Source organism: Macaca thibetana, chromosome 8, assembly GCF_024542745.1.
Source record: "Macaca thibetana thibetana isolate TM-01 chromosome 8, ASM2454274v1, whole genome shotgun sequence".
NCBI lineage: Eukaryota > Metazoa > Chordata > Mammalia > Primates > Cercopithecidae > Macaca > Macaca thibetana.
Genome location: NC_065585.1, coordinates 131,500,719 through 131,637,439, shown reverse-complemented (window position 1 = coordinate 131,637,439; position 136,721 = coordinate 131,500,719). Strand labels below are relative to the sequence as shown.

Genomic DNA, 136,721 nt, shown 5'->3' with positions numbered 1-136,721 from the left:
AACTTCATCTGCTTCAGTGTTTTTTTTTTTTTTTTTCAGCTAGAAGTGAGAGTTCTGGAAATGTTTTGTACTGAAATACTAAGCAACCAGATTCCTGACATTGTTGAAATGTATTTAAAAATCCCCAATTTTATGAGTCTCATGCAATTAACTTGGAGAAACTGCACATGGTGGATAAGGATTGTGTTATGGCCAAGAAGGAAGCACAGAGTGATATTCCAGGAAAGAGGGGGATTTCCTTGTGAACATGCTTGCTCTCAATCATAAATTGAGATATAGAAATATAACGTTAACTATTACAATACGTATATTTTTGCATGAATTTCTTTGGATATATAAGTTATTCTGATAAAGATCATATGTATTATAGGAAATTTGAAAAATAAAAAAGAAAGAAAAGAAAATTGCTGTAATTTCAGTAAGCAGAAGTAACAACTACTCATAATCTAAAGCATACATTTTCAGGCTTTTTCCTATGAATACATATTTACACACATATATATAATTACATATAGATCTATTTTATTTATCAAAGTGCAGTCATGTTTATATGAAGTACTGTAGTTTGATCTTTTCCACAAATATTACAGCATAAGTATTTTTAAAAGTTATTAAATTTTCTTGGAAAACAGTTTTTAATAGCTACATGAATTCCATCATATATCCATGCCAACAGTTATTTAATCATTTGGAAATCCAGAGTGTTTTCGGTTTCCCCCCATATATCCTTGTGTGTAGAACTTTGGGTGCATTTCTATTTCTTTAGAATTAAAAAAAACTTTTTTCATGATTTTTAATTTAGTAGAGATGGGGTTTCACTATGTTGGCCAGGCTGGTCTTGAACCCCTGGCGTCAAGTAATCGACCCACTTCAGCCTCCCAAAGTGCTGGGATCACAGGTGTGAGCCACCATGCCTGGCCTTTTTAGAAAACTTTTTAATTTATCTCAGCTTTTTGGCTAGCAGAAATTTCTAAAAGCAAAATAATTCCCAAGAGTAGAACATCTTCTTAGGTTTTTGCTGTGTATTATTAAATGTTCTCTATACCGTTCTACCAATTTGCACCTCTAGCTGCAGTATTTGATAGTGTTCCTTTTGCCTACTCTCTGATTAATATTGGATGTTTAACAATTGATTCCAACCTGACAGACTAAATATGGTATCCTATTTTAATTTGCATTAGTTTGATTACTCTGGAAAGTTAAACTCCTAAAGATACGTTTACTAGCTATTTGCATTTCTCCTAATGCAAATTGTTTTGCCTATTTTTGTTTTATGGTACTCATCTTTTGCAAATTGATTGGTAGGAACTCCTTATATATTTTTACCATAAACCCTATGTCGTATGTACTGAAAATATTTTCTCTATCATTTTCTTTAACTTATGATGGCACTTTTTTTTCCCTAATAAATCATGAAATGTCACCTGTGCCCCCAAGTTGCAAAGCTGTTGTAAAGCCGATTTGCTTTACAAGGGGGCAGGTCTCAGCGTGTTTATCTGATGGGATGAATGGAATGAAACAGACATGTGCAGGGTTTTGGGAATCAAAGCAGAAGTTTTGAAGCTGAAGTCCTTAGGTCCTCTGGTTTCTATCAGATATTCTCATTCTAATTATAAATGTTATACATTTTCCCAATAAACACCCCAATTTTAGTTTCAAAAGTGGTTCCAATAAAGGATCTGGTTGCTGCTAAGCATGATACATAATTAGCATGGTTAGTGTCCTTATAGATGTATTTCTTTTGAGACAGAGTGTCTCGCTCTGTCGCCCAGGCTGGAGTGTAGTGGCACAATCTCGGTTCACTACAACCTCTGCCTCCCAGGCTTAAGCAATTCTCATGTCTCAGCCTCCCGAGTAGCTGGGGCTACAGGTGCCTGTCACCACACCCAGCTAACTTTTGTATTTTTTGTACAGATGGGATTTCGCTATGTTGCCCAGTCTGGGCTTGAACTCTTGAACTCAGGAGATCTACACACCTTGGCCTCTCAAAGTGCTGGGATTACAGGCATGGGCCACCATGACTGGCCCTTATAGATGCTCTTTAGATTAACTTTGAGCAAGATTAGATGGCTGGCTGTTATCAGAAAGGCTTCTGGTACATAACTGTATTCTTTTTTTTTTTTTTTGAGATGGAGTCTCGCTCTGTTGCCCAGGCTGGAGTGCAGTGGCGCGATCTCAGCTTACTACAAACTCCGCCTCTCGGGTTCACACCATTCTCCTGCCTCAGCCTCCCAAGTAGCTGGGACTACAGGCGCCCGCCACCATGCCCAGCTAATTTTTTGTATTTTAGTAGAGACGGGATTTCACCGTGTTAGCCAGGATGGTCTCGATCTCCTGACCTTGTGATCTGCCCACCTCGGCCTCCCAGAGTGCTGGAATTACAGGCATGAGCCACTGCGCCCGGCCCATAACCGTATTCTTACTCTATTTTCCTTCGTCTTCTTTCAGCGAGGCAAGCTTGGCCTGAAGTCTCTTTCTTGCTCTTACAGTACTTCCTTGAAAGTCTGCAAGAACTACACACATGAAAACATACTGTTTCTTGGTTAGAGGACTAGCCACTTCTCACCCCATCTGCTTTGATATAACAATTTTCTTTAATGGACTGTAACTTGTAAACTCACTTCCAGATAAAAATTTCTATGTTAAGATTCTTTGGGTTTTAAAGAAGAGAAACCAATTCAAAGGCACTCTAGCAAAAGTGGGAGATTTATTGTAAGTCTTGAAGGCAGGGAGAAGAGGTAGGATTCAAGAATACCAGTCAAGAAAGCAAAATGTTACTGGAAACCCAAGAAACGTGGCCTCTCGTATTTGCCATCTTCTTTCTTGGTGGACAGGCTTTTCTCTGTTCCTAAGTCCCCTTAATAGTCGGGAGTTGGCTGCTCATGCTTCCAAATTTACCATCTAGGCCCAGAGGAAGACTGGCTTTCCTTCTCTCATCCCCAAGTCCAAATTTCTTGCTTTTTTTTTTTGAGATGGAGTCTCGCTTGGTTGTCCAGGCTGGAGTGCGGTGGCGCAATCTCGACTTACTGCAACCTCCACCTCCTGAGTTCAAGTGATTCTCCTGTCTCAACCTCCCGAGTAGCTGGGATTACTACAGGCGCCAGCTACCATGCACAGCTAATTTTTTTTGCATTTTAGTAGAGACGGGGTTTCACCGTGTTGCCCAGGCTGGTCTCGAACTCCTGAACTCAGGCAATCCACCCGCCTTGGCTTCCCAAAGTGCTAGGATTACAGGCGTGACCAAGTCCAAATTCCTAAGAAAGAGACTTTGGCCCCGTTTCAATTAAGCACCTACCTTAGGTCTAATTATTCAAAGGCAAGGTGTGGGGTCACATGCACAAATGGCTCCTGACAGCCCACTCCTCGGGGAGACAGGGAGCAGTTCAAGAACCACTGTGAATTTACACAGATACAAAAAAGCTGTACATGGCACCAACTGTATTTTTAAAATCATGTCCTAGAATCTTTTGTCAGGTTTAATGTTACGCATGAGGGTATTTAAAAATAAACTATCCATTTTAAGAACATCATCTGAAAGAAAGTGAACACTAAAATTTAAGAGGAAACCTGAGTTTGATTCCAGTTAAATCCAGTTGCTCTGTAGAGACCCAGCCTGTGACACAGTCACGATAAGCAGCAGGGACATATGATTATGTCCTAAGCTGCTAGGATAAGGCTTCTCTAATTTTTTCCAAATAATTTTGGAGGATATTTTCATTTAATTGGCACAACATGTTGAACTTGCTAATAAGAACTTATTAAAATAAGCCCAACTGAGAAAAATAATAGTGAATTCAGTGTTCCAGACTAGAACAAAACCAAACCTCTAGTACATAAACTTAATATTCCAAGTATTGTTTTGAAAATATAAATTAAATGTTAACATCATTGTATTCAAGATCCACCAAGGCAATGGAACAATGGAACAATATTATCTTACAGAGAAAGGGAAGGGCTTCCTCAAATTGTTCTTTAATACCAGAGCAGCCACTGTAGTTAGGGGACAAAGAAACCAGACAGAGGGGTCTGTTAGCTACTTCCATCAAATCAGAGAATTTTGAAATAGACTGTATCTTGTGAACTTATCAGAGGACCACAGCTTTGGAAGAGCACCTTAATCAATAGTGGATAAATGCTTTATGGTACGCTTTGAGGGAGAGAACAAAGATAGATGTCTTCTTAAGTTGTCTCAAGTCCAGGCAGCTTAGCCAGAGCCTTACATAAATATTTGTGGGGTTAGTAATGAACTTATGACCAACGGTGATGCTTACATTATTATACACCATAGTCCCTTATGGCATTATTTCAAGGACCCTCACTATTTCATAGGATGACATTGAGAGTAGATAGAGAATTAGGTTTTCTTGTTTTGTTTTGCAGAAAAGTTTTTGCTATAAGAGTCATTGGTATCAGAAATAAATGAGAACTTTGGTTTTCCTGGCTTTTAGTAAATACATGGCCTCATAATGTTGATGAAAAAAGTCAAATTCTAAAATATTTGAAGAAATATTGTAATTGGATCCCGATATGAGTGACCATAGTCGGTGACACAGCCCTCAGGAGGTCCTGAGAACATGTGCCCTAGGTGTGGGGCACAGCTTGGTTTATACATTTTTGGGAGACATAAGACATCAAGACATCGATCAAATTCTTTTTTGTTTGTTTTTTTGAGACAGAGTCTCACTCTGTTGCCCATACTGGAGTGCAGTGGCACGATCTCGGCTCACTGCAACCTCTGCCTCCTGGATTCAAGCGATTCTCCTGCCTCAGCCTCCAGAGTAACTGGGACTACAGGCACGTGCCACCAGGCCTGGCTAATTTTTGTAGTTTTAATAGAGATGAGATTTCATCATGTTGGCCAGGCTGGTCTCAAACTCCTAACCTCAAGTGATCAGCCCACCTCAGCCTCCCAAAGTGCTGGGATTACAGGCATAAGCCACCTCACCCAGCCAATCAAATACATTTAAGATGTACGCTGGTTTGAGTCAGAAAGGCAGGACAACTCAAAGCGGGGCTGGGGCTTCCAGGCTATAGGTAGATTTTAAATTTTTCTGGTTGACAGTTTGTTGCATATATCTAAAGACCTGGGATCAATAGAAAGGAAATGTCTGGATTAAGATAAAGGATTATGGTGACCAAAGTTTACCCTGTGCAGAGGAAGGCTTCAGGTAGCAGGCTTCACAGGGAATAGACTGTAAATGTTTCTTACCGGACTTTAAAGGGTGCTAGACTCTTTCTTAGTTTATTCACTCCTGGATCCAGAAAGAAGTCTGGAAAAATGGAAAAGGGATTCTCTATAGAATGCAGATTTTTCCCCACAAGAGACGACTGTGCAGGACAATTTCAAGGTATGGCAAGGAAATATATTTGGGGTTAAAATATTTTGATTTACTTCCTTGTTATGTGATGTTACGCCAGATTCAGGTTGGAAGGCAGGCCACATTATACAGGGTTAAATATAACCTCTCTGATGAGACTTGATGGTTTGTAGGCCATGACTCCCCAGGCTTAGGGTAGGAATTTGGGCAAGAAAAGAAAAAAAGTCAAAGTTTAGTCTGTCTTCAATAATAATAATATATTATTAATAATAATTATACTCATTTGGTAGGACTTTTACATTTTCTTTTTTTTCCCCCCCCTTAGTTTTTTTTTTGAGACGGAGTCTCTCTGCGTTTCTTAGGCTGGAGTGCAGTGGCATGATCTTGGCTGACTGCAACCTCCACCTCCTGGTTTCAAGCAATTCTTATGCCTCAACCTCCTGAGTAGCTGGGATTACAGGCTCTTGCCATCACGCCCAGCTAATTTTTGTATTTTTCGTAGAGACAAGATTTCGCCATGTTGGCCAGGCTGGTCTCGAACTCCTGACCTGAAGTGACTTACCCACCTTGGCCTCCCAAAGTGCTTAGATTACAGGCATGAGCCACCATGCTAGGCCAGATTTTATGTTTTCAATGCTATGCTTTATAATATGTGTTACGTCATTGTTGACTTTTCTGAAATTTTGGAACTATGATGTTCAAAAAGGAGGGCCCAATATCCCTGGGTCATTTTATTTAAAAAGTAGGTACTAGTACATTTATTTTTAAACATGGAAAATATTTCAAAACCTTGTGGGTGGAAGCAAAGTCTTAAACCATTTGTCTCACTGTGACTGCATCTCATTATAGTTCAGACTGGTAACTGAAACTCCACTCCCAGGGCTACACAGCTTATGTTCTGCACACACACAGTTGGAAGGTGGCATGGAAGATGAAAGCACCTGAGCTTCACTCACCATGCCTAGGAGCATGGTTGGGTCTGTGGAGCGTGATGCCTTGCTCTCCCTTTCACTGAGGCACCATACAGGTCCTGATATGGTTTGACTGTGTCCCCACCCAAATCTCATCTTGAATTCCCACATGCTATGGGAGGGACCTGGTAGGAGGTAATTGAATCATGGGGGCAGGTCTTTCCCATACTGTTCTTGTGACAGTGAATAAGTCTCATGGTATCTGATGGTTTTATAAAGGGGAGTTCCCCTGCACAAGCTCTCTATTTTTGCCTGCTGCTATCCACATAAGATGTGACTTGCTCCTCCTTGCCTTCTGCCATGACAGTGAAGGCCTCCCCAGTCACGTGGAACTGTGAGTTCATTAAACCTCTTCTTCTTCCCAGTCTCAGGTACGTCTTTACCAGCAGCATGAAAACAGACTAATGCAGGCCCCTTTTGAAAAGCCCCACAATAGAGTGGCTCCCTGTCCAATGCTTGCCTTTAGCAAGAGACACGAAGCAGGGGATGATAAGGGCATCCTCTCTGCAACCCATTCTCCTTCTTCCCTCCTCCTGGACATGCTTCATTTCAAAATGCCAAGTATGCTACAGTTAGCCTCATGTGTCATGACTATTTCACAGATGTTTTCCATTTATCTTTCACTGGACTAATTTTCCTTGTTTTTCTCAGAAAGAGGATGTTTGCTCCAGAGTTGGGTGGGCAGTTGGGGGTTGGGAGGGGACACTGCTGCTTCAGGACCCCCAGGAGAAGTTCTGGAATTCTAGGTGATGTCGAGGCAAATCCTTTGGCTTGTAGTGAAATGGCCTGGGTCCTGTGGAATATCTTCAGCTGAAAGTGCTTTCAACGGATGCTAAAAATACATTGCAGTTTATTTTCCCCAGTAGGGAGCATATGTGTTCCCACTTGACCTGGAAACACAAAGAGATCCAATGTTAAATGTAATGTTGCTCATTCCAAGATAAATGAGTTTTCTGGAGAGCAAGGGAAAGAAAAAACAACAGTCGTCTGGGTATAGTTTTGCCTCTGCTCTCTGGAGGAGTCAGTGTCTTGAACACATACTTTATGCTCCATGCTTGTAGTTAAGTGGCAAGTCTCAGGCTTCTTAGCCATTGCTGATCGGAACTGGCTTGCTTTCAAATCAGGTGGTGAGTCCAAGGCAGATTTATTAAATTTGGGAAAGAGGGGTGAGGTATGTCTTAAATATTTTTTAAATAAAATTTTTAAAAATCCAAACAAAAGAGGTCAGATTATTTGTACCTAATCTGAGCTTAATAAATTCATCTTCCATCTTTTTTCAAAAAATGAAGTCAATATATGAAGTCTGAAACATCCTCTAACTGGAGTGTAGATTTACGACATTGGTATTAAACCGTTTCTGTGTAAAACTAGCAAATTGAACAAACACAGCTGATCTACAACTAGCATAGACATTCTGTGGGTTTCCTGCGGTGACATTTAAGAATAGTTGTTAAGCCCAGTTTTTGTAGTTGGGGACACTTTGTTTAGAGCTTTGGATTGCCCAATATAATACTCTTCAATTTTGTAAGAGCTTAGTTCAATTTCTACTGAAGACTGGGTGGCAGCCCTGTCTCCAGCTGGTGCCTCTTTCCCTCTTCTCTACAGCTTAAAATACACAGTCTGCTTCCAGTCAGTTAAGAACCGATCTCCTCCACCCTCCCGACCCCCCAAGAATTAGCACAGTGATTAAATACATGAATTTTACAGTCTGCCTTGTTTTGAGTGAATTTTGCCACTCAATAGCTCTGCTTTCATTTTTCTCCATCTGTAAATGAGACTAATGGAACCTACTATTCAGGGCTGTTGTGAAGATTAAGTGAAATATTGCATGAAAAGCACACAGCGCAGTGCCTGGGTGCATAGAAAACTTTTAAGAGATGTTAGCTGTTATGACTGGTGATTATTCTGAGATTTCTCAGTGAACGATGCCCAGTGGCAGGAGAGAATGCCATGATCACCAAGATCTCCTTTGGCAAAAGTGTTTGATGTCAATTTTTAAGACTTTATTTCTAATTCCCTGCTTTGGACTAAGCCTAACACCTTCCGAAGGGATATCTCTTTCTGGTCAGGTGCAGTGGTTCACATCTGTAATCCCCAGCACGTTGGGAGGCTGAGGCGGATGGATCACTTGAGGTCAGGAGTTCGAGACCAGCTTGGCCAACATGGTGAAATCCCGTCTCTACTAAAAATACCAAAATTAGCCGGGCTTGATGGTGTGTGCTTGTAGTCCCAGCTAGTAGGTAGGCTGAGGCAGGAGAATCGCTTGAACCAGGGAGGCAGATACTGCAATGAACCTAGATCACGGCACTGCACTCCAGCCTGGCCAACAGAGCGAGACTCTGTCTCAAATAAATAAATACATAAATAAATAAATATCTCTTCCTTTTCCTCTTTCTGTTTTTCCCTTGACTTTTTCCACTTCTATCTCCTCCAAAGACAAGCCAAGAAGGGTGTGGCCTAATTAAAATCACACAGGTGAGATTTTTCTTAGTTACCTTTAGCCACATAGGAGGAAGCATTGTTGTTGCTGTCATTTATTTAAAGCAAAATATGATCTAAAATTACAAGAAAGGAGAAATGTGGGAAGGCCTTTACCCCTTTTCATGACACAGGCAGCATATCCTCAGCTTCTCCAGACTTTAAGGAGAAAACTCAGTTCATTTTCAAAAACTCAGATCATTTTCTCATGAGATGTTGTAACCCAGCCCTGGGTCTCATTTGCGTGGAAGGGTTAAGCAATTGCTGACTTTTCTTTCAAGACTAGACAGGTAATTTTCATACTCCAAAGTCCGTTGGAACCTCCAGCCCATGAATATCCTGTCTTCTAAGGTAGTGAACAGCTAGGTAAATGAAATCAGAACTAAAGTCTACATCAGAACTAAAGCAGCTGAAAAAGTGTTACATTTCCTGGAAGCTGTGCTTTCTGAACTCCTGAAGGGTAAAGGGAGAGCAAGTTAAAGGGTTTGTTTTAAAGACCAAGTCAGTTAGCAAATTGTACTAGCTTCCTAGGATTACCCCGATTTTAAGAACAGAACGTCTCCTATCCTGAGAAACCCCTCAGTCTTGTGCATATTAGAACATTTTGTCACCTTAAAATCAAGACTTGATTAAATTGTGATAGATAAAATTCAGTGCAAAAGAGCACTCATATGATTTTCAAAATGCATCTTTAATAGAAATAGAATAATATAAATATAAGTGGAAAAAGCACTGACTAAATGTCCTCCGAAGAAGCCATCGTTATCTAGGCAAATCCTGGCCACTCTGCCCATGTGGTTACAGTGCTTCATTTGGTAGCACTTATTCTAATTGCAAACTTGATCCCTAGAATGAAATAATTAGCCTTTACAGGGACTCTTTTTGAAAACTCAAACCTTAAAGTGACACCAAATATCCTATAGACCAAGAAAGGAGAAAGTTTCCAAAGGAAGTTGTTTAACATTTTCAGTGATGGGAGGTCAAGGAAGGAGAAAGGGGGAATTGACATTTTAGAGGGAAAGGCTGATGGCATGGTGGGGATGGAAACCAGTTTCCTGGACTGGTCCAAGGAGGGAGCCAGGGGAGAGGAGTCAGACTAGCATAGACCAATTATGGAAGATATTTGACAGAGAAAGGAAGTAAAGTCAGACAGTAGCTAGGGCATTAGCAAGGTCAAGAGAAATCAGTCAAGATGGAAGAAGGTCGATTGAATATGCTGAAGACAGAGCAAAAGAAACCAGGATGAACGTTTACTTGGGGGCTTGTTGACAGAGCAAAGGACAGGAACAAAGTACTCTTGCCCACCTCTGTTCAGACTTTTTTTTTTTTTGAGACACAGTCTCACTCTTTTGCCCAGGCTGGAGTGCAGTGGCATGATCTTGGCTCACTGCGACCTCTGCCTCCTGGGTTCAAGCAATCCTCCTGCCTCAGCCTCCTGAGTAGCTGGTATTACAGGAGAGTACCACCATGTCTGGCTAGTTTATTTATTTATTTATTTATTTTTGTATTTTTAGTAGAGACGGGGTGTCACCATGTTGGCCAGGCTGGTCTTGAACTCCTGACCTCAAGTGATCCGCCCACCTCTACCTCCCAAAGTGTTGGGATTATAGGCGTGAGCCAGCACACATGGCCAATCCAGGCTGTTCTTGATAAAAAGACACTTGTCCGGAGCATCTAGGATTCTCCCCTCTAAACAGCCATGTTTTAAGGCCTCACTCAAGACACAACCTCTTTCCATGTAATCTCCACTCTCCTAAATGACTCTGCCCTTGCAGAGAGGGTCTAGATTCTGGGAGAAAGTCAATGTTCATGGAATGTTCTTGCTATCATAAGGCAGCAACGAAACAGAAAACAATCTAAGAGTCAGAAAACAGGATACATTAAAAGGCTTCACCTGAAAAGGTTTTGGAAAGTTTACAGATCAGATCCATGACACTGGATAGACCTCTAAGGCAAGAAAACTTATAATAGAGTTCCACTTCTCCAAACAATGTTGTTGTTGTTTTTGCTTTTAGAAAAACCCTACCATTCGCAGGGCCACGCTTATCCTTTGCAGGGCCTGGGGAAAGGGTGCACGTGAAGGCCCACGTGCCACATGCCTAAATATCTAAATGTGTCACATCACTCTGACAGATGTGGCACACTCACAGTACTCGCCCTAGCCTGGGTTTCATCCAGCACAGAGAAGAAATTTCGTGGGCACACAGCTGAGGTCAAGCTGCTGCACAACCCCCAGGCCTAGGAATGCCCACCTCAACAACTTCTTTTGAATGACTATGGGAGACTGCCCCATGCTCCCCATTCAGGCTTGATGCTATTTGCATTGGGAATTCAGGGTCCTCCATACCACGCGTGTTCTAGAAGGTGGAGGGGATATACCCCCTTGGCCCATCAGAAACTTAAGCACAAGGGCTACAGCATGGTGAGAGGAGGTCCAGGTTAGGTGCTCACGGCAGGAGTCCTTGCCTGGGTTGATACTTGGGAGGATCACTTGAGCATAGGAGTTCGAGACCAGCCTAGACAACATAATCAGACCCTGCCTCAGTGAAAAAACAAAAAAGATGATACTTTCATGAATCATTTCTTTTTTTTTTTTTCTTTCCGAGATGGAGTCTTGCTCTGTTGCCCAGGCTGGAGTACAGTGGCATGATCATGGCTCACTGCAACCTTCGCCTCCCAAGTCCAAGTGATTCTCCTGCCTCAGCCTCCTGCGTAGCTGGGACTACAGACACCTGCCACCAGGCCCAGCTAATTTTGTATTTTTAGAGACAAGGTTTCACCATGTTGGCCAGGCTGGTCTCGAACTCCCGACCTCATGATCCACCCACCTCGGCCTCCCAAACTGCTGGGATTACAGGTGTGAGCCACTGCACCCAGCCCATGAATCATTTCTATAGTTCTTTACGAAGCAGTTTCTTTGAAAGTGGAAAGCACAAAGAAAAAAATTTTTAAAGCTATATGGAACACGATAACTTTTCATAGAGTTTTCTTTTATCATTGAGTTATCTTTTATCATTTGACTTTCTAGTTTTTAGCAGACTGACTTTCTTGTGTTGTGTTGTGTTGTGTTGTATTTTGAGACAGAGTCTCACTCTGTTTCCCAGGCTGGAGTGCAGTGGTACAGTCTTGGCTCACTGCAGCCTCCACTTCCCAGGCTCAAGTGACCTTCCCACCTCAGCCTCCTGAGTAGACTACAGGTGTGAGCCACCATGCCCTACTCATTTTTGTAATTTTTGTAGAGATGACGTCTTGCCTTGTTGCACAGGCTGGTCTCGAACTCCTGAACTCAAATGATCTGCTCGCTTCAGCCTCTGAAGTGCTGGGATTACAGGCATATGCCCCTGTGCCTGTCCACATGCTGACTTTCAAATAATTCATAGACAAGAATTCTTACAAGGGTTCCTACCATATTGACTGCAGCAGCTGACGGGCTCACAAAGAATTGCCCCCCTCAGCAGACTTATTCACACCTGGCTTTGGGGTTTCAGTGTGGGCTGAGGCCCTAGCGCAGGGTCCTATCCAGTTCTTTTTATCACATAAAGCAAATTTTAGATGATCTCCTGACAAAGGAAGAGTACAGTTTTCCAAGGACATTTAAAATGGAAGTATAAGCTGGTCAGGGTGGCTCATGCCTATAATCCCAGCTACTCAGGAGGCAGAAGCAAGAGGACTGCTTGAGCCCAGGAGTTTGAGACCAGTCTGGGCAACAAAGCAAGACCGCATCTCCGAAAAAAGAAAAAAAAAAAAAAAAGAAAGAAAGGAAAGTATAATTTTCTTTAGAGACAAAGTTTCACTCTGTCACCCAGGCTGAAGTGCAGTGGTGTGATCTTGGCTCACTGCAACCTCTGCCTTCTGGTTTCAAGCAACTCTCGTGCCTCAGCCTCCTGAGTAGCTGGGGGAGCTACAGGTGCACACCACCATGCCTGGTTAATTTTTGTATTTTTAGTAGAGACAGGGTTTTGACATGTTGGCCAGGCTGGTCTCGAGCTCCCAACCTCAAGTGATCCACCACAATCAGCCTCCCAAAGTGCTGAGATTACAGGCATGAGCCACCATGTCCGGCCATTTTTTTTTTAAATAGTTTTTTAAATAAAAATATTATTTAAAAAATGAACACCATGAATTGCATGTCATCTTTGCACAGGGGCCATGCTTAATCCTCTCTGTATTATTCCAATTTTAGTATATGTGCGGCTGAAGCAAGGATTTTCATTTTTTCAATTGATTCCAGCTTCTGCAGAAGGAAGTATAATTTTCTGATGGCTTCTAAAGAGGAACAGTTAGCAGTTATTGAGATATAATCATGTAACGTGGTGTAGGATGGTGATGTGATGCCTACTCGTCTCCTTACCCAGGCTGAGTTCAAATTTGTGTTAGAAGGAGCTGCAGGATGGAGAATTTGGGGTCTGGCTCAAGAACAGTGTGAGTACAGGTGATAATCACAGGGGAATACATTGCACATGGGGAGTTAGCAGTCCTGCCTCTACCTTGCTGGCTGATTGAGAAGTCACTTTGAGCCCATTTCCTCCTCTGTGGGGGGAAAAAAAGGTCAGCCTAGATAAAACAGAATATTTCTTGTAAATTTCTGACTGTCTATGGGAGGGAGTGTGGGTAGGGCTACCCTGAGCCATTTGAACTCTTGAGAAGTCCTTCAGAGTGAACACAGATCAGCTCTCACTGTTCACTTACTCACATTTCACCTGTGGTGTCAGAGCCTCGGGACCCAGCAGAACTGGGGAACATCTTCCAGTTACAGCATGTAGTCCCTGCAGCCTGATAACCATCACTGGGGTGGATTTCCAGCCTCAGATGTTCAGGTGCTCTCTTTGGAAACACAAACTTCTCACGTTACTGCACCAAATATGGGTACCCAAATGACAGCCATAGCGCATGTCGGGTAGAGCTGCATTGGGTCAAGTGGTGCCTTTAATCAATTAAATGCAGTTTTCGGTCCCTGAAAACTATTTGCTTCCTTATCAGCCAACCTGAAGGGAATGATGGGGGTGACACTGGGAGTCTTGGTGGGTTTCCAGGCTTTCATAAGTTCGGGAGAAATTATTGACTTAGCATAGATGTGAGCTCAAAAAAACATTTCCTAACAGCAAGAAAAGTAAGCATTACAGCTGAAAAATGTACTGTGAGTGTTTCCTGAAATAGCTGTTTTCTTGAATCCACAGAGCAACATGTACTGTATTACTGGGGATATAGTATTTGTTTCACAGGGTTGTTGTGAAGATAAATGGGATACCCCAGATAAAACACCTTGTGTCCCCGCCATCTTAACAACCCTCCTTTAGGCTGGCGGGTCACCTGCTCAAACCCTTCCCCAGGGGGGTTAAAACCTGTGTTTTAGTAGGTTTGATACCGGTGGGCTGAGGGAGATCCTCTAACGCCAGTGCGACCTTGACCCCAGCCAATGTCCAGGCTCTTGACACTATCCAGAGAATGAGTTCAAAGACAACTCAGAAAATAGTGACAATATGGAGATTTATTGCAAAGAGAAAAGTACACACTCAGGAAAAAGGATTGTGGGGGGACTCAAGAGAGGGTCACGCAAACGGGGCTTGGGGCTGCTACCTCTATGGGTTTCTTTAACCAAGGGGTGAAATACTCATGAAAATTCCTGGAAAAGTGTGGCGATTTTTCGGGACTGTGGTGCCACCCATTTTTACTTCAAATATGGGTGTCCCCGGAACTGTCATGGCACTGGTGTGATTTAAGATGTTAAAGAGCATATAATGAAGTCTTAGGAGAAACCTAAGTCAAATCCAGGACCACGTTGCGTCCAGCCAGTCTTAGCCTGCCTGGTACACACCCTGGTTTTCAGGGTCGTATCAGCCCATAGACTCTAGTCAAGTGAAACTGCTGTCTGGAATTTTTTTTCTCCTGTGACCACCCTGCATTACTCCTGTCTCATGCTCAACACAAAATAGGGCCTCAGGAAATAGTTACCAAATGAATGAATGGTTCTGCTTTTGTTTAACCACACTCTTGTCTTAAGCTCCTATGACGATACCCAGGGCCCCCGAGTTCTGCCAGTTCCACTACGGCATGGATGCAGGGCGAGTGGCAGGTGAGCAGGTAAAGGATGAGTAAGGGAAGCCGGCAAATCCGACCCATTAGAGAACAAGAAAAAGAAATCCTTAAGAGACTGGGGGCCAACAAAGAGCCAGGCGCGGGCGAACCCACAACGAGAACCCCGAAGCCCCACATCCGCTGCGGGGACGACCACCCCCCTCAGCGCGGTCCCGGGCGCGGTCCCGCCCCCCGCCCGCCGCCCCCGACCCCGCACCCGGCGCCCTCCGCAGCTCCCGCCCCCGGGGCGGTGCCGGGAAAACGCGGCGCCTCCGCCGGTCACGTGGGGGCCGCTCCGGCGGGCGGCGCTGCCGCTTCCCAATCGCGCCCTCCCAGCGCCGGGGACGCGGCGCCCGCGCTCCCGCCCGAGCCCGGGGAAACCGAGACAAGGAGGCGCCGCCGCCCCCTCCCCGCGGCTGCGCCCCGGCCCTGCGCCCGCAGCATGCCCGCCGCCGGGCCGAGCGCCGCCCTCCCCCAGGAGCTCGAGGAGGCGACGCTGCCGCCGGCCGCGGGGCCGCGGCTGCGAGGGTAGCGGGGCCGGAGCCGGGCACCCCGAGGCGCCGCGCGGCAGGCGGAGAGGGAGGAGGCGCAGGCATCCTCCGCGGCGCGCGGGCGGCGGCCCTGCTGTCCGGCGCGCCCATGGCCCGGTCGCAGGGAGAATGCGAGCTGCCCTGCACGCGCTCGGCGCCCCCCAGAGCAGCTCGCGTAGCCGTCGCCGCCGCCGCCCCCCAGCCGCGGGCGCTCGGCCACTGGCTGCGCTAGGACCCGCGGCCGCTGGCCGCCAAGAGCGGGAGGGCCCGGGGCGCGGCGCGGCATGTAGCTGCGGGCTCCCGCGACCGCGTGAGGCTGTTGGCCCGGGGCCCCGCCATGGCTGGGATGGACAGTGGCAACCTGAAGACGGCGAGGCTGTGGCGGGACGCCGCCCTGCGTGCCAGGAAGCTGCGGAGCAACCTGCGCCAGCTCACGCTCAGCGCCGCCGGGGCCTGCCCCGGGGCCGGGGCCGACGCGCTCGAGTCCCCCGCCTCCCCCCAGCTCGTGCTGCCGGCCAACCTCGGAGACATTGAGGCGCTGAACCTGGGGAACAACGGCCTGGAGGAGGTACCCGAGGGGCTGGGGTCGGCGCTGGGCAGCCTGCGCGTCCTGGTCCTGCGCAGGAACCGCTTCGCCCGGCTGCCCCCGGCGGTGGCCGAGCTCGGCCACCACCTCACCGAGCTGGACGTGAGCCACAACCGGCTGACCGCCCTGGGCGCGGAGGTGGTGAGTGCTCTGAGGGAGCTGCGGAAGCTCAACCTCAGCCACAACCAGCTGCCCGCTCTGCCCGCCCAGCTGGGCGCTCTCGCCCACCTGGAGGAGCTGGATGTCAGCTTTAACCGGCTGACGCACCTGCCCGACTCCCTCTCCTGCCTCTCCCGCCTGCGCACCCTGGACGTGGATCACAACCAGCTCACTGCCTTCCCCCGACAGCTGCTGCAGCTGGTGGCCCTGGAGGAGCTGGACGTGTCCAGCAACCGACTGCGAGGCCTGCCTGAGGATATCAGTGCCCTGTGTGCCCTCAAGATTCTTTGGCTGAGTGGAGCTGAGCTTGGCACGCTGCCTGCCGGCTTCTGCGAGCTGGCCAGTTTGGAGAGCCTCATGCTAGACAACAACGGACTGCAGGCTCTGCCCGCCCAGTTCAGCCGCCTGCAGCGGCTCAAAATGCTCAACCTCTCTTCCAACCTCTTGGAGGAGTTCCCTGCCGCGCTGCTGCCCCTGGCTGGTCTGGAGGAGCTCTATCTTAGTCGCAACCAGCTCACCTCGGTGCCATCCCTTATCTCGGGCCTGGGCCGGCTTCTTACCCTGTGGCTGGATAATAACCGCATCCGCTACCTGCCGGACTCCATCGTGGAGCTGACGGGACTGGAGGAGCTCGTGCTGCAGGGGAACCAGATCGCGGTGCTGCCCGACAACTTTGGCCAGCTCTCCCGGGTGGGCTTGTGGAAGATCAAGGACAACCCACTGATCCAGCCACCCTACGAGGTCTGCATGAAGGGGATCCCCTACATCGCAGCCTACCAGAAGGAACTGGCTCATTCCCAGCCGGCAGTGCAGCCCCGGCTCAAGCTGCTCCTGATGGGGCATAAGGCTGCAGGAAAGACTCTGCTGCGCCACTGCCTCACTGAGGAGAGAGTGGAGGGATGTCCAGGAGGAGGGGACAAGGAGAAGTGCTACCCACCATCACCTCCCCCTGTGAGCAAGGGCATCGAGGTGACCAGCTGGACGGCCGATGCCTCCCGGGGACTGCGGTTCATCGTGTATGACTTAGCTGGGGATGAAAGTTACGAGGTGATCCAGCCCTTCTTCCTGTCCCCAGGCGCCCTATACGTGCTGGTGGTCAACTTGGCCACCTATGAGCCTCGCCGCTTTTCCACCACCGTGGGCTCCTTCTTGCATCGGGTCGGGGCGAGAGTGCCCCACGCGGTAGTGTGCATCGTGGGCACCCACGCGGACCTGTGCGGAGAGCGTGAGCTGGAGGAGAAGTGTCTGGACATTCACCGCCAGATCGCCCTGCAGGAGAAGCACGACGCGGAGGGGCTGAGCCGCTTGGCCCAGGTGGTGGATGAGGCACTGGCCCGGGACTTCGAGCTACGCTCTGCCAGCCCCCACGCAGCCTACTACGGCGTTTCGGACAAGAACCTTCGACGGCGCAAGGCCCATTTCCAATACCTGCTCAACCACCGGCTGCAGATCCTCTCCCCCGTGTTGCCTGTTAGCTGCAGGGACCCGCGCCACTTACAACGCCTTCGGGACAAGTTGCTGTCAGTTGCTGAGCACCGAGAAATCTTCCCCAACTTACACAGAGTACTGCCTCGATCCTGGCAGGTGCTGGAGGAACTGCATTTCCAGCCACCTCAGGCCCAGAGACTGTGGCTAAGCTGGTGGGACTCGGCGCGCCTGGGCCTGCAGGCGGGTCTGACCGAGGACCGACTGCAGAGTGCCCTCTCTTACCTGCATGAGAGCGGCAAGCTACTTTACTTTGAGGACAGTCTGGCCCTCAAGGAGCACGTCTTCCACAACCTCACCCGCCTCATCGACATCCTCAATGTCTTCTTCCAGAGGGATCCCTCCTTGCTGCTGCATAAGCTGCTCCTAGGGACCAGTGGAGAGGGCAAGGCGGAGGGGGAAAGCTCCCCGCCCCTGGCGCTGCCCACCCCGAGCCAGGAACTGCTCCGGGCCACCCAGCTCCATCAATATGTGGAGGGCTTTCTGTTGCACGGGCTCTTGCCAGCTCATGTCATTCGGTTGCTGCTTAAGCCTCATGTCCAGGCCCAGCAGGACTTGCAGCTGTTGCTGGAGCTGCTGGAGAAGATGGGACTCTGTTACTGCCTCAATAAACCCAAGGGCAAGCCTTTGAATGGGTCCACAGCTTGGTACAAGTTCCCATGCTATGTGCAGAACGAGGTGCCCCATGCAGAAGCCTGGATTAATGGGACCAACCTAGCTGGGCAGTCTTTTGTGGCTGAGCAGTTGCAGATTGAATATAGCTTTCCTTTTACCTTTCCACCTGGGTTGTTTGCACGGTACAGTGTCCAGATCAACAGCCACGTGGTGCACAGGTCGGATGGTAAATTTCAGATCTTTGCCTATAGAGGGAAAGTTCCTGTGGTGGTGAGTTACAGACCTGCCAAGGGAGTCCTGCAGCCAGACACCCTGTCCATTGCTAGCCATGCATCACTACCAAATATATGGACCGCATGGCAAGCCATAACCCCCTTGGTAGAGGAACTGAATGTCCTACTTCAGGAATGGCCTGGACTGCACTACACCGTGCACATTCTCTGTTCTAAGTGCCTTAAGAGAGGATCGCCCAACCCACATGCTTTTCCAGGTAAGCGGAGAGAGGGAAGGGGTTCTTGAAGATACTTGGTTCTCATTTGGCTTATGTTTATTTAACTTCATGGGTTCTCCAGGAAAGCTGCGTAAGGAAAACAGGGAGATTTGGAGACGAGTAAAAGACAGTAAGTACCTGAGCATTATGAAATGCAGGCACAAGTGTCATCCTCTCCTAATAGACTCGGACTTCCCAAACGGGTTTCGGTCACAACATTTGCCATCTCCTTTCCCCTCTTGTCGATGTAGCCCACATTTGGTGGAAGGAAATTTCAGGTGGTTGAACAGATGCTGGGCAGTGTCTGATGTTAGCTTCTTACTGAGCCTCGGCTAAAGTGTTTATTAGACACATCTCGAAGGGGTAGATGAGTTTGAGTTTCAAGTGTCCAGTGTCACAATTTTTTAAAAAATTTAAATGTGGGTACCTAGGTGTGTGTATTTATGGGGTCTGTGAGATGTTTGATACAGGCTTGCAATGCATAGAAATCACATCATGGAAAATGGGGTATCCATTGCCTCAAGCATTTAAGCACTCTGCTTACATTCAGAGTGTGTAATTAGAAAGTAAAAATTACCGCTCACTTTTCTTAAGAAATTCCAGAGGAGATCTTTTGTAATTGGAGTGAACGATGGATGACTAAAGACAAAAATTTCAGACTGTAATGCATGACTAAATCCTGGGGCTGCTGCTCGCCTCCGCCCACTGGGGCATGGAAGATAGATGACTGAAATCTTTGAGGGGCGTTTCCTCGGGAATTTCCTGGCAATTTCGAGTTTTATAGACGTCTTAAGGTTTGTTTTTTGGTAAGTGTTAAGCAAATGAAGCTTTCTGGGTGCTTAATAATTGAGATGGAAGGGACAAAAGGCTAAGAGTTTTCTGGGGAGTGTTTTCCAGTAGGCTTTTTTTTTGTTTTCTTTTTTAAGCCATCATAAGCAAGTGGAAGAATTCCAGGACTAGTTGTCTGGTATTTTTTTTGAAGTTCTTTTTTTTTTTTTTTTTTTTTTTCCTTAGAGCAGTTTTAAGTTTATAGCAAAACTGAGCAGAAGGTACAGAGATTTCCTATATATCCCCTTCCCCACATGTGTAGCTTCACCAACATCAGTATCTCCCGCCAGAGCGATACATTTGTTTCAGTTGATAAACCTGCAGTGACACATCAGTATCAGCCAAAGTTCATAGTTTACACAGGGTTTACTCTTTGTGTTGGGCATTCTGTGGGTTTGGACAAACGTCCAATGACCTGTATCCCCCATTATAGTATCATACAGAGTAGTTTCACTGCCTTAAAAATCCTCTGTGCTCTGCCAATTCATTCCCCTCGACCCTGGCAACCACAGATCTTTTTACTGTCTCCATAAATTTTGCCTTTTACTTGTATGGGATTTTTTTTTTTTTTTTTTTTTTTTTTTTTGAGCCTGGTTAATTGGTATCAAACTAGTTTTCAGTTGGGAGCATGTCCATTTCCTCATCCTTTGTAGTTCTTTAAACAACTGTTTTTGTTGTTGTTGTTGTTGTGTGTTTTTTTTTGTGGAGCAGGCTTGGTTAACAACATTCCAAGTGTCCTAAGCACAAACCAGACAGAACAATAGCATCCTTGCACGTTTCTCACCTGGGTCCTCACCTCCAGGGGACACAGAGGGGTGACGAAATGGAAGACTGTGTCCCACTCTGATCTTTGTCCTGGTCAGAGGGGGACAACAAGAATGCAGCTGGTAATAGTATCAGGAAGGAATTGAATACCAATATTTCCGAAGGTGACATCTTTCCGTTGCCCTAGATCTAGGTTGAATTTAATTCTTCAGCATGAAAAAAGCCACTGTATTCAGTTACCAGTCAACTGAGCCGTCCATTCTGTATGTTTATCTGGAATCTTGTCACACTCCATGACTTGGTGGACTCTTCAGTTTGTTTTATATTTGTCAATGTGTGTTATTCATGGAAGCAAGATACTTCTTTATTGTGATACCAAATTGAATAAAGTGACTGGGAGTTACACATTCACAGGGTAGTTTACTGAAGGAGCTACCTGAAGCCATTCTTAAACCAAAGTAATTAAAACAAATGTTATTAACAACAAAAGGAGAGACATAGGTTATTGAGCAAGTAAAGATCTTCTAAGAACTTGGAGGAGTAAGGAATGAGCCTGGAGGTTTTTGTTTTTTGTTTTCTAACCTCAGCTCTTTATGTTTGATTTTTACCAGTCATAAATTCCACAGACAAGCTGGTACTGAGATGCAGAAACAAACCCCTTGTCTTGTTGTTTTGTCTATTTGCCTTTCAAATGAGGCACACCTGGTTTGGCAATCCAGGCTATAAGGAAGAGATTTTTTTTCAACGTGGAAAACATGATTGAAAAAGTGTAAAATTATATATTGAATAGGAATAAATCATCAGTTGTTTTTAGAACACAATTATAAAATATATACATATAAGTATTGGTAAATATTTTTATCTTATTTATAGTCTTTGTTTTTTTTTGAATTGTGTTGTTTTTCAAAAGTAGCAAAGGGCATAGAATAGTAGAACAGATGATTATAGTACATTTTTCATTACATTAAGAAGATGCAAAAAACATTTTCCTCTTCTGTATTTTTCTGTGATTGCCATCATTTGTTAGTAATAGTTACAGTTGCAAAAGACTTGGTAAGAGTTAAAATAATGAGTTAGAAATAAAAGCTAGATGTAGGAACAGAATTATGTTGAGTGTTTAAGTAGAGCATACATTAAAAATAGATTCATTGAATACCTAGATTATTAAAATATATATTAATTCAGCAGAAACCCTTTGAATCTATTGGTAGCCTTTGTCTTTTCGTGTTTTTTTGTTTGTTTGTTTTTTGAGATGGAGTCTTGCTCTCTTGCCCAGGCTGGAGTGCAGTGGCGTGATCTTGGCTGACTGCAACCTCCACCTCTTGGATTCAAGCGATTCTCCTGCCTCAGCCTCCCAGGTAGCTGGGATTAGAGGCATGTGCCACCACACCCAGCTAATTTTTGTATTTTTAGTAGAGACGGGGGTTTTGCCAGGTTGCCCAGCTGGTCTTGAACTCCTGACCTCAGGTGATCTACCCACCTCAGTCTCCCAAAGTGCTTGGATTATAGGCGTGAGCCACTACGCTTGGCCACCTTTGTCTTTTTAAGAAGTCATTTTGCTTTTGGGGACATTAAAAGTTGGTTACTTTTATGTTTTAAAGAAGTGTCAAGTTGTCCTATAAACTATAACAATTTTATATGCAATGCTGAAAAAGGACTTTGAATTTTCTTGGGATGTTAAAGTAAGAGTAAATAGTAAATTACTGTCTCCCTTGATTTTATACAGAAAAAAGTAAATTTGCACTAATATCTTTTAAAATATTTTTATGTGAAAAGTCTATTTTGGCCTTGTCCTATTGGATTTTCTGGTCTGAGCTGCCCTACGGTAGTTGACCATAGGAAGTATAATGATAAATTTCTCTTTTCTTATTTTGGTTTATACAAGAAAAGTAATGGGCAGTGTGCAGTGACTTACGGCTGTAATCCCTTTGCTTTGGGAGGCTGAGGCAGGAGGATCACTTGAGTCCAGGGGTTCGAGACCAGCCTGGGCAATGTAGCCAGACTCCGTCTCTACAAAAAAAAAAAAAAAAAAAAAAAAAATCAGCTGAGCATGCACACTTGTGGTCCCAGCTAGTCCGAGGGCTGAGGTGGGACAATCACTTGAGCATGGGAGTTTGAGGCTGCGGTGAGCTTTGCACTCTGATCCTGTCTCTTTAAAAAAAAAAAAAAGAAATTATTGGAAAACGCACAGCCAGCAATCACTAGTTTCAGAGTTTTTTATAAAAATAAATCACATTTTCAGAGAGATGACCTGTTTGTCTTATTTTAAATAGGTAGTGTGACAACGTGATTATCTTTTTAAGACACCTTATTTAAGACAAATGGGTTGAGTGACAGGAGATTCTTTTGGAAACTCAGAGATGGCCTGTGATGAAGCCTAAATGTCACTGTGAAAGCCTTGACCTACTTTCTCCATCCTGGCCACCATCCCAGCCTGATCAACCTGGTGAAACCCCATCTCTACAAAAAATACAAAAAAATTAGCTGGGCATGGTGGCTACTGGGAAGAATGAGGCATGAGAATCCTTTGAACTTGGGAGGCAGAGGTTGCAGTGAGCTGAGACTGTGCCACTGCGCCCCAGCCTGGGTGACAGAGCAAGACCCTGTCTCCAAAAAGAGTCTTTACCTGCTTCCTGCAGGTACCCTTTCGTTTTTGCAGACTTGCTGCCCGTAGCAGATAGCCAGGATTCCCTTCCTTTTGCTGTTTTCCTTCTCATTACTTGGTCCTGTGTACTTGTCTTAGAGCAAGTTTCTTCTTGTGGGGTATTTGCTTATGCTTTTATTCTGTTCTACCGATATGACCTCTAAACTCGAAAAGTTGACACTGTTGAAGTTGAGCGATGATATATTAGGATGTGGTGGTTAGAACATAGGCCTGCAGCAAGATTCGAGTGCTTTGATATTCCTTTTAAGCAGATGAGTGAATACTGTGTGTTGTTGAATTGGAAGAGTGTGTCTTAGTGAGTCAAACTTGCATTGACTGCAGGTTTTCACTAAATATCCTACTCTCCAAATTATTTAAGGTCATTTTAAAAAATAATGAGAAAGCAATCCAAATCAGTAGATAGAATTAGTTTTGTGGCTTTCTTTAGCTTTACTGTCTTTCATGTACTCAGTAACTTGATGCCTTTCTATATCTCCTGCCAAATGTGTTCTGTCCTTCAGTTTCTTGCAGACGGAGTGTACCTCTCCGACAACACTCAGCATATTTGACTTGTTTTGTTGGTGTTTGGGTGTGTCATGATATCGCTTTGATTAGGTTGTTCACTTGCTTCTTCTGAGCCAGAGACACACCCCAGACTTTGTAGCCTCTTCAGAACCTCTCAGATGTTTGCTGAATGATAGTTTGGTCTTTTGTGAGAAATATCTTTTTTTTTTTTTGAGACAGGGTCTCACTCTGTCACCGAGGTTGGAGTGCACTAGGGCAATAATGGCTTACTGCAGCCTCGATCTCTTGGGCTCAGGTGATGATCCTCCTACCTTAGTCTCCTGAGTAGCTGGGACTCCAGAAATACCCTACAATGCCTGGCTAATTTTTATGGGTTTTTTTTGTTTTTGTTTTTTTTGTTTGTTTGTTTGTTTTTTGTAGAGACGGGGTTTCACTGTGTTGCTCAGGCTGGTCTCAAAGTCTACCTGCCTCAGCCTCCCAAAATGCTGGGATTATAGGCATGAGCCACCATGCCCATCTTAAGAACTGTCTCTTTTTCTTTGTTATTCACACACTCAGTGAAAATCCCAGGTAGTACTGTAATGATTATCTGGCTTTGTTTCGCTTCCCAACTCCCTCCCCCTCACAGTGTTCCTCCAGCATTCCCATTGTGCCTCTATGGCTGGTCTTACCCTTGAATGGGTCCTTCATTTTGACCACTGAAGCAAAGCAAAATTCTTGCCTTATTATATCTAAGTTTTAGAATTACTGGAATTTGAGCATGACCTAGTTGTTTGGATTGAATTAGTCATTGTTTTTAATTTCACAAAGGTTATTCAATATCTCTTTCATTAAACTTTATTAATATTGATGCTTCTTGGCTTTTCTTTTTATGAACAGACCTCTGAACTCCCTGGGACTTTGTTTTATGTAAAAATCAAAACCTTAATCAGATACTAGGATAAACAAATACCGTGCAGAATAGAATTCTAGAAGGCTAGAAAGGCCTTTGGAGTATTTGAATTATTTTAAGTGTTGGGTGCCTTTTCTTTAAACCCTGGAATAGGTTCTCAAGTCCGTCCCGCACAAGTGGTTTAGAATTTTCTAAAGTACTTTTTCTTTAAAATTTTTTTTTTTTTTTTTTTTTTTTTTTTTTGTGAAATAGGGATAGGGCCTTGCTATGTTGCCCAAGCTGCTCTTGATCTCCTGGGCTCAAGTGGTCCTCCCCTCTCAGCCTCCCAAAGTGTTGGGATTAGAGATGTGAGCCACCATACCCAACCAGCATTTTTTATTTAATAGATATTTTATGTCATACTCTGAAGTTATTCCCCTTTGTCTGTGAAGAGGTGAGGGGCTTTAGCTCCATAATATAGGATTGGAATGAGTGGGGAAAGCTGGAATTGGATATTTCTGGTTGTCTTCTCATCTACCCATTAACTTGCTTCTATCCATGGGAGCTCCCCCTCCTTTTTTTTTGGTTTGAGACTGAGTCTCGCTCTGTTGCTCAGGCTGGAGTATAGTGGTGCTGTCTAGGCTCACTGTGACCTCCATCTCCTGGGTTCAAGTGATTCTCCTGCCTCAGCCTCCCAAGTAGCTGGGATTACAGGCATGCACCACCACACCCAGCTAATTTTTGTATTTTTAGTAGAAATGGGGTTCCACTATGTTGACCGGGCTAGTGTTGAACTCCTGACCTCATGTGATCCACCCGCCTTGGCCTCCCAGAGTGCTGGGATTGCAGGGGTGAGCGACCACCCCTGGCCCGTGGGAACTCTTTTTGATTAAGGACACCTGACCATCCATCCATTAGGGCATCAGAATGCCTTTTGATTTTGTTTTGCTTTGTTTTGTTGTGCTTTTGTTTTGGGCAGGTGCAGGCCCAGTACTGCCCTGCCTTGTCTCTGACAGCCTTGGCGTCCCAGTTCCCTGGGGATGGAGGTCTGCTTTGTGTTTCCAGTCCCTGTGGAAAGCACATCAGGTAGGGTCAGCTTGGGGCAGACCCAGTCAGGTCTCAGGCCTGTCTGGTTCAGCTTTTCTTTTCCTTTTGTTTTTGTTTTGAGATGGAGTCTTGCTCTGTCACCCAGGCTGGAGTGCAGTGGCACAGTCATGGCTCACTGCAACCTCCACCTCCTGGGTTCAAGTGATCCTCCTGCCCCAGCCTCCTGAGTAGCTGGGACTACAGGTGTGCACCACCATGCCTGGCTAACTTTTGTATTTTTAGTAGACACAGGGTTTCACCATGTTGGCCAGGTCTCAAACTCCTTACCTCAGATGATCCTCCCTCCTCAGCCTCCCAAAGTGCTGGGATTACGGGCGTGAGCCACTGCACCCAGCCTGGTTCAGCTTTTCTGATTGCAACATTAGTTGCTGGGGAATGGTTGTCAGGTTTACCTTGTTCTCGGGGCTGGCAGCCGTCTCTTCAGCAGGGAGGGATTAGGAACCCCTGTTTGGCCTGCCTTCTCCAAGGCTGCTCTAGCGTGAACGAAGCTGGTCCCTCCCCCGGCTTGGCTTTTGAAGTCTGTGCAGTGTGTAGAACCCAGAGTGACTGACGGGCATCTCAGACAACCACAGAACACCTGTGATGATGTGTCATTGTTGAACTCTAAAGACCCTCTCATATGTTAGGAGTGGCAGCATCACTGCACAGGTACATACTGTCCTGTCTGCGTTCTCACACTTCACGTGATGATCCAGGACTCTGTGCAGTGCCTGGTGCAGGGCTGAGCAGGTAGAAGGGGCTCAGAGCAGGTTGGTTATTTTGAAAGAACTCAAGAAACTCTCGTGTTTATTTTATTTTATTTATTTTTTTGAGACAGAGTCTCACTCTGTCTCCCAGGCTGGGGTGCGATGGCGCGATCTCAGCTCTCTGCAGCCGCCACCTCCCAGGTTCAAGCCATTCTCCTGCCTCAGTCTCGTGAGTAGCTGGGATTATAGGCGCGCGCCATCATGCATGGCTAATTCTTAATTGATGCCTGGCAAGTGCTTTTTTGGTTGTTTATGGTTTTGTTTGTTTTTGTTTGTTTTGAGACTGAGTCTTGCTCTGTTGCCCAGGCTGGAGTGCAGTGCCACTATCTGAGCTCACTGTAATCTCCACCTCCCAGGTTCAGGTGATTCTCCTGCCCCAGCCTCCTGAGTAGCTGGGATTACAGGCACGCATCACTATCCCCAGGTAATTTTTATATGTTTTTTAAGTAGAGACGGGGGTTTCTCTATGTTAGCAAGGCTGGTCTCAAACTCCTGACTTTAGGTGGCCTGCCCGCGTTGGCTTCCCAAAGTGCTGAAATTATAGGTGTGAGCCACCATGCCTGGCCTGTGATGTTCTTTATCTTAAAGTATGCATTTTAAAGGAAACCAGTGTCATTTTCCCATATGGTTTTTCTGGTGTACACATTCCTGTCCTCCATATCTATCCCCTAATTCTTACAGAAATGGGGGAAGAGTGGGCAAGGGGTGCTTAGCAGCAGGATGCAATTGTGCATTTAATGTAGGAGCTGGCCACGGAACGCCTTCTACCACCTGACCTTGAGGCAGTGAACACTCCAACCTTCCAAAGCTGATGGTTCCCTGGCTGCTTCTTTCTTTCTTTTATTTTGAGACGGAACCTCACTCTGTCACCAGGTTGGAGTGCAGTGGCTCAATTATCCTGCCTAGGTTCAATTGATTCTCCTATCTCAGCCTCTCGAGTAGCTGGAATTACAGGCAACTGTCACCATGCCTGACTAATTTTTGTATTTTTAGTTGAGACAGGGTTTCACCATGCTGACCAGGCTGGTCTCAAAGTCCTGACCGCAGGTGATCCGTCCGCCTCAGCCTCCCAAAGTGCTGGGGTTACAGGTGTGAGCCACTGCGCCTGGCCCCAACTACTTCTAACCGAGCCCCGACCCTCCCTTGACTTTAGCCTCTATAGGGGGTGCATATAGATGGTGAGGAGCATGAGGTCTGATGGTGGAGGTGGAATAGGTGCAGGAAGGAAGATGTTTTCAGTGGTTCCCAGAAAGTGTGGACAGGTTACACCTGCTGGTGTGAGTTCCTGGAAGGCCATGGAAGAGTGACTGGCGTAATGCAGAGATGATCGCATGTGTACTCTATATGATGGTGGCAGCATGGATAACAATTCCCAGATTCCACTGCCAGCAGGGCTGACTTATTCGTGGAGAGCAAGAAGGAAACATTCTGAGTTATTTTTATTTTTGGCACTAAATGTTTCAAAACATTTTTCCTTCCTCAATCCCTTAGCTGAAAATACTGGGGCTTTGTTTATTAAAAGAGTAAATTTAATGAAAAGCTATCACCAGCAAGTTTTTTTCTTTTTCTGTACATTTGTAGAAGCAAAGAGTCTAAAAGTTCACGTTGGAGCAGGGGAAGGCTGTGGGCAGACGAAGGCAGAGGCACTGGGTTACTGGTGGTGGGCTTGCAGGGACATTGTGAGTTTGGAGCCTGTTTCACCCACTTTAGGAAGGGATGGGTCGGGCGTGGTGACTCACACCTGTAATCCTAGCACTTTGGGAGGCCAAGGCAGGTGGATCACTTGAGGTCAGGAGTTCAAGAACAGCCTGGCCAATGTGGCGAACCCTCATCTCTACTAAAAATACAAAAATTAGCCAGGTGTGGTGGCGTGTGCCCGTAATCCCAGCTACTCGGGAGGCTGAGGCAAGAGAATCACTTGAACACAGGAAGCGGAGGTTTCAGTGAGCGGAGATCGTGCCACTATACTCCAACCTGGGCGACAAAGCAAGACTCCATCTTGGGGGGGAAAAAAAAGGAAGGGATGTCCTGCCCTAGACCGGCAGCCCCCAGCACCCAGCCTATTGCAGTGGTTTCCTTCACTTTTGCAAATCTGAACAAGCACACTTGGGAGAAGGGTGAGGAGGCGGGGAAACTGGAGTCATATTAAGACTGCTGTCTGGAGGTTTCTGTTTTGCGTGTGCCATTCTGCTTTTTGGGTGATGTGGTTTAATGAGTCAAGCCCTGATGACTGATGCTGCTCTTCTTCCTCATCTTCCTCCTCCTCCTCCTATTGAGTGAAAGTCACATAATACGAAAACGTCATTTTAAAGTGAATTATTCCATGTCATTTAGTACATTCCCAGTGTTGTGCACCTGCCACATCTCAGCCAAGCATCTTTGGAGGGGTGGGGCAGATACATTGGTGGCATTCTTCTGGGGCCTGGGAATTCTTTTGCCAGGCTTTGTAGCAACTTTCTTTCCAAGGTATGACTTAAGAAGAGTAGGGGTTTTGGGGCTAGGCCTGAAGATGCAGTGTTGATTGGAGATCTTTGACTTGGTTGTGGGGATTCTTAGTGTGCATGAGAGGACAGAAAGGAGGGCATCCAGGCCTCCTGGTCTGTTCTGGGGTTTATGTGATTTAATGAGGGGCTGATACACACAGGCTCTGTAAAAAAACACATAGAAGAGAAGTACAAATGAACGTTGTGTAATTCCTGTCTTCTGCATAGAGCTTTTTTTTAAACATAAATTTTAAGTTTAGCTCTGGAATGACTGGCAAGACTCAATTGAAGGTAGGGTGGCAGCCGGTGGTGATGGTGGCAGTGATACACATTTAGATGATTACCAAATTAGACAGATAACTTTCATCAGTCACTGTTGAATACCTGTTCTATACAGAAGTTTGTACTGAACTAGGAGTTCTAGGAAAATAAAATACATGATCTAGGGCATGGGGAACTGTGTTGGGATTTTGGTTAATGTCGTTGATTCTTGTAAATATGGAATCTGACCTCATATGGAGAAAATCATTTGCGTATTTGAAAATTACTTTGGGGGGAACCGTGGCTTTTGATTTTTCCAGAAAAAAAATGTGATCCTCCTGAGCAAAGCAGGCTGCAGCTTTGAATTTCCTTCATATGTATGAGTAGGTGGAAAGTAATGCTCAAGTCATTCTTTTGAGTTGACTTTCAGTTTGGATTATTTGTTTGCGAGAAATCTCAGGCAGAATTTGTAAGGATGCTGGAAAAAGAAAATTCAGTGTACATCAGGCTTTCTAAAAACTTTCCAAACGGATCAGCCTTTCCGAGGAAAAGAAATGCCTCTTCTTCAGAAGTCCTTACCTTTTTTTTTTTTGAGATGGGAGTCTTGCTCTGTTGCCCAGGCTGGAGTGCAGTGGTACGATCTTGGCTCACTGCAACCTCTGCCTCCTTGGTTCAAGTGATTCTTCTGCCTCAGCCTCCCAAATAGCTGGGACTATAAGCGCGTGCCACCATTCCCGGCTAACTTTTTTTGTATTTTTAATAGAGACGGGGTTTCACCATGTTGGCCAGGCTGGTCTCAAACTCCTGACCTTAAGTGATCCTCCTGCCTTGGCCTCCCAAAGTGCTGGGATTACAGGCACGAGTCACCTTGCCTGGCAGTAGTCCTTACCTTTCTTGTCATTTATAGACTTGCTCACATTTGGGGAAGGATTCAAATAATTAGTCATTTCCAGACACCAGAGATTACATGAACACTGACTCTAAAGACAGCATCCGTTAAAATGCATACCATCATAATAAAAATATATGACTGCTGGATTTCTTTGCTGAGAGATGCTTTGATGAAGCACTTTTCTACTATTAGCATATTAAATGTTGAGGAAATTAAAGAGTTTAATTTTCTTAGATCCTCCTTATTCCTAAAATGAAGTCTATGCTATTAACATTGTATTAGTACTAGGTTATAGTAGTAGTGAATTTTAGGCCTATAGAATAAGCCTTCCTCTCTTACTCCTCACTCTTTCTGTCCTTCCTTCCCTCCTGTTTTCCTTTCTTTTTAAAGAAGGAATTTTTAAAAAGGTAATGGAAAGGGAAAATATAAAATCAGAAAAATATTTCCCCTGGGTGCCGTTGTTTGACTTACCAACTTTATTATTGTTTTCATATGATTCTTGTTTTTCATGTCATAAAGGTTATTGTTTTAATCATCATATCAGTCTCCCTATTTTTGAAGAATAATAGAAGAGGTGACAATGTTGACATTTTCTTATGTCGCAGAGACGGTGCTAAGTGCCTCCTAGGGGTGATCTCATTTAATCCCCACAGCAACCCTAGGAAGTAGGTATTATTACTGTCTTTGTTTTCAGAAGGAGAAGTTGACGTTGAAACCCCGTCTCTACTAAAAAAAAATACAAAAGACTAGCCGGGCGACGTGGCGGGCGCCTGTAGTCCCAGCTACTCGGGAGGCTGAGGCAGGAGAATGGCGTAAACCCAGGAGGTGGAGCTTGCAGTGAGCTGAGATCCGGCCACTGCACTCCAGCCTGGGCGTAAGTGAATTCCCCCAGAGTTAGAGAACTCTGGGGTATCAGCCCCGAACCTCTGCTCTGACCCACCATCGTGTGGGTCTCAGATTGCCATTGATTTCCAGAATACACCAACTCACCTCCTCTCCCTTCATATTCTAAATTCTGGGCAGACAGGGTCTGGTACTGCATGGGAGCTGCCCGTGCATAGCTCAGCGGAGGTCATGGTCAGGTAGAGGTAAGGTGGGGAGAGCGCCATCAGGGGTCTCAGAAAAAGGTTCCTGGAAAGGCCACACTGCAGTTGAGTGTCAGAGGCTGATTTCCAGTTAACCACCTGAAGAAGGGAGGTGGAGCATTTCAAGTTAGAATGCCATTTAAAAGGCAGGGAGCAGACAATACTTCAGCGGGCCTAGGGGTGGGCATGTGTGCACAGATGTGTTTTGCATTTAGAAATTATAATGAGGGAGAGGCTTCTTTGTTTAAATGACATTCATGGACCGGTAGACACTTGCCAGTGACCCACTGGCCCATCAACTAGAGTTTTGGAAGCATTGTTCTGGCCTGTCCCTTTGGCATTGGGCTGGGCTCTCTTGAGACCTTGGAAGAGATTTATGGCTGGGAAAACGGAAGGGTAGTTTTACATGATTTGCTCAGACTCATAATCAAGTTATTGTTAAGCTGAGAGAACACCTGCTCTGCCGAGCCATGTCTAAGCGTGCTCCTGGTCACTTTCACCGTGTCAGAGTAGAGGGAGAGGAGGAGCGTTGGTTATTCATTCTAACGTTAGCCAGAGAGCTGCATGCCTCTGTAATCCCTAGGAATGTATCCCAGAACATCGATTTTCCTTGCTCTAAATCTTACCCTAATAGACCCTGCAATGAAGGCAAATTCGGATCTGACACAATTACCATTTTATTGTGGGCTGTTTAAGTTTCACTATATGTATTTTACGCTTTTTTGTGTGCGGCACTACTCACTGACTGAAAATGCCATTTTTATTAAATTTGTATTAATGGAACACCATAGTTTTTTTGTTTTTGTTTTTGTTTATTTTTTTGAGCCTGGGTCTTACCTTGTCACCCAGGCTGGAGTGTGCAGTGGCACAATCACAGCTCACTGTAGCCTTGACTTTCTGGGTTCCGGTGATCCTCCCACCTCAGCCTCCCCAGTAGTTGGGACTACAGGCACATCCCACCATGCCCAGTTAGTTTTTGTATTTTTTGTAGAGACAGGATTTTGCCACGTTGCCTGGGCTGGTCTCGAACTGCTGGGCTCCAGCAATCCACTCACCTTGGCCTCTCAAAGTGCAGGGATTACAGGTGTGTGCCGCTGTGCCCAGCCCTGGACCACCATGTCTTATGCACTTCATTTGTTGGACACTACTTACCATGCTATGACAGTGGTATCTTTTTTTTCCTTTTTCTTTTTTTTTTTGACTAAATCTCACTCTGTCATGCAGGCTGGAGTGCAGTGTCTGGATCTTGGCTCGCTGCAACCTCCACCTCCCCGGTTCAAGCAATTCTCCTACCTCAGTCTCCCACGTAGCTGGGACTACAGGCATGCACCACTATGCCCGGCTAATTTTTGTATTTTTAATAGAGATGGGGTTTCACCATGTTGGCCACGCTGGTCTCGAACTCCTAACCTCAGGCAATCCACCTGCCTCAGCCTCCCAAAGTGCTGGGATTACAGGCATGCGCCACCACACCCGGCCGACAGTGGTTTCTTGCATCTTACCGTCATTTGAGTTTGTCTTCCCTTGCCTGCCAACTTACCAAGTTTCCTCAATTACATTTAACCAAATCCTAGGAAGGACAAGATATTTTTAAGTGTTAGTTTATATTTTGTTTCTATTTGCTTTATAATTTGACTTGAAACAGTTGGGATTTGGTGGTGTTTTCTAATTGAAGCATTATAATATGGTGGTTAGTTGCAAGAGCTCTTGCGGTAGACTGCTGGGCTCTACCCTGTGCCACTGCTTCTTAGCTGTGTGACTTTAGGCATCATAATAGTTTGTGTTGGTCCTGAGGATTGAGTTATATGTGTTAAATGCTTAGAACAATGCTTGAACCTGGCAAGAGCTCAATAGGAGTTTGCTGCTGTTTCCACCATTCCAGAAGGTACAAGAGTCTAAACATACATTTAGAAGAGTGATAAGTTTGTGGATAAAAACTATTTTCTTCATAGAAGAGGTGGAATACAGTATGATCTCTGTTCATATGAACACCTTATGCTCTTTTAAAAATACTTTTTCCTCTTTATAAAAACTTACAGGCCGGGCACGGTGGCTCACACCTGTAATCCCAGCACTTTGGGAGGCCGAGGTGGGTGGATCACGAGGTCAGGAGTTCGACACCAGCCTCACATGGTGAAATCCCGTCTCTACTAAAAAAATGCAAAAATTAGCTGAGTGTGTTGGCGTGCACCTGGAATCCCAACTACTCAGTAGGCTGAGGCAGGAGAATCGCTTGAACCCAGAAGGCAGAGGTTGCAGTGAGCTGAGATCGTGCCACTGTACTCCAGCCTGGGTGACAGAGCGAGAGTGACTCAAAAAAACATAAAAAATTTGGAGGGTAGAAGAAAAAAAAAGTTTCCCATGGTGGGTGTCTAAAGTAATCACTACACATTTTGCTTTGTGTCTTTTAGCTTTGTTTCCTCCTTAAGCTTAGTATTTAAAAATATGTAGTTATAATTGTGTAAATAATTCCAATATCAATTTTTAAACAGGCTAACATGAATATAATTTCCTGTGATTAATATTTATACAGTAATTAAAAATGTTTGCATAATAGTACATCAAGGTGATTTTTCACCTTTGTTTTTTTAACTTTGTGTTCTTTTTGTTTATCCAACCATTTGTGCTCTTGTTCCCAGTATTTTTTGTGAGTGATTCTCTGATGACTGTATTCCTTTATAAAAACTCTTTTTTATTTGGGCAGTAATCCCCAAAGCAGAGTCATCGAGTCAAAGGTAAAGAATGTCATTAAATCTCAATACACGTTTACGATGCTTCCCATGAGGGTGGGCACGTCAGATGCAAGATCTTTGTCACTGTACCTCCTCAACATTGGGTATCATCTATAAAATGCACTAACATTTAATGGAAAACAATATGTCACTGGTGACTAAAGATTTTCACTAGTGGATGTGAACATTTTCTTGTATAAATGTGGCCTAATTGTGTTGCTTCTTTTCTGAATCCTCTGATAACATCTTTTGGCATCATCTGGGTGGTTTTTCTTTTTTTTTTTCCAATCACAGTGTTTTATCTGTTTATATTAACTCTTCATATATGAAAGATAATAACCTTTTGTCTATCATACTTAAAGGCATTTTTTTTTCTAGCTTGTTTCCCTTTTTGCGTTAAAAACCTTTGATGTTTTGAAGTTTTAAATTCCATTCGGTATAGTAATAGCTTCCACTGTGCTTTCTTCTAGAGCTTAAAAAAAAAAAAACCTTATAACAGTTTTCTAAATACAAAGGTGACAGCAGGAGTCACATAGTGATTCTTCACCCTTATGACTTTAACTAAATAAAGAATAAAGAAATAAAGAAAATAAAGAAAGTACTATCCATATGTGGATGGTAGATTCATTAGCAAAGGCCCCTTTTTGATAACCCCTCCCCAAACCGTCTCCTCTGTAAAATGTTTCTTGCTGATTTCTTCCAGGGAAAATAAAGCATGTATTTGCATATATTTTAACAGGAATGAGATCATGCTGTACTCATTGTTCTGCACCTCACATTCGATCACTTCAGAATATATTTTTGAGATACCTCCATATGAACAGCTATAACCCTGTTATAGAAGATTGTATGTGTGTGTGTGTGTGTGTGTGTGTAGAATGTTATAGTATATTTTACAAATATAGCCCAGTATTCTCCCAGTGGATGTACTGTTTAGTCACGCCTATACTGACAGACCTTTGACCCTTTCCAGATTCTTAAGCTAAGTATGTTCTCTACCTTCCAGAGGTTTAAGAAATACTCAGTTTTATTTCCTTCAGGGTTAATAATCCCTCTCTATGCTCGGAACACTCTTGAGATGCAATTAGAAAAAGACAAATCTCTAAATCAAAGTGGTGGGACCTAAAAAAAGCCTCGAGGGTTATGAAGGCTTCACTTTGTGATTTGAAACAAGGTACTTTTTTTAAATTGGCTTTGGTGATGCATATTGGAACACCATTGTTTTCAGCATAATTTATGTGTTTCACAGCTTAATTCAGCCATTACACGTGATGCAGTGTTTAGACATAGCAATAATTACAAATTGTACATGTTTACAGATAAACATACCTCTGATCAAAATAAAACAGTGGCAGCAAGAATGATGTTCTGTCCATGTAAGAAATCGATGAAGAATAATTAAGAATGAACTGTATCTCATTGACTCAAAACATTGCATCTGCCTTTCTGTCCCATCTGTTTTCTGAACAAAAATCTGCCTGTGCCACGTGGTTGTTTTTATTTGTATCCTATAACCAGCCTCTTGAGTTCCACACCATTGTATTTTCTACACTTAAGCTTAGTGTGTTTTGCACAGGAAATGTTTCTTGGATGTTTTATCCTCATACCAAGTGAGAATTTAAAATTTAAGAGATTACCCACACTCTTTGCTTTTCTGTACATGTGATGAAGAAAGAGTGGGTCTAACCCAGCACACTAAAATGTGTTTGACCTGTAAAAAAAAAAAAAAAACCAGTAAGCAATTAAATCCTGTTATAGTTGCTTCTGTGTTTAAAACGTACTTAATGGCATATATATTTACTTGAAGCTAACAAAGTCCCCAGTCAGGTTCTTGGGAGTTTTTTTTACAGGGCTCATTGAAGTGTTTGGTCTTTAAAATCCTTCATCTCATGCTAACTGCCAAGTCAATGCAGACAGTATGGCCGAACAGAGCTGGTCACATTTTCCCTGAACATGCTATTAAAAATATATTCGCTGGGATTCTTTTGACTCGTGGCATAGCTGAGGTGCCTTTGATTCAGGAGGGCTGTTGCTTATGAATTGCATGTGGAAGAACTAAAAATAGAAATGTGAATTTTCCAAAAGAACGCTATGATACCAAAAATGGCTCATTGGCTTGCCTAGAGCTGGGCTGTTTTGTGCCCAAGGTACAGTAATAAGAACTGGGATGCAAAGCCCTGTAGGGTGCATCTGTCCCCTTCCCTGACACCACTCACCCCCAGATGGCTCGTGAGTGGCACTGTGTGGTTGTCTCCGTCTCACTCTTGCGCAATGTTCTGCTGCCTGTCTGGGATGGAGCAGGTGTTCTTTTGAATGTATTTGTTAAGCCTCTGAAATGTATGCATTTCCCCCTCCCCAAGCAAAACACACGTGTGCATGCTCTGTGCTTTTCCCTGGTTACTGTATTGTTCCCATCGCTTTTTTATTTTTATTTTTTCCCTTGGGTTAGGGAAAATCCACTCATTTTCTATTTGGTCCCTTCAGGAATTTGCCTTAGGGGCTGTTGGGCCAGGCTTCACTGCAGCCAGACAGAGCTTATCAGCTGTGTGTTAACCTCTCCCAGACACTTCTTGAACACTGTTCTTGCAAGAGAGCCCATGCATCTGAACCTCCTCTGTGTAATGTGGTGCGGCATTAAAAGCTTACCCAAATAGCAGGGATGATTGCATCTTGTTGATTTCCAGGGCTGATAACATTTTCTTGCTTAGCTAAAAAGAAAAGCCAGATGACTGTTTCCAGGAACTGATAAACTGCCGTGCATCGGGCCCCAGGTGGTCCGCATGAAGGAAGCTACAAGGTTGGAGTCCTCCTGCTGTCCCCTTTTACAGTTCATAAATCTTCTGATTTATGGGGCCATTTGTGATTGCAGACACGTTTATTCATGGGGGATTTCCATCAAGATCATAACCCACTGTAAAGCAGGAGGAAGAATCAGGAATTAGAATGGTGTACATTGTTCTTTGTTAGAAAAGAATCCTGATTCTTTGGTCATAGACAAATATTTGCTTTTGAAGAATCTGGTGGTGTGTCGGTGGCTTTGTTCACATCAGTGCACAATCACATGCTCTCTTGCCGCCCAAGGACGCAGAAGCTTATGTTACACGGATCATTTTATAATGTTTGCCATCCAGGCATGTGTTATTCAAAGTGTGAGTAACTTTTTGCCTTATCTCCTCTTCCTTCCCTCCCTCTCCCTCCTCTGATTTAGCTCATTTCTGGAATGGGGCAGATTTTCATCTCAGGGAGTTGATAATGGTTTCCTAGGGAGGGTGACAGAACAAGTGTCACCTTAGCTATAGCTGGAGATGAATATTGCCATGCAGCTTACTTGCTTTATGTTAAACCAGCATTAGGGAAAGAGGCCTTGCATCTTTGATCAGCAGGATGTTACCTCTCCCAGGCACTTCTTGAATGCCATTCATCCATCTGAGCCCATGCATCTGAGCCTTGGATGAAATTAAAGGCAGTGGATTAGGAAGTCGGGGGCCTGGACCTCTGGGAAGCCCCTTGACCTCCCTGGGCCTCAATTTCTTCTATAAATAGGAAGAAATAATTCTAACAATTCCTAAGCATTTGCTGCTGCTGTCAGTGTCTCCTTAGATGTTGTGAGGGGGAAAGGAATGAATGGAGGTCAAGTCCCCAAGTAGTTTTGTGTTTGTCTGTTTGTGATCACTGTGTCGCCAGGCTGGAGTGCAGTGGAGTAATCTTGGCTCACTACGGCCTCCACCTCCCGGGTTCAAGTGATTCTTGTGCCTCAGCATCATGAGTAGCTGGGATTACAGGCTTGTGCCACCACGCCCAGCTAATTTTTGTAGTTTTAGTAGAAACGGAGTTTCACCACGTTGATGAGGGTGGTCTCAAACTCCTAACCTCAAGTGATCCATCCACCTTGGCCTCCCAAAGTGCTGGGATTACAGGTGTGAGCCACCATGCCCAGCTGCAAGTAGTTTTTGCCATATAATAAGGGCTCAGTAAACATTAGCTCTGATTACCATCATCCTGGTTTACAGATGAGGAGCGGAGACACAGAGGAGGGCAAAGTCACGTGGCCAGGGTAACATAGCACGTAGCAGAGTCGAGGCTGTCCTCAGGAACCTGTGGTCTTTGCTGTCACCCTGTGCTGCTTCTCAGGAAGATAGTAGCTTGTCACCCATTAAAAATGGGTAGTTATTTGAATGAAAAACAGAATAACCCCAGGAGGCAGAGGTTGCAGTGATGAGCTGAGATTGCGCCATTGCACTCCAGCCTGGGCAACAGAGCGACACTCCTGCAGTGAGCTGAGATCCGGCCACTGCACTCCAGCCTGGGTGACAGAGCAAGACTCCGTCTCAAAAAAAAAAAAAAAAAAAGTAAGGACTCCTTGTGTGAAATGCACATGCTTGCTTTTAACATTGCAGTACTGGACTATAAACATTTGCCGGGGACTGGCAGTGACCAGCCATGGGGCAGAGCATGGGAGGGGAGCAAGGCCCTGATCCTGGGAAGCTGCAGTCCAAGGAAGCAGTGTAGACAGTAAGCAGAGACTTGCAGGGCTGTGTAATAAATTCCAGGAGAAAAAGAAAAAGATTTCCAGGGGCTAGGAGGGGCCTGTGGGATGGAATCCGTCTTGATCCAGGTGTGTGTGTATGGGGTGGTTAGATGGATGGCAGGTCTCCAGGGGAGGTGATGCTTAGGGACTTTCTGTAAAACCAGGGCCCCTGACGTGCGATGGGCTGTACAAGTGACTGGGAGCCTAACTAGTCATTTATCAATGCACGTCTGTAAATATTTTTGTTTTCTTTTTAAACCTGTTTTTTTTTTTTTTTTTTTTTTACTAGGAGACAGAGTCTTGCTCTGTCATTCAGGCTGGGGTGAGGTGGCGTGATTTCAGCGTACCACAGCCTCAAGTTCCTAGGCTCAAGCTATCCTCCCACCCCAGCCTCCCAAGTTAGCTGGGACTGTAGGCGTGTGCCACCATGCCTGGCTAATTTTTTTGTTTTTGTTTTTTTTGTAGAGACAGGGTCTCACTATGTTGCCTAGGCTGGTCTTGAACTCCTGTGCTTAAGTGATCTGCCCCAACTTGTCCTCCCAGAGTGCTGGGATTACAGGTTGAGCCACTGTACATATCCTGTGTAAGTACTTTTTAGCCTACGTATTCACTAGCTAACACTTTTTCACCAGAAGGAACTTTTGGCAGCTCGATGTTAAGCTAAATTAAAGCCTGTTGGTTTTTTTCAGAGGGTGAGAGGGAAATATTGAAGGGTCAGATGGGGAAATGTCAAATTTCCATTTTGTCAGCATGCTCAGGGCAGCAGTGTGGAAGATGGATTTCAGTGGAGTAAGAATGGAGTCAGAGGGACCACTTAGAGGCGATTCAGACAATAATAAACAATAGAGGCCTCCAGGTAGGTCCTTGGGGATGAAGGCAATTGAGTCCCGGATATTAGTAAGGCAGAGTCCTGGGCCTCCTCCTAGCTCTGAGATCTTGAACCTTCCCAGGCTTCAGTTTTCTCATCCATCAGACAGAAAGCATGACTGATTTGAGTGTATGTTTCAGGCAAAATTTTAACCACAGTGGGAAGAAGACTGCGGCATGTTTTAGGAAACAGGAAGCAGAAGTGATTTGGTAAGATTAATTTCAGCAGGACTGATGTGGGTTGGCTGCTAGCTTAATTGGTTTATTAGGGTCTTGTAGGCACCCTCTTACGATAGATACCAAGTGAATTCCAGGAGATTTATAGTCTTAGGTTTGTCAGTAATGCCATTTGCAGAGGAATAAGGTTCTTTATTTCTTAAATTTGGAAGGGTCTCGTAGAAATAAGATACTTCATAAATATCTAGTAACCTGTCACTGCTTTAAAATACCGCAAAGATAAACGATGCTGATTGCCGCGTGCTTGGCTTGATGAATTATGTATGTAGCCTGCCCTGGAGTTCTTTATGGCCGCGCATAACGAATCAGCTTTTGTTCTAGGTATTTTCAGTGGTAGTGCATGTAAAAGAAGAGGTCAGAGCAAATGCATTAAAGAGATGTGGTTGGTGCAGGATGATCGGGTTTTGCTGTCCTGTTCTGTGCATTGCTTCTGTTTGTGCTTTGATTTTTCATTATCAACTTTGGGGAGGGTGGGAGGAGCAGCCTTGTGGCATTAACAGCTGCGTGATAGTACAGAGCAGGCAGCGACTCTTCTTGGTTCATGCACCTCGAAAGCGGCTCTCTTTTTGCCTTCCTTCTCCTCTCTGCACCTGCTTTGCATAGCTCTTAACTACTTTTCCACCTAGTAATAAAAAAAAAATTGAAATAAATGGTTAGGAACATGCCCATGATCTTTTTTCTTACTGACTTTCTCTAGACTCTAGATGAAACTAGAGAGGATTAAGAAATATGAAACACAGCAGAGAATGTCTTGTTTTTCCTCTCCCTTTTTCTCCTCCCCTGGCAAAGATTTCTTTAGAATCTGAGCGAGATATCAGAGGTACTGTTTACATGTGAAGTAGTGATGACCATGGGTGGAAGCCAGTTGTAACATTGCGTTGTCATTTATAACTTCTTTCGATGTGAAGGTTACTACCGACTTTATGAGGAGTCTCCCAGACACAGGTGTCATGACTGACTCATGAGTAATTCATTAGTAAGGGCCAACCTGTGTATTTCATTGTGGGTTTGTGAGCGGCCTCATCTTCCATAAGATGATCATTTGTTGGGCTGATCCAAGGCAAAGATCCGAGTAGTTGGGAGTAGCTACAAATTGAGATGAGCCCAGGCCTACTGTTTGGAAGGGCACATCTGTCTACCAAGGGCTGGTTTCAGTATATTAGCAGAGTGACACTAGGCAATCAGTTTATAGTCAGTTTAAAAATGTTGAGGCTGTCCTCAGTGATTAATTATGGCTTTTAGCTCATACTGGATTAAAAAAAAATCTTCACATCTTTGCAAGAATAATCATTAACTTAGTTTGTCTATAATATAGCTGAAAGATGCAACAAAATGCTCATGCAATGTAGAGAAATGAGATAACATCTAGAGTTTATGTGTAAGTAGCTGCTTGTCAGGATACTTATTCATTGATTCTAGATTCATTCGGTAGGAATTTCCAAAGGCCTTGCCGCAAGGGATAAGCACCTGGGAGATGCAGCTGAATCACCCTTAGAGTCTGTGCGTGGGGAACTTGGTCTAGAAAATGGATCAGGCTTGTGCACTATACCACTTACTATAATAAATGGTAAAAAGTAAATCTGGACAGAGTGCCACGGGAGTTCAGACGAGAAAGAGGATCCTTCCAACTGCGCGGGGCCATGAAGAAACTCGAGTTCCATTTATCAGTGGTAGGAAAGGCATGTTGAGAATAAAGGATGGAGTTAAACAAATGATCTTTCCCTCAAATCCCAGGGTTTTTAACCTGTTACTGGAAAAGTATAGCAATTTATAATGTTTGAATTATTAGCCTATTGACATGTAATAATACTTTGCATACTTTTAAAATCCTGGGGTTGGATTAATAATAAGAGTGGAAACATTGTTTTTATAAAAAAAAATTTCTGTGTAACACACTATAGGGAAGTAGCTATGGGCCTCCTTTTAATTTTAGGCTATTTTAGGCATGTTTTATTTTATTTTTGGTGTCTTAGGAACTGTCAGAAGCATACTTTGAAGAACATGAGGGTATATTTTTAACTTTTGTTGTAAAAATGTAGCAAAACATTTATATGGTGAAGAATTTAGTGGATTTGCATATGCTAATGACCATTGTGATTTTAATAAAACCACAGCCTGTGTTTAATTGCATTTCCTACTAGCACAGACTTGAAGAGTTCAATCCATCTGCTTTATTATCTTGTTTCCTTTAATCTGTATTAATGCACCTTAGCAGTATCAGAAATTTTGTTAATATGTTATGTGTAGCTGAACTGTAAGCTAAAAATAGATCATACCAACCCATCTCTCTTTCTCTTTCTTTTTTTCCCCACTGTGACCTTCAAATTTATTGTTAGTGACTTGCAAATGATGGGATTATACCTTAAAAATTGTCTTGTATCAGATATATATTTCCCCCTTCTCTAAAGAAAGCTAATTATGCAAGTACACTGTTCTTTCTTGATTCATGAATTCATATGATTTTATTTTCAGATTCCTCGAGGTAATTGCTTATTAGAGTGGTTCACAAGATGAGAGATATCCAAGTAGTCACATGAACAGTTTCCATCCCATTCATGCTGTTCTTTCTTCTGCAGAAAATAAGTGAGTCAATCACTGTTTATGAGAATGTGTAAGAGACTGGGGAGAGAGAAGGGACTCAGTGGCCATTTTGTATCATGGATCCTTTTTACTAAGGATAAGAGTGATCCTTACTGGCTGGCTGCAGTGGCTCATGCCTGTAATCCCAAAACTTTGGGAGGTTGAGGTGGGAGGATTGCTTGAGCCCAGGAATTCAAGACCAGCCTGGGCAACATGGCAAAACCCCATTTCTACAAAAAATAAAAAAAATAGCTGGGCGTGGTGGTGGATGCCTGTAGTTCCAGCCGCTGGGGAGGCTGAGGTGGAAGGATGGTTTGAGCCTGGGAGGCAGAGGCCTCAGTGAACTGAGATTACTCCACCGTACTCCAGCCTGGAGGACAGTGAGACCCTGTCTCAAAAAAAAAAAAAAAAAAAAAAGTCATCCTTGCTAAGTCACCATAGATCCCTGTTCTAGGTTCCCATTCAGTGTCAGAGTTTTATCATCTGATAAAACAGGGATCAGTTAGAGAGCTTTCAGCAGGCAGAATGACACTGAGTTTACTGGACCAATGGTAAAAAGAAGTGCTCCTAGGTTCCCAGGCCCTCTTCTTCTATATTCTTCCTGCTTAGAGAAAGAGAATAATAAAACCACTTCAGCTAGGAGTAAAGCTTTCCAAAAACTGCGCAGCCAAGTCCCCAGGGAAAGCAGGATTTCAGCTTCTCTGTCATCACCTCTGTTTGAGCTTGGCATATGCTTTGGCACTTTTTCCGTGGCTCTCACTGTCAGGAGAACCAAGCCGCCTGAATAAGGAGGGGTGCGGAGGACAGTCATTCTGTAGCTGGAATAATCCCTGCCCTAGTTTTTCTGCCTTCCTGAGAAAAATACTAGATACCACTTGTTTTACATAAACCAGGCTTCTGGCCTTTTTGGACTATGAAAATTAAATTCTTCTAAGACACTAAATGTCAAATTTGGGAACCAAAAATAGTTGGACTAAGTGGCTGCCTGATTTAGTAGTGGCAACTCAATTCAGATCATAATTACTAGAAATTTCAAAGAAGTTATAGGAGCCTCACCTTGAGTAGACTAGGATATGACAGCTGAGTGATATAAAATTGTACTTCACAGCCACTTTCTAAAATGAAGTTTTCTGGAGAGTAATGCATGTCACGTGTCATCTGTTGCTTTTCTATGTGATTCCACTTCACCAGGGCTGTCCTGGGAGGAGTCCCTGGTTGTGTTTAGCTTTCATCGAATTAGAGTAGTAACTCCTAGTCTCCTTCCTCTCCGTCCTCTGTACCTTGTGTCTCTCTTCCCATTTTTGATTATTGTAAACAGGAGTGTCTAAATTTTGCCTTTTGAGTTTTGTTTCTTAAACTAAGTAGAGCTACGTTTTTATGGGGAAATAATTTCTCAGCCTGTCATCTTGAGAGTGAAACATGTTTTTTTGTTTTTGTTTTGAGACAGAGTCTCACTCTGTCATCCAGGGTTGAGTACAGTGGCACAATCTTGGCTCACTGCAACCTCCAGCTCCTGGGTTCAAGTGATTCTCCTGCCTCAGCCTCCTGAGTAACTGGGATTACAGGTGCATGCCACCATGTCCGGCTAACTTTTTGTATTTTTAGTAGAGATGAGATTTCACCATGTTGGCCAGGCTGGTCTTGAAATCCTGACCTCAAGTGATCCACCCACCTTGCCCTCCCAAAGTGCTGGGATTACAGGTGTGAGCCACCACACCTGGCCTGAAACATGATTTTGATTTGTTTTTTAATCTAGATGGATTCCTAATTGATTTGTTGGAAACTAGATATCCTTTCTAGTAACTAATATGTGGTTCATACCTAAAGCCAAAAGAAATCTCAAGTAATTTTTTGGATGAGACAATTTCAGCACCATGTTATGTAACTTTATGATATCATCTTATCTGAGTCCTCTCTCCCTCCCTCTGCCCCTTCCCTTTCCTTTTTTCCCTAGTGCCTATAGGTGTGAGTTTAAAGATAAAATGACTGCCAAGTGACCCAAAGTTCAAGGACTTTTGTCCTGGCATGCAACTGGAAAATTCAGTTTACATGATAAATTTCAAAACTGTCTGGTAGATAACTGGTACAAATAATAGGAAGAGAGTAATTTTATGCTCATTGTGGTTCTATAAGATGATATAAATATATGAGGTTTTTAGGAGAAATAAATTAAAAAGTGATCTCACTGAAACAGTTATTTGTAGATTGCATTTTGACTTGTCTGAAACACGTCAAGGTTAACACAAGAATATTTAGGATATGAATTTGCTCCAAGGAACATTAAAAATATTTTTACTTGGTGATTCTGATAGGAAGATACTGTGTCTACTAATGTGGGAGGATGGACAAAGAGGAGGAGGAGCGGGGCAGGGCCATTTTGTTGCTTGGTGTGAATGGCACCTTTGAGTTGTGCAGTGGACAGCCCTCATGGCCAGTAGCAGCAGATTTGGTTGAGCATAGGTGTAGAAAATGGCTTTATTTTTTAATTTACTCTTCTGTGTGTATGTTACTAAAACACCAGAGATTTGGTTTAGGTCCTGCTGCTTGCCTCACAGAAAGCCAATCACTGAGATGAGTGTTGCCGGGGAAGAAGGCTTTAATCAGGTACTGCAGCCATGGAGATGGGAACTCAGTCTCAAATCCATCTCCCTAACCGACTAAAATTGGGGGCTTATATAGTGGGAAGGCAATGTAACTACGTGCCGGTAAACAGGAATTAGGGAGGTATAAGGAAGAGGAGTTGGTCAACAGGAAGCTGGTGGTCACTGAGGCAGCCATAATGGGTGAAGGGTCTGGCGTCTCCTTATCCAAATGCAATGATGTGGTGAGTTTCAGCTCCTTGATATCTGGGAGACCTGATGGTTGGTTTTCTGAGAAAGGAATTCAGATAAAACAAATGTAACTTTCTTAAGTTTTAAGACAGGGAGGGTCAATTTCTAAGCTCATTATTAATATGTTAGTAATTTATAGTATTAATATATTATATTAATTAATATATTAGTTCTGTGAGTTGATAGGGTGGGTTTCAGTTAGAGGTAAGGGCCAGACTCTGAGTGAAACAGGCCATGGTCTGGGTTAAGGACCAGTATGTTAGGGAAATGATTCTCTGAGGCAGTCCAAGTAGGTAGAAAGCAGATGATCAAAATAGAGGTTAGAAACCTTTTAATGACATGGTCTGGAAAAATCTAAAGACTAGAGACCACGGGTACAAGGGGTCGTGGCTAGCGGAACAAGAGAAGAACATACGTGGTAGTAATATAGGTAAGAGTCCATTCTGGATGAGGTCAACTGGGCAGGAATTCTTTATGTTCTATCTAAGCAGGAAATAGATGGAGGCCTTTGAAGTCCCACTGGCATGTGTGCAAGGAGCCACTGTTAATTTACAGAGAAAAAAGGAATGGAGGGAGTAACAGCATTAGTTTGAGGTCCTGTGATATATCCATTGGGGATGAATTGTCTCACAGTTACTAAATTATTTAAAAATCAGTACTGTATTCTAAGGTACACTGCCTGATTTTAGTGCTTGCTTTCAGGCTATAGTAATCAAGACAGTGTAGTATTGGTGTAAGTATAGACAGACAGATTGATGGAACAGAATAGACCCACACATACATGGCCAATTGATTATGGACAAAGGTATAAATATAATTAAATGAGGAAAAGAATATTTTCAAGTGGTGCCAAAACAATCAGATAATTGTATTAATAAAAATGAACCTTGAGTCATTCCTTGTACCAGATACACAAATTAACTTGAAATGGGTAATAGATCTAAATGTAAGTGCTAAAACTACACAGTCTTACCAAGGAAGCATCGGAGAAACTCTTAGTGACCTTCAGAGGGGCACAGATTTTTATTGTTAAATAGACTTTATGTTTTAGAGGAGTTTTAGGTTCGCAGCAAAATTGCACGGAAGGCATGAGATTGCCCATCTGTTCTCTGCCTCCACACATGCGCAGCCTCCCCCGTTAGTAGCCTCCCCAGCCCGAGTGAGACTGATTATAATCAATGAACCTGCATTGACACAATGTTGTCACCCGAAGTCCAGTAGTTCACACTAGGTAGGGTTCCCGCTTGGTGTTCCAAGAGTTTGGACAAATGTGTAATTAGATGTATCCACCATTATAGTATCATACAGAAAAGTTTCACTGCCCTAAAAATCCTCTGCACTCTGCTTGTTCATCACCTCCACCCCTTAACAGCAGATATTTTTTCTTTTTAGCATAGAAACTGTGTAAGATTTTTTTTTTTACTTAATTTAAATTAAAAACTTTAGGTCTTCAAAAGATCTGTTAAGAAAATGAAGAGGCAATCTATAGTCTAGAAGAAAATATTTGAAAAATATATATCTGAGTTAAAAAAAAAAACTCTTATAGTTGAGACAACTCGGTTACACATGAGTAAAATATTTGAATAGAGATTTTCCAAAATATGATGTATGAATGGCAGGTAAGTATAAGATGTCAACATCATTAGTCATTACAGAAATGTAAATTAAACCACTAGGAGATACTACTGCATGTTCTCTAGAATGGCTAAGATGAAAAAGACTTACCATACCAAGTGTTGGTGAGGAGCTGTGACAACTGGAGCTTTCCTACACTGTTCTTGGGTGTGGAAAATGATACAGCATTTGGGAAAACAGTTTGCTAGTTTCATATAAAGTTAAACATATGTTTACTAGCTAACTCAGCAATTTCATTCCCAGTTAATTCACCCAAGGGAAATGAAAATAAGTTTTAAAAAGACACACAAATGTTCATAACAGCTTTTTCCACAATTGCCACATACTGGAAACAACGTGTCTGGTGCATGGATAAACACATTGTGGTATGCAGTGTAGCAAGGAAAAGAGATGAACTACTGATAAAGCGACATGGATGACTCTCAAAAGCATTATGCTGAGTGAAAGAAGCCAGGCATGAGTACATATTGTGTGAGTCCATTTATGTGAAATTCTAGAAAAGGCAAAACTGATACAGTGTCAGAAAGTGGATCCGTTGCTGGTGGTATGGGGAAGGGATTTACTGCAAAGGGGTACAAGAGAACCTTTTTGTGGTGTGGGAATATTCTATCTCATGATTGTAGTGGAGGTTACAAGACTACATATATCTGTCAAAATGCATCAAGTTCTACATTTAAAATTGGTGAATTTTATTACATGTAAAATGTCTTTATTACATCTTATTAATTTAAAAAATAAGTTTTGATTAAACGATTTCCTTAGATGTCCTGAAACGTGTCCTTTTCACACTAATTTGGTATATGCCTTGTGATTATATCCTTTGTATATGAATACTTTGGTAAGTGGAATATTGTTGTTGGAGATATATCCAGATTTTCTACCTTAGTTTGTATGATTGACTATATTCTCTTAGACTGAACCGCATGAAATTGTTGATATCCAATCATTCTTTACCTACAAAAGCAACAATTTCACATGGCATAAGTATAGTAGAAATTTTGTTTGCTTTTTAATTCATTGGAAAGACTTGGCAGTGGTCACATCTCGATTGTTAAGTTTCAAGGATTTTGTAAGACAAAAGACCTCAGTGTTCTGTTTTAAATTACATGTTTTGTTTTGCTTTTATTCAGTTTGGTAGATGTTTTATATTTATCTCTACCACTTTTCAGGTATTCTACTTGAAACTACAGTGGGTGAATGTAAAGATGAGTTTCATATTACCTCAGCCCAAGAAACGTTAAGAGATGAAATTAAAAGGCGTGTGTAGACTTTCTGTCATAATCGCTAATAGGGACTGTGAAATAGAACTCCCAGTTCTTGTCATGTCCATTGCAGTGATTATAATAAGGTATTTGGGCTTTTATAGTGATGAAATAAGTGGTTGTAGGTTTGTATATGTATGTATGCATATGAGCCCAGAAGAAATGGAAACGAGACCAGTGATTTAATTTGCATGAAAATTAGAACAGTCTGCCAAGAGCAAACGTCTCTCTCAGCCCTTTTTCAAGAGAAGAAAAGGTCTTGTAGTTCGACATTACTCAGTGGATGACCTCACACTGACTCTCCTTTAGTTATTGGTTGAATGCATGGAGCCCTCAGTCCTAAGTGAGATGATCTGGATGATGTTACGGTGTTTCATTTGGGAAAGCGGCTGTCACTTCATCCTTATGCCTCCTGTTTGCTGTGACGTTGGCAGAGCCACACTCAGCATCACAGGAAGAGCCCCGGGGAATTCCTGAAGACACATTCTAGAGAATCTGGTGCAAGTGTATGTAGGTTGGTCACCTTGATGCCATATTTTCTCAGGCTTCTAGTAGAGATGCATCCCAGCAAAATGGAAAGGAACAGAGGGCGTTCTTGAAGTTTCCTAACTGGCATATTTTCTCCTCCTCTTTTTCTGATAATTAAGTACAGGGGACTGAGAAGGCAGGGGATGTTGTTATTTTTACGTGGAATGGACCTACCCTAGCAATCATATGAGACTGTTGACACGTAGCACAGTCTGTTGTCTTTGGGCGTCTGCCACCAAAGAGGGTATACCCAAGAAGGACTGTTGTGTGAGTGGGAGGGATTTCCATGTTTTGTTCTGTGCTCTTTCTGTGGAGTCTCAGGCCTACGTGTGCTCCCTCTGACCATACCTTTGCTCTTGATGAAGGATTTGCAGCCCTGAGAGGGAGCAGGCAGACCCAAATTAATTATTTCCATTTTTTGTGGCACTGTGGGACAGTGGGAGAGAATACAGGCTTTGGAACCAGCCAAATGTGGTTTCAGATTTTTAATCCTCTACCTAAGGTATGCAGTCCTGGTGGGCAAGTTATTTTAATTTGTTGGAACTGCCACTTACCTGAAAATGGGGTTAATACCAGATGTCACTCAAAATTAGTAAAAAATACAGTTGACCCTTGAACAATGCAGGCATTGGGGCCACCGACCCCCCATGCAGTTGAACATCTGAGTATAACTTTTGACTTTGCAAAACTTAACTACTAATAGCCTACTGTTGACTAGAAGCCTTACTGATAGCATTAACAGTCAATAACATGTTTTGTATATTATATATATATATATTATATGCTGTATTCTTACAATATAGTAAACTAGAGCGAAGAGAATGTTATTAAGAAAACCATAAGGAAGAGGAAATATATTTACTATTCCTTAAGTGGAAGTAAATCATCAGTAAAGGTCTTCATCCTTGTCGTGTTAAAATTGAGTTGACTGAGGAGGAGGAAGAAGAGGAGGGGCTGGTCTTGCTGTCTCAGGCATGGCAGAGGTGGAAGAAAACGGTTATGTAAACAGACCTGCACAGTTCACACCGTGTTGTTAAAGGATCAACTGTATTCTATTAAGCTGTCTTTGAACAGCACCAAGTATCTTAGTGCATGAGAAGGCCTCTGAGAAGTTCCACAGTTAGGAAGCATGTTGAGCTTTTTTGTGTGTGTGTGAGGGGCACAGAGTCTTGCTCTGTCATCCAGGCTGGAGTGCAGTGGTGTGATCTTGGCTGACTACTTGCAGTGATTCTCCTGCCTCAGCCTCCCGAGTTGCTGGGACTACAGGCATGTGCCACTACGCCCATGTAATTTTTGTAGAGACGGGGTTTCACCATGCTGGCCAGGCTGGTCTCGAACTCCTGACCTCAAGTGATCCTTCCATCTCAGCCTCCCAAAGTGCTGGGATTACAGGCGTGAGCCACCACACCCAGCCATGGTGAGCTTTGTTTAACCAAGCATTTTTCAAACGTATTGACTGAAGAATCTGTGTGTGTGTGTGTGTGCGCGCATGTGTAAAACGTAACATCCCCTGGAGCTGGTGTTGTGCAGGAAATATGCTGAGAAATACAAAACAGAGATATCTAGCTTATGTTCATCTATATAGTCTTTTTTTGACTGAGAATGCTTTATCCTTGTTGTTATGGATAGTTTCACTTTCTTTATTTCTATTTTGGTCTGAATCATGAGTGTCGTTGATCCTTGAACGACATAGATTTGAACTGCATGGGTCCACCTGTACGCCGCCTGTGCATACGGAGGGCTGACTCATCTCGTATGCAGCTTCCGAGGGCCAGCTTCAGGACTTTAAGCATAGATTTGAACTGCATGGGTCCACCTGTACGCCGCCTGTGCATACGGAGGGCTGACTCATCTCGTATGCAGGTTTCGAGGGCCAGCTTCAGGACTTTACGCATAGATTTTGGTATGCTGGGCGTGGGGGCCCTAGAACCAAACCCCCCATATATACTGAAGGAGTACTGTCTATTTTTGTTTTTTACACAGCTGTATTGAGGTGCATTTGTCATACAGTGAACTGCACACGTTTCAAGTATACAGTTTGGTCAGTTTTGACGTGTATATACCAGTGAGGCCATCACCACAATCAAGAGAGTATCACCTAAAAGGCATATTTTTAATATAGTTGTAATCGTAGCATTGCATAATGGTTTTTAGTAACATAGGTCTCATCTGTTGCTCCAGGTCTTAGTAAAATAAATCATTCTTATTGAACCTTCCTAGCCTCTAAAACTGGATGGGCCATTTAATAGAATTTTTTATATTTAATAGAATTTTAAATACTAAATTTAAATTTTCTTTCATTTATTAAAATTTTCAAAGGGTAATAATGTTATATATTTAGATTTTGATGACATGGAGACATCTGGGACTTGTTTAGTTTTAAAAAAGCAAAATTTATGTCATAGAGCTATTGTAAGGACTGAATAAAATAATGCATATAAAAGTGCCTAAGACAATGCTTGGCATGTAGTGGGTACTTACTAAACAATTTCCTTCCTTCCCTTCCTGGCTCCTTAACTACTCCCTGCCTTGCATACCCCCAGTGCTCTGCCCCAGTTTGTGTTCAGATACTAGACAGATGGCTGTTGCTTTGGGATAGGTCAAAGGCTGTCAGGCATGGAGGCAGGCAGATGACCCAGATCAGTGAACACTAGTCATTGTCTTAGAGCATTTTGTTTTGTTCAGCTCACCTATTTGAATCATCTGGGATTTTCTCATTTGTTTAGAAAAAGGTTTCCCCAAAATTGGTGGTGTTGGGTTCCTGATAGCAAAATGTGTCAACAAGTGGGCAGTCAGCAGATGGAATTTGCCCACCTCTACAGGGAAACTTGCTTTAGGTATTTTAAAAGTTAACTTGTCAATGTCACTGTAGGACAGTTATATATCTATTGAGTTTACAAACAAAAGTTTTTTTTTTTTTTTTTTGAGACGGAGTCTCGCTCTGTCGCCCAGGCTGGAGTGCAGTGGTGCGATCTCGGCTCACTGCAACCTCTGCCTCCCAGGTTCAAGAGATTCTCCTGCCTCAGCCTCCTGAGTAGCTGAGACTACAGGTGCCCACCACCACGCCCGGCTAATTTATATATATTTTTTGGTAGAGACGGGGGTTTCACCTTATTGGTTAGTCTGGTCTCGAACTCCTGACCTTGTGATCCACCTGCCTGGGCCTCCCATAGTGTTGGGATTACAGGTGTGAGCCACTGCACCGGGCCTGAACTCATTTTTAATTAGAATTATTATTTCAGTGGCCGAAGGGAGGAAAAAAGAAAGGACCTAAGCCCAGAAAATTCACAGGTTTGTTTCAGGGTAGAAAAATTTGGCATGTTTTGGCCTGGAAGATGTCTCATTATGGAGTCAGAAATACGAAAGGGATGTTAAATTAGGAGCGAACTTGTCCTGTGTTGGTTAACCATTGAAAGTTGCATAATTAAACAATAGGGCCACATGTGGAATTTACTGATCTCTCATGAACTTTCTGTTTAAATCTTTATTGCTTTGAATTTGAATTTATTTGAATTTATTGCTTTGAATTTTTTCCCTCCCACTTTGCTTAGGGGACTGAATCTGTTTTTGGCGTTCGAAGACTCTCTTTAGAATTTGACAGTGCCTCTCTAGGATGTTTTTTTCTCCACTGCCTCCAAAACAAAATTATAAACAGGATGACTTTTTTGGGGATTTTTTTTTTTTTTTTTAACTTTCCTGATGTAAAAGTGTCAGGTTTTGAGCAAGTTTGAAAGATGAGAACTAGAATATATTTTTCTGATCTAGAGAATCCTAGTGGCTTTTAGGGCAGTGTATAAACAAAGCCATGTGGCTGCAAGGTTTCCCGTGTGCAGCAATAAACTGATAAGTGCCGATGACAGGGAATCTGGCTCATGGCCTTGAAACCATCCATTAACTCATTAATTGATCAGACATCATGGGGGTCTGCTAAGTGCCATGGTGACGCTCTGTGCTGGGAATGCAAAGATGAATAGTCTAGGAATAAAAGACCAACTTTATGTTTTAAAGTGTCAGTATTTTTAGTATTGAAATGTAGGACCTTATAAGTAAAATATTATTAAGCTAATTTTCCAGTTTGAAGTCTTTGAATTATTGTCTTGGATATTAAATATATTCAGTGTTTCGCACCAGTGGATCCCAAAGCCTCACCTGATACTTTTGGCAATGGTCAGACCCTCTTTTTTATACGCCAGAGGAATTCCAACAGGAAATATGTACACACCACCCCTTACCTCCCTTGCTTCTTTTCTTTTCTGCCTCCCACTTTCTTTGATCTTGAAATAAGGGGAAGTGCAGTAGCTTCAGGAGTGTCTTCTGGGCAAGGGCTGTTTCTGTGCCAGGCTGTACAGATAGTGCTTGCCCCAGTGCCATGAGAAAGACACTCGAGTGAGCCTGCGACATCTCTCCAGCACTGTCCTGACTTGACCCCACCTGACCAGTGACTCTTGTACCTTGCCCAGCTCCTTTGGCTGCTGGTGCAAAAAGAGCTAGAGAGTTTGTTTTCCAAATACGGGCCCCAGATCGTACTTTCAGAACTGTGCATGTGAGGAGTTCATGGGGAATCCCTCATCTCAGCAGAAACGGGGAAGGCTGTCTTCTAAACCGTAGTTCCGAAACAGGTCAACTTTCAGTCCCCACTCGCTCTCAAAGCACAAAAGTGAGGAGGCTTATTCGGCATTGAAATAACTCAGCGTCTTTTCTCACCTGTGTTTTTGAATCTGTTATGGCCAGTGTTTTCTAAGCCCCTTCACATTACCTTGTCAGTAACTTGCTTCAGGTGCAAATAACGGCAGAAAGCATAATTCTTTTTTTTTTTTTTTTGAGACGGAGTCTCACTCTGTTGCCCAAGCTGGAGTGCAGTGGTGTGATCTCAGCTCACTGCAGCGTCAGCCTCCCAGGTTCAAGTGCTTCTCCTGCCTCAGCCTCCCAAGTAACTGGGACTACAGGCTCCCGCCACTACGCCTGGCTAATTTTTGTATTTTTAGTAGAGAGGGGGTTTTGCCATGTTGGCCGGGCTGGTCTTGAACTCCTGACCTCAAGTGATCCACCCGCCTCGGCCTCCCAAAGTACCAGGATTACAGGTGTGAGCCACCGTGCCTGGCTGAAAACACTTTAGCAAGTTCATGAATCAGGATTAAAGAATCTGTGGGATGTAGAGAATGATAGAAAAAATTCCATAATGTTCATTTTCATTGTGCAGGATAGAGACATTAGTGTGCATCTCAGTTAGGATTTAATTGCTCCTTCCCTGTGTTCTTGAAAGCGCTTGGTAAACGCCTCTCATCCTCCATTGTATGATTCTAGTTCAGATCTGGCTCTTTCACCAGGCAATGAGCTCCTGTGGTAAGATACCATGTCTTAATTCATCTGTTTTCCCCTTGTCCTACTACAATGTTTAAGATTGCCAGATAAAATACAGGATGTTGGCTGAGTGTGGTGGCTCACACCTGTGATCCCAGCACTTTGAGAGGCCGAGGCGGGTGGATCCCCTGACCCTGAACCCAGGAGTTCGAGACCAGCCTGGGTGACATGGCGAGACCTCTCTCAACAAGAAATAAAAAATAATTAGCTGGGGGCACATGACTGTGGTCCCAGCTTCTTAACAGGCTGAGATGGGAGAATCACTTGAGCCCAGGAGATGGAGGCTGCAGTGAGCTGTGATAGTACCACTGCACTCCAGCATGGGGTACAGAGTGAGATCCTGTATCTTATCAAACAAACAGACAAACAAAAAACCCAGAAACCCAAAACCAAAAAAAACAGGATAACCAGTTAAATCTGAATTTCAGATAAACAATAAAGTGTTGATTATGGGTGGGTCTTATGCATACATCTATTGTTACATCTGAATTTCACATAAGGAATGAATAATTTTTAGTCTAAATATGTTCCATGTGATATTCTGATTTAATTAGTCATAATACAAATTTTTCTCTTTCTTTCTTTTTTTTTTTTTTTTTTTTTTTTGAGACAGAGTCTCCCTCTGTCACCCAGGCTGGCGTGCAGTGGTGTGATCTTGGCTCACTGCAACCTCCACCTCCCAGGTTCAAGTGATTCTCATGCCTTGGCCTCCTGAGTTGCTGGGACTAGAGGCATGCACCACTACACCTGGCTAATTTTTATATTTTTAGTGAACATGGGGGTTTTGCCACGTTGGCCAGGCTGGTCTTGAACTCCTGACCTCAAGTGATCCTCCCACCTTGGCCTCCCAAAATGCTGGGATTACGGGTGGGAGCCACCGCACCCAGCCTATATTTTTATTTTGTAAATTGGGCAACCCTATACAATGCCCATGACTTAGAAACGATTTTTTGCTCCTAAATCAGTGTAATGTGAACACAATTAAGACAAATCAAGGTGTTCATGGAGTTGGTCGGTCTCTTTTATGGAATGCAAAATGGAAATTGGAAATAGTAATTACCTTCCTTTACCAGTGTGTTAGTGAATATGGACCGTTTAACCTACAACAACTAGATAACCTTGACAATAGAAATATGTAGCTAAGCCAGGGGTGGTGGCTCCTAGCACTTTGGGAGGCCGAGGTAGGCGGATGACTTGAGGTCAGGAGTTCGAGACTAGCCTGCCCAACATGGGAGAAACCCTGTCTCTACTAAAAACACAAAATTCGCCAGGAGTGGTGGTGCACACCTGTAATCCCGGAGGCTGAGACAGGAGAATCACTTGAACCTGGGCGGTGGAGGTTACAGTGAGCCAAGATTGCACTATTGCACTCCAGCCTGGGTGATAGAGCGAGACTCCATCTCAAATGTAAATATGTAGCTAGGACCTGAACTAATGGGTGTGCCCACACTGTTTGCCTTGTACGTGCCAGGCACTTGCAATCTAAGTTTTGCGTGTTTTTTTTTAAGAATGAGCAGACATCTTTTTTTTTTTTTTTTTTGAGACGGAGTCTTGCTCTGTGCCCCAGGCTGGAGTGCAGTGGCGCGATTTCGGCTCACTGCAAGCTCCGCCCCCCCGGGTTCACACCATTCTCCTGCCTCAGCCTCCCGAGTAGCTGGGACTACAGGCGCCCGCCACCTCACCCGGCTAATTTTCTTGTATTTTTAGTAGAGACGGGGTTTCACTGTGTTAGCCAGGATGGTCTCCATCTCCTGACCTCGTGATCCGCCCGTCTCGGCCTCCCAAAGTGCTGGGATTACAGGCTTGAGCCACCGCGCCCGGCCAAGCAGACATCTTATGCGATTGTCCAGGTTAACTAACAAAAATAGTTGTCTGGGTTTATGGAACTGTAATTAGGTGACAGATCCTGGTTCCCTTCTGCCTTCTCTGCTATTTCTGGTTGCTCCTTTTTATTCCCGAAAGGTAGAAAGGGGGAGGTAGGACAGGAGCTTGTTGCCTGTTGAGCTAGAGGGAGTAGCTTCAGAGCAAACTGTGACAACATGGGGTCTTTTAAGCCTCCCGTTTTTTTTTTTTTTGTGGGGTGTGTCAGTGTGTGTGTGAGTTGGTGTATATGTACACAGTGCAAGTAAATAAGCCTGAGTGGATGGCAAGAGCCTCGTTTGTATAGTAGGAGAAATGGAGCCTCGTTTGTATAGTAGAGGAAATGGAGCCTGTAGGGGCAGAGTTGGGGTCTTGAGAGCAGACACACGGGCTGAGTCAGACAGTTGCTGCTGAGAACAGAATTAGGATCTCCTGCTTCCTTTGGGTTATATTGGGTTTTTAGGCCACCTTCCCAGCCACAAAGTAAGACTCTGAAATACATCTGGGTATAAATGTATAAAATGTATAAAAGTGAAATGTAATCACTTCTGACTTTAACTATGTAGAAGTGAGGACTCATACCCTTCTCCCAGAATGTAAATTTGACTCACTGGGGCTAACGACAATGATAGCCTAATATAAGAAACTGTTTACCGGACTTTGTTCTGATGTCAGCCAAGCTAGAGCTTTGCATGGTGGGAAGCTTTCTGTGGGCTGTGCCCTATTAGGGAAGGCAAAAATAGAAAGCTTTTTCTCTGGACTTCAGAATGAATCAATGCATGGTTATTAAAAGCATCAACGGCAAATGGCCATGGAAGTCAGAATCTCAGCCTTAATGAAGGGCGATGGTGTCCCCAGGACCCATTATTTTGCAAAGAAATAAAATAATAAAATCCTCCCATTGGTTTAAGAGTGGCTGAAATCAGCAGGCACCAGGTATAAACCCTCTTGCGGGTGTGTGTGTGTGTGTGTGTGTGTGTGTGTGTGTGTATTTGAGACAGAGTCTCGCTTTGTTGCCTAAGCTGGAGTGGCATGATCTCAGTTTACTGCAGCCTCTGCCTCCCAGGTTCAAGCGAGTCTCTTGCCTTAGCCTCCCAAGGAGCTGGGATTACAGGTGCATGCCACCACACCCAGCTAATTTTTGTATTTTTAGTAGAGATGCGGTTTCACCATGTTGCATAGGCTGGTCTCGAACTCCTGATCTCAAGTGATCTGCCCGCCTTGGCTTCCCAAATGTGATTACAGGTGTGAGTCACCGCACCAGGCCATTGTGGTGTGTTTTAAGTAGTCATGCTAATGACATTTATACCTTGCCTGGCACTCCTGAAACCTCAGCTCTCTGGAGGACAGAATATCTGCTAAGGGTACGACTCCCATGGTGCTGGAGAGGGGTCTCCTTCGAATGGAATCCGGAGTTCCACCACCCACTCCCTATGTCTCCAAAACTGGGCTTGGCATCGCTGTTCCTGAGGGAGCTCTCAGTCCTTATTCGAGATCTGCCTGGTGATCTGAAATTTACACTTAAGCTTCAACTTGGTCTAGAGAAAACATTTTCTCTCTATCAGCGGGAGAATGGAGAACACTATGATTGCTTTTCAAGTCTCACCTGCCAGGAAGTCTTTATTTTGTGGGAGGCATCAAAACTTCCTCTTTTTCCATGTACCTTAGTTTACTATTACTTTAAGTGTTTTGGTTGGATTAACTTCCTGTATTTGTTCTTATTTTAAGTACATTCTTTAGTTAAAGTGTTACTCAGTGAATGGAAAGACAAAAACAAGGCAAGAGGAAGGGGTATAATATGAAAGAATAGGGTTTGTTTCCAGTTTTGTTTTGCACCGGTAGATAAGAACCGTAAACTTTCTAGTCCTGGTTTTTAAATAATATATAGAAACTCCATTTTGTTGTGCTACATGGTAGGATGAATTTAATTAAGCTCCCAAGCAAACTTGTTGATTAAGATAACAACTCCACACGTAGAGTTTGAAGAGGCTGTTTTGCAGTATCTAGACCTCACTTTCAAGAGTATTTCCCTGAACCTATCCATGCATTTCTGAGACAGTTTTTTGCTGACTGTTCGTTTTATGTTTGTGCAAAGCCTAGTGTCCTACTGACTTGTAGGGACTCATCGAAATGGCAGAAACTGTGCATATTAAATGCTGGAGGAACGCTCAGTGTTAATATTTGGGATCAACCACAAAATCTAGTTTCTAAGACACCCAAGACTAAATAAACTGTAGGACAAATGAAATGTGCACATTCTTTTTGGTAAAATTCAGCATCCCGAAAACTACCAAGAGTTAAGAGAAAGAAAACTTTGTATTTTTCATCTTCTGTAATTCATCTAGCCTTGGGATTTTCCCCTAAGCTCTTGAGGCACACTTACATACATGACCCTATGTAAGACTTCTGGGTGATAAAGTCGAGGAGACCCACTGAGGAAGAATAGAGCAGGCGTAGGTGATTAGTGTCCAGGGTGGTACCATGGATGGAGCTATCGGGTGAGTATGGAACCTGCTGGCTGGAGATGGGGAAAGAGAAGAGACCGCTGAGATTACGTGAGTGTTGAAGGGTTAGTTGAACTGGTGTGTAACAGTGCTGGCCTGGTCTTTCTGGGTGTTCTGATTTTTTTTTTTTTGAGATGGAGTTTCACTCTTGTTGCCCAGGCTGGAATGTAATGACGTGATCTCCACTCACTGCAACCTTTGCCTCCTGGGTTCAAGCGATTCTCCTGCTTCAGCCTCCTGATTATAGGCACACGTCACCACACCCAGCTAATTTTTGGGTTTTTAGTAGAGACAGGGTTTTGCCATGTTGACCAGGGTGGTCTCTTAACTCCTGACCTTAGTGATCTACCTGCCTCGGCCTCCCAAAGTGCTGGGATTGTAGGCATCAGCCACTGCACCTGGCCGTGGGTGTTCTGATTTTATCTCTATTAATAAACTCTGTGGCTTTGGACATTTCAGAGTCTCTGGTTCTGTCTCCTAATCTTTAAAATGAGAAAATGGATTAAATGATCTCTAAAGTCGATTCCAATTTTAAAATTCTACTATCAGCACAACAGTCTATCTCTCTAACATGGAAAGTTTTTTCAGATTGGGTATCAGTGAGACTTAAACTATTTTTAAATTTTAAGAGCTATTAAACATTTTATAAAAAGTGGGAAATTATTAGTGTATATTATCACAGACATGTTAAGCTATTTGCATTTTAATGAATGAAAGAGAACTTTAACTGTTAACATTTACCAAGGGGTATAGGTGAGAGTTAATGGTTTGTAAATGTTAACTAGTTTAATAGCTGTCAGTTGCCTCTGGATTTAAAGGTATACACACTGATTTTTGGTTTTGGTGGCCTCAAACCTAGTCAAGAATCATACAAAATTACCTTCATTAGAACAAGCATAGTATTAGCCATCAGTGCTATGTAAGGTAAAGATTTCAAACTCTGTGAGGCTTCATTAAATTCCTTTGCTTTCCTGAAAGTTTCTGCCATCCTGAGAAAGTCTAGCAGCTTCTTCGGAGACCGGGTTGCTTTCTGTCTCAGAATATTTAAAGGAAAGTACATTTTCTCAAAATGGAATTTTCCCTGGGTCATACCAGGCAATTAGGGCTTTGAGCCATGAACCGTCTTCAGGATTTGGTTCCCTCTGAGAGAAAGGGAAAGAAAGGAGATAACTTTTGCTCTTGCTAGAAAGTAAAGCTTATCCACCCTTACCTGTTTGCAGTTTAGACAAAGAAATAGTTTATTTATACAAAAGCATAGTTTCCCTTGACCACAATGAAGTATCCACTTAGACTGCTCTTTTCTTGACCAGGAGACACAAAATACATTTTCAGCCCAAGGGAGGCTCTTTGGGGCCACAGTTGGACCGAACAGGACTGTAGCTGTGAAAGTCTAATGTGCAACTGGTAAATATCTTTATAATAACCCCACATTTTTCTTACACAGAATACACACACGTGTAAGCGCATACACATTATGCATATGTGGGCTGGTGAAGGCAGAAAATCAGTGATCTGATAACTTTCAGAATTAATTGCTGCAAGACCGGGTGCGGTGGCTCACACCCGTAATCCCAGCACTTCAGGAGGCCGAGGCAGGCAGGTCACTTGAGGCCAGGAGTTCAAGAGCAGCCTGGACAGCATGGCAAAACCTCGTCTCTACTAAAAATACAAAAATTAGCTGGGTGTAGGGGCACATGCCTGTAGTCCCAGCTATTCGGGAGGCTGAGGCAGGAGAATCGCTTGAACCTGGGAGGCAGAGGTTGCAGTGAGCTGAGATCGGCCATTGTACTCCAGCCTGGGCATTAGAGCGAGACTCTATGTCTCCATAAAAAAAGAAAAAGTAAAAAAGAATTAATTGCTGCAGAGCTGTTGTTTGCATTGTGTACCTTTACCCTGCTACTGGGAGGAAGTGGTCAATTCAATCACTTAGCAATTTAAGACAAAAGTAAGTATAATAGTGTTTTGAATTCAGAAGTAAATCCCCCTTCCTACCTTCAGAAGAAAAAAGATAATTTGACTTAATCACTTTTTAAAAACACCAGTTTTGAGAACGGAAGCCGGCTTCCCACTGTTTGATAAAAGCGGTTCTGAGGCTATTAAATTCATTTGTGTTAAGTAGTCTGTGGGCCAATGGCTTGCCATAGCAGTCTGTGTGTTTCATTTGTTTGCTTTAAAAAACACGTCCTAATATAAGGACCAAAATCTTTGTCCATTCTCCATTGAGTGCTTGATTTATGGTTTAAAAATAACTACCTCTTGTGAGATCTGGTTGTTTAAAAAAAATTAATAAATGCCCAGCTCTGTTAGTAGTAAAAGGGCTTGTCTTTATCTTATGAAGTATTTTAATTCAATTTCCAGTTAAATGATCAGGGGTTTTTGAGTTCTGCCTGAGCTGTTTGCCGTATACATGTGTCTCTTTATGTTAATGGCTTTCACTTTTATTCCTTTGCCTGCAATGGAGAAGAAAATGAAATGGGATGGCATGGCTTTTTTTTTTTTTTTTCCTCCTTCCTCTTTAGGCCTGGCTGGCCTTTTATAAAATGGAAAGTAGAGGCAGTCCCTCCAAATGGCTATCACGGGTTCAGCGGTGTGTAAATTGGAGTCATAATCCCTTCTTTGAAGACTCGGAGGAGGCTATTATGATGAATGTTGTAGAAATGATTAAAGAGATGAGAACAGCAGGATGCAGGTGGCAACTGCAAACCCCATGGTGTCAGGTGGGACACCCTGGGAGCTTGGCTAAGAGGGACAGAGGAGCAAAGGGATTAGCCAGTGCAGCCCTGGGCAGGCCGGGTGGAAAGCAGCCATCCCACATTATTGTCCCAGCAGTTCAGCTGTAACCCAGTGTCTAGGCTGTGCTTTGTTTTTTCTCACGTTTTATCCTAGGATGGGGAAAATATCCCCTAACAGGGAAGGATGTTTAGATAGTGCTTTTAATATTACCTATGTGCATCATAGCAAGTATACTGCCTCTTTCAGTATTACAAATCTTTTTCTTAAGCATAACTGTGGTGTGAAATTGAGGTTGTTCAGCAACATGGGCTATACCAGGTATTGATTAGACTAAGCTGAGCATCCCTCAATGAATGAATTGACTAAACGCCTGCTGTCTGAAGTGGTTGGGAATAGAAACCTTTCTATCACTGTTTATGAGAAAATGGATTTTAGTCCATATACATTTTTGAAGGCCCAGAATGTGCAGGGAGTTTACTGCAAAGTTGTTTTATACACATGTCATGAGATGTCTTCATCAGGTAGTTGGTAGTTGACAATTCTAAGCATAGACTGTTTTTATTTATTAGTATATAACCACCAGCTGTCTTATCAATAATGAATTTCCATTCTGTCTTTTTTCAAGTAGATCCTACCTGCTTCTGACTAGATCCTGCCTGCTTCTTTGTTTCTTAAGACATTTCTGGCCGGGTGTGGTGGCTCACACACCTGTAATTCTAACACTCTGAGAGGCCAAGGCAGGTAGATCACCTGAGGTCAGGAGTTCGAGACCAGCCTGGCCAACATGGCAAAACCTCGTCTCTACTAAAAATACAAAAATTAGCCGGGTGTAGGGGCACATGCCTGTAGTCCCAGCTATTCGGGAGGCTGAGGCAGGAGAATCACTTGAACTTGGGAGGTGGAGGTTGCAGTGAGCCGAGATCAAGCCTTTGCACTCCAGCCTGGGTGACAAGAGCGAAACTCTGTCTCTCAAAAGAAAAAAAAAAAGATATTTCTAACTAGTCGGTATATACAAGTACCTGTGTCTCCATTCTTCCTGCCAATTAAAAAAAATCTCATTGATGTTAGCCTCATTTTGGTGATTCCTCTGAAATCTAACAGTTGATTTGCTGAGTGTGTTTAGAGGAGGGATGTTGGAATTCACTCATTCATTTATTCATCCATTCAACAAATATTTATTGTGTCTGGCATATAGTAGATGCATAATAAGTTTATTCTTTCACTCTGCAAGCATTTGTTGAATGCAGCGTATCAAAGGTCATCATAGACACTGTGCAAAGTTATTGTTTTTATGGGTTTTTCATACTTGTGATGAGAGACAGAATGATGGGCGGGGTGGGTGGGTGCTATTTTAGATAAAGCAGCCAAGGAAAACCTGTCTGCGAGGGATAATTGAGCAGAACCATGAATGAAATAAGGGAATGAGCAATCTTGGTATGTGAGGGAAGAGCATTTGAGGAAGGGAGAGCAAGTGCAGAGGCCCCGAGACAGCTGTGTTCTTGGTTTGTTTGAGGCACGACAGGAAGGCTGCAAGCAGGGGGAGAAGGAGAAAAGAGATCAGAGAGGTGCCAGCAGCAGAGGGAGATCCTGTGAGGGTTGGGAACTTTGAGCTGAGAACGTCTTCAATGAACTGGTTTTGAAAGATCCTGGAGAGTGTGTGGTGAACAGGTGAGGGTGAAGGCAGCCAGGTAAAGCAGGAGACTTCAGCAATAGTTCGGGCAAGGAACACTGGTACCTTGGACTGGCATAGTAGCAGTGGAGCTGGTGACTAGTGGTCATTTTCTTCTTCTTCTCCTCCTCCTCCTTGTTCTCATCCTCGTCCTCCTCCTTCCCCTTCCCCTTCTTCTTCCCCTTCTCCTTCCCCTCCTGCCTCCCCTTCTTTCCCTCCTCCTCCTCCTTCTCCTCCTGCTTCCCTTCCTTCCCCTTCTCTTCCCCCTCCTTCCCCTCCTCTTCCCCCTCCTTCCCCTCCTCCTCCTTCTCTCCTTCTCATTCTCCTCCTCCTCCCCACCCCCCTCTTTTATTTTGAGACATAGTCTCGCTCTGTCAGTTGGGTTGGAATGCAGTGGCCTGATCGGGGCTCACTGCAGCCTCCACCTCCCAGGTTCGAGCGATTCTCCTGCCTCACCCTCCTGAGTAGCTGGGATTACAGATGCATGCCACCATGTCCAGCAAATTTTTGTACTTTTAGTAGAGACAGGGTTTTGCCATGTTGTCCAGGCTGGTCTCAACCTCCTGACCTCAAGTGATCCGCCTGCCTTGGCCTCCCAAAGTGCTGGGAATACAGGCATGAGCCACTGTGCCCATTTCTAGATCTGTTTGGAGGATCAAGCTGAAGGGGTTGTTTATGGATTTATTCTGGGTTATGAGAGAAAGAGGTAAAGACAGGTTTTTGGCCTGGCAGCCAGAAAGATGGAGTTGCTGTTTATTGAACTGGGAAAGCTAGGAAGAGGAGCAGATTTTGTGGGGAAAATTAAAATTGGGTGTGGGACCTGTTTAGTTTTTTAGTGTGGTTGTTATGAAAAGCTATTATTGGCTCATTAAGTCTTCTCTATGCTTTTCTGTAGGGATAAGTGTGCTGTTAACAAATCTCAGAGTATAACACTAGGCTTAAGATAGGGAAATATTAAGTCAAAGAAAGGAAAATTCAGGATAAAGACTAGAAAAGACCACTGAGGAAGAAGCATTCCCGGGAGCCTGCCATGAGCCCCCCAGCAGGAGGGTCTTGTCAAAGGCCATTTAATGAAACTCTGAGTGTCTCATTGAGAACCTGTTTCAGCAGCCTCACAGATGCCACTCACAATCTTCTGTTCCTGGGTCTGCCTCTAGATAAGTGTGTACCCAGGCTTGGGTTTCACTACCTGATGTGCTCTGTGATATGCTAATATTACTAAAAAGGAATATGATTTTCTGCTGCTTCACAGATACATCAATTGTAATCTTGCCAATGTTGGTATTGACGATGAAAGCACCTTTTTAAAAAAGTTTTTAAGTGTTCATGGACTGTTTCTGACTTTTATATGAACTAACCTAGAAAACTACCATTATTTGTTTAGCTGATTAAATCTGAAAAGGAATGGCAGTTGAAGCAAAACGTAAAAAATCCACTTGATTTTACCCTCTTTGCATATGAATGACAGAGGGCCAGTTTGAATTTCTGTTCCTAACTCTAAAGGGAAAAAACACATGTGCATTCAGAATACTGAGGGTAGTTGGATCTTAATCCATTTTATAGGTCGTCTTAGTTTTCCTCTTACTCCAACAAAAATGAGTTTTTTTTCTTCTTTTTTTGTTGCTCTTGTTGATATCTTCATCCTAGGATTGCTTTGTCATGCTAATAGTTTTGGGCCTTCTTTTTAAAAATACAGCAACAACCTCACTGACGAGTATTAGAACTTAAATTTGCTTATTTGGCCAGTGGTTATGGCCTCTGTGCCAGACACTGTTTTGATGTAGTAGTAGTGCCAGGTAACACCCCTCCTCTCTAGGAGTTGAAAATCAAGTTGGGGAAGAGGAACCGTCAGTAACCCAATATGCCAATGTATAATTTAAGCTTTGAGGAGATGTAAGAAAGGATCAGGGGATAGAGAGTGATGGGTGGTGCATGGGAGATTGTCTGAGAAGGAGGCATCTGAAGCGGAGAGCTTACCTCGCAGGAGCCTCCCGTTTATGCCAGAGAAGGTGGACAGAAGCCAGCCCTGCCTCTGCAGAATTAGAGCACGCCAGTTGTGTCGTTTTTAGATCTTTTCAGATAAGAAGCTGGTGCAAGAGTCAGGCTCACTTTAGACAATGACAGGTGTGCTGTGTATATGCCTAGGCATATTTGTATTTTTGTCAACAAGACTGGCTAAGTGTGAATTAGAGGCATGTTTTGAAGAAGTCTGGACTATTTCCTGAAATGAGCAAATGACACATTTGAAGCCTGCATCTGGTGAGACTGTGGGTCATTTTTCCCATTTTAAAGAGAAGTAGTAATATTGAGACAACGATTGTGACTTAGAATCATACAGTTTTTAGGGCTCATATGGAAGGACCTTTGGAGACAACGTTGACTGATTTTTTCCCGTTTCTTTGGATGACAAAGTTGAGCCTGAGAAACTGCCCACAGTTTCCCTGCTAGGTTAGTAGTAGAAGGGCTTACAGTACATTCTGGGCTTGCTGACTTCAGAGTTCTTTCTTCTCCACCTGTCATTCTTTTCCAAAGGATTAGAATCTGTGTCTCCATGCCTTTCAGCATGACACCCATGTAGGTGGACTCCCAGAGAACAGTGGATTGTTAATTACTTAAATTGATCCCACAATCACTTATAAAATAGGATTCTGCTATTTTTTTATATTTTGTCCTCTTTAGGCAGGTAATTCTGCTTTGGTTAATGATAAAACAGAGGCAATTAATTCTTTAATTTCTACCTTTCCATTTTTGGACCTTAGTGCAAAAGTTAAGTTTAAGAGAAATGCGACTCCTTCCTTTCCAGCCTGTTAGATAGGGATGAGTTTGCTGGTGTTTATGGGAGCAGGTGCAGGGTGAAGTGTGGGGAGAGGTGAGCCTCTGCCCTCTCTTCTGACCTGCTTCTTCTATACTGGACCCGCTCGCCTTTCACTTTCTTCTTTCTCTCTCCCAGATAGACCCCGCTCCCTGCTTTCTCTCTCACTTTCTTTTTATTTATTTATTTATTTTTGAGATGGAGTCCCACTCTTTCACCCAGGCTGGAGTACAGTGGCGTGATCACCACTTGCTATGGCCTTGACCTCCTGGGCTCAATCCATCCTCCTGCTTCAGCCTCCTGAGTAGCTGGGACTAAAGGTGCACAACACCATATCTGCGAGTGTTTAAATTTTTTGTAGAGATGGGGTCTTGCTATGTTGCCTAGGCTGGTCTCGAACTCCTGGCCTCAAGTGATTTGCTCACCTAAGCCTCCCAAAATGTTGGGATTACAGGTGTGAGTCACGGCGCCTGACCCTCTTTTGCTTTCTTAGATGCTAAACCAGATACTACCCTTTTGTTTTCCTATTAATTCAAACCATGCTAATTTGTAAATGCAAATTGCCAAGTCCCAAATGAGAAACTGAAGAGATCACAGGGAGCTCTGTGAGCATCCGTCCATGTGTCCTGCAGCATCAGGTGGGAAGGAAGAGGAGGCAGCGTCTGGGATTTCTCCGTGATGGTACATGGGTTACCAGGATTAGGGTGTTGCTTCTCCAGCTTTAATGTGCTGTCCAATCACCTGGGCACCTCGCTCAAAATGAATGATGCTGAGTCCAGAGATTGGGGCAGGGGCTGAGGTTCTCCTTTCCTTACCAGCTCCTGGGTGATGCCAGTGCTGCTGGTGCAGACCACACTTGATAGCAAGGCTGTATGGACGAGGCTTCTAGTGCGATTTACACGTGCCTCCTGCGTCACTTTGATGTTGAGAGTTACTGTGTACTGAGGAAGTATTAGCATTCAAAATCAGATGTGGGGTCAGGCATGGTGGCTCACGCCTATTATAATGCCAGCACTTTGGGAGGCTGAGGTGGATGGATCACCTGAAGTCAGGAGTTCAAGATCAGCCCAGCCAACATGGTGAAACCCCGTGTCTACTAAAAATACAAAGATTAGCTGGACATGGTGGTGGGTACCTGTAATCCCAGCTACTTGGGAGGCTGAGGCAGGAGAGTCGCTTGAACCCGGGAGGCGGAGGTTGCAGTGAGTCGAGATTGCGCCACTGTACTCCAGCCTGGGCAACAGAGCGAAATTCCATTTCAAGAAAAAAAAAAAAGAAAGAAAATCAGACATGTAAAGTTACAGTCTCTCCGGAATAAGGTAGGGTGGGTTGTGCTGCTGCTTTCAGGACTTGCCTTGAAAACCTGCAGCAGGCAGTCTGGTTACTTAGATGATTTTAAAGGCACAGCCTTGTTGGCAGTCAGCCTCCCACATTGCTTGGCTCTCCGTTTCATTCTTTCACCGTGGAGAAACCGGCCCTGATTATTTTTAACTGCATGCCGTGCTGAGACTGAGTAGGGGTTTTTATTTCTGGAGCTAACGCAGAACACACATCCCTCTTTCTTTAAATGCAGAAAATCTCACAGAGGGTTGCCAGAGTAGGATGGCACATTTCCTAAAATTATGAAGCAACATAAGGGTGGTTTATTCTGGGATACGAGCAGGAAGATCAAGTCTTTTTGTCTGGTTCAACCCAAACGCTCGCACCAGTGGGGTGTGGCGTACGTGGGGTCAGGAAGGCTTCGTGGAGCAGTGAAGGGTAGAACCAGGGGCTGCCTTCTTATTCCTGGTCAGTCTCTCTGCAGCCTGGAAGGAGCTACTTAACTCCCTTTTGGCCTTACCATTGCCATGTTTGAAAGAAAAGTCCTCCACTCGACTGTCTGACCAAGCGATTGCCAGCTCCCAAGGCCTCTTACATTCAGCATGTTTGCTTGAGGGGAGTGAGTGTTATGCACGTGGTGGCTCCATTCCCAGCAAACAACAAAAAGAAGTCTTTTTTTTTTTTTTTTTGAGACGGAGTCTTGATCTGTCGCCCAGGCTGGAGTGCAGTGGCTCATTCCCGGCTCACTCCGCCTCCCGCGTTTAAGCGATTCTCCTGCCTCAGCCTCCCGAGTAGCTGGGATTACAGGCATGTGCCACCACACCCAGCTCATTTTTGTGTTTTTAGTAGAGACGGGGTTTCACTGTGTTGGCCAGGCTAGTCTTAAACTCCTGACCTCAGGTGATCCTCCCGCCTCGGCCTCCCAAAGTGCTGGGATTACAGGTGTGAGCCACCATGGCCGATCCAAAAAGAAGTCTTGAAGTACAGCCTGCCATCAGTATTTTTAGCACATTAAGAATATCTTAAAGAATATGTGAAGAAGATATCACATATTTAGCTTGACCTTTATTAAGGCACTTGGTAATTGCCCTACATTTTATTATTTTTTACTTATTTAAGGTTAAATGAAGACATTTAAAATATTACATGTGATGGGGCTTATAGTTTTACATACAATGTCGAAGTTTTTGTGCCTTGTTTAAAACAAATCCAATATGAGAATATACTTTTGTGTAAGAAGTGTATCATTTTACAAAAAGATTTATAAGATATTTAGAAGCAGGAATCCTGTAGTACTTTATAAAGTGGTATCTTCTACACCATCTTTTTAGGAGCATATTTATCACACAAGGGAAGGCAAATCACTAAGTTAGGCATCCAGGTACATAGAATTAGACTAGAAGCGTAGTGAGGTGTGAGATTTAGGGGGACAGGGATTCTAAGAACCAACGGCATCGAACTAGCAGACTTGTTCCTAAAGGAATGTTGAAGAAGTGATCATCCATCTTAGAAGATTGTGCCTTCGGAACAGTTGAAGGATATTTTTGCTCTTGTGTACAGTGTGCCGAGTTTGATGATATGTCATCACTGGGTAGGGTCCATGAATGACCAGCACCGTCATGACTGCCACGTCCTTGAGATTTGAACAAGATGTTCCAGATGGTAATGAACCTTTTTTTTTTTTTTTTTTTTTTTTTTGGTGTGTGTGTTGAGATGGAGTCTTGCTCTGTTGCTCAGGCTAGAGGGCTGTGGCACAATCTTGGCTCACTGCAACCTCCGTCTCCTGGGTTCAAGTGATTCTCATGCCTCAGCCTCCTGAGTAGCTGGGACCACAGGTATGTGCTACGATACCCGGCTAATTTTTATATTTTTAGCAGACACAGGGTTTTGCCATGTTGGCCAGGCTGGTCTCAAATTCCTGACCTCAAGTGATCCACCTGCCTCGGCCTCCCAAAGTGCTGAGATTACAGGTGTGAGCCACTGCGCCCGGCCAGTAATGAACATTTTGTTGTGTCCCTGGAGTCTTCCAAATAATGAGGTAATGGCAGTGGGGTTGGAACATTAGGTGCTTGGATATATCTTTTGATGGATAACAATTCTTTAGAAACACTGAGTTACACTGTAAAAATACATGTGTGTGTATATGTATTTTATATATATATGTATGTATGTGTCTATGTGTATATATATCTCTCCATTTACCAGAATTAAGAGAATGCATTCAAATACTAGTGAGTCTGTATCAATTTTTTTGTTCTTTTTCCTCCAATTATTGTGTTTATCTTGACTTATTATCGAAGCTCTGGAAATACTCGTCTGAGACAGTCCAGGCATGGTAGGTTCTGGATCTTCCACTGTAATACTAAATGAAATGAGATATTGTTTCTTAGAAACAGCTGGATTCAGCCCGGTGATTGTTACTCTTTGGGCTTGTGTTACAAGGATATCATGATGGTGTTCCATTGATATATGTAATCAATAATATATTACATTATTTCAGCCAGACTCAGGAATAAATAATACTGAGAATTAATAATACTGCTCTCTTTTATTGAGAGCGGCTTGGTGATTTTCCATTTGTTTATATGCCATCATCAGATCTGCAGAGCAAGCTTATGAGATGAGGAAGGCATGGATTGATTGGTGGACATAAGAAATGGAGGGTTAAGGCAAGTGGTTACTTACCCACAGTCACTAAATTCATAATTGGTAGATTTGGGACCAGAACTAGGCTATCTCATTTCCAGCCCAGCGTTCTTTCTTTCTGTGATATTTGTTAAAGGGACCGTCTGGTTAAAGGGACAGTCTGGCTCTTTAATGAGGATAGCTTTCAAATATATAACACTTTACAGTTTGACAGGTTTTTATATAGCTAGCACATTTTCTTTGCAAAAAGACAAATAATGTCTTTACATTACATATGTTGGATTAAGATGTGGAGAAATTAGAGCCTTTGCATACTGTTGAGAAGAAAAATAACTTTATTTTTCTCTTTCTCAGTCAGTTTTTGCATCAAGTCTTTCGTAGTCCCTTTTTTTTTTAAATTCTCTCCTCCCCAGGTTTAATTTTCTTAAGAGGTGGAATTATAATACTAAGTAATGTCCAGAATAGATAGTTCCTGCAGGAAATGCGTTTATTGTTCTCATAAATTTTAGGGGTCTAGTTTGTCAATATTATTCTCATTTCTTAATAGCATTTGTCTTTCTGAGTAGTAACTTGTACTTGAGTTAAAGTCTTTCACATGTGTAGAGTGGAACGAAGAGACCCTGTGTGTATTATAAAATGGTACATCCCTTTGCTTAGTTGTCATCATGTTAGAGCAGAGAAAGTCCTTTAAACTATGAAAATAACTGGTACTCAGGAAGGGAGAAGAGAAGGTTGAAGATACGTCGAATTTTATTTTATTTTTTAAGGTAGGGTCTTGCCCTGTTGCCCAGGCTGGAGTGCAGTGGTGCAATCTTGACTCACTGCAACCTCCGCCTCCCAGGTTCAACTGATTCTCCTGCCTCAGCCTCCTGAATAGCTGGAATTACAGGCACCCACCTCCATGCCCAGATAATTTTTGTATTTTCAGTAGAGACAGGGTTTTGCCATGTTGGCCAGGCTGGTCTCGAACTCCTGACCTCAGGTGATCTGCCTGCCTCGACCTCTCAAAGTGCTGGGATTACAGGCATGAGCCACTGTGCCCAGCTGATATATGGAATTTTATGTGAGGCTTACTAGGACGTGTGGGGTATAGGGGGAAGAAGGGCAGCTTTGCTTCTTTTCTTCTTTCTATATGAAAGCACAGGAGGATAATGTAAAATTTTTTTAACGACGTATAGTTTGCATACAATAAAACGTACCATTTTAACTGTACATTTGGGTGAGTTGTGACAGATTTTTTTTTTTTTTTTTTTTGAGACGGAGTCTCGCTCTGTCGCCCAGCCCAGGCTGGAGTGCAGTGGCGCGATCTCGGCTCACTGCAAGCTCCGCCTCCCGGGTTCACGCCATTCTCCTGCCTCAGCCTCCCGAGTAGCTGGGACTACAGGCGCCCACAACCGCGCCCGGCTAATTTTTTGTAATTTTTAGTAGAGACGGGGTTTCACCGTGGTCTTGATCTCCTGACCTTGTGATCCGCCCGCCTCGGCCTCCCAAAGTGCTGGGATTACAGGCTTTAGATACCTACCATCACAATCAAGAATATAGACCCTTCTCCTCAGTCCTGGGGTTCCTTCCTGCCTCTTCCCAGCCAGGCCTCCCTCATGGCAGCCTCAGGCAACCACTGATGGGCTTTTTATCACTATAGATTAGATTTGCCTTGTCTAGAGTTTCATAGAAATCCTAACAGATAGTCTTTTTCTGACCTTTTCACTTAGTGTAATGTTTTTGACATTCACTCTTGAGCTGTTGCACGGGTCAGTACTTAGCAGAGATGGGGTTACACCATGTTGGCCAGGCTGGTTTCAAACTCCTGATCTCAAGTGATCCGCCCACCTCGGCTTCCCAAAGTGCTGGGATTACAGGCGTGAGCCACCGCGCCCGGCCAAGCATCTTCTTATGTACTTAGTGGATGTTCTTCTTTGGAGTAATATCTGTTCAACTCCTTTGCTGCATTGCTTTTTAAAATCTTTGGGCTTGAAAGCCCAGCAAGGATAACTATTTTGTTCTTCTGCTCTAAGAATATATAAAGATCTTGCTCAACTCAGCAGAACATTTGTATCATCATTTCAGAACTGCAGTGGTATGAACATCTAGCTGCTAATTACATATTTAGAATAGTTCATATTTCAGAATGCTAAATAAATATTTGTGGGCACTGAGCCTAGTTATGTTTTGCCAGAGTCACAAGTTCCCCCATTGCATGTCCAGATCCAGTTCAGCTTCTACAAAAATGCTTAAAATCTTTTTTGTGTGAAACTGTGTTTTGGTCATGACATTAAGAAGACAGAATGAGGCTTATATGTCTTTGAAGAGTCATTTTAAATAAACAGCAAGATGACTGTTACTGCAGGGGAACAAAAAGGAAAGAAGTAAGGTTAGTTAACTTAGAGAAAAAATGGCAAAATTCACATGTGAAAGGGAATCAGAATTTTGAGACCCCTGTGAGTAGAAAGGAAACTAAAGAAAGTTATTTAGCTCTACTTCATTTGTTCTCCCCAACCTTGAGTTCATGGATAGAGATGAATTGAGATGCCAGGAAGTGTTTAAAAGGAAAAACCGAGTGGCTGGACGAGGTGGCTCATGCATTTAATCCCAACACTTTGGGAGACTGAGGGAGGGAGGATCACTTCAGGCCAGGGGTTTGAGACTAACCTGGGCAGCATAGCAAGACCCTGCCTCCACAGAAAAAACAATATGGGCTGAGTGTGGTGGTAGACCCATCTAGTCCTCAGCTTCCTGGGAGGCTGAGGCAGGAGGATCACTTGAGCCCAGAAGTTCGAGGCTGCAGTGAGTTCTGATAATGCCATTGCACTCCAGCCTGGGCAACAGAACAAGACTCTGTCTCTAAAAAAGAAAACAAAACAAAAAGGAAAGCTGGGTGCTTTTTCTAAGAAGCCAAGAGCCATTGATAATTACAACTCACGGAAGCAGACTTTTTGAGTGGGACACCACCCAAAACCTGAGGCTGTTTAAACTATTATTTTGTCAGAAGCAACAGCCTTGCCTGAAGTTTGCATTTGAAACAGTATACTTTTCCCGCATACACAGCCTTTATGTAATTGTTCAGTTGTGTTTTAAAAAGAAATAACATCATTGAGGTGTTTGGTTTTCTCCTTTTCTTTCCTGTCTGTCTTGCATGGTTCAGCATGTTGTTTTAGGTCAACAGATATATTATAGAAACTTTTTCTGTGAAGGGCTAGATGGTAATTATTTCTCGCTTTGCAGGCCATAGTCTGTCTGGCAACCACCTACCTGTGCCACTGTAGTAGCACTGATTATCAGAATTGCACCATCTTGGAAAGCAATCATAGATAATATGTAAATGACTGGCTGTGATTAAGTTCCAATAAAACTTTATTTACAAGAACAGGCAGCAGGCCCTCTTTTGCCAAATTTTGTTCTAAATAATCACAAGAGACCATGAAAAGTTTCATTTCCATACATGAGAAGTGGGTCTGAATATTGAGTCTTCTATGTAGTATAATTGGGGTCCCAAATACTCTTACCCAGTAAAGGATCTTTTAAAATTTTAATTTGAAACCATATTCAGTGGCAAGAATCCTGAGGGAGTGAGAGAGGAAAGCTTTATAAATATTAATAAGTGCTGACATTTAAGTTGTTGAAAAAATTGTTCTCATAAAAGATTATTATATAGCAAGTTTGGAATTTAGTTTCAATTTTCATTTCCTTGTGGAAACCTCTTCCTCGTGAGGAAAATCAGGGAATTAGTGAACATATGTTTCCTGAGTGTGAGCTGTGATATCTTGTAGTCACTGTGATGGCGGCTGCATGGTAGGCATCTCCTAATTCTGCTCCGGGATGCCCACCATCTAGAAAGATGCTCAAGACCCATGGGATAGGATATTTTTTAGGGATGTGTGTTTTAAACTTTTCTTGCAGTATTTTATTTCTAAATACACTTTATTAAGGTATACTTTATATACAGTAAAAACGCACCTATTATTTTAAGTGTATGATAGATTCTATGGGTTTTGACATGCATTCACTCCCAATCAAGATAGGGAGCATTTCCATTATCCCAAATGTACCTTTGCTCCCCTAATGCTCACCCTTGAACGGCCACTCATCTGCTTTCTGTTCATGTGAATTAGGTTTGCCTCTTAGAGAACTTCATAAACATTCAGTCATTTAGTATGTACTTTTTTGTGTCTGGTTTAGAGGTTTCCAAACTTGCTTGGTTCATAGCACCTTTAGAATCCATAATTTTTTCATGGTGTTGAAAGTTAAAAGGGATACCTACCAGTTCCATTAGATCCAGGTAACTCATTAAAAGTGGCTTACATGGTGTCCCACAATTATGGCTGTTTCCCTCAAAAAGTTAAAATATTCAGTGGCATGTCTGTGAGTTCACTGGGAGCCCTGGGGTGATTTTGTGCACAGTTGAGGAACCACAGGTCTGGCTTCTTCTATTTAGCATAATGTTTTGGAGGTTTACTTATGTTGTTACATGAATGGTCATGTGTCCCTTAATGATGGGGATACTGAGAAATGTGTCATTAGGCAATTTCATTGTTGTATGAACATCATAGAGTGGACCCACACAAACCTAGATGTTACAGCCTATTATGCACCTAGGCTATGTAGTCAAGCCTGTTGTTCCTAGAATCCAAACCTGTGCAGCATGTTCCTGTGATGAACAGGCAATTATAACACAATGTATTTGTATCTCAAATCTGAACATAGAAGAGGGACCGTCAAAATACAGTTTACAAGACCAAAAATAGTGCACTTGTATAGGACGCGTCTCATGAATGGAGCCTGCGTACTGGCAGTGTCTCTGGGTGAGTCAGTGAATGAGTCATGAGTGAATGTGAAGGCCTAGTACATTACTGCACACTACTGTAGGCTTTATAAACATTGAACACTTAGGCAACACTAAATTAATTTTTTAAAAAATTGAGTTATGGCGGCTATGATGTCACTCCGTGATAGGAATTTTTCCACTCCATTATAATCTTATGGGACCACCATAGTATAAAATGTCATTATGGTGCACATGACAGTAGTCTGTTCCTTTTTTTTTTTTAAGACAGAGTTTCACTCTATTGCCCAGGCTGGAGTACAGTGTCACAATCTCGGCTCACTGCAGCCTCTGCCTCCCGGGTTCAAGCGATTCTCATGCCTCAACCTCCTGAGTAGCTGGGATTACAGACATGTACCACCACGCCCAGCTAGTTTTTGCGTTTTTGGTAGAGACGGGGTTTCACCATCTTGGCCAGGTGGGTCTTGAACTCCTGACCTCAAGTGATCTGCCCACCTCAGCTTCCCAAAGTGTAGCCTGTTTCTTTTTATCGTTGAGTAGTATTCCATTTTAGGAAATACTGCAATATGTTCATTCATTTGATAGGACATTTGCGTTCTTTTCATTTTTTGGCAGTGTGAATAACCACTGTGAACATACACATGCAAGGCTTTGCGTAAGCATGTATTGTCCTTGCTCTAAGATTAGAATTGCTAGGTCATATGGAAAGTGCATGTCTAGCTTTTTATTTATTTGTTAATTTAATTTATTTATTCTTAGAGACAGGGTCTTGTTCTGTCACGTAGGCTAGAGTGTGGTCGTGCCATCGTGGCTCACTGCAGCCTTGAACTCCTGGCTTCAACCAGTCTTCCTACCTCAGCCTCCTGAGTAGCTGGGACTTCAGGCATGCACCACAATGTCTGGCTAATTTTTAAATTTTTTGTAGAGATGGGGTCTCCCTATGTTGCCCAGGCTGGTCTTGAACTGGCCTCAAGCGATTCTCCCACCTCAGCCCCTCCATATGTTAGGATTACAGCATGAGCCACCGCACTCAGCCCATGTCTAGCTTTATAGGAGACTGCCAAACTTTGCCAGAGTGTTTGTACCATTACATTCTGATATGGTTTGGATCTGTGTCCCCACACAAATCTCATGTTGAAATGCAATCCCCAGGGCTGAAGGCAGGGCCTGGTGGGAGATGATTGGATCGGGGGTGGGGGGAAGGGGCGGTCTCTAATTGTGTAGCACCAATCCCCCTTTGGTGCTGTTGTCACAATAGTGAATTCTCATGGGATCTGGTTGTTTAAAAGTGTGCGGCACCTCCCTCTCTCTTTCTTTCTCCTGCTCCTGCCATGTAAGACACCTGCTCCCCCTTTGCCCTCCGTGATGAGTAAAAGCTCCTTGAGGCCCCCCTAGAAGCAGATATTTCCATGCTTTTTGTAAAGCCTGCAGAACTGTGAGCCGATGAAGCCTCTTTTCTTCATAAATTACCTGGTCTCATATATTTCTTTATAGCAGTGTAAGAATGGGCTAATACACACTTCGACTAAAAGTATGTGAAAATTCTTAGCCCGAGCAACAAAAAGAGACCTTGCCTCAACAAAAAATTAAAAGTAAAAACTTAGCCTGGAGTAATGGCGTGTGCCTCTAGTCCCGGCTACTCAGGAGGCTGAAGTGGGAGGAACGCTTGAGCCTAGGGGTTCAAAGCAACCGTGAGCTGTGATTGAGCCACCACTCTCCAGCCAGGGTAAGAGAGAGACAGACTCTGTCTTAAAAAAAACAAACAAACAACAAAAAACAACAACAACAAAAAAGAAAGATAGAATAAAGAAAAAAAGAAAAGAAAACTCTGGTTGCTCCACATGTTCATCAGTACTTAGTATTGTCAGTCATTTTCATTGTAGGCATTCTAGTGGTTATGTCGTATATCTTAGTAAGGTTTCTGTTTGCGTTTCCCTGATAGCTAATGATGAGCATCTTTGCTCACTGTGCCATTTGTGTGGTTATTGGCTGTGTGTGTGTGTGTTTATATGTGTGAGTATGTGAAGCTTCTTGTTCTAATTTCTACCCATTTTTAATTGGGTTGCTTGTCGTCTTACCATTGAGCTGTATGAGTTTTTAAATACATTCTAGAAACACGTCCTTTGCCTCATGGATGTATTACAAACGTTCTCCCAGTTGGTGGCTGGCTTTTTCATGTTCTTCAAGTGTCTTTTGAAGAGCAAGAGTTTAACATTTCAATTTGTCAGAGTCTTCTGGTTAGTACTTTTTTTTTTTCTTTCTCTCTGTCCTTCTCAAGGTTAAGAAGATCTTCACCTAGAAGTTTGTAATTTTGGCTTTTACATTTAGGTCTAGGATTCATTTCAAGTTACTTTGGTGCATGTGTGTATGTGTGCGTGTATGCATGTGCACACACGCCTGTATGTGTGTGTGTGCGTGCCTTGAAGTAAGGGTTGAGGTTTATTTTCTTTTCCATACAGATACCCAGTTGTTTTAGCACCATTTGTTGAAAAAAAAGCTATTCTTTCTCCTTTAAATTGCCTGGGCTCTTGTCAAAAATCAATGATGGCGGGGGCGGTGGCTCACACCTGTAATCCCAGCTCTTTGGGAGGCTGAGGCAGGCAGGTGGATCACTTGAGGTCAGGAGTTTGAGACCAGCCTGGCTAACATGGTGAAACTCCATCACTACTAAAAATACAAAAGTTAGATGGGCGTGGTGGTGGGTGCCTGTAATCCCAGCTACTCAGGAAGCTGAGGCACGAGAATCGCTTGAACCCAGGAGGCGGAAGTTGCAGTGAGCTGAGATTGCACCACTCCAGCCTGGGTGACAGAGTGAGACTGTCTCAAAAAAAAAAATTGACCATTTATGTGTTTGTCTATTTCTGAACTCTGTTCTGTCCCATTGATCTGTATGTCTGTTCATATTACCTTGTCTCTTGTAGCTTTGTGGTAAATTTTGAAATCAGGTAGTTATGGAGATGTATTTTTCCCATCCAAGTACTAACCAGGCCCGACCCTGCTTAGCTTTCAAGATAAGGTAGTACGGCTGTAGACAAGAAGGTGTATTTTTAAGTTGGATTTATTTGATCAAACTTTTTATCAAGTATATTATTCTACTCATAATGAAAAAATGAAGTAAGAGTATCATTTTTCAAAGTTGGCATTGCTTGGGACTGATTTGTGACTCCCAAATTATATGGTGTAGCCCCAACCCCCAATGTATACTGGAGATAGAGTCTATAAGGGGGTATTAAGGTTAAATGAGATCGTGAGGGTGGATGCTGATTCAGGGGGATTAGTGTCCTTATGGGAAGAGACCCCAAAGAGCCCACTGTCTGTCTCTGTCGTGTGAGGGCATAGCGGGAAGGCAGCGTTCTACAAGCCAGGAAGAGGCCCGCATCAGAAACCAACCACTCAGGCACCCTGATCTCGAGCTTCCCAGCCTCTAGACTGTGAGAAACTACATTCCTATAGTTTAAACTACCCAATCTGTAGTATTTTGGTATAGCAACTTGAGCAGACTAAGACAAAGAGCAAGCTGACTTTAAAGGAAGGAAAAGTACACTGAGAATATTGGCTGGGTGCAGTGGCTCATGCCTGTAATCCCAGCACTTGGGAGGCTGAGGTGGGCAGATCACCTGAGATCAGGAGTTCGAGACCAGCCTGCCAACATGACAAAACTCCGCCTCTACTAAAAACACAATAGTTAGCCAGGCATGGTGGTGCTGTAATCCCAGCTACTCGGGAGGCTGAGGCATGTGAGTTACTTGAACCCTGGAGGCAGAGGTTGCAGTGAGCCGAGATCGCACCACTGCACAGCAGCCTAGGAGAAAGAGCAAGACTCCATCTCAAAAAGAAATATGTAGGACAGGATTCCTTGCTTTAGGGCCAGCTTTGGTGACCTCGGGTGTGTGTTTCCTTTCCTGTAAAATTAGAAAATTGGTCCAGAGAACTCTAGAATAGTCCCCACTAGTGTCCTATTTAAATTTAATAACCTGTAATTTTAGATGGATTATGAGTGATTTCCTCTTTTACTTGTACTCTCTGCCCTGATTCAGGTTTTAAAATAGCTGAAAAAAACAATACTGAAAGCCAAATCGTTTGATGAAAACAGTGGCTGGCACTTAATAATAACTGTCTTCTTTTAGTTAAAATGCTTCAGGAACATCCTAATGTAGAACCAGACTCTAGTTTATTTTAGGAGTTTTTAACAGGCATTCCTTCCCTGGGCCTTTTGCTTGGTGTTTCCTGACACAGAACTCGAAGCAATGCTTTCTCCTTAGTTAATGGTTCCCCAGGCCAGAGGTGTGGGGCCACCTCTCATATCTGTGTCCTGGGACAGATCTCAGGATTGGAGAGAAATTAGAGGTCATCTAGCCCCCTGTGTTTCAAATGTGGTCTCTGGACTAGCAGCTTTGCTCTCTCCTGGGAGAATGTTAGGAATGCAGAATCCCAGGCCACACCCCAGACCTGCCGAAGAGGTACACTCTAAAGCAAGGCTGAGAAGCTCTGTTCTAGTTGAACAGTGAAGACTCTTCGGTATGGTCTTCCCAGCAGACCATCTGGCCTCTGGACACCTCTGAAGGTGACCTCATGTGAGGCAATCTGTTCCATTTGTGGATAGTTCTGTTCAAGTCTCTTTTCTGTATTTACCTGAAATATATCTTCCCCTACCTTCTAGTTTAACCTGCTGTCATCCATTGGTCCTGCCAGTGTGTCAGGCATTGAGGATACCCCACGCAATCTCCTTTCTCAAAGATCTCACAGTCTTTTGTTTATTTGAGACAGAGTCTCACTCTGTCGCCCAGGCTGGAGTGCAGTGGCGCGATCTCAGCTCACTGCAGCCTCCGCCTCCTGGGTTCAAGCGATTCTCCTGCCTTAGCCTCCTGAGTAGCTGGGATTACAGGTGCCTGCCACCTTGCTTGGCTAAGTTTTGTATTTTTAGTAGAGATAGGGTTTTGCCATGTTGGCCAGGCTGGTCTTGAACTCCTAACCTCAAGTGATCTACCCACCTAGGCCTCCCAACATGCTCTTATTACAGGCATGGGCCATGGCACTGGACAGATCTCAAAATCTGACATAGAGATGTCCGTGAATGAACTGGAGCACAGTGTGAGAAATGCAGTGAAGAAGATGATGTCCAGGGTGCTGAGCTGCACGGAGAAGGGTGCTGGAGAAGGCCTCCAGGTGGGGGTGCAGCCCGGTACCCATACTGAGTTGGAATCTGTGAGACTCAGGGTGGGGAAGGGGTTCTGGGAGGGCACTCCAGACCCAGAGAAGAGCTTTGCAGAGGCATGAGAGGTGACGTGTTGGGGTCCCTGAAAAGTCTGATTTCCTTATGTTAAAGTAGCAAGGAGCTGGAAAAGTCGGCAGGGGCTGGATCACAAAGGGCCCATTCTGCAGTGTCCAAGGCGTTCACTTGAACGTGGGAGGGTGGGGCGAATAGATTGGCATTGCAGGAGAAAGGCTGCTGGCTGCACTAAAGGAAGATGGACCGAAGGGCCGGAAGAGGGAGGCAGGGGTGCTCTCAGCAGATTGACAGAGCCTAAAGGAAAGACATGAAGGACTGAGCTAGGCGCAGGATCAGAGCTCGGCCCCTGGCTGTAAGGAATCTCCCTCAGAAATCTAAAGCAGCAAATCCTGTCCCCTCAATTCTCTACTTTTGCTCCACGCTTATTTATTAGGGGCCAGCCCTTTCCAGGCTATGCACGCCACGAGGAGTGCACAGATAAAGGTGGCATGAGCCTTGCCCGCATTACAGAGTGTCACTGCTTGGTGGGCAGCGGGCATCTCCAGTTATGCCTTCTTCACGTGGTATTGTTTTAAATGCCCTGAGCTTTTGTGTTTTTCCTCTCTGGAGTGGTGTAGTTGATATTCCCCTTAACTGGTCGTGTCTGAAACTGAATTGCAGGCTCTAGGTAGTGGTGTCAGCAATGTGGACCAGGGCCCGGGCTGTTACCTTCTTTCTGTGAAAATGGCCTAGGATACAGTATGGACCTGCATCTTTGAAGGCCATGTGAGAGCACTGCAGCTTCAGACAGCCCTAGGTCAGAGCTACTGGCAGCGTCCCAAGGAGGCCTTGGCATGGGTTCTGCCTCCCCACTATTTCTCTTCTGTGTCTGATGCTTTTGATTTCACCACACCTGAGTGTAAGCCCAAACTATATCCTATTAGACATTATCTTGTTAAACAGTTCCTGTTGCTCCTGGCTTTTGAGATGTTTTTTAATCTCTGGTTTCATCCTGTTAATTCTATTCTCTTGGTTGTAAGCCAGACAAATGATTGACGAGTTCCCTTGTATATTTGCATCAGCATCATTCACCGAAATGTTCGTGAAGGTAGGGCATATGTCAGAGTCCTGGCAGATGGAGGCTGCTTCACACTGTGCCTCCAGATCAGGAAAAGGTGGCATTCCTAATCACCGGGGGAAGTAAATTCATCAATAAACGTGGTTTGGGACAGCTGAAGAGCTGTTAGAAAAAAAAGGGAGCTAGGGTCCCTCCAACATTCCTTAGATAAAAATAAACTACCTAGCAAAGAAAATCTCTTAAAAAAATTAAATTGGCTGAAAGATTTAGACTTAAATAATGAAATCATAAAAATTATTAGAAGAAACATGAGTAAATTTTAAATATATCTTGGAATGGAGACAGAAGACTTTTTCCCCCCAAGTGTGTCACAAAACACAAAAGCTGTAAAGAAAAAGACTAACTTTCCTAAAAGAAAAATTTCATGAGAAAATTTTAAAGTTCTGTTGGGCAAAAATTCCATAAGGTCGGTCAAAAAAACAAGGAATATATTGGAGAAAAATATTTGCCGCCTATGTGTCAGAGCTAATTCGTTTCATTTGGAAAGAAGTCTTAGACGTCAGTAGGAAAAATGAAAAATGGAATAGTTAAACCAATGTTCATTGCTAGAAGTGAGCATGTGAAAACAGTAAACTTCACTTTGTTTAAAAATACAAAGGAAAATAAAGAGATCTCATTGTTTTCACCTGTGAGATTGGCTGTGCTTCAGTTTGATAGTACCCACCGTGCTGGTGAAAATCTGAGAAAACAGACATATTGAGTTGACCAGTGTTGTTGAAGGGCATTTCCACAATATCCTTAGACCAGAATTTAAAAGGTTCATATTCTTAGACTCAGTAATTCCACTAATGACCCTATAAATGTTTTCCAGCAAGTACACAAAAATAGCTACACAGATATTTGTAATAATAGCATTTATACTAGCAAAAAATAGAGGCAGCCTATATGACCATCTGTAGGTGTCCAACAAAATATAGTGTAGTGTTAAAAATGGCACAATTCTCTATGTACTAACCAGGAAACATTCAGGATACTAAATGGAAAAGCAAATCACTGTGCATGGAGGGTATTATGTTAAAAAATTAAAAAGATATACAGGATATTAGGAAGATATTAGCTATAAATTAACAAAAATGAAGGGGACATATTTCCCTTGTACAACAAGACATCTGCATATGTCAGCGGTGCAGGGTTGGGACAGGGTCTCACTATGCCATCCCTGCCTTAGGAATGCCATCTTTCTGCTGTGCAGTACTAATTATGTGGGCCTCTGTCCTCATGGCAGCAAGATGGCTGTACTGTACCAGATCTCACATCTTCATTTCTGATGGAAAAAAGATGTAAGGAGGAAAGAAAGAAGCTGGAATCAGAAAGCCCAAAATATTTCCAGAAATGTCCAACAAACTTCTTTTTTTTTTTTTTTTTTGGTTAGACAGAGCCTCACTCTGTCACCCAGGCTGGAGTGCAGTGGCGTGATCTTGGCTCACTGCAGCCTCCACCTTCTGGGTTCAAGCGATTCTCCTGCCTCAGCCTCCCGAGTAACTGGGACTACGGGTGCCCACCACCACGCTCGGCTAATTTTTGTATTTTTAGTAGAGATGAGGTTTCACCATGTTGGCCAGGCAGGTCTTGCACTCGTGACCTCAAGTGATCTACCCTCCTGGGCCTCTCAAAGTGCTGGGATTACAGGCGTGAGCCACCATGCCTGGCCCAACTTCTGCTTACATTTCACTGGCTAGAACTATCCCATGGCTACCCAGACCTTCAGGGAATCTGTCAAGGCAAAAATTTTGATTAGGCACGTGTTCTTCCCTGGCACACAATCCAGAGTTCTGTGAATATGGAAGAAGAGGAGAAAGGATATTGGGTAGGCACCTAGCAGTGTGCAACACACACACACACCACGCACTCTGTGTTTGCATGCAGTATTTCTGGAAGGCGCCTGAGAAATGGGTAACAGTAGTTACCTCTGTGGAATAGACTGGCAGGAGGAAGGTGGACATTTATTTTTCACTTTACAGTGTTCTTTCCTGCAATTAAAAAAAAACAAAAAAAAAAACAAAACAAAAAAACAACGAATATGTGTTAACTTTAAAGGAAGGAAGTTGATAGGAAGCTGACAACAATCCATTATCAGAACCTCTTGGGTACAGCTGTCCAACCAGTTACTCAGAACCAGGTCACTTAACCTCTGTGGACTTCAGCCTCAACTGCAAAATGAGAGGCTAGAATAGATAATATCTTAGGCTCCTTTTACCTCTGAGCCTCCTCCAGTTAATTACACAATCTCCAGGAGCTGAAGGAGAGAACTAAGCGTCACCTCCTTTAGCAAGAAAAGACATCCAGCATTTTAAACAGATTCTTTTTTAGCCTTTGTTGTGGCTGAATTGTATTCCCTCTAAAATTCATATGTGGAAATCTTAATTCCCAGAAGGTGACTGTATTTGGAGTTAGGGTCTTTAAAGAGGTAATTATGGTTCAATGAGGTCATTAGGTTGGGCCCTAATCCAGTATGACTGGGGTTCTTACAAGAAGAGGGAATTTGAACCTAGACTTCCACAGAGGGAAGGCCACGTGAAGACACAGGGAGAAGGCAGCCGCCTGCAAGCGGAGGAGAGAGGCCTCAGAAGAAGTCAACCCTGCCAGCATCTTGATCTTGGACTTCCAGCCTCCAGAATTGTGAGAAAATAAATACCTGTTCTTAGGCTGGGCACGGTGGCTCAAATCCGTAATCCTAGCACTTTGGGAGGCTGGGGCAGGTGGATCACTTGAGATCAGGAGTTCAAGACCAGCCTGGCCAACATGGTGAAACTTCGTGTCTGCTACAAACACAAGAATTAGCCGGGCGTGATGGTGGGCTCCTGTAGTCCCAGCTACTCGGGAGGCTGAGGCAGGAGAATTGCTTGAACCAGGGAGGTGGAGGTTGCAGTGGGCCGAGATTGCGCCACTGCTCTCCAGCCTGGGCAACAGAGCGGGACTCCATCTCAAAAAACAAAACAAACAAAAAACCCCTTTTCTTTAAGTCCTCCAGCCGGTAGCCCTGTGTTATGATAGCCTCAGCAAGCTGATACAGTCTTCTGTCCCTTTACACTTTTGTGAGGGGAGCTCTGCATTTTGCAGAATCTCTAGGACAGCATGAGGTTGCATTGACTTAGCTACTGCCTCTATTCCCTTCCCTGGTGAAAGCAGGTCCCTTCGGAGTCTAGCCTGGGAACTTGCAAATGCTCAATGTGGGCTGGGGGCAGAGAAGCACATCCGACTGGAAGAAGCAAATCTGTTCCCGTGAGGCCAGTGCAGCCTTCCTCCAGGGTCTGATCGCTGTGCACACCTCCTTCCTGGGTTCCTTGGGGCCTTGCCTCCAGCTTGCTTACCTGTTCTCTCATCTATTTTCTTTCCTTGAACTTCTGAATTGATGGATACCCTGTCTCACTCTTGATTCCTTGCCTGGCTTCTGACTGCTAAACCCATCTGGACTACAAATGGCTTATCTTTTAGAGATGATCTGTCTCTCTTCAGTTGGTGAGATTGGAGAGCAGGATCTCATGTTATATGAGTGACCTTATCATAGATATTGGCAAGAATCATTTTCTTCTTCTGATGGAGCAGAAAGGGGTGTGTGTGTGTGAGAGAGAGAGAGAGAGAGAGACTTGCATTGCCCTTTAAGCCCTCACCCCAGCACTGCATCTGAGCCAGAAGACTCTGAAATGGCCTGCAGCGTTCCAGGCCATTTAAGGGAGACTGGATCTTTTCTGAGGCTAAGTGAGGGCTGGTTTTCCTGAGCTGGAGTGGGTAAGGATTCCGGGGTACCCTGTGTGCTGGGAGGGAGGCAGGCCTGCATTTCTAACAGATGCTTAGATGATGGAAGGTAAGGAGAGGTTGGCCTCCAGGCAGCCTGCTCCCCGCAGAGCCCCTGAGAAGGTGGCCTTATTTATGGAGTTTGCCTGTCTGTTTATTGGCTTCTCATGGGAGCATATAGAGGACCCCGCTGGTCAGGTGTCAGACCAGAGAGCTGTACAGATGCATAGATGTAGTGCTGGCTCACAGGCAGGTAGCCTGAGCTCCTAGAGGGAACTGTTTTTGCTAAGTAGGGAATGAAAAGCATGTTTATTTATGCACAAAATTAAATCTCTCCTATTTTTATACGATTTACCATTGTTTTCTTCCCTGTAGGGAAATCTGCTGTGATAGAGAACTGAGTAACAGGCCTTTTATGTGAGCACTCACTCATGCATTATGCACGACGTGGCTAAGATCTTTGAAGCCCGGGGAGACAGGCACATCTCTAGTGGAGAGATGCTCTCTTTTTTCAGCCCTCACTGTCTTCTGTGCTACGTCGGAGGTGGAGGACAGCCTCCGTGGGTCTGTTGAAATTTCACAGATGATGCTTTTCTCGGTGCCCTGTGGGTTCATGACCTGTGTCAAAGGCTGAAGACGGGAGAATTAGGGAACTGGTGGCAGGTAGCCTGGGAGAACCAAGGACATGTTTATGTGCCCTATTTAGGAGATTGTTCTACTTCATGATAAATTTGTGAGGAGTTTTATGAAGCCTAGAAAATTAAGTAGAAAATATATTTTTACAGTATTTTAAGCTGGAACAGACTATTTAAAGCAGGAAGAGACCCTAGAGATAAACCAATTCAGTCTCTTCGTTTCGCAGTAGAAGGGGCGAGGCCTGGAGGACTCTCGGTGTTTGGGGAACTGGCAGGGAGTTAGCGCAGCACCAGGATCGGAGCGCGGGGCTCTGTGTCCAGCTCCTTGCTCTTTCTGTTCTAGCAGCGATGCCCACCGGGCCTTCACAGTGCATTTCTCTGGATACAGAGAAAAACATGATTCGTCTTAAAGCCAAAGTTTCAGAAGCTGTTTTTATAATAATTTGTCAGAGCCACATAATAACTTGCAAATACACATTTACAGTTAATGAGAAAAGTGGATACCCCTGAGGAAAACGGTTTGTAGTTACTGTGTTCTAGTCAGAGCTCTTGAGCTAATTGAAAAGGAAAGTCAGGAGGAGGGCTGTTCCCAGATTCCAAGGATGGGAAAGAGAATCTCTGTGTGGACTGGAGTTTAAGACTGGTCTGGGTCCCTCTGTCTCTCCTTCCCGGTCTTCTCTCTGTGTCCTCTGTGCGGGATCCCATGCTGGGCTCTGTTACCCACCCTCCCCGCCACGAGCCTGTCGGTACCTCCTGTCCGATTTTCTGGTTTTCAGTCATTCCCACCCCTTCTCAGTTCCCCTGACTTGGTCCCTGTCCCCATCATTCCCCCGCTTGGTCCCTGTCCCTGTCTCAGTCCCCCTGACTTGGTCCCTGTCCCTGTCTCAGTCCCCCTGACTTGGTCCCTGTCCCCTTCTCAATCCCCCTGACTTGGTTCCCTGTCGCCGTCTCAGTCCCCCTGACTTGGTTCCCTGTCCCCGTCTCAGTCCCCCTGACTTGGTTCCCTGTCCCCGTCTCAGTCCCCCTGACTTGGTCCCTGTCCCCATCTCATTCCCCCTGACTTGGTCCCTGTCCCCTTCTCAATCCCCCTGACTTGGTTCCCTGTCGCCATCTCAGTCCCCCTGACTTGGTTCCCTGTCCCCATCTCAGTCCCCCTGACTTGGTCCCTGTCCCCGTCTCAGTCCCCCTGACTTGGTCCCTGTCCCCGTCTCAGACCCCCTGACTTGGTCCCTGTCCCTGTCTCAGTCCCCCTGACTTGGTTCCCTGTCCCCATCTCATTCCCCGTGACTTGGTCCCTTTCACCGTCTCAGTCCCCCTGACTTGGTCCCTGTCCCCGTCTCAGTCCCCCTGACTTGGTCCCTGTCTCCATCTCAGTCCCCTTGACTTGGTCCCTGTCTCCATCTCAGTCCCTCTGACTTGGTCCCTGTCTCTGTCTCATTCCCCCTGATTTGGTCCCTGTCTCCGTCTCATTCCCTATCTCCATCTCAGACCCCCTGACTTGGTCCCTGTCTCCATCTCAGACCCCCTGACTTGGTCCCTGTCCCCATCAGACCCCCTGACTTGGGTTCCTGTCTCCATCTCAATCCCCCGACTTGGTCCCTGTCCCCATCTCAGTCCCCCGGTGTGGTCCCCTGTCTCCTGCTCCATCCCCTGCCCCCATCTCTGTGCCTCTGCCTCAGGCATGGTCACGTCTCTGCCATCTCACCCTCTCCCTGAGGACTTGCTCCATTTTCCTCTCCCCTCAGACCAGCTTCCTCTGCAGCTGCGCACAATCCAAACAACCGCTCCAGCCTCTCTTGGCTTCAGTCCCCCACCACAGACTAATTCTGTCTCTCACCCCAATTTCAATCCCCAAGGAGCAGTCTGATCCGCCTGCTTCAGCTCCTCTTAGCCTGCCTGCTGCTGCCACACAGAGGAACTGGCTGCCCGTGGCCGGGTGGACGGTCCTTGTCTTGTGTGTGGCCAGGGCCTCAAGGCCTCATGCTACACACTTGTGTATAGCCTAGCCTCTCATGCAGGTTTCACCACAGTCTTATGAGGCATGCAGTGACCTCGCCCTTAGACATGTGCAAACTCAGGCCTAGAGCTGTCAGAGCCATTTGCTGAGGGACTTGCTGCTAGGAGGTGGCAGAACTGGAGCCAGCCCCCAAAGCCAGCGCTGCGATGTTCTCCTTTTGATGTGGGCTTATCCAAAGTTAATCAGTGAATTCCTCAGATGTCCATATGTTCCTATGCTTAGTAAACCCAACAAAACCTTGATGGAAAACCTGTGTAGTATCTGCGAACATTTTTGCATGCTTGGGGGCAGAGGAGGATTTAATATATATCAAGTCTGTGTAGCAACATCAAAGGAAGATTTAAACATTGCTGGCTTTTTGGTGTGATATTTAAAAAGCACCCCCGCCTTTTAAGAAAATGTGAAGCTCTGGCATAAATCAAAGTGTGATTAATCAGTGATGATTGACTTGTATTTTCATAACCTCTGGCATTAGTAACAACTTTGTATGGACATAAGAATTGTAAGCAAATTTGGGAGGGAGGTGACTGCTTCTGTGCTATTCTCCATGCCGATCTTCATACATACTTACTTGCATTCCATAAAATTCAGCGGGATGAAATCCAAGAACCAAGACTTAGTAGTAAGTGACCTTGTATTTCCACTTCCCTCCTCCTTGTTAAGATTCTTTGACCTCCTGCCACAGGGGCCTTAGAGGCATCCCGTAAGCTTTGCACAGAAGCTGCTAATCCCCCGGCAGGCAGTTCATTCTGTTTCCATCTGGCAGCTGCTCCCTCTCACACCCAAGGACTCGCAGGGAGTGGCGGCTGGGCCTGCAGACCCCGGGGGACAGGCAGGGGGTAATATTTGTGGAACTGAGACCCAGAGGCCTCCCCACTTCCCTGTGTGGACTCATGTAGGCTCTCATCGCTGTTGGCTTTTGAAGGAAGAGGGGTAGGAAGGACAGTGAAATTAAAACCCTTGCCAGGTCTTGCTTGAGAGCTTCTCTCTCTCACTGCTGCTATTTTTTCTTCATCAAATGTGTGATGTGGGTTTGTTCAAAGCATCCAGTGGCTTCTCCACTTAGATCATTTAATTCCACGGTGCAAATGGCACCACAGCTTTGTCCTGGAATCACACTTTGCACTTGGTCAAGGCCACCTTTAACTGCCTGGCCAGGCGGCTAGAGATTTTCCCGGGGCACCCCTGGAGTTTTTCCCATCCTGACTAGAGAGAATCTCAGAGCAGGAGCCAGCCCCAAGTGGGAGGGCCTCTGAAAGACCGCAGGATGGGAACATGGACGTGTAGACTCGCTTCCTCAAGGGGATGTGAGGAGATTGATTAGGAAATGGGGGATTCCATGAAAAAAAAATATTTTATGATATTAGTCCACTTAAGTAAAATTGTTTGGGTGAGCGCGGGCGGAGAGCCAGGCTGGGGAAGAGAAAGACATTGAGATCAAGTGAATAAAGGAATTGGAACCAAATACTGTTCTCACGCTAACTTGACCATCAGATAATATACTGTCAGATGAAAGAAGAGAATGTTGCAGTTACGCTTATGGCATGATTCTGCTTGGAAGAAAAGAAATCAACACAAAAAATTCCTGATGTGTGCATGCGCTTTTGGAAAAAGGTGTAGGGAAGGACACACAGCAGTCTAACGCGGGGCACTTGGGAAGGGGGAGTAAGGGAAAGGATTATATCCTTTTCTTTACACATCTTTATATTTATTTACTTATTCAAACCAGCACTGTTAATTTTTATAATTAAATAAATTTAGAGAAAGACTTTTTAAATGTGAGAGAGCTGTTCTGGGGGAAAAAATCAGAACAAAAACCAGATTTACACTGGGATAGATTATTTTAAGTTGTGTGTTTCATAGATGGTCTATACAGACTGGGTGTGGTGGCTCATGCCTGCAGTCCCAACACTTTGGGAGGCCGAGGTGGGAGGATAGTTTGAACTCAGGAGTTCGAGACCAGCCTGGGTAATGTAAAGACCCCGTCTCTATCAAAAATAGAAAAAGTCAGCTGGGCATAGTGGTGCGCACCTGTGGTCCCAGAAACTCGGGAGGCTGAGGCAGAAGGATTGCTTGAGCCTGAGAGGCTGAGGCTGCAGTGAGCTGTGATCGCACCACCACACTCCAGCCAGGGTGACTCAAAAGGTACAAAAAACTCTGTGGGGAAAAGAAAGTTGTCTGTTCTGTCCACAGCCATGTATTTCCCTTCCTGGAGGCAGCCACTTTGGCCAGATTCTTGGGTATTCTTAAAGAAATGCTCTATGTTTTAAAAAATCTAGAGATTTGTTTATATATAATGTATATATTTGCATGTATATAAGTAGGGAAAGAAAGTTTCCCACCCAAAAATGGCAGTAGAATAGAAACAGTATTTTGTATGCTTTTTAAAAGTTAAATATATATACTGCGAAATACTGGTGTATACAGAGCCGTTTGATTCTTTTTTATTGGCTGCATGATATTAAGTCAACTTTATTTAGCCAGGCTTCTATTGATGAGCGTTTTGATTGTTTTCAGTGTTTTACTCTAGAAACAACACTAAAGACTTGAGATTGTATTCTTTGACACGTGTTAGTATATCCATAGAATAAATACCTTGAAGCGGAATAATTTTTCTCCAAAAAGGGGCTACAAATAATACACTTCCTTCAGAAACATGTGAAAGTGCTAGCTATTCTTTATAGAACAAGGTCTGCGTTGGAAGTGGGATAAAATATAATGATAACGACAGGGACTTTAGAGAAGGAAGTAGGAAAGTCGCCCTTGCAGTTGCTTCTCTCATAGTCACCTCTCTTTCCAGAAGGTATTTTTGCTCAAATTTTGGTTTTTATATTTCAGGGTAACAAGGGTGTGAGGAAGGAAATCAACATTGAGTGAGTCGCTTTATGTGCCAGGCCTAGGGTTAAGTCAGTTGCAAGTATCGTTGAAGTCTTATAGCATTCCTCTAAGGTCCATGTTTGGCATTTACTATCTGCAGTTCACAGATGAGAAAAATGAGGCTCAAGAGGCTAAGTCAGTTCTGCAGGGTTATCCAGTGGATAAATGGCAGAGTCAACTTTCAGATTTCATGAAAGCACTCATGCTTTTTACAGTCCTTTCTCCTTCTCTTCCTCGTACACGAATAGAAATCTCTATAACTCTTGCATTGTGAAGGATCTGGGGATGCATGAACCATGAACTAGGTGGAAGACCAATTTCACCTGAGGTTGACTTGTGATGTGTGACTTTGCTTGTGCTTAAGAAGTCGCTTTTAATAAGTTTGTGGGGTGTGCAGAGAAAATTTACTGTTGGATTATGTGGATTGTCTTTAACCACAAAGGGCTGTGTTCCAGAAACTCTTTGGAGTCTACTGACTTTAAATGAGAAGAGCCAGCCCCAAAGTGTGATGCTCTGAAAGCTGGTTAGGTTTCAAGGTGGATCCACAAAGCCCATATAACTTAGAACATTCTGAAAGAGTATGGTGTATGGGTGGCCATGATTTCTTGGTGTTCTCAGTCCGTAATGGGATGCATAGGTGAGAATGTATGGATAGGTACACGCTAGACCTCAAGGTCTAGCTCAAGGGGGTGCTCAATCCCTGGGCCACGGACTAGTACCAGTTCATGGGCTGTTAGGAACTGGGCTGCAGGGCAGGAGTGAGCAATTTCATTTGTATTTATAGCCACTCCCCATCGCTCGCATTACCACCTGAGCTCTGCTTCCTGTCAGATCAGCAGCAGCATTAGATTCTCATAGGAGCATGAACTCTGTTGTGAATTCTGCATGCTAGGGATCCATGCACTCCTTATGAGAATCTAATGCCTGATGATCTGAGGTGGAGCAGCTTCATCCAGAAACCATCCCCCTCCCCCACCGTCCCTGGAAAAATCATCTTCCATGAAACTGATTCCTAGTGCCAAAAAGGTTGGGGACTGCTGGGTTAGAGCCACAGCAAGGAGAACAGGAGGGGCGAGAGTTCCCCCATCAGTGGGCTGGGATGGAGTCCAAGGGCACTGTGGCAGCACTGAAGGCTACAGCAAGGCTGGGGCTGTGGCCAAGGATACAGGGCAATAGGCAGCCTCTTAGGTGGAATTGTTGAAAGCCTCAGAGAGAGAGAGCACTGCGAGGAGGAATGAGGCCATTTATTATTTTTGAAAGTCAAGTATCTGTAGGTTGGCGACTGCCCATACTTTTTATTTCAAATGGCTTTATTAAATGAATTACCTCGAAAAAATGGACGTAAATTAACAAAGAGCTTGGATGTAATTTCTCAGCTCAAGAAGTCAAGTGCTTTTTTTTTTTTCCTTTCATAAAAGCCAGGGTAAATTTTCTCATAGCTGATAGAGATTATGATGGTAGTTACTCATTTTATCCGAAGTGTTATAATACCCAGTCTAGATGGAGAGAGGATGGTGCTCTTTGGAGCTAATTTTCAGAGTCTGCCACTAGATTGCTGTGTGCTCCTATACTGAAAGCAGCCAGTGTCCTGATCTCTAATTACCCTTAGCCTTGATGTCTCTTTGACGTTTGGAGGGGGATATGTTGGATGAACGAAAACTTGTGTCTCACTTTCAAGTTATAGTTCTCTGAACCTTGTAAACAGGTAGGGAGTCATTTCCTGAGGCTGAAGAAGAAAAGGAGAAAGAAGCCAAGCTTATATATGTCTTTAGTTGATTAGAGATGGGTAAGAGTATGTTAACCTTGACTTACCTTTCCCTAAATGTCAGCTCTTACATATGGGTCCTTCAGTCACTAGGTGTGTTTCCATGCTATTGCTACTCCTTCAAAGCTTACAGCCATCAACTATCTTTAACTACTTTGACCTACTGATGTAATAACCGTTGGTAGGTAGTGTCATCTACCAATTATTATTAGATACTATCTAGTATTATTAATATTAGAACTTTCTACATGTTTGCATATAGCTTCAGCTTGAATTTCATCTCATACTTTTTTACAAACAATACAGTGAGGCACAAATGAAATAATCATAAATATTTCGCAAAAAGATGCATGCTTATATGGCATTTCTGCCTGTGTGGGCATTCGATCTGTGAGATTCCCTGATTCTTTAGCATGAAACTCATGGGATATGGTCAATGAAATTTGTCCCTCTCAGAACCCGTCAAGTATTTTGTTTTCTTGGGGAGGATGGTCATGCCATAACCTCAATTGATATTTCTTAGTGATAGTTTAGGTGTTGGGTTAACCACAGGGTTTTGTGTTTTTGTTTGTTTGTAATTGAGATGTAACTGGCACACAGAAAAATGCATAGTTAAGTGTCCAATTTGATACATTTTCAGATATACTTACACCCGTAAAATCATCACCACAGACCCCATGATGAACATATCCATCACCCTCACTCCTTGCTCACTTTTATTCCTTCCTGGCTCCCATCCTCACCCCCAGCAACCACTGATCTGCTCTGTCACTCCAGGTTAGCTTGCATTTTCTAGAGTTTTGTTTAATGGACTCATCCAGTATGCACTCTGTTTTTGGTCTGGCTTCTTTTACTCAGCATAGTTATTTCCAGGTCATCGATGTTGGTGTTTATATACATGGCTCATTCCTTTTTCTTCCTGGATAGTAGTCTATTGTATGAATACACCACAATTTATCTGCCGACCTTTTAACGGACGCTTGTATTGCTTCAAATGAGGGAGTTTCTAGTTTTTGACTACTTCAGATGAAGCTGCTACAAGTCTTTGTATGGATGTATAGTTTCTTGTCTGTTGGGTAAATATCTAGGAGTGACATAGCTGGGTAACATGGTAGGTGTATGTTTCAACTTTTCAGGAAATGTCACCCACAGTGTAGGAGAGTTCCAGTTCCCCCACATCCTCACCAACACTTGATTATGCTGAGTGTTTTTCATTTTAGAAATTCTAGTAGGCATGCAAGAAACATATGAAAAAAAGCTCAACATCACTGATCATTAGAGAAATGCAAATCAAAACCGCAATGAGATACCGTCTCACGTCAGTCAGAATGGCAATTATTAAAAAGTCAAGAAACAACAGATGCTGGCGAGGTTGTGGAGAAATAGGAATGCTTTTACACTGTTCATGGGAAGGTAGATTAGTTCAACCATTGTGGAAAACAGTGTGGCACTTCCTCAAAGACCTAGAACCAGAAATACCGTTTGACCCAGCAATTCCGTTACTGGGTATATACTTAAAGAAATATAAATCATTCTGTTATAAAGATACATGCATGTGTATGTTCATCGCATCACTATTCACAAAAGGAAAGACGTGGAATCAACCCAAATGCCCATCAGTGATAGACTGGATAAAGAAAATGTGGTACATATACACCATGGAATACTATGCAACCATAAAAAGGAACAAGATCATGTCCTTTGCAGGGACATGGATGGAGCTGGAAGCCATTATCCTTGGCAAACTAACACAGGAACAGAAAACCAAACACTGCATGTTCTCATTTATATGTGGGAGGTGAACAATGAGAACACATGGACACAGGGAGGGGGACAACACGCACTGGGGCCTGTGTAGGGGGCGGTGGGAAAGGGAGAGCATCGAGAAGAATAGCTAATGGATGCTGGGCTTAATACCTAGGTGATGGGTTGATCTGTGCAGCAAACTGCCATGGCACACGTTTATCCATGTAACAAACCTGCACATCCTGTACATGTACCCTGGAACCTAAAATAAGAAAATAAAAGAAATTCTAGCAGGCGTGAAGTAGTATCTCAGGTGGTTTTAATTTACGGCTCCCCAATATGCATTACGTTGAGTGTCTTTTCATGCTCTTATTTATCATCGGTTTACCTTCTTTGGTGCCTGTTAGAACTTTACCCATTAAAAAAAATTCTTTTATTTATTTTCTTAAGTTTTGAGAGTTCTTAACATATTTGGTACACGGGTCTTTTATCAGATATATACTTTGCAAATATTTTCTCCCAGTCTGTGACTTGTCTTTTCATTCAGCATTTTGGAAGAGCTTAACTTTTTTAACTTTGATGACAGACTTACCATTTAAAAAGAAACTACAGTGATTCCTTGCTTAACAATTTGGATATGTTCTGAGAAACACACCCTTGGGCACTTGTGTCATTGCGTGAACATCACAGAGTGCACTTACACAAACCTAGATGGTCTAGTCTACTACGCACCCAGGCTGTAGCGTCTAGCCTACTACGCACCCAGGCTGTAGGGTCTAGCCTACTACGCACCCAGGCTGTAGGGTCTAGCCTACTACGCACCCAGGCTGCAGGGTCTAGCCTACTACGCACCCAGGCTGCAGGGTCTAGCCTGTTGGTCTTGGGCTACAGACCTGTACAGCATGTGGCTATACTGAATATTGTAGACCATTGTAACAGGATGGTAAGTATTTATGTATCTAAACATAGAAACGCTACAGTCAAAATACAGTATAAAGATAAAAAATGGTGGCTCATGCCTGTAATTCCAACACTGTGGGAGGCCGAGATGGGCAGATCACTTGAAGTCAGGAGTTTGAGACCAGCCTGGTCAACGTGGTGAAACCCTGTCTCTACTAAAAGTACAAAAATTAGCTGGGTGTGGTGGTGCACACCTGTAATCCCAGTTACTTGGGAAGCTGAGGCACAAGAATTGCTTGAACCTGGGAGGTGACGGTTGCAGTGAGCCGAGATCATGCCCCTGCATTCCAGCGTGGGCAACAGAGTAATACTCTCTCAAAAAAAAAAAAAAAAAAAAAAAAAAAAGAAAAAATGTGGTATACGCCTGTGTAGGGCACTTGCTATAAATGGAGCTTGAAGGAATGGAAGTTGCTCTGGGTGAGTCAGTGTGAGTAAATATGAAGGCCCAGGACGTTACTACTGCTGTAGACTTCAACACTGTACATTTAGGCTACATCAATTTACACTTTATTTTTTATTTATTTATTTATTTATTTATTTATTTATTTATTTATTTATTTATTTTTTTTTGAGGCGGAGTCTCGCTCTGTAGCCCGGGCTGGAGTGCAGTGGCCGGATCTCAGCTCACTGCAAGCTCCGCCAATTTACGCCATTCTCCTGTCTCAATCAGGCGCCCGCCACCTTGCCCGGCTAGTTTTTTTTTTATTTTTTTAGAGACGGGGTTTCACGGTGTTCGCCAGGAACCTCGTGATCCACCCGTCTCGGCCTCCCAAAGTGCTGGGATTACAGGCTTGAGCCACCGCGCCCGGCCTATTTTTTAAATAGTAAATTAACCTTAGCTTACTGCTACTTTTTTCTTTAAAAACTTTAAATATTTTTAACTTTTTGATTCTTACAATAACACTTAGCTTAAAATACAAACATTGTACAGCTGTACAAAAATATTTTGTTTCTTTATATCCTTATTGGATGCGTTTTTCCTGTTTAAATTTTATAGTTTTTTAACTTTTAAAACATTTTTTGTTAAAATGAAGACACACACACATTAGCCTAGGCCTGCACAGGGTCAGGATCATCAGTGTCACTGTCTTCCACCTCCACATCTTGCCCCCCTGGAAGGTCTTCAGGGACAGTGGCGGTGATGGAGCTGTCATGCGCCGTCATAACAATGCCGCCTTCTTCTGGAACACCTCCCGGAAGACCTGCCTGAGGCTGTTTTACAGTAGTTTTTTTTTTTTTTTTTTAAATAAGTAGGAGTATACCCTGAAAGAATGATAAAAAGTATAGTATAGAAAGCACATAATCCAGTAACATAGTCGTTTGTTATTATATACTGTACATAATTGCATGTGCTAGCATTTTATGACTGGCAGTGAAGTAGGTTGTTTACACCAGCATCACTGCAAACATGAGAATAATGCATTGCTCTACGACATCACTAGGTGCTAAGAATGTTTCAGCTCTTTTATAATGTTATGGGACCGCCCTTATAAATGTGGGGTCCACCATTGATCAAAAAGTCATTCTATGAAGGCCACGTGCGGTAGCTCATGCCTGTAATCCCAACACTTTGGGAGGTTGAGGTGGACGGATCACTTGAGGTCAGGAGTTTGAGACCATCCTGGCCAACATGGTGAAACCCCGTCCCTACTAAAAATACAACCATTAGCTGGGCCCACACCTGTAACCCCAGCTACTCAGGAGGCTGAGGCCGGAGAATCGCTTGAACCCGGGAGGTGGAGGTTGCAGTGAGCTGAGATCACTCTGTTGCACTCCAGCCTGGGTGACAGCGAGACTCGATCTCAAAACAGCGAAAAAGAAGTCATTAGACGGTTCCTGACTATGTTTTATTCACTGTATCAAGGACTAAAAAACCTATGACAAAAACAAGCACAAAGCAAAAGCAAAACATGACTAGCCACACTGCCCCTTCCCGCCAAGGCAGTGTCAGGAACCATATTCATTCACACACCTAGGGCAGAAACCCCAGTCAAATATATGAAGTAATGATTTCCAAGACCGTGAGCGCCAGGCAGCAAAGGACAGTGATCCTGAGCTAGGAGAAATGAAGGAGGCAAGCCCTGTCTTTGCCCCAGCTTACTGTCCTGAGAGTTTCCAGGCTGTGGTGCCAGGAGGGTGGCCTAGATAGCCGACCCAGAGGAGAGAAATGCAGAAAGAAAGATCTCCAGAGATGTGCCCACCACCCTGGGACCCAGCAGGGTACTGACCAGCCCATCTAAGTAACCGAGACTGGGGAACAAAAAGGGGGATGCTAAGATCTTACTCCAGCTTCAGTCTCCCGCCGCTACCACACCCCCAAACCACTAAATGATTCTTCGTATCTCTGCCTTCCCCCTCTCAGAGGAAGCCATTTGCAACTACGATTCACAAGAGGACATTTTGCACTACCCTTACGGGCTTCCCCTAAAGAGTCCCTGAGCCATGTAATCCTCAAAATTGAGAAAATATTTTAAGAGGTTGGCATTAGAATCGCCTCAAAGGGAGCTTGACTTTGTTGTGGTTTTCTCTTTAGTTTGAAAAAGATCCAGTAATCTGGGAAGACAGCAAAGCAGGGTGACCACTTCCTGGAGTGCTTCTGGTTTAGGGGTTTTTTGTTTGCCCTTGGATGGCATGTGGAGAAGGTGGTACTGCCCAGGGAAGTCTGGAAGCTTCCTAGCCGGGCACTTGTGTACCCTGTAGAAGAAAAGGGTGTGGACTCTGGCCCCCACAGCCTAACCCTGCGCCACACCAGTGTCAGATTCTGAACCACACACCTGAGGGCACTTGAGAGACCTCTGTGTTTATGCACCAATGTATGGATTCAGGGTTGGATGAATTTAGTTCTTCAACATATATCTAGGGCCTGCAGTGTGCCTGGCACTGTTCTGGATGCTTGGGATTCAACAGTGATCAAGGAAAATCCCGCTTTTGTGGAGCTTACGTCCCTGCAGAGGAGATGCAGCATTAGCTAATATGCGTCAGGTGGACATGAGTTACCCAAAGGAGAATAACACTGGCATTGGCCAGGCATGGCAGCTCATGCCGGTAATCCCAGCACTTTAGGAGGCTGTGGTGGGAGGGTCACTTGAGATCAGGAGTCTGAGACCTGGGCAACATGGCAAGACCTCATCTCTACAAAAAATAAAAATAAAAAAATTAGGTATGGTGGTGTGTGCCTGTGGTCCCAGTTACTTGGGAGGCTGAGACTGCAGTGAGCTATGATTGCACCACTGCACTCCAGACTGGGCGACAAAGCAAGACCCTGTCTCAAAGAAAAAAAAATTTATTCTGGTTTGCAATTACAATTGTTCAGAGGTCGAAGAGGCTTAGGAGTGCTGGGTTTAAATTAGTCGTGCAATTTAGTGCTTTTCCTGTCATCATAGACGCTGTGAGTTTCACATGGTCTTAAGTCCCGGCTGGATTTTATTCTGCAGATGACACTTGGGTGGGGGAGTAGATAAAGAAAAGCTGGTGTTGAGAGAGCCTTCCAGCTGGAATCCTCTCCCTGTAGTGCTGTGGGAGATGTTTCCGCATGCGCGCGATACTATTCATGATCAAAAGGAGGAAGTTGAGCCATTTCAAGGTTCCTTCTGGCCTCAAGGCCCTATGGGTCTGGCTCCAAGCCTGTGGGTTTTCTCTTGTCTCCTAGGACCCTTCAGGGAGGACTCAACTCTATCAGACCTCCCAGCCACAACCTTCACTCCTCATCCTTCCTCCCTTCCTTGGAGAAAAATGAATTTGCAGAAATGTTAGGAGACAAGAAGCAAGTACAGTTGACCCTTGAACAACTCGGGGTTCAGGGGCATTGACTACCCTGCTCCCATGGAATCACATCCACATTTAACATTTGACTCCTTGACTTAACTACTGATAACCTATTGTTGACTGGAAGCCTTAACGGATAACATCAATAGTCGATCAACACGTATTTCGTATGTTATATATATTATATACTGTGCTTTTACAATAAACTAAGCTAGGGGAAAGAAAATGTTTAAAAAATCATAGAAGAGAAAATATATTTACCATTCAGTGGAAGTGGATCTTCATAAAGATCTTCATCCTCATCGTCTTCATATTGAGTAGGCTGAGGAGGAGGAAGAGGAGGGGTTGGACTTGCTCTCTCAGGAGGTGGCAAAGGTGGAAGAAAATTCTCCTGTAAATGAACCTGCACGGTTCAAACCTTTGTTGTTCAAGAGTTGACACTATATGGCTTCTCGTCATTTTTTTTTTTTCCCCAAGACGGTCTTGCTTTGTCACCCAGGGTATAGTTCAGTGGCATGATCTAGGCTCACTGCAGCCTCCACCTCCAGGGTTCAAGCGGTTCTTCTGCCTCAGCCTCCTGAGTAGTTGAGATTACAGGTGCCCGCCACGATGCCTGGCTAATTTATGTGTTTTTAGTAGAGATGAGGTTTTACCACGTCGGCCAGGCTGGTCTCGAACTTCTGGTCTCAAGCAGTCTGCCCACCTCGGCCTCCCAAAGTGCTGGGGTTACAGGCGTGAGCCACCGCGCCTGGCCTGGCCTCTGATCATTAGTAAGGACTTCACATGATTCCCCTTAGTACTTCAAAGTCAGGTGGATTTTGATAAGGTCCCTGGGGGCTAGTGTTTATCATGTCAGGTCGTAAAGGTTCCTCTCCTCTTATTTTCTGTTGAAAGGAAAATGAATGTTGGGAGGAGAACGTTGTGGTCTGAATGCTTTTATGCCGTCTGCAGTAACTTCTCTGAGCCTGGAACCATTTTCCAGTAAGAAGTAGGTGACAGGCTATCAAAATAAAGAGTAACCTTTTGAAAGCACTTCAGTGCAGCACTGTGGGCTTTTTATAATCTTGACTTGCATTTTGTGAGAGGAGAGGGCTGAGCTAGGTTTGGGCTCTGCTCCTCCCCGTCTCCCTCTCCCCAACTCTCTTTGATCTGTGAAGCTTGTCTCATCCTTAGCCAAGTCTGCTGGAACTTTATCCAGAGCAGGAAAAGGGGAAATAGTTTTCCTTTCTTGGGTGGATTTGTATTTATATAAACCCTTAGCGAGCAAAATGGAGCCAAGTGGCACACGCATCTGCAGGGAGGCGTGGTGGGACGAGTGAGTGGCGGGAAGAGGCGGCTTTGACTTGGGTCCAACGGTGTCAGACCTTTTAAGGGTCAGTGAGGAGAGGATGGTGTAAGTCCTTGTGCACGTTTTCTTAAGGTCATACTTACTACACATAGGGCCATTATAGAGCAACAAAGGACAGGGTGTGTGCGCATCTCACTGTATGTCTGTATCACCATAGAGCAGCTGTCTCCATCCTTGTTTGGCACCACAGACGGTGGAATGGTTTCACCATGACTCAAGGGCATTACATTAATAGTGCACTTTATTTCTATTATTATTACATTGTAATAGATAATGAAATAATTATACAACTCACTATAATGTGGAATCAGTGGGAGCCCTGAGCTTGTTTTCCTGTGTCTAGTTGGTCCTATCTCGTGGTGATGGGAGTGACAAATCATTAAGTGTTAGATTCTTATAAGGAGCGTGCAACCTAGATCCCTCACATATGCAGTTCACAATAGGGTTTGCCCACTCCTATGAGAATCTAATGCTGCCCTGATCTGACAAGAGATGGAGCTCGGGCGGTAATTTGAGCAATGGGGAGTGGCTGTAAACAGATGAAGCTTTGCCTGCTCACTTGCCACTCACCTCCTTCTGTGCTGCCCATGGACCTGTACCAGTCCATGGCCCCAGCGCCGGGGACTCTTGCTATAGAGCCGTTCCCCTAACACTTATCTGTGAGGGATACTTTCCAAGCCCCCCATTGGTTACCTGAAACCACGAATGGTACAAAACCCAGTTGCCATCAGTTAGAAAATGTTTCCTGTCATGTCTTTCGCCCACAAATGTCACGCCTTTTTCATTTTAACTAAGCGCTTAGCAGGTGCTATAACCACACCTTTTGCAGTTTGAGGTGCAGCAGCAAAACTAGCACGGATTTATTTTTCCTTTTTCACAGTTTCACAGATAGAATATTCACTCTCACTGTAGATGTAGTAATTTCAGCATACAATTTTTTTTGTTTCCTTATTAAGTCAAGACCTTTTAGCTTTTTACTAAAGCACTTAACAGCTTCTCTTTGGCAGATGCAAATCACCAGCGTCACTACTCTTGCACTTTGGGGCCATTATGAAGTAAAATAAGGGTGATATATTAAGCACTGCAATACTTTGACAGTGGATCTGATAACCGAGAAAGTGCCTAAGTGATAAGTGGGGGAGGGGTGTCTACGGTGTGGGGACACTGGGCGAAGCAGAGTTCCCAGGGGAGCGTCTACAGTGTGGGGACACTGGGCGAAGCAGGGTTCCCAGGGGAGCGTCTACAGTGTGGGGACACTGGGCGAAGCAGGGTTCCCAGGGGAGCGTCTACAGTGTGGGGACACTGGGCGAAGCAGGGTTCCCAGGGGAGCATCTACAGTGTGGGGACCCTGGGTGAAGGAGGGTTCACGGTGCTGGGGGTATGGAGCTGGACAGCTCGAAATTTCATCATGCTACTCAGAACAGTGCTAGATTTAAAACTGATTATTGTTTATTTCTGGAGTTTTTCATTTAATGTTTTCAGACCCAGATTGATGGCTGGTAGCTGAAACCTTTGAAAGCAAAACCGCAGATTATGGGGACCACTGTATATCTAAATATGTCACTATATATAGTGATACATACAGATGAATGACAAGTTCAAGTTCATTTTACTTTTTTTTTTATTGTTACTAAGAGAATAATAATGTTGTAGAATCCTTAGCTCTCCTTTGCAACATTGACCTTGGAAGTTTCAGCTTCTCACAATATGTCCCACTATTAATTCACCTCCATGAATTAGTCTCAACCTTTCACACCAGCCCCTGGCCACTTCTTGTGGATGGGGAGGTTTTAAGTGTGCGCGCCATCCACGCGAATGCTTTCTTTTCATTGTAGGGAGTGCAGGGAAAACTTTTCCTTTGCTCTCAGAAGGTTCAGTGAAAATCAACTGATGAAAGGCAAATTAATAAGAATAAGAAGATTACTAAGGCAAATAAATTTATTAACATTCGAGGGGAATCACAGTAGGATACAGAAGCTATACCCTTTTTCATAGGAGGGGGGAAGAGATGAGAATATAGACAGTTCTTTTGAGAGGCAGTAAGTGATGATTAGGGAGAATGAATGAACCACAGAGACCTAAATGAACTTGTAAGTGATTCTCTTTCGAATCTGAATGGGCCTAGAGGCAGACTTTATCTTGGGAAAAAGTCTGTCAGGTGTGGTCACGTTCGTCAGGCTTTTTTCCTGAGATAATGAGATTCCAGGGAGGGCTTAGAAAGCTTTTATGTTTCTTTTGGTAAGCTTTCTTGGTCAGATAAGGACATTCGAGAAATAGTCCCTGCCCTTGGGATTTAGGAAGGCACAAGATGAGGTTAGAGGAACCTTCATTCTGAGGCTTATTTCTGAGGCCGCTCAGCTTTCAAAAGCGCCCAGCGCACTCAGGTGCCATATTTTGAGGAATGATTTTTCTATATCCCCCAACATCATCAAACCACCTCATTTAAGCTTCGGGTGATAGCCTATGGTTCCTTTCTAGGTTTCCTTTTTTTTTTTTTTTTTTTTTTTTTTTTTTTTGAGACAGAGTCGGGTTGTGTCCCCAAGGCTGGAGTGCAGTGGCACCATCTCGGCTCTCTGCAAACTTTGCCTCTGGGTTTAAGAGATTCTTCTGCCTCAGCCTCCCAAGTAGCTGGGATTATGGTTGTGCACCACCTCACCTGGCTAATTTTTGTATTTTTAGTAGAGACGGGGTTTCAACATGTTGGCCAGGCTGGGTCTCGAACTCCTGACCTCAAGTGATCTGCCAGCCTTGGCCTCCCAAAGTGCTGGGATTACAGGCATGAGTCACTGGACCCCGCCCCTTTCTAGGATTTTTAGAAATTCCAGAGAAATCTCGTACAAAATCTAAAGAAATCATCTATTGTTCTTGTGTTACTGCAATTTGTATAGTATCAGGGTTCATCTGGGACTGATGAAGATGCTGAGAACAGTAAGTTTAAAGAACTTTGATATAGAACAATATTTTACTTTGCTATTGTTCTGTCTTTTAGAACCAAAAATAAAGCCCTTCTTAGTAGGTGACTCAGCTTCCTGCAACCTCCCTGGGGAAATTTCTCCTACATATTAATACGTGCCACGTAAGCCAGGTTCACTTGCTGGCCCTGGATGTTTATTCTGGCCCCGAGGAATATTTATTTTGTGTCTGGTAGAGCCTCACACTTCAAAGTGGAATCCTCCTGAAGTTCCCACCTGGCCCGTCATCCCAGTGTTGTAATGGACACTTGGGGAAGGAAACGCCCCAGGGACTCTGGAGATGCCAAGACCCTGACGCTTTTACAGCGGATGGGCGTCCCGGAGGAAGAGTGGCCTGGAGGAGGGGAGATGGGCTCTCCTTCTGTTGCAGGTGTTAGAAACAGAATGCAGGAGGAAGAGGAACTGCAAATAAGCAGGCATGAGGAAGACGTAGGGAAGAATGCTACAGAGGATTGGATGTGTATGAAGTGTTTTTAAACAAAACAAACCCCCAAAGAGGCCGGGTGCAGTGGCTCACGCCTGTAATCCCAGCACTTTGGGAGGCCAAGGTGGGCGGGTCACCTGAGGTCACAGGAGTTAGAGACCAGCCTGGCCAACATGGCGAAACCCTGTCTCTACTGAAAATACAAAAATTAGCCAGGCATGGTGGTGCACGCCTGTAGTCCCAGCTATTTGGGAGTCTGAGGCAGGAGAATTGCTTGAACTCGGGAGGTGGAGGTTGCAGTGAGCCAAGATCATACCACTGCACTCCAGCCTGGGCAACAGAGCCAGACTCCGTCTCAGAAAACAGAACAAAAAAAACGCCTCCAAACAAAAGGTTATTATGAAAGGAAAGTACAGTTGACCCTTGAACACACACGAGTGTGAACTGTGCAGCTCCACTTACAGAAGGATTTTCTTACACCTCTGCCACCCCTGAGACAACGAGACCAACCCCTCCTTTTCCCCCTCCTCCCCAGCCTCCTCAATGTACAGACTGATGAGGAAGACCTTTATGATGGTCCGCTTCCACTTACTGAATAGTAAATATATTCTGTCTTTCTCATGATTGTCTTAATAGTATTTTCTTTTTTTTAGCTTATTTTATTGTAAGAATACAGCACATACTATATGTGACACACAAAATATCTGCTAATCAACTGATTACATTATTGGTAAGGCTTCCAGTCAATAGTAGACTTTTCGTAGTTTTGAGTTTTGGGGTAGTCAGAAATGATACATGGATTTTTGACTGCTTGGGGTGTTGATTGTTCAAGGGTCAACTGTATAAGCTTGTAATGTGAGGAAAGAGACTAAACTCTGGTAGAGATTTGAAAAGTAGTTTTAATAGCAGTTTTTTTCCCCTTGGTTTTCTGTGGTTGAACGTTTGCCAGATGCATTGGAAGGGGCATTGTGATCTGAGGCCACAGCTTTTTGATCTCGAAGAGACCTGACTGACGATCCCTCAAGGGGCCCTTGGACCAAATGCAGCTCTTCTTGGTTTAGCAAACCTGAGATCATTTAATCATCTACTTCTCCCTCCTATCTTTCAAACCAAAAAATAATTTTTAATAAGCTTCATGTAATTAGCAAGCAAACATTACTGTCAGGACGATTGTCTTCTGCCAGGACTTGCACTAAACAAGGAAAAGCTGAGCTCATGGGTTCCAGGTGGAGTACCTGCCATGAAAGGAAAACTGAAAGGTGCCTGTCATCCATGCCCAGCGTGTGGGCCTGGCACGGCTTCCCTGGCGTTAATCGTTGAGAGAATCTGAGAACCATTGTGTGAGTCACAGAAGTAATCAAGAGTGGGGCCTTTTTTCTTCCTTCTGCCTATAACCGTCGCCACTTTGGAGGAGGTTTGGAAGAAGTGGAAGCCAAGTGCTGACATTGAGTTTGTTTAGCATTGTCTAGTGACCAGGCCATGAATACTCGCTGAAGATAGGCGCTGAGGGCATTCTGACTTAAGGGCATCTCTGAGAGGCCCCAACTGGCCTGGTTTGGTTTGCCCTGCCGATTGTACTCTGTGACTGATAAGACTTCACAAATGGTTTCCAAAGCTTCAAGGCACTGAAGCTAGGTGTTTCTGAGTGTTGGGTTTTTAAAAAATTTTTATTTTTAAAGAAGTCTCAGCATTCAGAATCAGAACCGTACTTGAAAATTCCACAAATGCCTGGAAATGGAAATTTTCTTACGTTGTTAAATTGCGCAGAACTCAGTGGATTCCTACATTTTGAAGAGTTGCAGAGATACGTGCTGAAAATGAAAACACAGTTCTAGGAGAGGGTCATAATTTTTGATTGTGTAAGTTTTTGTAGCTGTCGTTGGAACCATACCTTAAGATATATTCAATTATCAAGTGACCCTATCAGTTTGAGTCGTTTTGAAAAGGAATGATATCTGTGGGGCGTTGGTTCCAGGACCCCCATGGGTACCAAAGTCTTTGATTGGTCAGGTCCCTGATAGCCAGTGACTTGGTATTTGCACATAACCTACAAACATCCTCCCGTATGCTTTATTTTATTATATATATATATAGATATATTTTTTCTTTTTTTTTTTTTTTTTGACAGAGTCTCACTCTGTCGCCCAGGCTGGAGTGCAATGGCATAATCTCAGCTTACTGAAACCTCTGCCTCCCGGATTCCAGTGATTCTCCTGCCTCAGCCTCTCAAGTAGCTGGGATTACAGGCATGTGCCACGATACCCTGCTAAGTTTTGTGTTTTTAGTAGAGCCAGAGTTCCACCAGGTTGGCCAGGCTGGTCTCTAATTTGTGACTTCAGGTGATTTGCCCGCCTCAGCCTCCCAAAGTGCTGGGATTATAGGCATGAGCCACTGCTCCCAGCCTTCTCCCTTATATTTTAAATCATCTCTAGGTTACCTGTAATAACTAATACAATACAAATGTTCTGTAAATAGCTGTTATACTATATTGTTTAGGGAGTAATGATGAGAAAAAAGTCTATACATGTTCAGTACAGATGGAATTTATTTTTCTTTTATTTTCTTTTCCTTTTTTTTTGAGACAGGGTCTTGCTTCGTTGCCCAGGCTGGAGTGCAGTGGCGCGATTTCGGCTCACTGCAACCTCCACCTTTCGGATTCAAGCAATTCTCCTGTCTCAGCCTCCCAAGTAGCTGGGATTACAGGTGCCTACCACCACGCCTGGCTAATTTTTGTATTTTTAGTAGAGACGGGGTTTCACCGTGTTGACCAGGCTGGTCTTGAACTCCTGACCTCAAATGATCTGCCCCCACCCCTCAGCCTTCCAAAGTGCTGATATTACAGGCATGAGCCACCACATCCAGCCCAGATACAATTTAAAAACATTTTTTTTTGACCTGCAGTTGGTTGAATCCATGGATGCAAAACTCACTGATAAGGAGGGCTGACTCCGTAATTGAGCCAAGAGCAAACCTTGTTCACAGGAAGAATGCAGCATCCCTACAGTTTTGGGAAACCACTCTTTGAATCCCCAAAACCGCCTAAGAGTGTATGTGGCTTAGTGCTGGAATATACCTGTGGGTACCCCAGCTGACTTGTTAGTGGCTCAGCAGGAAGATTGTTGCCGAATCCACTGATAGCCTGGATACCTTGGGTAGGTCCCTCGCAGGTTCAGCAGCAACTCCGTCCCTTTAAGGGTGTTCCAGCTGCCTTCCCCGTGAATTCAGCATCCCATGTGGGTGGCCTTCCAGGGACCACAGCTGGTGCCTCATCATGTTTCCCAGAAAGTTCTATAGACTGCTTTCCGCACAGCCTGCTCCCTCACCCCCCAAGATAGCTTCCCAGGGAATTTTGTTGGCACCCAGAGGACAGTCCCCTGCCTGCTAGCTTTGGCCAGCTGATCATGGACAGTCTGGCCTAGGGCAGCCCAGCAAGCTTCTCCACCGTCCAAGGAGCTGCTCCGTACCCTACCCTTCATTACTTATAACTGGATAGCTTATAAGGAACCGAAATCTATTTCTCACAGTGTGGGAGGTTGGTTAAGTCCAAGATCAAGGCACCAGCAGATCTGGTATCTGGTGAGGGCTTTCTGATTCACATACGGCGTCTTCTTGCCGTGTCCTCACATGTGCGTGTATGAACTCTTTGCATATTTAGAAGAGTAAGCCTTTAGAGAATCTTCTCGTGACTACAGTAATAGTGTCAAGAACTTACTAGATGCCAGATACAGTGTTTAGTATGTTTCATGTATGTATTACCTAATGTAAACATCACGATATCCTTGACAGGATATCTGGTAGTGATGAGTTTTGTCAGTCCTGCTGTCGAAGTTCAGCACAGCCACTTCTTCCTGTGACCATTGGCAAATTGCCTCTTGCATCTGAGCCTCAATTTCCTCTTCTCTATATAATGAGGTTAATAATTGTCCCTACCTTCTGGTGTTGTCGTGAAGACTGGGATGGTACATATACAACATCAGCCAATAAAAAGTGCTCGCTAAATGTCAGTTGCTGCTGTGGTCATCTTTTCTTCCTCCTGGGTTAACTTAGGTTTATTTTGCAGTTTGACATACATTACAGTATGATGGTAAGGTACAATGCATGCATTGTTCTCCATTCTGATAACAGAAGTTGCTGGGTCCTTCAGCTAAGTGTTCCCCACTCTGAAGTCTTTCCCAATCCTGTGAATCAGTGTGAATCTCTCTTTCTCCTAACTCCTCCAGCATCTCATGTACATTTCCTTGGGGACCTCATCGTACATGACTGCAGTTCTTTGCACACCTGGCCTCCCTTGTGGACACTGGGATCCTCCATGGTGGAGGCTGTGCCCTAAACTCTCAGACGCCTGCATCTTCTTCAGTCCTCACACACAGTAAGGTCTCAGTAGTTAGTTACTCAGTGAAATAATCACTTTATTTTGAAGATCAAGTTTGTGTTAAATGTGAGAATGATTAGCTTCTGTTTTGCTAGATAGCACACACATAAACCATTCTTCATATTTGAATTAAGATCATTTTGAAAGGAAAAAGCTGTTTTTCTTATGTTCTTAATCTAGGAACTGTGCACATTTCTTAAATCCTAAGGATACTGGCACCGTGTAGTAGGTTGTTGGAGTATACAAACGTGCTGGAAATTATGGACTGTTCTTCTTGTTGCTCAGTATTTGTTAACATCAAGTGAATTTTTCACGTGTGTGAAACTTCTCAATGCCTTCCACCTTCATGCTGTGTTTCCATGGATGGCAGCTGCTAGAGATAAGACCCAAACAAAACCAGTTACCTGGCTCTGTGTGACACTGAGAGTCTAGGGTACAGTTAGAGTTGATAATTAAGTTGAGGCTTAATAGTCTGCTGTACATTCTTTCTTCTTCTTCTTCTTTTTTTTTTTTTCGAGACAGAGTCTAACTCTGTTGTCCAGGCTAGAGTGCAGTGTCACAATCTTGGGTCACTGCAACCTCCACCTCCCAGGTTCAAGCGATTCTTCTGCCTCAGCCTCCCGAATAGCTGGGACGACAGGCGTGTGCCCCCACGCCCCATTAATTTTTTGTATTTTTAGTAGAGACGGCGTTTTACCATGTTGGCCAGGATAGTCTCGATTTCCTGACCTTGTGATCTGCCCACCTTGGCCTCCCAAAGTGCTGGGATTACAGGTGTGAGCCACTGCCCCCAGCCTATTATTTCAAATTCTCTGGCAAAATGATCTGACCACCGCAAGCTATGATATACTAGCCAAGAAGCCCGCTGCACCAGGCTGGTGCCAGGGATGGGTGCTGAGGACAGGGACTTGGCATCCATCCACAGTTGTTATTCTGAGTGCCTAGGCAGATAAAAGCAGGTGGAGCTGGGACCCGTGTGGAATTCCAACCAGGAGAGAGTTTTCAGAGGAAACTAAAGAGGCCCCATCTGTGTTCAAGCCCTGGGGATGATTTTAGGACAACAGTAGAACTTGAAAATACCAGGCAAGGAGCTAGGTGAGGGCAGTCCCAGAAGTAAGGGTGTTAAGAGACTGGGGTGCCCACAGCACCTTCTCGTTGGAGTCCTAGCTCTTGTGGTGCATGGTAGGTGGGTTGGTTTACAGACGTGCAGCTCTCTGTGGGACTTGGAGCAAATCTGTTAAACTCAGTGAGCTTCTGACTTATTAATTGATGTTTGGACTGGACGCCTTCCAGGTTCCAGTCTAGCTGGAACATGCTGTTACTTGGGTTCATTTTATTACTTTGATAAGCATTTAACGTTTACATTTTGAGCTTGCATTTTTATATTTGGGGGTCTTTTCCTAGCTGGTGTTTGAAGTACAGTTCTGATATCCACATATCCATGCTACAAGCTAATGATGCTAAATTAACTTTTGTAGCAGTTTGCTGTTTACGGGAGTTTGGTTAAGGAACTCAAATTACATTCAGTTAATATTGCGTGACACTATATAAAAATGTTCACATCAGGAAATTAATGTCTTTCATAAAAGTATGCCGCTTAGTTTATTAATTTAAAATGGTGTTTTTAGATTGCTCATTTAGGAAAGATGAGTTCTGGCATAAAGAAGCAGTCCCTGCTTTGGGAGGAGGCATTAGCCTGGGGGCAAAGAGTAAGGGCCCCAGAAGTGGGTTCCCAAGGTCACATCCCAAGTCTGCCACTGGTTAGCTCCTGACTCTGGGTACGTTGCGTAACCTCCCTGAGCATTAGCATCCTCATTTGTAAAATGAGAATAAACCATCTAGGGGCATTGTGAAGATTAAACGAGGTGTACATTTAAAACTGCCAGCCCGGTGCTGACATGGGCATGTGCTGTCAGTGTGGGCTTTGCGGGGGATGAGACATTTAGAAATACGGTATTTTTGTTTTGTTTTGCTTTTTGAGACAGAGTCTCATTCTGTCACCCAGGCTGGAGTGCAGTGGCCTGATCTCAGTTCACTGAAACCTCTGCCTCCCAGGTTCAAGTGATTTTCATGCCTCAGACTCCCGAATAGCTGGGATTACAGGCACCCGCCACCACGCCTGGCTGATTTTTGTATTTTTAGTAGAGACTGGGTTTCACCATGTTGGCCAGGCTGGTCTTAAACTCCTGGGCTCAAGCCATCTACCCACCTCGGCCTCCCAAAGTGCTGGGATTGAGGTGTGAACCACCATGCCCAGCCAGAAATATAGTACTTTGAGGCAAAGGAATTGCATATCATGATATGTCAGCAGATACAGTGGTCCCCTTATCCATGGTTTCACTTTCTGTGATTTCAGTTACCTGCAGTCAACTGTGGTCCAAATACATGTGAATGCAGCAGAATAATATATTTTGAGAGACTATATTCATGTAACTTTAATTATTAATACAGTATATTATCATTGTCCTATTTATTGTTGTTAATTTCTTACTGTGCTTAATTTTTAAGTTAAACTTTATCATAGGTATCTACTTATAGGCAAATACATAGCCTTTATAGTGTTTGGTACTGTCCTCAGTTTCAGGCATCCGCTGGGGGCTTGGAACGCATCTCCCAGGGATGAGGGGACTGCTGTTCTTTGGAGTCTCTAGAATTTCTTTTTTTCTTTTTCTTTTCTTTCTTTCTTTTTTTGAGACAGATTCTTACTCTGTCACCCAGGCTGAAATGCAGTGGCACAATCTCGGCTCACTGCAACCTCCGCCTCCCAGGTTGAAGCGATTCACCTGCCTCAGCCTCCTGAGTAGCTGGGACTACAGGCACCTGCCACCAACGCCTGGCTAATTTTTGTATTTTTAGTAGAGATGGGGTTTCACCATATTGGCCAGGCTGGTCTCAAATTCCTGACCTTGTGATCCACCTGCCTCGGCCTCCCAAAGTTCTGGGATTACAGGCATGAGCCATTGCGCCCAGCCTGGAGTCTCTAGAATTTCAAGTCAGCAGTAGAAGTGGTTGGTGCATAGAGTTGAAGTTTTAATTGCAGTAGTGTCTTTCCCCAGTTGGCGTACATTTCACATCCTTGATTTGGTTAATTGACTTTCTAGAAGCCAGACATGGTGGCTCACACTTGTCATCCCAGCACTTTGAGAGGCTGAGGTGGGAGGATTGCTTGAGGCTAGAAGTTTGAGACCAGCCTGGGAAACATATCGAGACTCCCGTCACTACAAAAATAAAGGAAAAGGTTAACATTTAGCCAGATGTAGTGCTGCCTACCTGTGGTCCCAGCTACTCAGGAGTCTGAGGTGGGAGGATCACTGAGCCTGGGAGATTGAGGCTGCAGCGAGCTATGATTAGTCCACTGCACTTCAGCCTGGGTGACAAAGCAAGACCCTGTCTCAAAAACAACAACAAAAAATTTAGTTCCTGGGTTTAAGTAGGGCAGTTTAAACAATAACGTGTCCCATCTTCAGCCAGGAGCTGTTTCTTGAGTACTCTGAGAAAGGGCATGGTGCCCTGGGTATGTGGATGAGAGAATGGAAGTCATCACTGCTTTTAGAGATTTAGTGATCTAGTTGAAGAGAGATTACATCCAGGGCATGCAGAGTAATAGCCTTCCTTTAGGTACTGTGGTGATCCATTAGGTTAATTATGTGTCTAGATAGTGTTGTGTTGGTGCATCCACTTCACACATACCTATCAGGGCAGTCCCCTTGCCCGGAGGAGGCTGGGCTCATCTTAGGCTGTTTGCCTTTTTAACACCTTTAGTCTGCTGTGTTTCCAGATCATTTATACAGGGCTTTGTTGAACGGTTGCTGTGGTCTGCTTGAGTCCCATCGGCCCCAAATCCTAATTATGAACACCTCCTTGGCAGCCCTTGCTTCAGTGGGCTCTGGGGACTCTGGCTCAGCCGGTGACATCTAGATAAAGATCCCTGGAGTCCGTCTGTTAGAAGGAAGGTGAGCAGAGCAGTGACAGACGCTGTCTTTGTCTAGTGTGGGCCTTCCTGCCATGACCACGAGAATTTTCTCCACGGTGACGCAGAGGAGAATGTAGGTGTTGGAGCCGGCGCCCAGGCAATTCTGCTGTTCTTGGTTGCACATTTGTTCTCAGACCCTTCGCTGCTTCACCTCTGCCCTTCTCCCCCTGCTCCCATCCCCAAGCAGTGCTTTCTTTGTAAAGTGAGCCCACTTTTAGGGCACATCTCCGTAACACATTTTTCTCTCTCCTCCTGCAGGGGAGTTGCTGAGTCAGCCCAGACCAGAAGGAGTGGCAGAGATCATTTGCCCCAAGAACGGCAGCGAGCGAGTGAATGTTGCCTTGGTTTACCCACCCACGCCGACTGTGATCAGCCCCTGTTCCAAGTGAGTTCCCAAAGTCCCTCTAGCCCCCGGACCCGGCTCCTGATCCCGGCCCCATAGATACGACAACAAAAATCCAGGTTAAACTGCATCTGCACAAACCTTGCAAAGTCCTCCTGAACAGACATAATTCTTCTGGGTAACATCAGCTTCATGACTTATGCAGCAAAACAGGAACTTTTATTTCCTCTTTTTTGTGATTTTTTTTTTTCATAAAGTCAGAACATTTTTTTAACAGCCTTTTTGAGATGTCATTCACATAACACAGTTCACTTACCTAAGTGTACAGTTCATTGGTTTTTAGTTTATTTGCAGGTATATGCAACCAAAAAGAAAATTTTTTTTTTTTTGAGACGGAGTCTCACTCTGTTGCCCAAGCAGGAGTGCAGTGGCGCGATCTCGGCTCACTGCAAGCTCCGCCTCCCGGGTTCACGCCATTCTCCTGCCTCAGTCTCCCGAGTAGCTGGGACTACAGATGCCCGCCACCACACCCAGCTAATTTTTTTTGTGTTTTTAGTAGAGACGGGGTTTCACCGTGTTAGCCAGGATGATCTTGATCTCCTGACCTCGTGATCCGTCTGTCTTGGCCTCCCAAAGTGCTGGGGTTACAAAAGAACATATTTTTTTGATGGGCAGTCTTACTTAACTCTGTCATTGCAGAATTAAGTTGGCTCTCACATCCAAAAACAGTGCAGGCCCATTCCATGAGCACAGCCTGCAGAAAGTCAGTAATAGATTGTTTTTTGTTGCATGGTTCTGATTTTTGAGTCAGTCCTTGAAAATCAAGGGCTGTGCAGTTTGCCACCACCTTGCCCCCAAATGGGCTTGAAGACAGAGAATGTACACGTGCAAAGTACATTTTGGATAGAACATTAGAGGTTACTATTCTAGATAACACTCATCCTGTTTGTTTGGGTTTTGTGTATGTGTTTTTTTGTTTTGTTTTGCTTGTATTAAGAACCAAATAGACCACTTTTTACCTCAGATCCTGAAAAGCAGCAGCCACAATATTCTCGGGTCAGGTCTCATTATCTGCGTGATGTCAGCACCATGATTTCTCCAGCACAGTATTCATATCCATGCAGCAAACTCGACTTTTTCTTCCTAGCTGGCCACATGGAATTTTTTAATGAAAAAATTATATATGAATCTAAGCCTTTTTTTTAGGGAGGTCAGAAAGTGTGCCTTTGGGAATTGTGACCTGTCATCTCCTCTTGGGAAACTTGCTGTCCAGCCGCATTCCAGGCAGTGTGACAGGTGTCCGTGGCTCGCCCCTCACATGGCAGCTGTCCTGCCTTTGGTGTGCTCCCTGCAAAGCGAGGGTTCCCAGTGGCATTCTCATTCATTAGCTGCTGCAGTAGAAGTAGGGGGCACCCGGCTCAGTGCCCTGTTTCTCCAAACTGGGAAACTCATTACATAGAACATCCTTAATCTATCCTTGCTGGAAAATATCACTGAACACCCAAGGGAAACTCTTATCTAATGCCCTTGTGTTCAGAGTACTATTTAACTATCATGTGCGTGGTTTAATTTATCACTGACTCTGAGACATTGTGAATCTTGAAGTGCTTCTTAAATATTAAAATAGGACTACAGAGTAACTATTATTAGGTTGGTGCAAAAGTAATTGTGAAATTACTTTTAACCAGAATAACCAGAATAATCCCCTGTCCTGAACATATCAAACAACAGAAATTTTATTGTTTTTTTAAAATTTCTTTGAAATTGTACACATTGGTCCCTTTCTTTCAGATACACCTGGGTGAGGATGGATAAGGGGATATTATGTGTTTTCTTTTTCTTCTCTCTTTTTTTTTTTTAATACCCCATAAGTTCTTAAAGCTCAAGGGGATATTACAGAACCAGCAAGGTATGAAACAGAGGAAACAAAAATTAAATATACTTTGCATTGGCATAAACTTTCCAGAGCCAAGAGAGACATGAACCTATTGTTTTGCCCTAGCCACATGCCGTCGCATAGGTGCAATAGAGGTAGGAGTTAAAATATCCATTTGTACGAGAAACCTTCCCGGCACCGAGCCAGCTTTATCAGTGCTTTCCCGTGGGCTTCTTGTACTGCCACAGAAAGACCACATTTATACCAACCTGAAACAAATGTTAGCAGCTTCTCTCTCAACAGTGTGTTGAACCCGAACGAACAAGCAGCCTTAAAGGCTTGGATAAGCTGCGGTACGTGGCGGCAGACATCTAGATGCTGAGGGAGCCTCTTTAGGGATGAACCACTTTTGACCTAGCGATCAGAATCATTTTATTTTGAAATAGGTTAAAAAAGAAAGTCTCATGAAATGGATGACAGCTTTGCAACATAATTCTCAACTCTAAATGAAGGAATATTCTCCACATAGGAAAGTTTCATATTCCTGGCAAGACGTTTCTTGGACATTACCATATTTTACTGCAGCCGCAAGGGGTAAATGATCTCTTGTGTGACTTTATAGGAAAGCACACGTAGATGTGAAGCCTGTGCTCAAGCTGCCCAGTGTTCCCCCACCTTCGCAGCCTTAAGCACCCACAGTTTACATCCATGAACACAAAACGGAAACAAAACCATGTGGAGGCCGGACCAGCCTCCGGGGAAGGTCCCATTCATGGGTGGATGACAGTGGATTGGAAGCCGGAGATTTGGGGTGATCCATGAGGATAGCTGGCAAAGAAGGTAGTTAAGTCAACACAGCTTGGGCCTGAACCTGAGACTTGGGGTCTCAGCAGGCGCTAGACATTGGAAGTCCGGGGCTATTGCACTGGCTTTCAACTCCAGCCAAAGTAACTTAAGCAGGCTCACCATAGAGGTCAGGCTTTTTTTTTTTTTTTTGACAAAGGGTCTCAGTCTGTCACCCAGGCTGGAGTGCAGTGGTGCAATCTCAGCTCATGGCAACCTCCACCTCCAGGGTTCAAGCGATTCTTCTGCCTTAGCCTCCTGAGTAGCTAGGACTACAGGTGTACGCCACCACATCTGGCTAATTTTTTGTATTTTTTTGGTAGAGACGGGGTTTCACCATGTTGGCTGGGCTGGTCTCGAGCTCCTAACCTCAAGTGATCCGCCTGCCTCAGCCTCCCAAAATGCTGGGATGACAGGCATGAGCCACCATGCCTGGCCAAAGTCAGACTTTCTTAATCAGATATGTTAAGTTAGAATTTCTCAGGGAAGGGACCAGGCATGAGTCATTAAAAAACAAAAGAAGCCACCCAGATGAGTCTAACATGTGTACACAACTTTCTGATGGCTCAGTTTTCCAGTCCATGCCTCTAAGGGTGGGCTCCCTGGCCAGTGGGGCCTTAAGAGTGCTCTGTGGTCAATACCTGCTCTGCAGCCCAAAGGCAAAACTGTCCATGCTGTCTGCTCTCAGCCTCAGCACAGTCCCTGCCACTCTCAGATAAGGTGAACATATCACCTACTGTTCAAATCACGAGAGGATTGAGAGTGATGGGACGGCTGTCAGTCATCATGCCAGGATGATGGGTGCCCACCAGAAGGCTCCTAGGTACACCAGAATAATCACCCTAGGTGATTGCTGGCCAGTGTGGGGCTTAGGTGGCTGATCTAGATCTTATGATGGTTTTTAAAAAGACATTCCAAGCTCTTCTTTGACTGGTTTACCCCTCTCCTTTATTGGTCAAATCAGAGACTTGTCATTTAACTGCCTTTGACTAAAGGTGCTGCAATGCTTTCTTTATAAAGAAGAAACCATAGATAACTGTTACCTGATTGGCCTTTTTAAATGAATTCCAAGCTTTTCTATTTCTAATTTTTAAAAATTTCTAGATGTTTTATTCCCCCATGGGGAGAGACAGAGAATAAGGAGTAGGTAGTGATTTTTTTTTTTTTTTTAAGAACATGATTTACTCTTATAACTTGTCTCAGTGGATTGGTGGTTGAGGTTTCCACCAGCGTTTCATTGGGAAGAGGTTTCAGGAACAGGATGAAATGCCTCGCCTTCTGCACCTCCCCCTCCAGGGAGAAACAGGAGCTGAGTGGCTTCTTGTCCCCTTTGCTGATTATCAGATAGAAATGTGAGTAATTTCCATATCTCGAGTTGATTTTCAAGGATACCTGCATTTAAGATGAGGTGAACATTCACCTAGTAGCAGATTTGCCTGGGTTGCTCTGAAAAATTCTGACCTCTTCCACTATACCGATTGTGACAGATACATTTTTAAAAGCTTTATTGATGTATAATTTCCATACCAGACAACTCGCCCGTGCAATGATTACTGATGTATTTACAGAGTTGTATTTATACAACCATCACCACAATCTAATTTTAGAATGTTTTCTTCACCCCAAAAAGAAATCTGCTGCCTATTTTCAGTTAACTTGTGTCTTATCCAACACCTAGTTCATGCAGTCAGTAAGTTTTTTGTTGTTGTTTTTCTGTTTTGTTTTGTTTTTTGAGATGAAGTCTTACTCTGTAGCCCAGGCTGGAGTGCGGTGGCATGATCTCGGCTCACCACAACCTCCACCTCCTGGGTTCGAGCAATTCTCTTGCCTTAGCCTCCAGAGTAGCTGGGATTACAGGCACGCGCCACTGCACCTGGCTAATTTTTTTATTTTTTGTATTCTTAGTAGAGACGGGGTTTCACCATGTTGGCCAGGCTGGTCTTGAACTCCCGACCTCAGGTAATACACCCGCCTTGGCCTCCCAAAGTGCTAGGATCACAGGCGTGAGCCACACGCCAGGCCAATAAATATTTTTAGTGTCACTTTCAGGAATGGTTTTGCTGGCTGGTATGTTAGTATGAAGCAGATTTCCCAGTTTTTTGTTTGCTTTTTGCTTTGTTTTGTTTTTGTTTTGTTTTGTTTTGAGACAAGAGTCTCACTCCTTCACCCAGGCTGGAGTACAGTGGCGTGATCTCGGCTCACTGCAACCTCTGCCCCCTGGGTTCAAGTGATTCTCCTGTTAGTCCCCGAGTAGCTGGGACTACAGGCGCATGCCACCATGCCCGGCTAATTTTTGTATTTTTAGTAGAGACGGGGTTTCACCGTGTTAGCCAGGATGGTCTCGATCTCCTGACCTCGTGATCCGCCCGCCGCAGCCTCCCAAAGTGCTGGGATTACAGGCATGAGCCACTGCACCCAGCCGATTTCTGAGTTTTAAAGAGGTTCTCATAAACACGTTATCCTTGGCACAGTTCAGTCTAAAGACAGTGGCTTGTCTTGCTCCTCCCACTGCCAGCCCCCTATTTCCTGGATGGTGGAGAGGAGCTGGAGCTGCTTGGAGAGCTCCTCCTTTAGAACTTCTTCATGGCAGCCTAATTAGACCCTAGATGTTTCAGGGGTACTGAGCCTTGACATTAGGAGTCAAAACAGAGGGCAAACATACACTTCCGGTGGGCAAGGTAGGAAGCAAGTGGAACGCATAATCTTTTAAAGCTTTTATTCGTGAATTCCTGTCTCTGTCCAGCTACTCTTCAGGATGAGACCGAATATTCCAGTTCCCAGGGAGCGTGAGCTTCTCTGGACAAATGACAGCTTGCTGGTTGCGTTTCATTCTCAGGGATCCTGCAGAATGCTTCTCTTTCTCCTTCCAAAGAGCTTTAGAGCAACTCCCTCCTCCACCAAACTGAAGACTCTTCGATAACCTGCCAGATAACCCAGTTTATCTACTGATTTTTGTGTAAAAGACCAAGAAAATTCAACAGGTCATCGTATGACAATGTTTTACCTTAAGGCATTACTGGAATGCGACCCACATTCTGACATGTGGTTTCTTAATGGACTGACCCTTGAATGTACAGGAAGTGGGCATGTGTTACTCTTGTTTCCTGGTGGTTGACGTTTCTCCTGCAGCAATACCGTATCTGTCTGTGCTCCGATATGTGGGGAGTGGTGGGAGTTCTGAGACTGAAGAAGGAAGTTCATTCTGATTTTGGCTGATCACGTATTATAGAATTACCAAAAAAAAAAAAAAAAGGTGGGGGTGGTTTGAAAATTGTTGAGCTAAGCTTTCTCCTTTTTTAGGAAGTACTACTAATAATAGAGGGGAAGACTGAGTTATTGCATTTCAAAATTCCCTTTTAAAATGTTGGATTATTGCCTATATACCGTAGAGTTCCCATTCAAGCAAGATCCCCACTAAATTCCAGTTACTTGCTGTTTGTAACTATTCTCAAAAGTACCGTGATGACTTTGCACAGGAATTTCGGCAGTAGCATCGTTTTGACATAAAGACATTTAAGACCAATTGCAGTTGCCTTTCATAAAAAGCAGGATGAAGTTTGTAGCCTTTATATCACCAAATAAACAGGCCATGTATGTCTACTAGCACACAAATTAGTATGAACTTGATAAAAGATTTTTAAAAAGCAATGGCATGAGATGAATTAGGCTTCGTCACAATGGAGAATTTTTCACTGACCGCAGAATTTTAAAATACAGAGGGTGAGGAAGGGATGGTGTTTGATAAGAAAAGGCCGCTTGTGGACGTTGCCTGTGGGGCATTTCACATCGATTTGCATTGATTTGTTTTGTTCTATGCAAGGAGTGAGACAGCTCTTTGCCTTGCTGTTTTAACAAGCTGGGAGGAATTGTGTTTCTTTAATTATTTAGTCTCCCATCAGCCACATTGATACTGGAATTTTTCCCTCTCTGCTTGGGTATCTTCATACTTTCTTGGAAAATTAAGTGGAAAAGATAGTGCTTCTTTTCCTTATGCCATCATTTTTACTGTACCCAAACTGTGACTTTAGGAGCACCAATTTTTAAGGGTAAGTCTCCGTGAAGCAGAGAGAATTTCTTAAATAGGTAAGGCCCTCTTGAGGACTCGGAGAGATTAGAGGGGATATGGGGGTGTTGGGATGAAGAGATTTTGGAGAGCAGGAATGCTAGACAAACCTTATACTTCTCTAGAATCAAGTTGCTTGTGGGAATTAGGAAGAAGGGAACTGCTTGATTCTTTTGCTTAATTTACTATGATAATGCATAGACAGTGATCTTAGATCCTTGTTCAAAAAAGGAAGTCATTTTTTAAAAATTTCACTATTATGCAGAAATCAAACATCAGGTGGGTCCACACCTTCAGGAACTACACAGGGAAGTACCGGGATGGTCACACGGAGGGAGAGGAAGGGACTGCGGGCATGAGGGGAAGAATGGGCAAGACCGGGTAGGCAGGTCTAGGACAGGCTCATCTGAATAATCTCAGTGGCCCTGGGGCAGAGGGGTTGCCTTAGTTGTCTGGCACCTGGCTCGGGGGCAGGTGGATGGTGGCCTACAGTGTGAGAGCCAGTAAAGGAGGTGTTCCGGGTGTGGGTTCAGGATTAGTTGGTTTGTATTTGAAGAGTGTACTCCGGGCAAGTTGTTTTACCATCTCTAGGAATTGGCTAATCCTGGGAGAGACAGTCCCTCCAGAGTCTGCAAGGCCCAGGATAGGAAAGCACCAGAATACAGAAAATAAAAGACATAGGTAATACAGCACGCCATGGCTTCAGTTTCAGCCTAAGCATCTCAGTACCTTGAGTTATAATTTCTTTGTTGCATCCCGAAAGGGCAGATTTCGATTCCCTAACCTGGGAGGACTCGGGGGCTGGGCGCCCCCTAGGCTGGCCCCTCCCTTCAACTCCAGACCTCTGTTTCCAGTGTCTCACCTGGCATCATCATCCCTGGATGTCCTGTAGGCCTCACAGGCGTGCAGCTGAATTTATTGCCTTCCTCCCCCAAAGTTCTTCCTCAATCTGTGACCTGTCTTTGGCAACGGGGTAGCTTTGCACCATCGGCCCCAAGCTAGGAGTCCGTGAGCCTCAATGCTTTCCTCTGCTTTCTTCCCTGTGTGTAGTAATTCTCCAACACCTTTTATCCCATCCCATCAGTGTCCTGACATGAATGAATTTGACCCATATCTTCAGCTCCAGCCTCGGGCTTCTTTCTAGGGCCTGACCCCTGACCCCAGCCACCACTTCCCCCATCTCTGCCAAGGTTCCTGTGACTGAGTCTCAGCTGGCTGCCTGCTCTCTTATCTTTTTGTCCTTCAAACCAACATTAATTATCTTTTAACATCAGACCCCATCATGTCTCTCCCTCTTCAAAAGCCTTGGATGGCTTCCTGGTGATAACAGGCTCAAGTTCAAACCTCCTGGCCATGGCTCACAAGGCCCTGCACAATCAGACCCCAGGCACTCTGCCAACACACAGGACACTCTCTTTCTGTGGGAGGTCAACCATGGTGGGCCCTGGCTACCTCTCAGTCCACTGGCTGGCTGCTGCCCTTCTCTCCTACCAGTGAAGGCCCATTGGTTGCTGAGGCCAAGATCATAGGTCACCTCCTCTGGGAAGCCACCGCTAATCATCCTCACTGTAACCAGTCACTCTGTTCTTCACGTTTCCTCAGTACTTTTTTGTTTGTTTCAGACAGAGTCTCGGTCTGTCACCCAGGCTGTGGTGTAGTAGCACAATCTTGGTTCACTGCAACCTCCGCCTCCTGGGTTCAAGCGATTATCCTGCCTCAGCTCCCCGAGTAGCTGGGACTACAGGCATGCACCACCACGCCCGGCTCATTTTTGCATTTTTAGTAGAGACAGGGTTTTGCCATATTGGCCAGGCTGATCTCAAACTCTTGATCTCAGTTGATCCGTCTGCCTCAGTCTTCCAAACACTGGGATTACAGGCATGAGCTGCTGCACCTGGCTCTCCTCAATACTTTTTATATACCTCTTTTGGTAATAATCTCATAGTATCTTGGCTACTTTTTACCTGTGGCTGTTTCATCACATCTGACCCATCCATTCAATAGATCTTTGTTGAGTAATTATCCTCTAGTAGGCATTGGGCCAGGTGTTGAGGATACATAAAGCACTAAAATCAGATCCTGCCCTCCAGAACCTAATAGCCTCTTTGGAGAAGATGAGAATCAAAGCCATAATCAGACAAACTTGTCAGAGTCTAATTATAATTGAAACATGGTACCTGCCATGATAGGTGTATGAACAGAGTCCCGTAAGCACAGGGAAGAAGGAACTCTACCAGGAAGAATGAGAAAAAGTTCTAGGAAGTCGTATTTGAGGTGGGTCTTGAAGGAGGAGGACAAGTTTATGGAGATAGAGAGGTGGGGAGAAACAGAGAAGGCCGGTGATTTTGATGGTGGTTTTCTTTAGGTCCCAAATGTGGAAAAAGGCATAGATGTGAAACAATTTTCAAGCTGGTTGAACAATGGGATATTCCCTCTAGGTGCCCTTGATTAGGTATTCTTGTGTTTCTCAGTCTTACGTGTAGGCCGGGAGCAGACCGTCTGCATTTCCGAAGGTCTGTTAGATTCAGTGGGAAAATGTTTATGTAGCACATCTCTTCGTGAACCCAAAACTCACACCACCAAAGTTAGCTGCTGGGTTGAAACGTGTGTTTTTACACTGCCGTCCTTACAGTTAGGTTGATTATATTATTAGTTGAATTTGAGGCAGTTTTCAAAACGCTGTCTTCTGGGAGTTTACTATATGAATAGGCATTAAAAATATTCTTGTGGCAGAGTGCCGTAGAAATGTGAAATTCTTCCTAGGGCTCCAAATATCCAACTTCTCTTTTAGCTTTGGAGTCAGATCACCCTAGTGAAAGGCCTGGCTCTGCCACTCGCTAGTATGCACCCTTGGGGAAGTTATTTCACCTTTTGGAACCTTAGTTCCCTTCTTAGTAAGATGCTGATAAGACGGAGCTTACATGGTGGGATTGTCAGGAGTTGAAGATAAATAATGCGCTAGAGTGAACAACCTAACTCCTGGCATGTAGTTAGTAAATGAGAGGTTTTTGTTTTTCTTGGTTTGTTTGTTTTGGTGATGTCATTATTATCATGCTTGAACGAGCCCATGGCTGAATCTTGTAGGGACTGGAGAAGTGTTTAGGCAGATGCTGAATTATCAGTGTCCATGAAATCACTGTCTCTCCTAACGAGAGATGGGGGATTGGGGAAAACGAATCGTAACTCCTTTTTCCTTTCCTTTCAATGTCTTTGTATATTTTATTGAAAGTTGCTTAAAAAAACACACACACACTTTACAAAACATTCCATCACGTGTCATTGTAGGGAAGCAAAAATGAGAAAAACACTTGATATTTTTCCTCTAACCATTTTACTGGAACTGAATGCCGCTTTGTTTATTTGCTGAGGCTGCAGTAGTCTCTTCATTCTATATTGATCAGACTCCAGATTTTCGTGGACAACTTAACGTATAACATTTTAAGTAAAATCATGCATTTTAGGTGGACAGACATCTCACTTTTTAGTATATATCCCTTCTTCTAGAGGATTATTTGGTGTGTGTCTATGTGTGACTGTGCGTGTTTATTGAAAGGAAACAGTTCCGTGGTTAGAGTTTTGGGTTGTTAATTAGAGGTCTAGTTAAGCTATAAAATTACAGTGGAATAAGTGGTGACCGCCAATTAGTACAGTTCCCTCTTTATAGCTGAACTGAGCTTAACACACCAACAGAAATGTTTGGCAAATAGACTGCTAAAATGACTCTTTCCTTTGTGGGGACATTAGTTGCCTGACATTTACATATTTATAATGAGTCCTAGAAGTAGAAATGAAAATATGTGAGAAAATAGATTTCTATCATCACTTCCTTTTCTTATTGAGGGTAGCATTGTCCAGTACCTTTTTGTCATCTCTGTGCTTTCTTCTTGTTCACCCATACAGGAAGAACGTTGGTGAAAAGCACAGAAACCAGTGATGTTTGTGGCTGTGGAATTTCCATGGAGAAAAGAGAGCATCTGAACACCTGGACCATTTTTTGCACCTGGCAGACCCTCTGCACTCCCCCCAGCGTGTTCTGTGAACTTGAGTGACAACGCGTGCTTGCAGGATGCTTTTTGGAAGATTGGGGAAGAGGTGGGGAGGGGGTGGGGGGGAAGCATGGGCGAGAAGATGGAGCAAATGTTTTACAACCTGAACCTCAGAACTGTGATCCTCCAAGGAGCGCGCTACTTGAAGAAAAGAAAAAAAAAAAAAGTCGAATGGCTTCTCAGGGATTTTGTTTTCCGTGCACATATAAGCCATAGTTACAGTACAGGTGGCAGTATTTAGAGCACTCAGATTTCAGTTCTGTTAAATGTGAAAGAGGGATCGACTGACGTTCATTGCTGTTCCATAACTAGTGTAAAATATGTATATGTTTATCTTTATTTTTATAATATGCAAATACATTTAAATTTATACAGTTTGAAGCTTCTAGCGTTAGTTCACACTGGGTGCAATATTCTGCATGAGAACTGTGCCAAGATGGGGCTGATTTCTTATTTTAGTATAAGACTTTTTTGTTTTTTCTTTATTCTTTAATCCTCCTCAGCTTTAAAAAAAAAAAAAAAAAAAAAAAAAAAAAACTCTGTTAGCCCATGGATTAAGTGTTGGTTCATAGAGATTGCCAATAATCAGAAAGAACCTTAAATGTGCATTTAAGACTGTGTCCCTTCCCTTGTTTTCAATAAAGGTCCTGCCTATATAAATGATCGGGCACGCTGGTGGGAAATCCTTGCTTTCCACACGTTATTAGTGCCGGGCAGAGATGGGGCACACTCAGGGGCCAAAGAGGACAAAAAGTCCATGCAAAACTTGAGTCTTTTAATGGCTTAAGATAATCAGGAGTCAGTTCTGAATCTTACAAAGTGCTCTGCCTAATAAGTACCTTACTTAGCAGAGCACTTTGCAAACATATTACTTATTAGCAGAGCTCTTTGCAGACCTTTCACATCTGGCTGTCAGACCTTAAGGTTGTGAATTTAGACTCCAGTTATGCTCACTGGAGAGCATAATCCCACATGGGTTATTTATAAATACAGAACCTGTGATTGGACAGTCTCCTGCCAAGAACTAGTAAAACCCTCGTTTTAAAATCTTCACGAGGTAAAACTTAAAAAGCAAACCAAACAAATTGCTCTCCATTCTCCTTTTAATTGGGCCAAACAGCATATGCTACAGTAGTAACACGTTTTTCGGAGAGTGTAAAAAACTGTTTACATTTGCCTCCTCCGTGGGTTGATTGAAAATGTATAAAACTGCTTCTCGCCAGCGTCAGACAAAAAGAGTGAGTTGCTGGTACTCACTACTCTTTTACTTCTTTCGTCAAGTATTGACTCTTGGAAGGCCACAGTCTCAACATGTTTTTTAAAAGAAGTAACGAGCAAGCGGCTGCCCTGCTAGAAATCACACACCGATTTTTGTAGAATATTTTGTGCCCCAGGCGTTGATTTCACTGGCTCCAGAACCTGCAGTTCAGAGAATGATTTATTGTGATCATAAAAATCAAATGGGATCAGACTATGTTTGCATTTTTTTAGTACTTGAATAGGACACCTGAAGTTTGAGAGTTTGTTTTCTTTTAGAACACAGTCACACGATCAATCTGGTGAATCCTTTTGTCACAGTTCTCGTGTGTGTGTGCGCGTCTGTGTGTGCGTGTGCATGTGTGTAAAACTGAATGGTAACGTCATTGCTTTTTGGACCATTGAATAGTTGGGCAGTAAGAGTTTTTTAATTGGCATGAGACAGTTCCTCAACTGTCAAATTAACCAACTTTGACCCGTCTTTAGAAAAAGACTTATTTGTATGATTTTGGGCTAACTCCCGAGGGACCATATTAAATGACGAAAATGCTCCTTTTGGTGACACACCCTGCAAAGTATTTGCTGTTATGAACATAAACGCCCACATTCATAATATCTAATATTTTTGACAAGTGATGTTTTGTGCTGTCATCTGAACCCTAGAGAAGCAGTGTCAGAAGAAACCTTGGTGTCACACGTGTCTTAGCAAAAGGGTTACCATGATAGAGGGTCATGTGACCAAAAGATGCTCCAGAGAAGCTTGCGAATTTGTTTCAGGGTGGGAGGAGGGTTGGAGATAGAAAAATCACTCTGCTCTACAGGACTCTTCAGCTGTCTATGCAAGAAATTCTGTTTTCTCTTTCAACACCTGGAAAGACACAGCAGCCCACCGAGGCGACAGGCGATTCACTAAGCACAAGAGGAATGTTTTCTAAGCAAGGCGTCCCTTGCCTCTCAAACAAATGCCCTCCAAGTTTGTTAGGGTTTCTATTCCTGCAACTTGTGGTATCAAAACCACTTCCAGGAATTGTAAAGCACTGCCAAAATAAATGTTTTCCCCCTTCTAAGAAAAAAAAATAAAATGACAGTGCTCGTATTTGACACTTGTGTATTGGACTCTCTTTTGAATGAATAAAAAGGAAAGGGTTTGGTGTAATTCCTGATGGGGTGTGTGTTGTTTTTCATGCCATGATTTGTGAATTGTAATTGTGGTTTCCCATTTCGTTGTCGTAACTGGGCAGAAATTAAAAAAAAAAAAAAATCAATAAAAATACAAAGAAATGGTTAAGCAGTTGTATTCCCAGAGCTTCATTATTTCTGATTTTGTTCATTTTGTTTTTACTTTTAATTCTGTCAGTTAAGGAATGACTGTTTTATAGTTTTAGTTCTTAGTGGTACTGTTGGAGCTGTGGGAGGTGGGTGGTGGTAGCTCTCATCTGTTAGGTAGTTGGTCCCCGAAAGAGTCCCTGTTTTAAAACTGCCTCTGTTTTAAGGCTGAGGATGTAACTCTTGAATATCTGCTCTCTTAAATGATCTGCTCTCTTAAATGTTTTTTTTTTCTTTTTTAATTTTTTTTTTTTTTTTTTTTTTTTTTTTTTTTTGAGACGGAGTCTCGCTCTGCCGCCCAGGCTGGAGTGCAGTGGCCGGATCTCGGCTCACTGCGAGCTCCGCCTCCCGGGTTCACGCCATTCTCCTGCCTCAGCCTCCCGAGTAGTTGGGACTACAGGCGCCCGCCACCGCGCCTGGCTAGTTTTTTGTATTTTTTAGTAGAGACGGGGTTTCACCGTATTAGCCGGGATGGTCTCGATCTCCTGACCTCGTGATCCGCCCGTCTCGGCCTCCCAAAGTGCTGGGATTACAGGCTTGAGCCACCGCGCCCGGCCTTTTTTTTTTTTTTCAATGATCCACTATATTCCTAAGTCACAGCTGTTAAATTTCTGGTAGGTTTGGAAGTTCCCCTGATTTGTCTTTCAAAGGCTCTTAGCAGAAGTCCTACCACCACCTGCTACATATTGCCCCAGGGTGCCCTATTTGCAAACTGGAAGAGCAGGCCCCTCAGGTACCCGTCAGAGGATTTAGTCCTCCATATTGTTTAAAAGGCAAAGAGAAGTAAGGACCAAGGCCAGGGGGTTAACAGCAGTGAATCCATAACAGGTCTGCAGCAACCTCAATTCTCCTCAGAAGAAATAATTCAACCAAGGGGCACAAGACAGCGGGAGAGACCCAGGCAAGTTTTAGGGCCGGAGGGAAAGTTTATTACAAAGCTTTAAAACAGGAACGAAAAGAAGTACACTTGGAAGAGGGCCAAGCAGGTGGCCTGAGAGATCAGGTGCACAGTTTGACCTTTGACCTGGGGTTTTATACGTTGGCATTTTTCCCGAGGCCTCCCCTGATTCTTCCCCTGGGGTGGGCTGTCCACATGTGCAGTGGCCTGTCAGCGCTTGGGAGGGGGCGCATGCGCAGTGAATTACTGGAGTTGTGCGCATGCTCACCTGAGGTTTTCTTCCCTTACTAGTTGAAGGTATAGGACCTAGAAGGTCCTATACCAGTTAAGCGCCGCCATTTTGCTTCTTAATGCGCATGCTTGAGCCCACTCACCCAGCTCCTGACCACTTATCTGAAAGCATCTGATCACCAGTTTTAGGTGTTTTCTATGTATTGGGAGCCTGCCTTTCCCTGGCACCGGCTGTAACCAATTATTATTTTAGAAACACAGTGTAACAACCACCTGAACTTCTCACCTGATGGTTGCTGGGGGGGTTTCTTCTGCCCTGCTCATGTCTGTCTGGCTACCTACTGTAACAAGAGGAGCCCTGCCCTGAAGACAGAGCAATACAGGGAAGAAGGGATTGCCTCAGACCGGGAGGGCCTCCCTGCAAGACTCCTGACAAGGCAGGTAGAGCCGTGGGGTGCCCAGAATTCAAAGCCACTTCTGCCGAGAGTACAGAGGAAACCATGAGGCAGTTAGAATTTCCAAAAGAGAAGTGTCACAAGAGGTGCATCCCACGTGGGAGAGGTGTGGCTCTACAGCTGCATCCAGCAACCCCAAGCACTCACTCTATGCCACTGCCTCCCTCTTCCTGGTGAAGGTTGTGCAATTAGCACACATCAATTTGGGCCTTCTCTTTCTTCATCAAGAAACTGAGTTCTGAGCCGGCCACACGGAAGCAGGTGTCAGTGGTGACAATTAGAAGTGCATTACTTATCACATATGTCGTTCCCTTCTAAGGCAATTTCCCCCTTTTGTGAGCTTTTTGAAAGAACTTTCAGGTTCACTGAACTTTTGTAAACCAAAAGGTGACTGAGGCAGGTCTCAATCGATTTGAGGTTTATTTAGCCAAGATCAAGGACACTCCTGGGAAAAACACAGATCACAGAAGCATCTGTGGCCTGTGCTTTTTCCAAAGGGGTTTTGGGAACTTTGATATTTAAAAGGGAAAGAGCAAGCAAGAGGGAAAAATAGGGAGGGTAGGCAATGAGGCAGATGCTTACCTTCTTGTGAGGCTCTGATTAGCTTCAGTAAATTTACATTTTACCTGTGAAAAGAGGGAGTAGAGGAAAAAAGCAATTATGCATTGTCTCCAGCTCAGTAAATCTTCATTTTACACAAGATAAAGTTAACGTTTAAAGAGGGAGTAAAGGAAATAAGGCTGTGACATGAGATGGTGAAATTACAGCTGTCTGGGAACAGAAGGAACAGCAGTTTTTGTGTGACTCAGTTCCCACGCTGAACTTTCCCTTTGCCATCCTGAGTTTGGGATTCCGAGATTCTATTTTCCTTTCACTCTTTGAATACAGAGTGCCTGACACATGGTGGCAGCTTCTGTGCCAAATTCAAATGCCCAGGGCTTCCTTTGCCCATGGCTGCCGGTGTCCCCCAGTGGAACTGGCAGTGACAAAGGCCGTCACCTGGTGGAAATGCTGCTGCTGCTGCCAAGTCGGAAGGGGGTGTGGAAGGACTGGACGGGCGGTTAGAAAATGATGACCTGAAGTGATCTGTGTTCGACGGCATGAGAAAATTCACCTGGAAACAGAAACCCTATTTGAATATTTGTAGCCTCTTTCAGGGAAGCAATACCTTCTTCATCTTTAAAAACTAGGAATATTTTTGAATGAAATGAATGTTATTCTAAATGCTGAGAGGAATTTAGACTGCATCATGGAACATTTGTGTCTCCTGAGGTACAAATACATGCTCTCTTTAAAATGATTCTGAGATCCAATAGGAAATGCTGCATTAAAGAAAGCTTAAAAGAGGCCGGCACAGTGGCTCATGCCTGTAACTCCACCACTTTGGAAGGCTGAGGAGGAAGGATTGCTTGAAGTCAAGAGTTTGAGACCAAACTGGGCAACATGGTGAGATCCCCATCTCTACCAAAAAAAATTTCTTTTAATCAGCCGGGCATGGTGGCATGCTTGTAGCCCCAGCTACTCAGGAAGCTGAGATGGGAGGATCGCTTGACCTCAGGAGTTTGAGGCCAGCCTGAGCAACACAGTGAGACCTCATTTCTACAAAAAAAAAAAAAAAAAAGGGGGGGCCAGGTGCGGTGGCTCACACTTGTAATCCCAGCACTTTGGGAGGCCGAGGTGGGTGAATCAGGAGGTCAGGAGATCAAGACCATCCTGCCTAACACGGTGAAACCCCGTCTCTACTGAAAAAAATACAAAAAAATTAGCCGGGCACGGTGGCGGGCGCCTGTAGTCCCAGCTACTCGGGAGGCTGAGGCAGGAGAATGGCATGAACCTGGGAGGCGGAGCTTGCAGTGAGCCGAGATCGTGCCACTGTACTCCAGCCTGGGCAACAGAGCAAGACTCCATCTCAAAAAAAAAAAATAGCCAGGTGTGGTGGCACATGCCCCAGCTACTCAGGAGGCTGAAGCAAGAGGATCACTTGAGTCCAGTAGGTCGAGGCTGCAGTGAGCCATGATCACACCACTGCACTCCAGCCTGGACAACAGAATGAGACCCTGTCTCTAAAAAAGAAAAAGAAAGCTTAATAGAGTCTTTGCTGCAGGACTTTGAGAACCTTTTAGATACCAATGCAAAGTGTGAATCTCCAAAAGCTGAGAGAATGTGCAGCATTTTCATGTGTATCTGAGTGTGGAAGGAAGACACCTTTCCTCAGAGCCGTCTGGACATCCCCCAGACCAGCGTTTCCAAAGTAGGGCCATGGACTCCAATGCAATCTCAGGCATTCGTAATTGAGGCACAGATGGCATCAAATCATAATCACTTGTCTTTTGCATTATGTAGGAGGCAGCTAGGTGCCCTGACTCCTGCCTGCCTCTATTTGAATCCTGGCTATCCTGAGCCTCTCAAGGTCAGACAACCAGGTCCACACATGTTTGTGTCTTTCCACAGTGTCAGACTGGTATTGATGCTATTTCAATCACAGAAGCCACGAGCTACATAGAATTACCAAGGAGGCGAGTCTCCTTACTATAACCCATTCACTCAGTAGTCAAGCTGTGAGGGTCAAACCATTCCACAAGTCAGTCAACATTGCAAACCATACATAGTGTGGTATGCTTAATGGATATATAAATGTTATAGATTAAACATTCCACATCAAATAAAGTAAATTTTACATCAAGAGAGGCCGGGTGCTGGGGCTCACGTCTGTAATCCGAGCACATTGGGAAGCCAAGGCGGGCAGATCGCTTGAGGTCAGGAGTTTGAGACCAGCCTGGCCAATGTAGTGAAACCCTGTCTCTACTAAAAATACAAAAATTAGCCAGGTGTGGTGGTGCACACCTGTAACCCCAGCTACTTTGGAGGCTGAAGCTGGAGAATTGCTTGAACCTGAGAGGCAGAGGTTGCAGTGAGCCGAGATGGTGCCACTGCACTCCAGCCTGGGCGGCAGAGTGAGACTCCGTCTCAGCAACAACAACAACAATAAAAAATCAAGAGAAAAGGGATGAGGGAAAGGGTTAACCAGTTCAGGAAGAGCAATGTAGACAAAAAGAATGTCCTGGCTTTGTCCAGGCTGTCCATCAAGATCTTGCAAGGAAGAGTCTTTTATGTGGGCACAGACTTCAGAGGTGGATGCCAGGTGCTTATCACAAGTGACAGCAAGACAGTGTCTGTTAAGATGGCTGTTTTGAGCTGGCGAGGTCCTGCTCTCCAGAGTACTTCGGTGAGGACTGATAGTGGAAAAGTATGTCTGGTTTTGTCCTTATCTGGTTGGGTGCAGTGTCTGTTGATTAGGTGAACATCTGGTCCCTGTCGGCATGACGCCTTTTAAAATGTAAGATGGAGTCTTTTTCTAAGATGGAGTTGCTTATGTTAATGCTGCTTGATCCACTGCCTCTGCCATTTATTCTATCTTATACCTCAGAGTATTAGTCCGTTCTCACACTGCTATAAAGAAATACTTGGCTGGGCGCAGTGGCTTACGCCTGTAATCCCAGCATTTTGGGAGGTCAAGGCAGGTAGATTGCCTGAGGTCAGGAGTTCAAGACCAGCCTGGCCAACATGGTGAAACCCTGTCTCTACAAAAATACAAAAATTAGCCAGACATGATGGTGGGTAACTGTGATCCCAGCTACTCGGGAGGCTGAGGTGGGCGAACCGCTGGAACCCAGGAGGCAGAGGTTGCAGTGAGCCAAGATCGTGCTACTGCACTCCAGCCTGGGCGACAGAGAGAGACTATCTCAAAAAAAGAAAAAGAAAAAGAAATGCTTAAGACTGGGTAATTTATAAAGAAAGGAGGTTTAACTGGCTCACTGTTTTGCAGGCTGTACAGGAAGCATGATGGCTTCTGAGACCTCATGAAACTTTCAATCATGGCAGAAGATGAAAGGGAACCAGACACGTCTTATAGGACTGGAGTAGGAAGAAGCGGGGCGGGGGGCGCGGGGCTACACACTTAAACAACCAGATCTCGAAATAACTCACTCACTATGGCAAGAACAGCACCAAAGGGGAAATCCACCCCCATAATCCAGTCACCACCCGCCAGAACCCACCTCCAACCTCGGGTACTATAATTTGACATGAGATTTCAGGGGGGACACAGACCCAGTATCACTTAGCTTCCTCTTGTGTAAAATGGGGAAACAATCTACTTCATACAATGGTTATAAATATTAAATGAGGTACCATGTATAAAGTGCTTCTGACAGTAAGCACTAATCAAATACAGCTATTTTATTTCATAGCTCTCTTTATACAGAGAAAGCAGGCCTCAAGTTCAGAGCCTTTAACAGTATCTAGCTAGAATGTTTAATTTTTGTTTTCATTATATTAATTGGCTATTTGCACGAGTGATAAAACATTTGCTTTAAAAATGAACGCATTTAGAAAGAAATACTTGGGCGGGCGCAGTGGTTCATGCCTGTAATCCCAGCACTTTGGGAGGCCAAGGTGGGCAGATCATGAGGTCAGGAGATCGAGACCATCCTGGCTAACACGGTGAAACCCCGTCTCTACTAAAAAATACAAAAAATTAGCCAGGCGTGGTGGCGGCTGCCTATAGTCCCAGCTACTGGGGGAGGCTGAGGCAGGAGAATGGCGGGAACCCGGGAGGCGGAGCTTGCAATGAGCCGAGATTGTGCCACTGCACTCCAGCCTGGGCAACAGAGCAAGACTCTGTCTCAAAAAAAAAAAAAAAGAAGAAATAAATACTTAAAAGTGTATTACAAAAAAGTTTTTTTTTTTTTTTTTTTTTTTTTTGAGACGGAGTCTCACGCTGTTGCCCAGGCTGGAGTGCAGTGGCGCGATCTCGGCTCACTGCAAGCTCCGCCTCCTGGGTTCACGCCATTCTCCTGCCTCAGCCTCCTGAGTAGCTGGGACTACAGGCGCTCGCCACCACGCCCGGCTAATTTTTTGTATTTTTAGTAGAGACGGGGTTTCACTGTGGTCTCGATCTCCTGACCTTGTGATCCGCCCACCTCGGCCTCCCAAAGTGCTGGGATTACAGGCTTGAGCCACCGCGCCCGGCCTACAAAAAAGTTTTAATAAGTGCAGGCGATACACAGGTATAGAAAAAAATGTGAAGATATGGTAAAAATGATGAAAGTGGTATGTGAAAGTCTGCATAATATAATGAAACTAGACTGTCCGGGACTCCTGGTCTAATGTGATCCGACTGATGAATGCAACCCATGGGAGAAACCAGGTGATTTGCTGAGTAAGTCTGAAGGAACACAGAAGCTTTTAAAGATGGCCAGGTGCAGTGGCTAATGCCTGCGGGAGAACTTTGGGAGGCTGATGTGGGTGGATCATTTCAGCCCAGGAGTTGGAGACCAGTCTAGGCAACATGGCAAAAACCCATAGTAAAAATACAAAAATTAACAGTCTGGGCAACATGTCAAAAACCCATATCTACTAAAAATACAAAAATTAGCCAGGCACAGTGGCATAGTCCCAGCTACTTGGGAGGCTGAGGCAAGAGGATCACCTGAGGCTTGGGAGGTCAAGGCTGCAGTGAGCTGTGATTGGGCCACTGCAGTCCAGCCTGGGAAACAGGGTTAGACCCTGTCTCAAAATAAATAAACAAATGAAGTAAGAAATAAAAGGATACTTCCTCCAGTTTTAAAATTTCTGCCAGAAAGACTTATTGGGAGATTATAGAACAATTATTATATTATAAAACTAATATTTTTAAAATTTGAAAAGTAAAGGAAGTTGTGCATTCTTAACATTTGTTTCAGCACAGCCTTTTCACATCAGTGTAACTCTGAAACTTGGGAAAATGTATTGGATTTGTGAAAACTTTCACGTTTTTCAGGAGGTCCTTATGGGTAGAATACTTTCTCTTGGAATGTTTTACTGACACCAAATTGAAAAAGTGAACCCGCATGTTTCCCTCATTAGAAATAAAAGCCAAGTCTTGCTAACCGATTCGGTACGCATAGAACAGAACAAATTGCTTGGGTTTATTTTATGCTTGGTGCTTGAGAAATCACAGCATGAAATGAAGTTGGGTACAGGCCACATACCCAGTGTGTGTGTCAAGGGGTTTATGTAATGTCCTGCCAACTAGAAATGCAGCCACTCTTTCCTACTCCGGAAAACATCCCTCGCTGGCGAATGAGCAGGACTTCCAGAATGGAAGGGACACAGAACGCAGCTCCGTTGAAATTCTACCCAGCAAAACAGCCATTTCACTGGGGAAAAACATTTAATTAAATTAATTAATCAATTAATTTTTATTTTTGAGACAGAGTCTCATTCTGTCATCCAGGCTGGAGTGCAGTGGCATGGTATCAGCTCATGCAATCTCTGCCTCCCGGGTTCAAGCGTTTCTCCTGCCTCAGTCTCCTGATTAGCTCAGACTACAGGTGTGCACCACCACACCCGGCTAATTTTTGTATTTTTAGTAGATACGTGGTTTCGCCAAGTTGGCCAGGCTGGCCGCAAGCTCCTGACCTCAAGTGATCTGCCCACCTGGGCCTCCCAAAGTGCTGGGATTACAGGTGTGAGCCACTGCGCCCAGCTGAAAAGTATTGTAAAAAGCAAAATACAAACAAGTCATAAAGTCTCCAGAAATTGTCCTAAAACACACAGCAGATGGAGAAACAGTCTTTGAGAAAATGTATAAACAGCCAGGCATGATGGCTCACTCCCGTAATCCCAGAACTTTGGGAGCTTGAGGTGGGCAGATCACCTGAGGTCAGGAGTTTGAGACCAGCCTGGCCAACATGACGAAACCCTGTCTCCACTAAAAATACAAAAATTAGCCAGGCATGGTGGTAGGCACTTGTAATCACAGCTATTTGGGAGGCTGAGGCAGGAGAATCTCTTGAACCTAGGAGGCGGAGGTTGCAGTCAGCGGAGATCACCAGCCTGGGCAACAGAGTGAGACCCTGTCTCAAAAAAAAAAAAAAAGAAAGAAAGAAAGAAAAAAAAAGGTACTAAACACTGGTAAGAGGAATAGCCAAAGTCTGTGGCCTTTGAGCCACGACCTTGCCTACCCCTCCTCCCCTACAGCTCCAGAAGCTCTATTCTGGGCCCCATGCTCTGGCATATGTGACCAAGAGATGCGATCAAGAAGACAGAGATTCCCGCTCCACTTAACACCCTGTTTGGGGCTGCAGTTTCACCTTGGGAGAGTTAAAGCAAACTCAATATGGCCTGAGAAGGCCTCCGTACTTCTATATATGAGTCCTTGTGGATGAACTGCAACTTAGCTTAATAGACAAGATTGAAAACCTAATTTAGGTTTTCATGCCTGTAATCCCAGCACTTTGGGAGACCGAGGTGGATTACCTGACTTCAGGAGTTCAAGACTAGCCTAGCCAACGTGGTGAAACCCCCGTCTCTACTAAAAATACACAAATTACTTTGGGAGGCTGAGCCAATCCCAGCGGCCATACTTCAACCACTCATAAACCGCTACGTGTTGAAACTGTTGAAATAAGGCAAACACCAACCTGCTACCAATCCAGCTGTTCTGTACCTCACTGCCGGTTTCTGTACATCATTTCCCTTGTTTCGTCTGTAAATCTTCCACCGCGTGGCTGTGCTGGAGTCTCAGTGAATCCGCTGTGATTCTGGGGGCTGCCCGATTTGCGAATCGTTCGCTGCTCAATTAAACTCCTTTACATTGAATTCAGCTGAAGTTTTTCTTTTACCAGGAGGGAGGGGCTGCTGGCATTTCTCATCCGCCGCAGCTCCTTATTGCGGAAGATCTATTCCAAGCAAGGGGAGCTAACACGACTAGGGCCTCCTTGCACTTAAAGGGCAGAAGCTCTGCAGCAGGCCGCGAATAAGACGCCTGATTGGCCCTGCCAGCTCTCTCACAGGGCAGAGATTCTATACCAGGGAAGGCAAACCAAGAAGACCAGGGCTGCCACATTATCCTCCCTCAGTGCCCCGCTGTAGAGCAGGGATGTCATTCCAAGAAAAAGGCCGGGTGGTGGTGGTGTTGGGGGAGGGCATGCGGTCAGCGTAAAGAGCTTTGCAGCTCTGCCTGAGGGAACTGACTTTATCTGAAACAGCACCTGGAGAACTGCATGCCTAAGGGTGTTGTCAAAACGGTGGAGACTGCGTGGAGAGCAGCGAAGGAGGCTGGAGCTCCAGAATCTGAGTGGAACGGCAGAGCAGCTTCATAGAACCAGGGCAAGAGCCCAGAGCAGCGCTGCTGGGATCCCAATGAATTCCGGGATCCCAGTCAATTCTGCGAGTTGGGGAGGCTATGCACGTGCACTAGGTTTCACCCACTCAAGGCCAGTCAGAGCAGGATGTTGGGCAGACCTGAAAGCTTTCCCCAGGCTGTGCACAGACCAATCAACACAAGGCAGAAGGCTTGTAACCAAATGCAAGTCCAGCTGCTCATTGCCTGCACAGTCCAGTTCATCCAAGAGTGAGGGCTGATAGAAAGAAGGCGACTTTTATTCCAGAGCTCAGCTGAGGGGAAGAGGTACAGGCTTCTGCCTTAAGGGAACCGCTTCAGCTTTGATGGCAGAAAGCAGAGCCTTTAAGGGGGACTTGGAGTGAGTGCTATGGAGAGGAGGAGGCGCGGGGTCTGCGTGACTCGCGACTTGCTGGCTGCCACCATCGAGGGCAGAGCTGGGTTGTAAAGTGACTGTCATCTTGAGGTAATTTCCTGGTGGGGGAGAATACCAGAGAGTGCCTGGTTTGGTTCAACATTTGGTCCTTAGAATTTCTAAGGAAACATGTAGTTAGATAACCTCTCAGTGCAGGGAGTGCCTGGTGGAGAGAAGGTAAAGGTTAGAATTGCATTCCTAAAGAGCTAAGTAAGAGGTGAACACGCAGGGAAAAGAGAAAAGATAAAGATAAGTTTTAGGAAAATGGGGTAGTCGTTTACAGTCTCACTGGCACAAGAGGTGTGAACACAACCTCTGAGCAAACACTGGCAGAAAAATAAGCTACTCCAACCCAGGGGTGAGGTCTAGGAAGCCAGGCTTAAAACTAAAATTGCTCTCATTCCTGACTGTCTGGAAGGCTGTGTGCATGTTTGAGGCGGAGACATCTCAGGAGTGATTAAAGAGGGACTCCGAGTTACTAGTCCCTGGCTGAATGTAGAGCCAAACAAAATGTAAATTCCCCAATGTGTGATAGCAACCTCTGAACTACACACACATCCAACAGTAAACGATGAAAATCTAACTAAGGGGCTTAAGCACAACCTTTGACTAACCAGTGACCTATGCAGAGCCAAGAAGGGGAAATATATGAGCAGGGACATCAAAGACCTTCAATAAAGGAAATTATGTAGGTAACGATAAAAGCTGCATAATTACATGTCTTCATTTTTCTTCTCTTGACTGATTTAAAAAAGCAGTTGCACAAAACAATAGGTATCTAATTGCGGTGTTGGTCCTATAACATACAGAAATGTAATATATTTGACAATAAGAGCACAAAGGAGCCAGGTGGAACCAAGCTGTATTGGTGTAAGGAAATACACAAGATGGTATCAGTTAAACCACACACTCCTAAATAACTGAATCAAAGAAGAAAGCACAAGGGAAACTAGAAAATATTTTGAGATAGATACAAATTAAAACCACAACATACCAAAACCTATGGGATCTAGCTAAAAAAGTGCACAGGGGGAAATTTAGAGCTGTGAATGCCTATATTAAAAAGAAGAAAGATCTCAAATCAATAATCTAAACTTGACCTTAAGATGCTTGAAGGAAGGCCGGGCGCGGTGGCTCAAGCCTGTAATCCCAGCACTTTGGGAGGCCGAGGCGGGTGGATCACGAGGTCAGGAGATCGAGACCATCCTGGCTAACACGGTGAAACCCCGTCTCTACTAAAAATAAAAAAAAAAAAAAAAAAACTAGCTGGGCGTGGTGGCGGGTGCCTGTAGTCCCAGCTACTGGGAGGCTGAGGCAGGAGAATGGCGTGAACCTGGGAGGCGGAGCCTGCAGTGAGCCGAGATCGCGCCACTGCACTCCAGCCTGGGTGACACAGCGAGACTCCGTCTCAAAAAAAAAAAAAAAAAAAAAAAAAAAAAGATGCTTGAAGAAGAAAAGCAAACTAAATGCAAAACAAGTAGAAGGAAAGAATAAAGAACAGAAATAAATGAAACAGAGAATAGAAAAACAGATAACAGCAACAAAATTAAAAGGTGGTTCTTCGAAAAGATCCACAAAATTTGGAAAACCTTTAACAAGATTGATCAGGAAAAAAGGAGAGAAGACTCAAATGTGAAGAAAAGAGAGAACATCTCTAATGACCTCAAGGAAATAAAAAGGGTTATATGGAAACACTATTGTATGCCAAAAAGTTAGATAACCTAGATGAAACTGGGCAAATTTCTATAAAGACAAATGTTACCAAAACTGGCTCAAAAAGAAATAGAAAATCTGAATAGACCTGTATGAAGCAAAGAGATTGAGTTGGTCATTTTAAAACTTCTTGCAAAAAAAAAAAAAAAAAGACTGGGACCAGATCACTTCACTTCACTTCACTAGTGAAATCTACCAAACATTAAAAGAACTAAGACCAGTTCTTCTTAATTTTTCCAAAAACGAGAGCACTTCCTAACTTGTTATATGAGGCTAATATTATCAAAACCAGACAGTGACATTACGAGAAATCTATAGACTAATATCCCCAAAGAATATAAAGGCGAATATAG

General features: G+C 44.2%; 1 protein-coding gene and 1 pseudogene across 2 annotated transcripts; one reads left to right on the top strand and one right to left on the bottom strand.

Annotated features, from left to right (window-relative positions):
• Positions 1 to 12,871: 12,871 nt before the first annotated feature.
• On the bottom strand, positions 12,872 to 12,970 carry LOC126961885 (uncharacterized; annotated as a pseudogene).
• Positions 12,971 to 15,152: 2,182 nt separating this feature from the next.
• Positions 15,153 to 124,451, top strand: MFHAS1 (multifunctional ROCO family signaling regulator 1). Of its 2 annotated transcripts, XM_050801883.1 has the most exons (4): positions 15,639 to 18,707; positions 18,790 to 18,837; positions 110,994 to 111,120; positions 121,761 to 124,451. In XM_050801883.1, the coding sequence occupies exons 1-4, from the start codon at positions 15,710 to 15,712 to the stop codon at positions 121,792 to 121,794; spliced, it is 3,207 nt and encodes a 1,068-aa protein (XP_050657840.1). In that variant the 5' UTR covers positions 15,639 to 15,709; the 3' UTR covers positions 121,795 to 124,451. The 2 variants fall into 2 exon arrangements, with proteins under 2 accessions (XP_050657841.1, XP_050657840.1); XM_050801884.1 differs by lacking the exon at positions 18,790 to 18,837 and having other exon boundaries at positions 15,153 to 18,707.
• Positions 124,452 to 136,721: the final 12,270 nt, after the last annotated feature.

Excerpts from the sequence above, each read along its gene's own strand:
- MFHAS1 (XM_050801883.1), top strand. The coding sequence starts at position 15,710 with ATGGCTGGGATGGACAGTGGCAACCTGAAGACGGCGAGGCTGTGGCGG. Across the intron at positions 18,708-18,789 it reads CAACCCACATGCTTTTCCAG|GAAAGCTGCGTAAGGAAAAC; the intron begins GTAAGCGGAGAG and ends TGGGTTCTCCAG. Across the intron at positions 18,838-110,993 it reads TTGGAGACGAGTAAAAGACA|GGGAGTTGCTGAGTCAGCCC; the intron begins GTAAGTACCTGA and ends CTCCTCCTGCAG.